General features: G+C 38.5%; 2 protein-coding genes across 2 annotated transcripts in view; both read left to right on the forward strand.

The window, feature by feature from the left end:
• The first annotated feature begins 47,819 nt into the window (after positions 1 to 47,819).
• ONECUT1 (one cut homeobox 1) lies at positions 47,820 to 105,636 on the forward strand. Its single transcript, XM_089488235.1, has 4 exons — positions 47,820 to 48,900; positions 65,998 to 66,102; positions 70,536 to 70,816; positions 105,343 to 105,636. The coding sequence occupies exons 1-4, from the start codon at positions 47,820 to 47,822 to the stop codon at positions 105,634 to 105,636; spliced, it is 1,761 nt and encodes a 586-aa protein (XP_089344361.1).
• A 34,072-nt stretch (positions 105,637 to 139,708) lies between these two features.
• The window catches only part of LOC149297799 (atos homolog protein A-like), a 17,894-nt gene continuing 13,423 nt past the window's right edge, over positions 139,709 to 144,179 (forward strand). The window contains exons 1-3 of the mRNA XM_089488236.1: positions 139,709 to 139,885; positions 141,701 to 141,903; positions 142,893 to 143,018. Coding sequence (XP_089344362.1) covers positions 141,764 to 141,903; positions 142,893 to 143,018 — 266 coding nt within the window. The 5' untranslated portion in view covers positions 139,709 to 139,885; positions 141,701 to 141,763. The remainder of the gene's footprint in view (positions 139,886 to 141,700; positions 141,904 to 142,892; positions 143,019 to 144,179) is intronic.

A 144,179-nucleotide genomic window follows, 5' to 3' on the forward strand; every position in this document is an offset into this window, starting at 1 on the left:
ATATACTGCAAATCAATCCTCAGTAAATCACCCTGAAAATCCCTGCTAACATAACAAAGACATCCAAATGCAGGCTCCTTCTGTAAAATCCCTTTTCATCTCCCCTGCATTCCAAGCACCCAACCTTTATTCTATCACATAATTGTTCGGCAAAACTGTTTATTCAACAAGCCAAGAAATAAAATCTTAATTTAATATCTTACTAAAAGAAGGGACAGAAGAGTGGAAAACCTAACTGGCAGCTGCTAATATCAAATGTCTTTAGAGGGTGATGAATAATTCATTTTAGATTTCATTTTATAAGACTTTATTCTTCAAGCATGTGGTTTGTTTGGTTCACATAAAAATAATAGATGACATCATATTTTTATTTTATGCATTTGTTTTAACCCATCCGAACCTTACAAGGGCGCTAATAGAAGTCAATGGTTTTACAGCATACAACATGTATTTTATAGGCGACAAGGCCTTTTCCAAAGTGGTCACTGGGCAGGACCCACCCGAAAGGGTCTCAACTATAGGATTACTTTTGAAAACAATTTGGACTAGACAGCAATAAGACTCTGGTGACTGGGTCTTTTTTTGCTGGAGTTTGTAGTACAGCATTCGCCTCTCATATGTCTGAAGCCTAGAGATGTTTATATATGTGAGAATTATGTGTCTTTTATTTACATGTACATTTAATGAGGAACTCCCACCATCCTTTTACATCCTTTTATTAGTGCCCTGTAGTTGTAAGGAAAATATATGTAATATTTTTCACACACTGTCGCGTAAAAAGTAGCTTTATAATTTATGTCACTCATTTGTGCGAGTACTTGTCTATCCATAGTCCTCTATTTAAGAAGTTTGTCCTTAAAGTCTTTTGGAGAATAGAACATGACACTTGGTTTTTGTTTTTCTGTACGGCTCCTGGGTCTACTTGGCCAGCCATGTTTCTCATATGTGGTTGGTACTCAAAGGGTTAAACTGTGCAGAAATATATGAGGTGTAATATCAGATGCTCAGCTCAGGGTACAGCATGTTTTACTTTCTGCTTCTTCTGTCATAGCTCCCTACTTAGTGTGTGTGTTAATCTGTGTCTGTGTGTTAGTGTGCGTTTTGGGATACATGTGTGTTACTGTATGTGTGTGTGTTAGCGTGAGCTTGAGATAGAGTGAATGTGTGTTTGTGTGTCACCCCTCTCTCCTTTCATCTTTTTCCTATTCTGACTTCTCTCATCCCGCTCTTCTCATTTTTCTTTTCTCTTTCCTTCTCTTCTATCCTATTCCTCATTTCTTTCTTGTCTCTGTTAAACAAAATTTAAGCTAAAATAAAAGTTCTCCACACATGTGCACTAACATGCCATAATAATAAATAACCTTAACCATTATTTCTGATCGTAATGTTTGGTTTAGGGCTTGCTCTGATGAACTCTCACAATTATGAAACCAGGATCATGGGGGTTAAAACACGAGAGTCTGGCACTTAGACCATGCACTGCTTACTATTTAAGTTCATTTCCTCTAAGAAGCATCTAATGACAGGTTCTCTTACATAACATTTTACTTATAGTAGATTTTCTTTAAACTTTGAGTTCATGCTCTGAAACATTCTTCTCACATATATTTCCTGTGATGATCAATAACTTAAAAAAGGCTCCATGTGGACATGCTGTATGAAAGAGGCGGTTTCTAAAAGGCACCACTTTACTCATAAGTGCAGCAAGAAATGTGATAGACTGAAAGCTTACTCCTGATGACTAACCCGCAGAACAAGTTTGCAGGGAGTACATTTACATTAGAGTTGTATGTGGCCATTTGGAGCCTTTCTGACTTTAAGAAAATAGCCAGGATTATTGATCTGGTGTGGATTTGTGCAAAGCTTTCTTTTCAGACTGATGACAATAAGCTATTCCTGACAATCACAGTTCTAAAGGGAAATGGGAATTGTGTCTTTGACTTGAAGGCATTGATGCCCTATAACTATTTTTGACACATTTGTATCAATAGGACATCCACAAAAGGGTCATGTTGGTTTTAAAATGTATTATATTTTCTGGCCTCCACAAATCTTAGAAATATGTGTTTTAAATGTTTCACACAGATTTAGAGGGCATGGAAACATACAATTTGTGTAAAATCAACCAGCCCATCTAGTGTCCTTATTTTTCTGGCTGTTGCAAAACATCAATCCATACCCAGTCCTTGGTCTAGTTTTATCTTCAGGATAGCTTTCCACCTATCCCATACATGCTGCCCTCATTGTATTGACCTGTGCTTCTTTAGTTTAAAGGTTTTTCACCTTGCTCTCATTGAAGAAATATTATCTAACAGCCCATCTAAACCTCTCATAGCCTGCCAGCAGCCACACACTGTAGGGCACCGGAACACCAGACATAAACGCAGTGTGCCAGTTAGCTATTCTGGGCCAAGGAGGTATACAGTTGTCTATAATCCAGTAAATTTGGGTATATGTTGTATATACAGTAGTTAATATTGAGAAAGACCCAAGGACAATATATATGTCAGTATGTTGTATGTACGCTTTTAAAAGTTGTCATCTATGAAGGTGCAAAGGACAATGCAATAAAAGAAAGAAAACAAACAACAACACATGGAATAACTTGATTATCACATTAAGCATCAACTTGGTTTGTAAACTCTGGGGTTATGTGTTAGTCTTATTAAGATTTTTGTGAGCAGACATTTGCTGAAAAATTGGAATGACATGATTCCAATTTAGATTACCCTCTATAAGTACTTGACTTTACTATGTGATGCCAATTACAATTGGTACATATATGTACTTTTATAGTATGCATTATTCTTTCTCACTGTTTTATTATTTTGATGGTACTAATGCTATACATCTGATGCCCCAGACCACTATATTATCAATGTCATTTCCTTTAAAAGGGCATTGGACAGCAGATGTCTATATAGGAGACAGTTTTGAAAGTCAGCACAAACAAATGGACATTGTAGAGACAGGAAACTGATAATACGTGGAAGTAAGATTTCAATTATTAGCCCAGACTAGACAAATTGTGTTTGTTTACATTAATGAAGAACACCCATGAGGGGATATAATTACCTTATTCAAATATATTCAAGGTCAGTGAGACATCTCATGAGAACTTTTCATCCCAGTTCCTTGACTGGCGGCATTGTCTAATCAATAATGCATGGTATTCTTTGGAATTATATGATCACAACATGTATTAACATTTTTAGAGAGTTTGGTGTTTGAATAGTCACACAACATATTTATTCATAAATGCAAAAAAAATATTACAGCTAAAAGCAAGACAACCTAAACTGACAATTAGTGCTGGCCCTACTGTACAAAGAAATTACGCAGCTGCTTAGGGAGCTGACCTGGTAAGGGAGGCTCCTTGCTCTGTTAGCAAGCAAGCGCATGTGGAAAGAGGGTGCCGGAAACAGGTCACATAGGAAGATAGAAACCCCTAGGGTCAGTCCTGCTGACATCTCTTGTAATTCACCATTTACTATCAAATTATTTTAAATTAATATGACCAGATTACTCGATTATATACAAGTAGATTATATTTCACTATCATCATCAAAAATCATATTTTCCATAATTAATTCTATGCTCCATCCAAATGTAGGATTTATAGTCCTGGTTCTCTGAAATATAGACATTTTGGTAAGAGCCATGTTTTAATATATTACTACTGCAGCCCAGTTTTTATTATTGAATATGTATTAAACTGTTGGTGTTAGATTCTGTCTATTTATCAAGAAACAGAGCTAATCCTTGGGCAACATAATAGGCTAATCCATTGTTAAATGTTTGGATTTGTATAGACCTGAAAACATTGATCATTGCTTTGTCCCTGTCACTTTTAGGTGGGACACCAACAGTGTTGTTTTACTGCTCTTATTATGAGAGACATTTTTACTATTAACCGTAATTTATGTGTTCACTGATTTGACGTGGGTCTCAGCAATTTTTGTACATCAGTACCTATATTCATTGCAATAGACAGTCACTAATAAAAATCACTACTTTCCAATTAAAACTACATTTTATGGTGCAGAACCCCAGTAATCCTATAGAACTTGGTCCTTGGAAGTTGACCTCTTTGCACTTGTCCTCCTTATAAAATTCTCATTTACTTTTAGTGGTATAGCTGGCAGAGGAGAATTTCAATTAGATATACTATTAGCCTGCACAATCTATCCCAAAACTGGAGTCCAAACTTTGAACGTTAGACAGAGTAGTGCATCCTACTTTGCCATTCAGATCAAAAGAAAATATTATGAAATATTTTTACAAAGAAAAATACAAGCATCATAGTGAGAATGCCACGAGTTGGTAAAAATAAAACAAATAATAAAACATAGTTACCATATGCAGCATATTTTTAAACTATACAGTGCTATTGTGTTATCTACGATCTTACAAATGGAATCCTGGAATAAATAATATTGTTGACATGCAGGTAATAGAGTCAACTTATATAACTTACATATTTTTATGTTAATTAAATAAAATGTATAAACTTTAACTAAAGACTCATACAATGCCCCAGTAAAGCCAGTTACCTGGAAGCACCTCTAACAACATCCTCAAAAACAAATGCCCCTCTTTGAATTGTTAGATGATCTAATGTAGGTACTAAAAGTGATTATTAGTATTATTATTTTTAATTGTATCACTGGTTAATTATTGGAATAGCATAAAAGTATGTAGCAATACTTACCTTTTCATGGGAGGGTTGCCATTGTTTTCCAAGATGGTATATCAGCCTAGGTGTTATACCACTACGTGAAAAAAAAGGACACTATAGAACTTTTAATGAAAGTTGGTCTTATGCTGGTGCTTAGTAAAAAGTCCCCTTGATGAAACACTGCAGTAAAAATGTCATATTCCACTCTATAATGAAATGTGTAGTAAAATAATCAAGTCTTTTGTCTGGCCTTGTATTTCATTGCTTCCTCACAATGCACCCGACCATGATCACTGCAAAGCACTGGAATATGACATCACCATGTTGGGGGTCTGCAAGAAGAAGGACTTCAGAAAGCAGAAAGGTACGTTATAGGGGGGACAGGATAGAATAGATAGAAAAAGGGTGACTGGGGCAAGTCCTTATGTGTGCAATCTGAGTTCTGCAGCAAGTCCTATTTGTGGAATCTGGGTGCTGGGGCTGGCCTGTGGGGTGTGGGATCTGTGATATATGCCTGTCGTTTAGGGTTTCCATGCATTATTTAATTGATCTCTAGCTTCAGTGCTGTGTTTGCTTGTGATTTTATGGTTGACCTATACCTGTAATGCTGTGTCTCCATGTGGTGTTTATTTGATCTGTACCTGAACTACAGGGGGGTAAGAGGTGTGGCACAGTGAAGGAAAGGATAAAGTGTGCCATCATGGTTAGGTGTGTCATGTGTATGATCTGCTCACATGATTCTGTCCCCAAGGTCAGGACACAAAGAGGGTGAGGCACAAGGGTTGGAGCCAATGGGACAGTACCAGCCCTGTCTGCCGCTCTACAGCTTGTTGAAGGACTTGTGACAAACAGTTCTTTTATTTATTGCAATAGGCAGACTTCAACTGCTTGTTCAGGGAAGGATGGCATACCTTCATACCTGATGGCTCTGTGCATTCTTTGTGTTTCCATCTTGAGTAAAAAGGCTTAATACATGTTTTCTGACTGCAGGGGACCCCTTGAGGCTTCAGAGTGTCGTGGGCAAAGGTGTTCCTCCTGGAAGTTAAACTCTGCCCTGTTACAGAGGGAGAAGATTGTGGATGACCTGCCAAATGGATTGTGTCAGTATGAAGTGTCATTTCTCCACCGTAGCTCAGCAGTAAAAGTTCACCAATTGTAAACTCCACTTTTTTTATCGACAAAAGAGGGAAACATTGCTGTGCGAGGAAGATAAGATTCAGAAAACTGTAGTTCATGCCATACTACCTGTTGGACCTCGGACCTCCAATAGTGCAAATGGAAGTGGGTGAGGAGCTGGAGACCAAACGGACATGGATACCAGGCCCAGTCGAGTTATACACAATGCTGTGGGACCTCATTGGTTAGACCTGCTCAAACTGTACAGGGTGGTGGTAATGGGGGCATGATGTCTCCCACACTGAGAGGAGGAATCAGCATGTCATTTGACTCAGAAAAAAACATTTAATACAAAAAATTGTGATCATGTTTGTATGTCTATGTTTGTTTGTTTTTTATTTCTAAATATGTTTTCAGTGTGACATATTTCCTGTCTTCTTTACATTCTACAAGAGTTTATGTGTAGAATTTAATGTGTGTCTACACAGCTGGAGGTTGAAAATGTTTTTTTAAGTATTTAGATATATATGTTCCAGAAAATATGACAACTCAGCAAATTATTTCTTTAGGGAACAAAAACACCAAAATGTTTGTATCATGGAGACAAAATGAGCCCCCACAAGCAGAGATTCCAGATCAATAAAACTATTAAAAGGAATACACTTGACATTTTGCTATAGCACTGGATGGTGTGACACTATTAAACATTTAAAGGTGCAGTACAAGACACCAGTATATATTTGCTTTATTCTTTTACCAGACCTATAACAGATTTATTTTAACTGTCCAAACTAGGAAGTTTTTAAAAAGTTGCTCTTGCAAATGCTTTCTAAAGAAATATCATGAAACATTGTGGGAAATAACTGGTTCGATGGTCTAGGCTAGCATGGCCATACACCTCATTACATGTTTCCCCACATAGCTATATGGCCGTTGTCCACAAGAAAGACTGAGCAGCCTAGACAGTTCCCCAAAAAAGTATGAAACAAGAAAGTAAATTGTCTCCAGCCTCTGAACCTGCACCAGACAATTATCCATGTTTTTTATCCTTTTATGAATTTGCAAAGACATAATAAGTGCTGCTGCCCCAACATGCTATGTTGAGGTCCTCTCTCGGTACGCACCTTTTTCAATGTAAATGGCTGTGCCTAACAAGAGATTTTACACAAAAAACAATGTAAAAAACGTGATGCTTGAAAATAAATGTACAACCATTCGACCCATCTAGTCTGCCCATTTTTTTTCTTTTGAAGGAGAGACTCAGACCTTCATCAGTCATTTGTCTCAGATTCAGAATAGCTGTATGCCTATCCCAACAGGTGGCCCAGTTTCTGTTCTCTTCTGTGGTAGACATTTTTCCAGTGCACATGTACATTTCACTTGTTGCTGACCAGTTTATGTGCTTCCTTTCGGTATGTGGAATGTCCGCACCAATTTACATGTAAAATGCATCTGAGACCAATTGATATTAAAAAATATAATTTGGGGAATTAGACTAATCTTTTTATACACACAAAAGTTTATTTTTATTTTTTATTTTTTTAAGTTTTAATCAGGTTGGTGGGTATACACTAAGTCCCTTTTTGTATTTTCAATAGTTATGGCAGATTCACTTGGTCTGGAAGTCCAGCCATTTTATGTTAGCAAAGTAGCCATTCCATTTCTCCCCTTCTGTGAGGTTGCCTTGACATGGCAGATAAGATTGTGTGCTTTGGCACACCACTATTCCATGGGCAGTTAGGAGATCAAAATCTTACCTTTGTAACTTACCCAGATACACTATGGAGGACTGTGTCTAGGCTGCGCAACCATCAAAGAGCAGTACATCCTTAAAATGCAGCACACATGCATAAGATGTCATATGCTGATGTCCAGCATTGACAATGTGGCGAGGGTATCACTCAGCTAAAATAAGCCACTGCTTGCAGGCACATTGTGGTTCTAATAAAATCCCCATGGGGAGTAACTGCCCATTCTTGTTCCTTCCTACCTGTGGATGCTGATAATGTCACGTTCCCCATGATTCTGATGTTGCATGTTTATACACAAAATTGTTAAATGTGGAGTAGTCGTCACAGAATCCAGCAAGATTTTACAACTTTGCACCAGAGTTGCTCTTAGGAATATGACCCAATGTAAAGCAGTAAAGTCACTATAATAGCTTACAGCTTTTGCATATAGAGGCTGTAGGCTAGGTTTTCACAACAGTTTTATTTACATGATTACAGAACAAATTTTAAGGCAAGACAGGAGGCTTCCTATTTTGCATTACTTCCTTTACTGTCACCAACAGCAGCAAAGAAAGAGTTAACAAACAAATACAAACAACCAATAGAAAACTGCGTAAGACAGGTCTATGAACTCTGTACGATCCCCCTTCTTCCTCTTTCTTTGCTGCTCACCACGGCTAGCAAGGTCAGTCCATTCAATATTGGGAGTTTTCCTTTTCCCTTCATTTTACCTTTGGTGTTTACCTGCTTTACACCTGTATTATTGATTATCTGCTGCTCTTACTATTATTATTGTATTTATTATCATTGCTGTCGATCCCCTTTGGTGTTGTATACTTTCCCTCACCTTTGTTGCCCTTTTTTTTTTCATGTATTCTTTTGGTTATTCCTATGGTTATGTTCCTTATTATCATAATTAGGCTATTCCGTATGTTTTTCCCCTCTTGCTTAGGGGACTAATCCTTACCCAGTTCTCGTCCTGTTCTGCTCTTCCTCCCCTTCGGGGGTTTTCTGGTGTCTCTGCTTCTCCCTAACGTTGCAACTTCGTTTCCTCCTTGCTGCCATCTTGTTTTTTTCTCCATTCATCGGCCATGTTTTTGGTTTCCCCTCCATTCTCTGTTCGGTTGGTGGCGGCCATCTTGGGTTTGGCGCTCGCATCTCGCGCTTTTCTTTGTTAAATGCGAGATCCAGACGCCATCTTGTTTCTACTGTGTCGGCTTAATTTTGTTCCGACTTTCTCTCGGCGTGCATTGCTCATATCATCTCGGTGTTTGCAGCCGTTTTCGGATTAACCTCTCCCTTTGTCCAGGTTTGTCCACCACCTACGTCGAGCCGGGGGCTCTCTGGTCCTAGTGACCCCCATTTGGCACTCTCAACCATGGTTCCCAGCCCTGCTGGAAATGTCGGCCCGCGACCCTCTGGCCCTCCCGTCTTTTCTGTCTCTCCTCGTGGGCCCGGAGGGTCAACCTCACCCCCTTGTTCTGGAGGGTCGTCTGCTACTCGTGGCTTGGACGATCTCGAGGAACCCTGCTCGGGCTCGGGCCTATTGGAGGCAGCTCAGTCCTTGCTCCGAGAATCTTGGGCTCCAGGTACCCAAAAGTCTTACGGGTCGGCTTGGCGAAGCTGGGCTTCTTGGTGCCTGGGACGGCGTGTGGATCCCCATTTGGCCCCTCTAGATTTCGTGCTTAACTTTTTGGCTGAATTATTCTCAACGGGTAAATCGTACCGGACAATCATTGTCTTTCGGTCAGCCATCTCGCTCGGTCACATTGGTTTCTCGGGTGAGCCGGTAGGTAGGGCTCCTCTGGTGTGCCGCCTTTTACGAGGTATTCATCTGTCCCGGCCTCCGGCCCCTTGTTACGATTCTTTATGGGATGTGGCGGTGGTTCTGGATTTCTTCCGGACCTGGTCGGATAATGATTCCCATTCTCTTCGGCAGTTGTCTACTCACCACCCTTTTGTGTCTCTTGTCTTTTTGCAGGGTGTCCGATGTTCGGGCGTTTGACGCCCATCTCGTCTCGTTCTCTCCCGAGGGTATCTTGTTTCAGGTCCATCGGAGGACTAAGTCGTTATCCTCCTCAGTTTCTTATCCTTACCTCTTGGAGGACCCTAAGCTTTGTGTGGCGAGGTGCGTCCGCACTTACCTCTCTCGCACTGCGTCAGTTCGCCCTCCTTCTGTCTCCCAGCTTCTTATTTCTTACGTGAAACCGTTTTGCGCGGTTTCCTCTCCCACGTTGGCCAGATGGGTTCGCTCGCTTCTTTCCTTAGCTGGGGTGGACCCCTCTTTTGGGGCCCATTCAGTTAGAGGGGCCGCGGCTTCCAGTGCTCTCCGGGCTGGGGGTGCTTTAGGGGACATTCTGCGTGCGGCAGATTGGTCTCGGGCTTCTACTTTCCGTGCCTTTTATTTTCGTCCCGTGTCTTCGGCTGCAGTCGCTCTGGTATCGGGCGTTAAAACTGCAAAATAGGAAGCCTCCTGTCTTGCCTTAAAATTGGAAATTATTCTAGTCTTGATGCCCGAATAATAATAATTTTAATAAAGACAGGAGGCGAGTATTTTCCCTCCTCTTTCCCGCCATTATGGCTCTGTCCTTGGGTGAGTCGAGTTTTTGGTTCAGTCCTATTTTTTGCAGTTTTTTTCCGGTTTCCCTCTGTGATATTGTGTTTATTTGGTATGGTTTTAATATATGGCTTGTTGCTCCTCTGGCTGCGATGTGGTTTGCTTTTATGTTTTTCTTCTTTTTTCAGCGTGAATCCTGCCTCGGGATGTCTCTGTTCTGCTGATCGGTTGAGGGCTTTGCCATCCGGTTTTGTGGATTCCTGGTTCCGGATTTCTATCACGGTTTAAGTTCCGGTTCGGTTCTGAGTTGATGTCTGGTTTTCGGCTGTTCTTGGTTCCTGGTTCGCAGCTGATGAAAGAGGAAGAAGGGGGATCGTACAGGGTTTATATACCTGTCTTACGCTGTTTTCTATTGGTTGTTTGTATTCGTTTGCTAACTCTTTCTTTGCTGCTGTTGGTGACAGTAAAGGAAGTAATGCAAAATACTTGCCTCCTGTCTTTATTAAAATTATAATTATTCGGGCATCAAGACTAGAATAATTTCCAATTAATGACTATATTTTGTAGTGTGCAAAAAAACAAAAGCCTTGGTATGCGCCATAGTTAAATGTACTGAATCTGTTTGTAGAGTGTGATTTGATACATGAATAACACTAATTTCTTAGATGATTTATTGAAAACAAATGACTTAAGATTGAATTATGGTGTAATTATGAACTGTTCTGAGTGTGCTCCAAGCCTGGGCAAGCTGCCACAAGGCGCATTTCACGTAACACATTGTAATTCGTGAACCCAGCTGAGGCCTTTGCCAAAATTATGTTAGTTTTACAATTGAAACAAAGTTTGCCTTATTAATTTCTCTGTCGTTAAATAAGAGATCTTTTCAGTGAATTAGTGGTATATCATAACTTATTTTAAACCTGTGATTAAAAAACATATTAAATGTCAGCTACATTCCAGCATTTATGAGGTTTTACAGTCATTTCACTGGTAGACAATAGCACATGGATTCACATGGGAAGACAAAGTCAACAGTGGACCAGGTTAATAGCAGATCTTTATCTGCATTAGAATGCAAGTTTTAACAATCAAATGTGCACCAATACAATAACAGAGAAAATTACATAAATGCACTGGAATGCTTGGCCTGAATTTCATTTAGCCAACAAAATGCATCATCTTGGGTAAACTTGATGGGTGTCCGCAGCAAACACAGGCCTCGTCTGCTGTTACAGATCTTATAGATAAATTGACCCTTATCACGTCCATACAATTCATTAGTTACAGATTGTCAGGTTTACCTTCATGTTTATGTCTTCATAAACACATTATAATGTTTTATTATATGATTATATTACATATAATACTTCTATATTAGGGTGACCACAACTACCATGTATTCTAGGAGACATATAGTATTCACATGTTACTGGCCAGTGCATGTGAAGTGCTTTCCCGTAAAATGTGGTATGTAAAAACTCACAAAACTACTAATTTATACATCACACACAGCAGGGGGAGAGCACTTTATCTGTTTGGTCAGCAATATGCAAAAAGTAATATGGGTCCTGGGTCACTCTACTCCATACCCTCCAACAGCCCTGGTTTTCCAGCATTGTCCAGCTGTCTACATTGTCCCTCTTTTCCAGGCAGCCCTCAGAAGAACACATATAATCAATGGAGGTTTGCACTGTAGCTATCACTTTGCCTGCTGGTGATCCTAGCTAGGTGATGTTTGATTAAGGCAGTTGGGTGGCCATGCTACCTGCCCCATCCACTTCTAGGATGGATCCTGTCCACTTCGGATGGCATCTCGTCCTCTCTCCTCCTCTTGCCTCAGTTCCAACACACGTGTCCAAATCGAATGCTTGTGTGTATGCTATGCTACAATCCTGCCAGGTGCTATAGGCAGGAAACTGACACGGGCAGTTTGTCACAAGCAAAAAGGTTTCAATACTGGACCTACTGGCCAAAGCTAGGTCTAGTAACATAATGGCATGTAGTGGGCTGATGTAAGTCTTCTCTTGTTGGGTGCATTAATGTGAAGAACCAGTAACTCAACAAGTGTGGCAGTGTACATATACATACACAGGGCATTAAAATGTTATGTGTAAACTAAGGTTTATTTAAATTCACAGAAAGGAATAATTTTCTCACTTACACATCCTACATACCACAGGGCAGCTTTTCATATAAACAGTACATCAGCAACATGTCAAATCATTAGTGTGAACATATGTACAGAAGAATACTGATCAGAAAATCTCATATATGTATATACAAAGATATTTATATATATATATATAGTTTTCTTTTATGTGGAATTTATGACTATAACTCTTTTTCACATAAAGCTTTCATCTCAAAATAGAATGGCGATCTTATAGTTACTTTATGTATATTGCATGTTTAGACATATGTAGTATAAAAATAGCACCCTTAACTAGATAAATACAATAGAATACAATACATTCCATATACATGTGTATTGCAAACTGACAATGTATGGATGTTTAGAATTCTGCAGATGCTTTACATATTATGCTTTGGTTTCTTCAGGATTCCATAATTTTGTTTTGTACTGAAAATAAATGGATCGATATGAGTGCTAATAAAAACACAGGCAAACCAGTTTATGTCTGTAGGTGAATTGCCGCAGTAAAGCTATTGCAGTTTGACTTTGTACAAAAAGGGTCATTGAACAGAAGGTCAAGCAGATGGTCATTTCCATTTCAAAGATGCTATCAAAAGCCAAGAGTCAGTTGATCCAGCAGCCCTTCAGCAAACACGATTTGCTGTCTGCTCATTTAAGATATATTCTATATGCTAAAATTGCTTTAACAGAGCTCATAGCCCATTACCTATCTTTACATAAGTAGTTTAAGTGGAATGGACTGATATTCTGCTTGAAAAGCCCGCAGATCTACTGGCAATGATCTGTTTGGGGTTGGGTCTGGCAGCTGCACTTTGACTAATGCTGGCAATGTAACAGTTAATACATATACGGTAATGCTTGTAACCTAAAGGTAAGTAAACAATGAATGACTGAGAGAAATTAAGAGATAATATTAACATTCTGTATAGAATGACTCAGGGGCATTTAACTTACTGACTTGTGTTAGCAATTAAAGATAAATCACCCCGAACAACGGGCAATAAGAAATTATTTAGACAGTGTTTCGCTTTAACACATGAAGTGCCAGAGGCTTCCACTGCATCTTCTGTCATTAAAACAGATCAAAGTTGTATATGGGAAAAGTGCAACTGATGGATGAGTACTGCAGAGTTGCATTAAAGGAATATTTTGTATATAACAGTAAGATTTAAAGCTGTGTTCCCCCTACATGCATCACCTTCAAGTCTGCAATCTGTAAGATTAAATATATCACAAGACAACACTTTATTAAGACCTATATATGTTGTGATACCAATAGCAAATATGGAAACGTATCACCTCAATTCCAGACACTTTGGGGTATATTCACTAAAGCAAGACTTGGTGGGCAGTGGCGACTCTAGAAACAATATATAGGGGGGGCACACAACATACCACAGTCAAACTGGGGGGGCATTAATAATTTCCACCATTAAATCTTACCACTGAAAAAACACACACATATACATATATATATATATATATATATATATATATATATTGCCAAAAGTAATGTGCTATGGAATTATACTTTTGTTATTGGCCAATACAATACTTGTACATTCAACATGGGAAGCCTGAAGCCACAATTTGGTAAGACTAATCCTTGAAATCCTTTAAACAACACAATACCTTAACTTTTGCACTAAATGATTTCAGGGCCTAATATTAGATCCTGCTGCTGATATATATAAATATTAGATCCTGCTGCTGATATATATATATATAGTAGCCCCTGCTCAGGGCCGGCCCGACAATGGAGCCAAGTGGGGCAACCGCTCCAGGCGGCACTTTTGAGACACACTTTGCCGCCCCAAGCCCTTTTTTTTTTTAAAAAAAGCGAAAGAGAGAAAGGGGCGCCGAGTGGTTTTCGCTTACCAAGCTGTCAGTACCCGCTCGGCGCCCCTCTCTCTCCTCTGCGGCGAGTCTCCCTGTTCGGTCTCGGTGCCGGCTTGTAATGCTGAGTGCCGGAAGATTTCCGGCGCTCAGCATTACAAGCCGGCACCGAGACCGAACAGGGAGACTCGCCGCAGGACTGCTGAAATGTAAGTACAAGGGGGGGGAGGGGGCAGCAGGGACGGAGGGAGAGGAAGGGTAGATAATGGGGGGGGCGGCAGGGACGGAGGGAGAGGAAGGGTAGATAAGGGGGGGGGCATTTTAAAATTCGCCCCAGGCGGCATTTTGCCTTGGGCCGGCCCTGCCCCTGCTGCCCATATATATTAATATTAGCCCAGTTGCCAATATATATATTAATATTAGTCCCTGCTGCCGATATATATATAAATATATATAAATATATATATATATATAAATATATATATAAATATTAGACCCTGCTGCCGATAGCAGGTATAGATCAACACATTAACACACAAACCCAGCTTTGCATGTATAGATCAATTGAAATTCACTTGTGATCTCAGCACTGAAGGTATATATCAAATAAACTGAATCAGACATACAAATCCTGTATTTGCAGGTATACAATAATAATATATGAAATGTAGCATTGCAGGTATAGATCAAATAAATACATGGAAACAGCATTGCAGGTATTAATCAACTGAACAAGACATACAAACCCTGTATTTGCAGGTATACATAAATAATGTATGGAAACATAGCATTGCAGATATGGATCTACAGAAGAACACACAAACCAAGCTTTGCAGGTACAGATCAATTGGAATTCACATAAAAACACGGCATTAAAGGTATATTTAAAACCCCTAAATTACAGGGATAGATCACAGGTTGCACACCCCAACCACGCTGCCCACATAGAACCTGGTCAGCACCCAGATAACACACATAAGATTTGCCATCTTTGTCCCATATACACCCTGCCTGTGCCATCTTGGTCCCCAAGGCTCAAACATCCTGCTAGTGCCATCTTTGCCCTTACACAATTATACATCTATGATACACACAAACATATTAACTCATGCTCTCCCTCATTCAGACAGTTCATCCACATATTAACTCATGCTCTCCCTCATTCAGACAATTCATCAACATATTAACTCATGTTCTCCCTCATTCAGGCAATTCATCCATTTTAAGAAACTACACCCCTTGGAGCTTCAAATGAGGGGCTACATGTATTTCTAGGACAAAAGTTGAGTGCACAAATAATGATGGAATATGTCGCTTTGGCTAGAAAATATGTTTTTTCTAACCATAGCGACATGTTCATTTGTGTCTTGCGCACTCCAGGATTGTACTAGAAACACATGCAGCCCCTCATTTGATGCGCCAAAGGATATCGTTTTTGCAAATGTGTACTTTTTGTGCCATAATTTAACTTCCTACGTGAGCAGTAATGCCACGTCAAGGCTTTAACCCTAATTACTGACCATTCACACGCCTTTCATATCTCCATTCACTCGCAGAAGCACACACCATTCTTTCCCGTTACAATCCCAAAGAAATGATGGTAAAGTGAGAAAAAAAAATCACTTTTACAGCAAAAATAAGTTTTGCAGTAAAAATGCAAGGCGCTCCAGGGATGAGATGGTTACTCACGTACCGCACGGGCTAAATGGCTGATTTTAATAATATTTGCAGTTCATCAGGATTTCAAAAATTGCCTCCCTCTACTGTTGGCTAAATTTAACCCCATGATCAAAGGCATAATAGCATTTAAAATTAGTATCGGCCATTTTAAAAAGGGAATGTGACTTTTTATAGCTATATGATCGCTGTGGTAACATTGGATACCACAGTGATCATTTTGCTAGAATACTTAAACTTTTTTTTTTTTTTTTTAAGTTAAACTACTTTATGTTTAAATAATTTAATTTGGGGGTCTCTAGGCAATTTTGATCTTTTTTTATCTGCCTTTAGAGACCCCCAAATCCATTTTTTTTACATTTTTATTTTTTGAACTTAATATTTGTTATTCTTTTTTTTACAAGGCGATTACCTTTCCAACGGTATATGTTGGGGGTATGTAGCTGCTTAGATGCCTGAGATACAGGCATCTAAGCAGCATGCCCCCATACCTCTTTAACTGACAATTGTCAGTTGTTAATAAAGTTGCGCGGTGACGTCATCGCGTCATTGCGCGAGACGGCACCGGGCGGATCGGGTGGCCCCGGTGATGCCCTTCAGTTTGATTATCATGTATGAACAGCCATCCCTGGCAAGTTTCTCAGAAGAACTGAGCTGGTCCTCCATAATGAATCCTTAATTCAGCGATAAAATTTGATTTTGGTAAGTCTGCCCATTTTTCCTGCTATGAAAGCCTCAAACAGTATTTGGTCTCTGGTCTTTTCGTATATTCAGGACAGCCTTATGCCTAACTAATGCAAGTTTAAATTACATCATTGTATAACCTCTACTATTTCTGCTGGAACACATAGTCCACTCCCCAGTCAAGCAAAACTTCTTAATATCATATCTAAGCCTCTGATCCTCTATTTTAGACTATCACCTTTTTCTGCTTTGAAATTACTCACTTCTTGCTGATTCTCTTTATGTATTTACATGTTTCTGTTGTGTTTCTGATTGTTTTTAAGATGAAAACCATTCACCATTTTAGAAGTTCATCTCTAAAAACTAACCAAAATGACCAATATCCTATATATAATATATATCTGGAGATAGGGGTCTCCAGATCTGTACACACTACTCTAGGTGGGATCTGACCAATGATGTGTGAAGTAGCATAACCACCTTCCTCTTTCTACTACTAGTGCCTCTAGCATTACAAGTTGTAACCAAACTTCCCCTGCAGACATTTTCTCTGAATAAATGAGGCTAGTATAGATGTAGGTTCTCTTTTTTATAGGGTCTCATGAATTTCTCACACACATCCCAATGATTTATGGAGAAAGCAACTTTATATACATACCATTTGTAACTGCTATTTCATTCTCATTTCTCAATGAGCTCTTGTATAAAAGGTTAAAAGGTTTTAGTTAAAAAAAATAAGTGGCAATAATCAAAAGAAGTAGAAGATCCGACTGCCAGAAAGGTATGTACATTAGAGAAAATGATGGTCTTATATCTCTACCCTCCCATCCAAATACACCCCTAACCCCCCTCTTCTTTCCTCTCATGACTGGCATCCCTCTTCTACCATCATTCCCTCTTTCCACTCCTGCATTCAGGATTTCACCCGTGCTGCACCCGTTCCTTTCCTCATTCTATCAGACTTTCTCCCTTATACGCAACTTTCAAAAGCTCCCTGAAAACCCACTTTTTTGAGAAGCATACAACCTTTCTTCCTAACGCTCTGAGTCAACATCCTAATCGAGCCATCTGAACAACCAACAACCACTCCAGACCAATCTGACTCAACCAACTCATCCTCATCTAAGTAGTCCTTTCCTACTGTGTCACCTCCCCTCAACCACCTACTATATTGTAAGCTCGCAAGATCTTCTCCTCTTCTAATATCTAATTACTATTGTGTAATTTATTTGTATCTACTCTGTTGTAACAGCACTATGGAATCTCCCAGCACTATAAAAATAAATGTAATGTAAGATAGAAATAAATAAAATGAGGATGTACCTGTAAGGGTACTTCTACAGTTGCTAAATCATCAAAAACACAAGTAAGTAATAAAAAGGTGAGAATTCACTAGTTCATAAGAATTAGTAGCGACTCTCGGAATAATTAAGATGTCACACACACTCATACAGCCTCGTTATGCTCAGGAAGCACCGGAAGAAAACTGAGCTCTGTCTGGTGCCCATTACTTAGGAGGCTGTTAAAAAAACAAAAAGTAACAAAGTCCTCTGCACACACATTTAGAGAAAAACAATTATTTATGAAAAAGGTGCTTGTCAGGGTGAATGCAAAAATCCAAACTAAAATAAATTTATGGTGTTTAGTAAATGTCTGTAACAAAGACAGATTGTCACTGTCCAGAACATATTTTTTCTCCTCTTTGGGATAAGAAGAAAATGTAGCCTTAGTCATAAAGAGAGAGATTTGTTTAATTGAAGGAGGGAGAGAGAGTAAAAAAGTTCTGAGGGTAAAAGAAAGAAGACGTGAAGTCAGGGTAAAGGGTAAGGTTATATAGAGCATAGTTCATCTGACAAATTAGCAAATGTGACATTTTCAAAAAATCATGGATTATATACTAGTCATCAATGAAGTTCCATAACACAGGGTCATTGGCATTTAAATTTCTACCCTTAAAGATATGAGTCATATTTCCTATAGTGATATAGAAGGTCATGGAGTAATATTTATGGTGGTGGTTTACATGTGTCAGTTTATTATGTAACTTTGGGGATGGTTGACACTATATCAACATGGCCTTAGCGTGTACACTTTGGCATACAGTGGCTGATTATGGTGAAATTCAAATGATATCTGCTGTACAGTTACGTTAAGCCATTTCACATAAGATATTGATTTTGTCACCTTGTAGCTCTTCTTCTCAATAGACAAATAAGTATTAAATAAGTATTTAGAGTTTCCGGACCTTAGCTATTGTTTAGTTTTTGGCAGGTGGGAATCACATGAGATGGATAATTGTTGTGCAATGATTACAATCATCCAAAGATACGGCCAACCATGCATACAATATTTCCCAGTTATAGTTCTCCAAGAGATCTTTGGGCAAACCTAATACATTCAGATTCTTTCCAAAATGACACATAAGCTAAAGTATTGACTTCTGTAAAAAATATTGTTAAATACCTTCTTGGGAACTTTCTACATCAATTAACCCTGTGAATTTTCAATAGTCAATCAATCTTAAATATGTAATAGTCCACCACAAAGGTTTTATTGTGGTGACTCTAATAAAAGTAGTAACCAAATAAGAACAACATTAATTTGCAGAATATAAAGATGGGGTTATTAGGGTTCATGAAATCGGTGTGTAATATATGAAGACGCACCTTCAGACTATGGGACCCTGAGAATCTGCCCACCCTGAGATTGGCATAAAAAGTCTAACTCTCAGGATCAAGTCTTTTGAGTTACCAGGGATGATTATTTTATTGATATGTTGTAATAATATCACACAGACTATTTTGCATTTTTATCGTTTGTTTTTTTTGTCTAAGTATACAATAGGTGTTATCCAAAAATGTACATCTGATGCAAAGTTTAAACGTAACTAATGAGATCTTCCTGCTGACATTCCACTGCTATGACTTATTTTCAAATTTTTATACAAAGAAACATTGTAAATTTAAGTTCCAAGTTAAATTTTCCATGCTTATCAAAAGTACATAAACATAAAAAGAAATCTTATGATATGATTTTCATTTTAAGCCTACCCATATACCAGACCAAGGGTGGACATCAGACATACCGGGCAAATGCCCGTTTGGCTGCTGTTCACCGTCTCTCATTACACACCTGATATGCCGTTCCACCAGTAGTATGCAGCCATATGTAACATATGGTCTAATAAGTAGTCCAGTACAGCCCCGGAGGGAAAGAATAGGACGGAAGGGCCCCATGAATGAAGTGCAGGACAAGGTACCCCCTAGAATGTTTGGAATAATGGGTTAAGGTATGACTAAGCAAAATTTAGGCAAGAGTTAATACCCCGATAGCACAAGCAAGGCTGGATATGGGAGGGGGTAATTTAGCCTCACTGAGGGGTATATAAAGGGGCATGTGGGGCAGGGGTAATTAATCTGTGAAAGAAAATGTTCCCGCACATCCGTTCCTTATGCTCTGCATCAGCCGGGTGCTCAGGTTTGAGGCTGGTACGTTGCAGGAGTTAACCATCTATAGGTATGGTTACTCGTGGTGCACAGAGGTGTAAGTGCAGAACACTCCGGGGGCATTCGCCCCTGTGAATCGTATGGTCGTGTGGCTGCGCTAGGCAGTGGCGTCGCTACAGGGGGGCAAAGGGGGGCAATTGCCCCCATAGGTTATTCCTTGCCCCCTGTTGCCCCCCGCCGAATTTGGAACCATCCAGCGGATTGCCTAGGACAGTCCCGCAATGGGACTTTAAGTTCTGGGTAGCCTGAAACGCTTTTTTTTTTGGACGCAGAGGAGAGAGGGGGCGCCTGGCAACCGCTCGGCCCCCCTCACTCTCCTCCACGAGGCCTCTACCTCCGCCGCAGTGCCGGCGTTTCATACTGAGCACCGGTATATGACATCATATCCGGCGCTCAGGAGTGAAGACAGAAGCCTCGTTCTCCCGCCGCAGGACTTTAAAGGTGAGTGAAATACAAAGGGGGTGAGTAGAGAAAGAGGAGGGATAGGGGTTAGAAAGTGATAAGGGAGGGAGAAGGGGTAGAATGTGATAAGGGAGGGAGAAGGGGTAGAAAGTGATAAGGGAGGGAGAAGGGGTAGAATGTGATAAGGGAGGGAGAAGGGGTAGAAAGTAATAAGGGAGGCAGAAGGGGTAGAAAGAGATAAGGGAAGCAGAAGGGGTAGAATGTGATAAGGGAGGCAGAAGGGGTAGAATGTGATAAGGGAGGCAGAAGGGGTAGAATGTGATAAGGGAGGCAGAAGGGGTAGAATGTGATAAGGGAGGCAGAAGGGGTAGAAAGTGATAAGGGAGGGAGAGGGGGTACATGTTAATGAGTGAGTATGAATTAATGTGTGGATGCATTGTGTGAATGCGTGAGAGTATGCATTAATGTGTGAATGAATTGTCTGAATTAGGGAGAGCATGAGTTAATATGTGAATGAATTGTCTGAATGAGGGAGAGCATACGTTAATATGTGGATGAATTGTCTGAATGAGGGAGAGCATGAGTTAATATGTGGATGAATAGTCTGAATAAGGGAGAGCATGAGTTAATGAGTATGTGTGTATCATAGATGTGTAATTGTGGAAGGGCAAAGATGGCACTCACCGGGGAATTCTCTCTGACAGCCAGGGAAGGTCTGCGCGATGGACGCAGACAACCCCCGCTGCTAGCCACGCCTCCTTCTGGCTGCAGCGGAAGTCTACACGCTGCCCGGACAACACACCGGAAGTCAGAAGCACCGGTAAGTTGTTTTTGGGGGGGGGGTTAAATGGGGGGCATAAGGCATTTCTGTAGGCAGAGTGCTCTATGAAATGCCTTTTAACCCCCTTAATGCCACTCTGCCTCCAGAAATGCCTTTTAACCCTCTATACGCCACTCTGCCTCCTGAAATGCCTAATACCTCCCTATATGCCACTCTGCCCCATAATATGCCTTTTAACCCCCTAAATGCCAGAGTGACATATAGGGGTATAAGGCATGTCTGGAGGCAGAGTGGCACATAGGGGGTCAAAAGGCATATAATGGGGCACAATGGCATATAGAGGGTTAAAAGGCATATCATGGGGCCCAGTGGCATTTAGAGGGTTAAAAGGCATATCATGGGGCCCAGTGGCATTTAGAGGGTTAAAAGGCATATCATGGGGCCCAGTGGCATATAGGGGTTTAAGGCATTTATGGGGCAGAGTGACACGCCTGGGGGCAGATGTGCATAACTGGGGGCAGGTTGGAAAATAAAAGGAATTAAAAACAAAATATTTTTCTCAATCATAGCTTTAATTAAAAAAATTGTTTACATGAATTTTTTTCCTATAGGGTCGTCTTATATTCAGGCTTTTTCTTTTTTTCCTAAATTAATATTCAGATTTTGGGGGGTCGTCTTATAATCAGGGTTGTCTTATAATCGAGCAAATACAGTAATACCTGCAATGCTGTTTCCATGTATTTATTTGATCTATACCTGCAATGCTATGTTTTTTATATTGTTATTGTATACCTGCAAATACAGGATTTGTATGTCTGATTCTGTTGATTTGATATATACCTTCAGTGCTGAGATCACAAGTGAATTTCAATTGATCTATGCATGCAAAGCTGGGTTTGTGTGTTAATGTGTTGATCTATACCTGCTATCGGCAGCAGGGTCTAATATATATATATATATATATATATATATATATATATATATATGTATATATTGTGAGACTGTGAACCCCAGGGAGATGATTAGCATGGCATCTGAGTACAGCTGCTATGCAGATTATACATATGGGTCCCTGGGGTGGAGCAATTGGAGAGCAGGGTGGCCCAGTGCTCTGTTTCCCCATTTTGTGGAAATTCCATGCCGGGTTTTCCAGGAGGCAAGAAGTCTGCAGGATCCGGTCCGGGATTCCTATGGGGCCGGCATCACGCACAGGTGCTGGGCATTAAAAACCCCTGGAGCCTGATACTCAGAGAGACTGTTGGGGGAAGAGGAAGTTTCCCTGAGCTCCCAGGGCAAGGAGAGGCCCTGAAGGAGACAATCCCTGAGCCAAGTGAGGCAATACCTGCCTGGACATTTTGTGTGCTGTCTGGGGGAGGTTTTCCAGAGCCTGGCGTAGCTGGGTCTGGCTGGGAGGTTGAGGTAGTGGGTGATTAGGCTGGTCAGTCTGGACCAACATAGTTTAGTTAGAGAGGGCTCCAATTGGGAGCTAGGTTTTCTTTTTATGATTTGGTTTTGGGGTTTGAGCGATTAAAAATAAAGCACTGTTTTGCTACAAACTGGTAGTCCTGACTCTGATTGCCCTAGAGGACTGTGCTTAAGACCCCTAACTGTGATGTTTATGGCCCTCGTGCTATAGGGTTTGTCACAATATATATAGGCAGCAGGGACTAATATTAATATATATCGGCAACTGGGGCTAATATTTATTTTTATATATATATATATATATATATATCAGCAGCAGGATCCAATATTTATATATCGGCAGCAGGAACTAATATTAACGAAACTGCCAGTTCAGCTGTAATTTTGAAATCATGTTTCAATCATAGTCTTCACTTCAAAGAGATAAGTACTCATTATGTAGATAAAAATGCATGTCTAATGCGTATATGTGATGGGCCATCACATAAATCAATAATAAAAGGAGGGGCTTGCTGGGGGCATTAATACAAATAGTGGTGGCTGGAGGCGATTATACAAGGGTGTGGGGGCACCACATTAACCTATACTAAAAAGGGTGCTGGCTGGGGCATCAATACACAAGGGTCAAAAACACTAAGGGGGTATAAACAACAATGCAGTGTGAAAAATCCATCCTGATGTAGATGTCAGTGACGTATATTGTGTCCTGCTGTTTGTGTGTTTTTGGTTATCAGTGTACCAGAGCCTGTCCTGGGGTGTGTGTGTGTATAGGTGTTGGTGCGGCACAGCCTGTCCTGGTGTGTGTGTTTGGGTGTCCGTATGGCATAGCCTGTCCTGTGTGTGTGTGTGTGTGTGTGTGTGTGTTTGGGTGTCGGTGTGGCAGAGCCTGTCCTGGTGTGTGTTTGGTTATCTGTTTCCTGGCAGTTGGAATTATTTAATTTATACTTATCCAGAGATAAAATGCCCTCCTGAAGTTGTAGTGACTTCAGGGGACAAAACATTCAAGGCCCTTAAATCATTTAGTGGAAAAGTTAAGGTATTGTGTTATTTATGCTATAATATTTATTTCAAGGATTAGTCGTACTAAATTGTGGCTTCAGGCTTCCCATGTTGAATGACCGAGTATTATGTTAGTCCAATAACAAAAGTATCATTCCATAGCACATTACTTTTGGCAATATATATATTTTCTCAGTGGTATGATTTAATGGTGGAAATTATGAATGCCCCCCCAGTTTGACTGTGGTATCTTGTGTGCCCCCCCTATATATTGTTTCTAGAGTCCCCACTGGCACTAGGGGACGCCGGCAGTTCCAGCAGGGATATAGGTGGATACGCCCATACCAGCCGGTAGCTTACTTGGCTATAATTATTATTGTTTTTGGTTTGACGGTAAAAAAAATGGTATTAAAGTGTTTATATGCTGTGTCAAAATGTGTTTGGCAAATAAATAGTTAAGGTAATTTATCTTAAACATTAATAACGTTTGTTGAGTGTTGCGGTGCTGTGGTAATATGTGGTCCGCACCGCGGACAAAAAATGTATCCATAGCTGAATTGAATTGGACGCTACTTCATTCATGCCCATGGAAGGACTAACAGTGGGTTGCAGGGTACATTTGCCAATGAGCTGCTCTTTAGAAAATGTTATACTGCTGCATAAAACTGTTGTTTGTTTTCCTTGCATATATGCATATAACACCTGAGATATCTAGTCTAAAATCAGCATGGGGTACAGTTATATGATGACTGGATCTTTTCGGTTCTCCTTTTATTGAGAGTCTTAGAGTGTTTTCTAACCCTGCAGGACATTTTAGAATATAGAACTGCATATCTCATTAACGTCTCCCATAATAGCGTGTAGGCAACATAATGCAGAAAAAACTATTTAAATCTTACTTAAACATACCAAACTCTGCAGTGTTGATATGTGTGATGTTATAAAGAAGTGTACTGGCTTCTTCAGGGTTAACATGGAGCATCTCATGGCAATAACCTAACCCTCCCCATATGGAAAAATTATATGAACAACCTATAGTACAGCATCACTTGGTTCTCATCATTAGAAAGAATAAAATCTTCTGGTTGGAGATGGCCATGACCAGGGAAAGGCATGGACATGGTTTAAAGTGGACATTTTTAAAGTTGATAATAGTAATGGATAGAATGTCAATACACACACATAAATGCCTGCCTATACACACACTTATAACCTCCTGCCCTTAAACACAAACAACCTAGTATACACATTCCCTTACACATGCTTTCTTGCCCTTACAAACCTATCCTAAAGACAACATATATTCTCTCTCTTCACTTCTCTCTTTTTTTCTCTCTCTTTTCTATTTCTCCCTATAGCTCCTCATTCTCCCTATATTTTCACATTTTCTCCCACTTTTCACTATATATATATATCTTCTCTTTCTGTTTTTCTCCCATTTCCTCCTATCTCTTCCCTTTCCTTATCTCTCTCTCATTTTTGTCCCTATCTCTTCTCCTCCTTGTTCTTCCTACCCTGGTGGTACTGTGGTGGGAGCGTACACACAAAAAATAGATTCTATGGCAGAATAGATCAAAGCATTCCATGTAATTAGTTTTGGTTTTATTATTTAAAAAACTTTGCTCTTAAATTAGTAAATAATTTTCGTAATACAGGTCGATTTATAATTTTATTGATTCCACCAACTTCAAGGTGAAGCCTTCTGGACTGTGAATAAAATACATTTCTTATTTAGTATCTTCAAACTCGCTAGTCATGCAGAATAATCTCAGGATAATTACTATGTTCCATGTACCATCATTCCAGAGAGACTGAGATCTTCTGGCAATGATTCAGCTAACAGTAGTGACTTTTGTGTTTAGCAGACCATGCCACTGAAACTGATCTATTTATATATATCTACTTCACTGTCATTACATACAAAATGTGTTTTCAGAATGAGCCTGCAATTGCCGCATCATATAGTCACTGAATTTGAAAAAAAGTACACACCAGTCGATTTTTATTGGTGGTTTTCACATCCTCTTCACCTGTTTGTCTTCTTTCTAGATGTATAACAAAGAGGTTTAGCTTAGTTTATGTTATAGACATATGCTATATGGACAAAAGTATTGAGACACCTGACCATTACACCAACAGGGGCTTTTTATGAAATTGCATTCTAAATACATAGACATTAATATGTAGTTGGTCCCCCCTTTGCAGCTATAACAGCTTCCACTCTTCTGGGAAGATTTTGGAGTGTTTCTGTGGGAATTTATGCACGATCATCCAGTAGATAATTTCTGTGGTCAGGGACTGTTGTTGGGCAAGAAGGCCTGGCTCACATTCTCCATTCCAGTTCATCCCAAAGGTGCTCGATTGGGTTAAGGTCAGGGATCTGTGCAGCCAGTTAAGTTCTTCCACCCCCTTTCTTTGTGTTATGCTGGAATAAGAAAAGGCCCTTCCCCAAAATGGTCCCACAAAGTTGGAAGCATAAAATTGTCCACAATGTCTTGGTATGCTGAAGGAGACATACCAAGACAGATAATCTTTTAAGTGTAAGTCCACAGTGGATACAACATTGTACTCCGTACCCCATAGAAGGAACAAAATAGTGGGTAGCAAAAAAACAAAGGCTTTACACATTTTGCACCTCGACCTGGCGCTTACTCATAAGCTCATGGAAGAGTGTCTGTCTTATTCTTGTTTTAAATTAGGACAGCGTCCAGCCAAGATATGATACTGCTTTTAACTTGAATAACTTGAACAATGGAAGCTCACAGTATGACACTGTGGAGCATACAAAAAAGCAGGCAAAAGGTTGATATCCGTATTAGTGTCTGCAAATTAAAACAGAAAAGTGTGTGTGAGATATAAATGTTTAATGATGAATCGTATATAACAAAACTGTCTTATGCCAATTAATTCCTCCATCTGAGACTTGAATTGCAAAGCCAAAAGCACACACAAGGATTATCACTCTTCCTCAAGGGCAAACAGCAACTTTCTCTGATTCTCTTAATCACTGTATATATTTGATACGTAGTGTAACAAGTGTTATTAGTGTAAATATTTATATGGTATTGTGCCAGAGCACAAGTGTGATCTATTATACATAGAAATGGGTATTAGGCATTTCAAAATAATCAACAGCTGGAAATTAATACGTTAGCAATATCAAACATTATCGTAAACTATTGAGCTGTTCTCAAATCTGTTGACAAAAAAAATTTGCAGAAACAGCTGACATAAATCAGAAAATAAAAAAGTACTCAAAAGAATCTTATTAAAAACACATTTTTTTCCCAAAAGGAATGACAGAGCTGAACCGGCTAAGCTTTCAATACAATTACCCATTTTAAACTGAACAATCCTGTGACAATAACGGTATTCCATCTTGTGAAGCAATATGTCCTATATGTCCACACCAGAGAACATTGCTTTAATTTTTTGTGGTCTTTTGGGGTTTTGCCTGGTTGTTTTCCATTGACCATAAGTCTTCCTTGCTAGTACACAGTCATTGTGAGATCTTATTGCCACAAATGTCTGCAGCATCCAACCATAACACAGAAAGAAACCAGTCATGGTGTAAGTTCTTCCAAGACCTAGGGGCTATGGCTCCACTGTCACCCTTGGCAAGATTACAGTGAGTGCCTAAAGTTTTGTATAAAAATCCACTAAAATCCAAAGGAGATACTGCTTTCTACTTATTGGGGTTCCTGTGACAAGAAACCCCAAAATACAACAGCACTAAACCTCATTTAACTCTTTAAACCACCACTTTTATAAATAAAAGGATGTATTAAATACCGTTTGAGTGGCTTTCCTCCTATGTCCAAAAAAAACCCCACCAATCTCTTTATCACAACTCATGTCAGTGATTGCACATCTTAGTTTTTCATTCCCGTATAGCTTTAACCAACAAAATGGTCTTCATAGATATATTGCTGCAGAATTTTTTATTCACAGTGAGTTATCGCATTTTAAACTCAATCTGAGTACGATAATAGCAGGACTGAAAGAAATTTTGAAGGGAAAGTTCAGGCTCTGCCATAAAGTCGAGGACAGTGTGCTTCCTCTTGTAAGCATAATACATAAACACAATAAATAAAACATAATATTTTTGCAGTATGGAAGCTACGAGCAGAACATTTTTTTCCGACTGGAGCCAGTGTGTAACCACAATTAGGATTCATTCTTTTCAGCTGAGTAGATTTGGTCACTGTAATTTTCTAGTAATGGGTATACTTAAGACATATATTTAATAGCACTGATTAGTTTATAAGGGTCTTGATTAGGTCAAATTTGGCTCAGTCAGTGACATTTAACAATTGGTTTTAATGACTGCTCATAGAACACTGTGCACTTTCTAACTTTTTAAGTGAGGTTGACATCACATTCCTTTCAGATACAATGTGCCATTTTTAATTCCTGTTTGGTAGACAATAATATTATAGCAAATACTAAAATACTCAATTTAAAAAAAACAAACATAATAGTAACTTGAAATTTAATTCAAGCCTGGCAGAAATATTGCGTATTTCTGTTTAAAAAAATATTTTAATGGGCAGGCTAGAGGGGCTGAATTGTTTTTACCTACCATCAAATTCTATGTTTCTAAATAGCTTTACAGATTAGCTTCTATATATACATCTTAGGTACAGCTAGACAAAATGACAACTGTTGTCATAAATATATGTGGTGATAACCTTAAGCCCCTCTGCTTTTTTGCTTTATTCTTCACATTTAATAGAAATCTTGATTTTTCATACATGTTCTAGCTGGCAGTAAGTTTCCTTTAAGAATTAGCAGCCATGAGCAGTATGGTATATAGCGTTCTTCTGAGCATAACATCCCACTGATATTTTGACACTGGCATTCACCTGACCTTCACAGTAAAGCTTTGCCTTGCTGGCCTTTGAGTATCTGTTTCCAAGTAACTAGTCGTATCGTGCTGTTACAGTGGAACTGCACTTCATTGATTATCTCAGTGATTAATGCTGAGCTGTAGTAACGCTTATCTTTTCTCAGGCAGAGAACCTACAAAGGAGAATAGGTCTAAATATGTAATTTGACTGTGAGCTACAGAGGGTATAGGTAAATGTCAAACTAAAGATCACAAGGTGAAATATGCATAAGTGTTACAAATGTCAACATGTACAAAAACCAAAGCATATATTCTCTACATAGAACTCAGTAGGTGTCTTTCAAATTCCTGGGCTGTCTACACACGTTTCAGTGATTTTGACCCATTGAAGTGAATATTGCTCTTTAGCGATTCATGATTAAACAACTGCCGTGATATAATTAAATACAATGTAGTGTGTTTTTTAATCTGTTTTACAACAAAGCCATGAAACTGTAAAGAGAAAAATATAGATTTGCAAAGTTCTGCATCAGAACAAGTGTACTGCTATCCAGGGGCATAACTGGAAACCACTGGGCTCTGGTGTGAAAATTCCCCCCGAGCCCCCCAACTTCAACAGCTAGTCTGTCCCATGATTCCCCCTTGCCCCCCCTTTCCAACACACGACATATGTAAACACACAAATTACACACACTCATACTCTTTAACACACACTCTATCTCACCCCACTTACACATCCATGCTCACACACAAAATTACACATCCATGCTCACACACACATGCAAGTATACATTCATGCTGACACACACATACACACAAGTACACATCCATGCTGACACACACATACACAAGTACACAAGTGCACATCCATGCTCAAACACACACACAATTAACCCCTTAAGGACAATGGGCGTTCCCTAATTCCATTGAAAACAATACATCTTGAGCCCGTACATGTACAGGCTTTGTCATTAAGGGGTTAAACATCCATGCTTACATACATATTTATACACACATACCTTTCACCACTCCTGCAGCTTCCATTGCAGCTCGGTTTCACAGTGGGGTCTCCGATACGCTCCTGTCTCCCCATGCCAGTTCAAAATAATTTAGAAAGGGCCCTTCCAGACTGGATCGGTGCAGTCCAGGCCCTTTCTAAACAATTTTCAACCGGTACAAGTAGACAGGAAGAAGGGGTTGCAGGGGCCACACCGGCTCCTGTAGTTATGCCAGTACTGCTATCATCTATGCAGATAAATCACATGGTTAGACAAGTCAAAGACAACCCATCAAAGCAGAAGGGTAAGAGGCCTTTACAACTTTGGCATATTCTGATTCAAGAATACATCTAAATACCGTATATTACGTTCCTTATTTTCATACATAATTAAATCTATTATAGTGATTGAGCATTAAAGCAAGTCTATTTTATACTTGTATAGATCTGTCTCCCTTTATCTTCAAATGGGGTATCGTTGATCAGAGGAGGCCCTAATTTGCTTATATGCTAGGACCAATATCTTCCCGTGCTGGGCTCCATCATTGTAATGAGTTAGCAGAGTTGGCGCTCATCCTAATGTTCATTTTAATGCCTGCTCAAATAGGCACCTTAAATGCTGTACATTATACACAGCACTTCCCATATATATATATAGATATAGATATAGAGATATATAGATTTATCTATATATCTATATATCTATATCTATATATATATATATAGATATATATATAGATATATATATATATATATAATATCTTACTGAACTTCATTAAACACATGGATAAATTACAGCATATGCAAATATGATTGAATACTAAAGGACATTTGCTGATGTTCAGTTCTTAACTTTACCTGAGTTTAAATTTAACACGTGGGCTAAAAACCCAGACCTGTTCTGTATATTTAAACTATAGTAAAATATGGTAAAATATTGTTTATACTATACTATTGTTTATTTGTGTGTGTGTGTGTGTGTGTGTGTTGCTTCAATTGTCTACTGGAATACAGGCAAACATGCATAACTCACATTTTAGCACAGTCTACAGTAAATAAATATTCATGTCCCTGCCAAGATATCACTTTTGATACCCAAGTCATGCAGAGATGAGATAAATTGCCCAAGATCACTCAAAGTTGACACTACTTCAAAATCACTGATGTTCCTACTACACAAAGAGGTGAAAGGGTCAAGAAAATCTGGATCTTTGTTTATATTTCTACAGTGGCATCACTTCAAGCAATCAAGATAATCAAGTTCTCAGCTACTCAGATGACTAGCTCAAACCTTGAACAATGCATTTTATCTTCAACTGTCACAAGCTCAGATGATCTGACATCCACTTGGAGCCAAAATTTAAGTCCTGGCACCAGTTACTATGCCTTGATTTATATACGGGGAATCATCTCTTCACATAATTCAATTGTGTTTTATTTATGCATGTTGGAGAATAAACTAACTGCAGCTTGAAAAGGAGCTATTGTATAACACATATATTACATGTATATTAAGTCTTGACGTTATATAACCAGTGATGGTTATTGGATCTAATACTTTACTATAACATGGCTTTTAATGAGCAAAATATCAAAGGAGACCTATCTGATAGGAAGAATTTTGGCCAAATCACCTTTTATACTTTTTAATTGCAGTTTCACAAATGGCCACTAGTCAGCAGATGTCTGAGCTACATACATACATTGTGATGCCATGACCCTGTGCATTCTCCTTGGCAACGTTGGAAGCATATAACTGTCGCAACTGTTTGCTGTAGCTTTACCATTATCGAAATAAGCGGCCTATCCCAACACCCAAACAGCAGCTCCGATATCTTATGACAATGACACAATGCAGAATGGCCCATTCTACTGCCAATGGTTGTCTATGGAGATGGCTGCTTATATGCTTGCTTTTATACACCTGTTAGCAATGGGTGTGGCTGAAATGAAAGAATTAGGAAAGTTGTCCACACACCGTCGGTCATATAGTGTATAAAACCCATGTATGTACCTTGTAAGCAGCCGTTATAGCTTATTTTCCCCTGGATCTACACGGGTATGTTTTTGTTCCCCTGTTGTTAACATCTTGATTGGTACCAACAGCCTATTTACAGGAAATTGACTGGAAATACTAGTAATGACACTGTATGGCACAGTTATGAGCAACCTGATATTTACTTTTGAATTAAATAACTCCATGATAATTAAGAAGCCAATAAAGCAAAGTAAGAAATTTACCTACCGAAAAAGGCTGTAAACAAGCTTAGACTTTAAGCAAACATTGGCATGTGTTACACTCTAGGTATTCCAAAAATAATCCTCCAAAACTAATGCCAAACATACTTTTAATCAATACCTTTAATCAATAAGTAAAAAAGAATCGAGCTACACATATGTGCATATTATTAGTAGTATTGCTTGATTTATATAGTGCCATCATATTCCGCAGAGCTGTACAATGGGCAAACTGGACAAAACAAGTATTGCATAACGAAACTGACATTCGGGATTGTGTGTGATTATTTAACCCTTTATGCTCCGCTAACAAGAAGCAAAGTATTGCTAAGCAGTGTACTTCAAGAGGTTACAGATAATCGCACCATATTCCACAGCTACTAAAGTCAGAGAATGAATGACTGAAAGCATATGCTGTGCCTTGCATATTTCTGCTTTAAAGCCTATGCGCAGTTCTTTCATGACTTGATATAACATCCCTTATTAAGTGAAATCCTACTGAGATTACTTATTTGGAGCCTGAAGAAGATGCTTTTCAAAAGAGCTGATATGGCAGAAGGCTATTAATGGGAAAAAGCATTTACTTTAGATTAAGAAGAGTGTAAAGGAGAAAGGGTCCTTTATAGATGGCTATTAGGGATGTTAGTTAAATATTTATAATGTCTAAATTAGCATAGTGAAAGCTCAATTCATCAATTTGTTCTGGTTTGTTTGCAAGACAAAATTGTCTTAGTATCCTCTGAATACAGCTTGGTGGTCAGCAGAAGAAGCATGTATCCAAACTGAGTTATAATCCTGCAGATGTATTTAGTTTGATCTGCTTAAAGAAACTTGTTACACCAATTTACCTTGCCACCAAGGTCAATAGCAATAAAGTATGTGCTGTTATGTAGACAGTATTTGCCAGGCTGCCTGTAGATAGATGATGATTATGATGGTGATATCAATAAGGCGATGACAGAAAGAATGTTTAAAATAAGAATGATTGAAGTACCGACATGCAATGGATGTAGAACACAGATTAAATTGGTTCAACCTGAGAGCTGTATTTATCCATTTAATACCAGCCTCTTGCAGCATTCCCTGTTGGACTACTAAACTGTAATTAACCCTTTCGGTGTTTTATAATCTGCTTTATATAATCAGAAGATACTAAATCTGTAAAACACGCGCACCCACATATAGTCCCCAGTTTGGGGTGGGGGATATTTTAGTGGCAAATTATATAGTATTATTTTACATTTTACAGCTGACAGATTTGTAAGGGAAAAAAAAGTGCTTCCAAGACAAAGGCAATCTCATCCAATCAGAATTAGATATATTTAGTTTCATTTTAAAAGGTCTTATTTCCTATATAACATATACAGTCTGCAGTCTGCAAAATGTTCTTTTCCATCTGTCGCTATAGGTTATTAAGAGCAGATCTCTCCTATTGCTGAAATGTGTCTAGCGCTGACACAATTAATTCCCATGTTACATCTACCTATTGTACAGCTCTTCATAAGATGTTGCCCCCCCCCCCCAAAAAAGAAAACCTGTAATAAGTCAATAGATGTGTTGGGAAGCAATCAGTGATTGCAGAGGAGACCTTGTATTAGCAGTAATTACAAATTTGTTTATTTGAAATATTTTTTCTTGACAATAGCTTGATTGTAAAACATTTTTTCCCAAAAATGTCCAAATTTTAAGGTGATAAGTTACCTGTTATGATCTGTTCATTCATTGTATGGTGCGTCGGAATATGGCACTGCATTTATCAATAAATAATAATAATCCAAGATAGAATAGTGACAATATAATTGGATGGATTAAGGGATGCTCCTATGTTACCACTGGTGTTGCTATCACTGATATCAATGTGTTCGTATTCATCCTCCCTATATTTATATGTTTACAAACCATTCCATTAAATCTCTATTTCTTGTTTGCCAAATTTCTGATTGTATCTGTTTGACCACTTGTCTTGTTTTCCATCCACTTATGTGGCTTTAATTTGTACTCCAAAAAAGCTTGTCAGGGCCTACTAAATGAGTACTCATGTTGGATTTAATTACCATTTCTCTCTTTAGAAAGCACACATGTAATGGCTGCTTCTGGGAGGAATTGTAAGTGCTAATGACTAATGCTGTCCCTCCTTCTGTTCAGCTCTGGTAAGAGCTGCTGATCTGCAAGCAAGCCCACTGCATGAGCCTGGTTCACAACACTGCCAAACATTTAACATTTGAACTTCTTCTCTCTTTGGAGGCAGCAGGACACTTTGTCCTAAGGTCACTGACCCTCTGCTCCCCTATCAGCTGCCTTGAAACCTTAATTGAATGACAGATGGTCAGCTTAGAGAGCCAGAAGCCATAAAGTGGCACTTGCCTGTAGCAAAGAAGAGCAAATCAGTATTTGTTTCTCCAAAGAGCCGGATCACAATGTACATTGAGGCTGATGGACAGTGACCTTTGTAAATTAGGTTTCCTTGAATTGACCTTGGGTCTAAACCATGAGGCCAGAGTGCACATCTACCCCTTTTGTTTCTATCCCCTTCAACATCGTGTTTGTTTAGCAATCAACTCTTACAGACATGTAATGACCCAATGGTTGGCTGAACAATGAATCTGCACAAACAATATTTTTATTATTAGCTCAATCCATTCTTATGTGATCATTAGTTGTCTGTCTGTGACGGTTCTTTTAATAATTCACATTTTTTACAGAATGTTAAATATAATTAATCTTGCTGATATAGTTCATGGCTGCCATAAATATACAAACGTCAGCACAGTTGCCCAACAACTCCTCTGTGACAGTCTCTGACTTGCTCCAGCTTTTTGTTTACTTAGTGGGTTTTTTATTTGACTTCCGGCCCCATGCCTTGTGAGAAATATTCCTTGATCACACAGAAGCATGAGCCCTGAATATCAGACACAAGACCGTCAAGATGTTACTTTTTCTTTCCAAGGAAGCCTATTTTTCAAATATTTTAATGTATTTTAAAACATGATTTAAAAAACAAACAAGCAATGGATTTATTGTTTAATCTTGTAGCAATACCAGGCTTAATGTTTATATTTTTCACACACATATGTGGGCTAAAACAAATAAAGGCAGCCTTAGCACACTTTGGATATGTTATTAAGCATTGACTGCTAAATTATAACTTTAATGACACCGTTAATAAGGTGAATAGCTACAAAATGGATAAAAGACTCTTTGCTGGTAAGCCAGGTTGTTGAGTCATGAAATATGTGTTTATTTTTTTCTTTGTATATATAGTCTATATAGTAGAGTGATCTTTACCAGCAGTAGGGTATTAGGTGCATGTTGCACCAGTTGGAGGTTTCACCTCTGATACAAGGCTGACATTTGACATTTAGCTAGATGTTTAGAGTTGTGTAAACCATTGCAAAATACATAACTGAGGGATCTGAGGGATGTGGATAAAGTGATAGGTATATTACAACTCATGTTCATGTTCTAGTAAGCAGGGTTCTGCACAACTCTTGTTGTTCTCTTTATGCATCGCAAATAGATGTACCCCTTGGATGTCCATCAGTGGTACAACAAGGATAGATGGAAGGGCCTTCACAGTCACACACTCATTCGCAGTATTCACCCCACATCCTACCTGGAGGAATACTGATATATTTTATATATATATATATATATATATATATATATATATATATATTATATATATATATGTATATGGGCTAAGGATTAACTGAGGGTGAAGGGTGGGATGCCATGAAAAGTGGGGTCATTACCCACCAATTTTACAATGCTGGGCAGTGTGTTGGTTCTATATAAATAAGATGCAGTTCTCCTGCAGTTCATCTTTTTATGTTACCTTTCTGAGTAGCTAGTAATACATCTGTCTGCTGTATGTCTATCAAATATATGTATTTTCAATCAAACCAACCAATTAGGTGCCAATGCCTATTTCCCCCCTCATTGTACCTATTTCCATCTGCCTGTATTTTTCAAGTATCATCTTTCTGCTGTATCTGTTTATCTTGTGATGGTTAATTTAATAATCTATTCCATACATATTGAATTATTCTGTTCTCCAATGACTTATCTTCTCTGTCTAAATGTTAATTGGTAATAATAATCCGCATTATTGTAAAATGAATTCTGAGTATTTGGCGGAATGCTTGCTAGCAAATGACTGAGTTAACGTTAAAACGATGAGGTACCAGTGACTTTCAGTTATGAGGACTTTAGGGATGTTTGTGCAGCATGGTGGGCATAATATTATTGTGTACTGTCTAAAAAAGTATAGAATTGGTTGTTATGGTCTTAATAAGAATGAACAATTTATTCATATGCAACACACACCTCTGGACACCAACTGCCATGCACAGAGGGCTCCTGAATTAGTTTAGGAAAGGTCCTTGGGGTCAGTGAAATGATAGTAGCAGAGGTGCAAAAGGTCACCACATTATCAATTTCAGTTTTGGTCCATTGTGTTGTTTTTAATGTGAAGAATGGCACTGCACATGAAGACAATAAACAGGTGATTTTGATTGATACCTCTGATTAAATGAGACATGTTTGCAACACACGAAATGAATCAGGTGACCCTTAGAGATGTATATTTAAATATGTGCTGCCCTTATCAAAGTTCATTGTGCTATAGTTTTGCATCCCTCTTCTTCAAGATTAAGTCATACAGTGGCTCATTCCTCCACTTCAGCCATGAAACATAAGGACAATTTATAACAACAATCAGCATCTTCAGTGAATACAGTTTTACATGATCTGAAAATTAATTAGATCACATTTAGCTAAATTGACTCAATTAACTATAATAATGCAAAAATGTATTTATTCATAATGGCATAAAATCCTGCTATATAAATCTATTTTTAAGTGCCTGCTGTATGTTCTTCTACTAGTTAATGGATTTATAGAAAGTTAAACGTATTGTGGGTTTTTCTGATATAATTCCTCTACCGTAGACACATGCATGGAAAAGGTTGCAACATTGTAACACATTGTTTAGCAGAATTCTATGTGCCTGGGTCACAGACTGTTACATTGTTAGCTTGTGAGTAAGGCTATCTTTACATATAACTATAATACTATTATTAGTATTACTAATAATAATAATAATGTATTGGTTTGTCTTAACCTGTCAAATCTAGTTCTGCAATACCCTTTGAGTGAACATACTGTTATGAAAGCTGAGTAAATTGTTGATAATAATAATAATAATAATAATAATAATAATAATAATAATAATAAACATAACAATAATAATGTTATTTATGATTTCAATGAAATACTTGAGTTATGGAAAGTGCCTGAAATAATGTCCCTGCTTATATTGCTATTAAACTGCCTGTATTCTGAGCTTTTTATTTCCACCTGTCTTTTTGCTCTTACACTGTGTGCCAGTAAGGAGTTCACATAGACATCATCTGTAAGGATTCCTCCTTAAGGGCTCTGAATAAATAAGCATTTCCTTATAATATAGAAATGTATGATGTCACAGCTTACATCCAGTAATCAAGATCCCTACATTATTTGCTGATTTATCATAAATACCTATGTGATGGGCTGGTTGACATCTTTTCTTTTTCCTTTTCTCGTGGACAAAGAAAGATTGGGCTTGGAATGAGCACATGAATGTGTCAATGTGTTTTTTTTATGTGCACATTGCCATGCTAAAGCTTCGTACGCCTTTAAGAGCTGTGATTCCAGCAATCAGTGGTGTTACAGTAAAAGCATATTGATCCGAAGCCCATATTGCACGAACAGGCAGGGCTCACCTAATCAACTTATTTCAGTGTAAGCATTTAACCATTTATAAATGTTTTATTTCAGAGGGGGGGCCGCCAACACCTGCTGCCTAATAAATACCATGTAATGTTATCCATCCACACCCAGACTAAATGATCAAGCAGCAGCCATTGCTTTCTTTAATTAGAGCCAGAGATCATGCACAAGCAAGAAGGCCCAGATGAAGGAGGTAAATTCAGCCCTTGTGCAGAGAGAGCTGACAACTTCCGTTCGGCTGCTATTGCAGATCGAATCTTTCGATTGTAACCGAAACAATTTGCATACTGATTCTCTTTCATTGCCTTCCAGATCTATAACAAGGCAGCCAGCTATTCAAATGCAAGAAGCATCCCTTAAATGCAAGGCAAGGCTCTCCAAAAAAAAAAGAAAAGAAAAGAGCAGAGGGTGAGAAAAAAAACTAGCCGAGTGCTTTATTCTTCTTATTATTTCAATACACATCTGTTTACTTCTCATTTGCACTGGATGCAGGATCCTTAAGACTTAAAGAAGGCAGGTAAAGAAAATGGATGTCTTTAGCTTTGGAAATAAGGATGGTGGATTTATAATGCAGAGATGATTGGAGAAGATGCTGCCTGGAAATGGATACTATCTCGATCTTGGAGGAGAGAGAACATCAGCCTCCAGATGGAAGGAGAATATGGCATTTTGGGCTGTGCCGCTGGTCTCAGGCTGCAATGAGGTATAACTCTTCCATATATATAATATATATATAATATATATATTTATATATTGTGTTTATTTCTACAGCCCCAATAAATATTATATGGAATTTGTTTGCGTGTTTTATTTATTTTTTTAATGAAATTCTTTTTCTCTTTTTTTCTTTTTTTTTTTTTTTTGTTACGTATCCTGATAGATTTCATACTTTGTTTCCTAAAGGGTCAAATTGTAGGAAGGGACCTTGCCTTGAGATGTCAAAGAGGCAACTTGCCATGAAATTTGCTAATGTGCTATGGATCGCTGGGGTGAGCTGCTGTAACGGGATCGAGGAAGCCAGGAGAGAGTGTGCACACCTTGAATGATCTGTCAGGGCAGCGGGGCGTGGGGGGGGTGGAGGGATGACATTTGGTACCCAGCTGAGATTAGTAGGCATGCAAAAAGATGCTTAGCGGGTGCAGAGGTCATCACAGCTTCTGTTCCAGGGCATCATAAGTGGGGTCATCCCTTGTACACCCTGCTTTTTTTATATATATATATATATATATATATATATATATATATATATATATGGAATAGGGGCACGTGTAATTGGGTTTTGGAGGGCCGTGCTACGTGTGTGACGCTTTGTGTTCTCGTACTTTGACACAGGTGCATTATTTGGGGACCTTGCTGCCCTGTTGCTGGGCGCAGGAGGGGATGGTTCGATCATTCAGCCATTGGGAGGGGAAGGGGGCGGAGCGCCGGGAGTTGGTCTCTGTCACTCATAGGTTTTAACTGTTTGTATATACCGTATATGATGTGGGTTGTTGTTTTTTTGTGCGACGAAAAGAAACAAAACGTGTGATTGTAAATGTATTTGTGTCGGTAGCAAATTTTAACACCAGTTTTATTTAACTTGGTAAACAACTATATAACATTATTGGTACAATAAGACATTTTCTTATAATTGTACAATGAATAAGATTTATATATATATATATATATATATATATATGGGGTTAACTAGCAAGCAGTGAAACATTTATCTGTAACTTAACTTCTGTATATACGTTGCTTTATATAAGTCTCTCCATGTTTGATTGTTAGTCTGTTACAAGTATTATGTTCTAGAGGAAAACCACAACTATAATTTGATACATAGATTGACTATTCTTTTTTTTATAGTTATTATTCGCAGTAAATGTGGCAGATGACGTATAGGTATTATTGGCATATGAGAAGGACATAATAATATAAAATCGTATTTGAATACATATTTATCATTTAGTAAACTGTAATTTAAATGTATATATGTTTTAAAAAAAAAAAAACTTGGATGCGAAAAATGAGTAGATAAATAGCTGGTCTGGCTTGAAATATTGCAGCCCTTTAGATCACTCTATCAGTTATAATGATAATATTTAAGTGATATAGTGGAAACGGAAATGACGCTTGGAGTACATATATGGTTCCCAAATATATGTGGCAATTGTTATAATTCCTTATAGACAAGGTATGTAGCAGATCATAAGAATATAATACTTATAACATATATACTGTCAAATCAAAATTATATATATATATATAGCCTTATATACATTGATATGGGGGTTCTATATAATATATATATATATGCCCTTTTATTATTTGTTTTTTTTTTTCTTATTTGTTTTGTTAAGGCACAGTGAAAATTTATGATGAGGTTTGACGTGCTAATCAATAGTTCAGCTCCACTGTTAGATGTGATGCTTTGCACAGCAGGCTGGAGGCGAGCTTCGCCCAGCCATTAAAATGTCTGTCAGATTACAATTTCCACTGGTATCAGTTTGTATTATAGTAAAAAAATAAATAATAAAAAAAAAAAAAATATATATATATATATATATATATATATATATATATATTTAGATGCACAAATATTGAAAAACTTGTTCCAGAGGCTGATACTCAAGAGAGCGCCCCAACTTGTTTTTTTTAATTATTTACTAATTAGGTGAGAGCACATGCACCTTGTGTACTTCGTATAATATTATTTTTTTAAAATCAGTTCATAATTCTAACTATAATAATCTAGGAGGAAGTATGTATTGACGATATTATAGTGTCAGAACGGGTTAATGGGATAAGTGATTGTGTAGAAATCTAAAAAAATAAAACGTCCCTGGAATATAGATTTTAGTTATTTATTTAACGTTATTCTGTTTGCTTATTTTAAAATAGATCTGTGGGTAGCCGAAAATAAGATAATTAGCCATGAGATTCTGTCTATCAACTAACAAATATGATAGATAGATATATTTGTTTTTCTCTCTGAAATTAAGTGTAATTTATGTATGTAATTGTTGGCAGCATCATAATTCTTTGACATTTGATTTTAAAATCTGTTGCAATTAATTGTGATGTGGTAAAATTGAACTTTTTAGATGACCGATTCAATAATATTAACATACGAATATCAATTTTTTTAAGTAAAAAGAAAACATGTGTAAACCATTACTTCTACATATAGTGCATTATTAGAAGTAAATATATTTTCTTCTGTGTTTGTATGAAAATGAAAGTAACTGATCTCAATTTACCCATATAAGAAGATGATAAATCTAATTTCCACATCGATTTTTGCTGAATGGAGTGATATCTGCAGTATCTAACTGGCCTCTGCTACTAGAAATTATTCCTCATATGTCCACTGTTGTTTGGTATAATTTAGGATATAATTTAACTCCTATGTACATGTTCAGAACATCTGAAATTTGTGGCAAGAAAAAAATAAATATTCAACGGATCCGTTGTATGTAGGGGAATTTTCCATCGATGTAGTTACCAGGAAATGTATACCAACCCGTGTGATTTCGTCCAGTAAATTTGGGGGATACAAAAATCACTTTCTCTTTCGAACAGAATTAAACATGGAACCCCAAAAATATTAACACAAAATCATGCACATATTCCAGTCCAGGTATATTATACCTCCGTATGTAATGTGTGCATAGTTCCTATTACAATGGCACGTATTCATTTTAAATCATTTTATTATTTTTCTGGAATCTTATTTTTTATTTTATTTTTGTTTTATTTTGTTTTTACAATAAGAAAATGTAGGACCGATTTTAATTGTACTTTGAATATATTCGCAGTTGGTATTTAATAGATTGTATATGTATGTGTATATATATATATATATATATATATATATATAATTTTGATCTAAAATGCAGACTGCATGAAAAGATACACGTGCTGTTGCAATAATTATTTTTATTGTTTCCCATTAATTAGTCTTTTCCCTATTCCATGACTACCAAAGAAGTATCCAGACTGTGGCTCGTGTCTTTCCTGAAGAGGACCCCATAATGTTTTAATCTATATTTAAACAATTGTATTTTGTGTGTGTGAATCCTAGAAGTGATTTATCTAACCATGTTGATAGGAGGCTGTTTAATCCCATCACATTGTTGCTAAAAATCTATCTATGCACTATTCACCTTCTATCAAAAAAATCCAATATCTCTCTTAGGTTAGTGTTGGTTGAGTGAGAATAATAAACCCCTTTGTTTTATTCCCCCTGATGTTAACCTTCTTTGTAAGTGGGCATTTCCAATGTAGATTCCTGGATCCTTAGTGTGTTTACTTTAGTAAATCACTTACTATAAATGACTTTAGGTTCAGCCAGTGTGTGGTTAAAATTACAATTAAATCAATGTACTCTTTTAGCTGGGACACTGCATTTGCTTTTTTTTTTTTAAAGTATACTTGGTTCCAATACTAACCATGTGCCTGGTATTAAATGTTTGCTATCCTTATCACTCTATTATAACAAAGATTACAAAATGTAGGAAGACAGAGACAGTAGATTAAGCTGACAATCATTCTGAGTGTCATTTGGAAATTTTTAACTTTTTTTGTGTAGAGTCTCAACCTTCTGATATTTAAACAATGATACTGCCACTTGTTTAACAAGAAAACTACACATTGTTTCCAGGCAACGCCATCATTTCCCTGTTGCATGTATTACATACATACAAGTCACCTTATATGAAATAAACCAATGCAATGAGTCTTACCTCAAAAGACTGACTTAAAAAAAAAAAGAAGATTTTATTAATTAAAATCTTCCAATGAATTTATTGCAAATATTGAAAATCGAACAAACTTATCCAGATGAATCAGGAACAGTAATGGATATAGATAGATAGATAGATAGATAGATAGATAGATAGATAGATAGATAGAAAATGGGTTTGTATATGTAAAAAAAATGCTAATGCCTGACAACCCTATTTATTTTACTATAAAAACAGAGTATTGAATATATTGATCTATTTGTAATCAAGGTACGCTACTATTATTAGTATAAATATGGAAATATAATATGAGTTCTAGGAGACAATAATTAGGAGACTTAAAGTTCCTCGGTCAGATCTTCGATAACATTAAAGAAAGGTCGATTCACGTTTCCAAACTCTCTATAAACTCGTATTTCGTTCGTAATTTTACGAAAGATTCTTATTTTGTAAATTGTAATTCTAAATGGCGTTAAAACTTACATATTGTACTAAAAAATTATATAGTTAGAAAGACATAAACGAGATTGTCTAAAGACGTTTCAATTTGTTTCAGGCAAAATTTCGAAAAAAAGCTCGAAATTCTATTACTTGTACATTGCAATGCTGTTGTGATGGGACATAATACCGATTCTGGATAATCTAGGTTTCAATGCAGTAACCTGTATTACGATTTATTTAATCATTTAATAGACAACAGGTTTGGGGAAAATTCACCTAAATATAAGCACATATTTCAACATTTTTTCCCTGAGATTAATTCATGTATTTTCCTATTTGTTTATTATTTGCATTTCTGGAAAATAAAAAGTTTATTCATTGATCTTGTTTTGTTTTGCTTTTTCCATTATTAACATCATTAATACAAGCTATCAATAACCCTGTCGTTTGCAGCATAGCTTCACAGTATTGATTCCAGCAGCTATTCATCTCTGCCATGCAAGGCATGGAATCATTTTCGCATTACAGTAGCCTGGATTTGCTTTTAATTCATATTTAAAGCTGCAACTAGTCCCGTGGAGCTCTCTGTGCAAAGACTAGAGGCGCCTAATTAATAATAACTCAGAAACTAAGGAAGGCATCAGTAGATAAATAATTAATACAGACATCTATGTCTCTTTCAGTATTACTACTTTAAAGTTTTGAAGTCAGTAGGGCCACATTGTGAGTCTGCAACTTGTACTTCAAGAAGTTCTCCTCCAAGCCCCCTATAGACAGACACAATTGCTGGATAGATGGGCAGACAGAGGGAAAGAGAAGGCATAATCAGTTGTGTACATTGGAAATATATATATATATATATATATTTCCATGTTTTAGGGGTGTATATAGGTAAAAGATAATTATGACAGAAATAGAAAAGGTATTGTGTGAGATGGCACAATAATGGAATAGTGAGTGTATGTTACACACGGTAACAAACAGTTTACATTGATTAACTAAAGATTACAGCCGATTCCTCCCATATTTAGTATAGTTTATCTTGAAATTGAGAAATTTTTAACTTTCAAAATATTTTATTGACCCAGACGCCCCATACAACACAACATCTACGATTTCCAAGACCGTGAATTTTAAAAACAATACAGATGTATAGGTGTGTAAGTTCATTGTGATCCATCCCTGTGTTAAGACAAAAACACAGTAACACAAAATATTAGTATGTTGCGGAACAGCAAAATATACCTCCGTATAAATATATATAAATATATAATCAAGTGGACTGAATAATAATAATTAATAATAATACCACTACTAATAAATAATAATAATAATTAATACAGTATTTTATATTGTATTTTAAACGCAATACATTACAAGGGTAACATGGAAAGGGAATGGAATATATGAATGGCTAGTCCAGCTGATCCAAAATATATATGTAAATATTTTAATATAACTGTATGTAAACCTATGTGCAGGTATACATAATATGTGTATATAGAGAGAAGACATATTTAATGTATATTATACACATAGAATACATTTTGAACCCCCTGCTAGTGGGCATAGGTGTTTTCATGGTAGGTATATAGGTGAGGGTAGTTACAGAACGATTGGTCAGATATAAGAGTCAAACACTCACATGAAGGCCGCTTGAATGAATCTTAACAAAAGTGTAATTTTCCCCTATTGGAAAGCAGAAAGACACTCGCGTGAATGAGAAATATCGACCGCTATGAGAATATGAGCAGATGTTCCTAATACCCTCTGAGTTCTGCATCTTACCCCAGACTGTCTCCATGAATTTGCCTTCACCTACACAATCCTTACCATCATGTATGGTGTGTCCATAATGAGCACTCAGACAATATATAATATGAGTGTACTATTAAACCACAAGCCTGTCTTTACCTGTACATTAATCATTGTGTGCATATACTTCTTGATAAATTATATAGCAATCCTTCCAAAATCTGATCAATTCTTTCAATCTATGTGTGTATCTGCTCTTTTGTGTTATTCTTGTTACAATTTCCAACGAAGGTGGAATATTGATGAAAAACTCTGTAGAAAAATAACAATAATATAATGATATATGATTATATGCCTATTTCTATAATATGCATACAGGTATGTTGTGTATATTGGAAATGAAGATTATTATTAATGTATTTATTAGTTGTACAAAAGCATACATATTACAGCATATTATTATAATCAATATACTTAATTCTTTGAAAAATTTTCCTTAAACTATTCTTAAGACTAAAGTTAAGAGTATTAAATATATGGTATATTGCAAAGAATTTATTGGGTATTATTATTATTAATATTATTATGTTTTCCTACTTTTGACGTACTTTTTCCTATTTCCCCCTTTACGGTGACAGATTTAGATATATTTGTGGATGGGCAAGTTTGCAAGAAACCTCGAGCTAAGGGAGGCAAAAATCCATGTGTCCAGCTGGCAGCTGTTGGCTTTTGGAGTCTTCACGCGTCACCTTTGACATGTTGCCTTTTGGGGGAGAGCAGAGACCTCCATCCACTGACCAGTGCAAGCTGTCACCTACAACACAAGGCAGCAAGAGAGGGGGATATGGGGGCGTCAGCAGCCCCTCACCGAAATCACCTCTAATCATACTTTGTGTTCAGATCTTGCTGCTTAGTCTTTTATAGGTAAAAAGGGGGGGGGTTTGTATGTATATAAATATTTATATATATATATATATATATATATATAAATACATGTGTGTAGATAGATAGATATATAGATAGATAGATTATATACAGTGTTTGAATAGGTTAATGAGCAAGGGATGTATATATATATATATATATATATATATATATATATATATATGTGTGTGTGTATATATAAAGATATATAGGTTATATACAGTGTTTGTATAGGTAAAGAAGCAGGGAATGGGTTGATTAATGTATGTATTTATGTATGTGTATATATATGTAAATATAAATATATATATTATATACTGTGTTCGTATAGTTAAAGGAGGAGGGGAATGGGTTGATTTTATATATTTTTATATATTTACTAATGTGATCTCACCCTTATATCGATCTATGGCAAATAAATATTCTCGAATCTCTGTGTTTTTGTAAGTGATCTTTAAATATAGCTTCTGGATAGATGAAGATTATTGTGTAGGTTAACAGTTGGCTGGCACGTTAACTGTGATTGATTTTCTCTGATTTGTTTAAATGTGTTTCGTTCAAGGTTAATTTTAGTATCGTTTTGTTGTTTTTGGAATATGCTTGGCTTTTATCCAAGGTCTTCACTAATGCACAGCAAAAGAGATAGGTCGCGCAAAACAACAAATAAATAATAATAAGTCGATACAATTCTTTCAATATTGGTATCAATGTACAAGACCGATGCTGTCTATCGAGAAGTAAAACACGAATTATCACATTATTATATTTTATTTATGTGATTTTTTTCTGAAACAAAAGAACCTTTTTTGTACACAAGCTTTAGTGAGTTAAATTATTCATTAAGAGAATAAACAAGTAACAAGCTTTATTTTTTTACATTTAATCTACAACTGTGATTATTGGAAACTCAGACAGCAAATGGTTAATCGGCTGACCCCGAATTGCATCCCTCTTGCATCTCTTTTGGGCTTGGACCAAATGAAAGGACATTTAGGGCGCTGCGATCTTCTGTCGCTTAGGGTCACACAATAGACACATCTGTCCTTGCTTTCAGAAAAATCCTATACTTCTCTGAACAGCTGCATGTGGCTTCTGTTTAGATATACAATCTCCTCTAATCCCACAGTGGCACGGGATTCACCAAAATGACACTTTTTGGAACAGAAAAAAGATTTTTGGCTCAAAAAAATAAATATATGATTCGGCTTTGTTTGGGGTCTAATAAGGCGCTTATGTGGTGGACTTCATATTTTATAATAATATATAAACAATTATATATATGGAACACACATACACACACATATATATATATATATATATATATATATATATATATATATATATGTTTCTACCGTCACACACATATGTGTACATATATATAAATTAAGTATGTGTGTGTGACGAAAACATTTTAGCATTTATAATTATTATTACATTAGGGGCATATAAGGGATCTTAAGTGAGCTAAAAAAAAAAAAAAGTAAAATCCCACTCACTGTGATTACTTGGGGATAGCAGAAGCACCTGCTCAGCTGATGAGTGGGCTGAATAAATGTGAGTCTGATTTGCGTGTTTGCTGTGTTTTTTTAAGCACCTGTGGTTGGGGAAACCCGGAAGTTCGTATTAGGATTCAATAAGAGAGGACACACGTACTTATAATGCAAAGTCACCAAATAGGAGGGGTGGAATTAGGCAACTAAGCTCGCCCATGTTTGAGGTGGGGAGTAGGTGTGATTGCTTTATGTATCCACCACCTGATTTCTAACTTCATTAGACATCTGTCTAATTGAAATCGCATTTGCATTAAATAGTAACAGTGATATTGATATAACAATAATAATTACACCAGTAACAACAATAATACAGTACAACTAATAATAATAATTGCATTTACATGTGCTCCACAAGTTAGCCCCAAGGTAGTTGTAACTTTTTTTTTATTAGGATACACATTAGTATCACTATTAAAATGCTGTCCAATAGGGATTCATGCTGGCATCTAAAAGGTTAACAGAAACACCTGGCACTCCTGCCTACTTTTAGTATAAAGGTGCCGGTGGGTAAAAGACACGAGCTGCCCGGGGCAGATGAGGTGTGCGAAGTTTGCATTTTAAGCGCTGTTTTCTATTCTAATACTACGCCTGACCGCCTCTAACTGCCCGTGCGAGAGGCTTTTCTCCGTTTGTTTGCTGCACCTCGCACTCGTTGGCTGGGGCGGACACGGTAAGCGGAGGGATAGTGATGTCACGACGAGCTGAGCGCTATCTGAGGGGAGCGATCTACAGTGCGCATGCGCAGTACGCCTTGGCTGCTCCAGGGGCAGCTGTGTGACCATACACAGTGGAGGCAGTGAGAGACATGGCAAGAGATGGCGAGGGGGATGAGCAGACTCCAATCACTGCTGCTCTCATGAAGGAGAGCGGGCCTTAAAGCTAAGGGAGATATTATATATATATAAAAAACATTAAAAATAGCTAAAGAGGACAGGCTCCCACTGTAAAGCATTCCAGGGACTTTATTATTTCTATAGCACGCCAGATAGATGTGTTGTTCACAAGCCTGCACGTATAATAATGAACGCTCAGCTGACCATGGACAATATTGGCGATCTGCACGGGGTGAGCCATGAGTCGGTATCAGCCGCCGCTGATCTGATGAACAGCAGCCCGCACCACCGGGGTTCGGTGAGCCATCGAAACAATCACCTGTCTGCACATCCGAGATCCATGGGCATGGCTTCGATACTGGACGGCGGCGATTACCACCACCACCACAGACCCCCCGACCATGCACTAACGGGGCCACTGCATCCTACCATGACCATGGCTTGCGAGACCCCTCCTGGGATGAGCATGAGCAGCACCTACACCACGCTGACACCCCTGCAGCCTTTACCACCCATATCCACCGTGTCGGACAAATTCCCACATCACCACCACCACCATCACCACCATCATCACCCTCACCAGCGGATACCGGGCAACGTAAGCGGCAGCTTCACGCTCATGAGGGATGACAGGGGTCTGGCATCTATGAACAATCTCTACACCCCTTACCACAAGGAGGTAACCGGTATGGGGCAAAGCTTATCACCTCTATCCGGATCTGGTCTTGGGAGCATCCACAATGCCCAGCAAGGTTTGCCCCATTACGCTCACCCCAGTGCCACCATGCCCACAGAGAAAATGCTCACCCCAAATGGGTTTGAAGCCCACCACCCTGCCATGCTGTCGAGGCATGGAGATCAACATCTTACCCCGCCATCTGCGGGCATGGTGCCTATCAACGGGATGCCGCATCACCCTCATGCCCATTTAAATGCCCAGAGTCACGGGCAGATTCTGGGATCCACCAGGGAGCAAAATTCTTCTATGACTGGATCACAAGTCAACAATGGAAGTAATTCAGGGCAAATGGAGGAAATCAATACCAAAGAAGTAGCTCAGAGAATCACCACTGAGCTGAAGCGGTATAGCATTCCACAGGCGATCTTTGCCCAAAGGGTGCTGTGCCGGTCCCAAGGCACCCTCTCAGACCTACTGAGGAACCCCAAACCTTGGAGCAAACTGAAATCCGGCCGGGAGACCTTTCGCAGAATGTGGAAATGGCTCCAGGAGCCTGAATTCCAGAGAATGTCAGCACTCAGGCTAGCAGGTAAGGATGATGCCCATCTAAACCCCACACTCTACCCCATAAGGACACCCTCTCTACTACACATTCATTGTTCTTCTGTACTCTTTAACCCGGTGGTGTGTGGGGGGCAATATTATTTAATGTATGCTCTAACGTCCATTGTAATAACAGAATACCCCCAGTCTAGAATACTTAGGTCCCACTACTGTACCTATACTGGACATTCTGTTTTATGGACATCATCTTCTAGTTTTTTATCTACAACCCCATTGAATGACCAGGCTTAATGCAGTGACCATGCGAGATGTCAATGAAGTACCTATATTTAGATGCCTGAAAAGGGACATCTGCGATTTCTGTCATCTTACAGAAAGGACCTGCTATATCCTTCTAGAACAGACAAGGTGCCATCTCCCCACCATCATTTAACCTTAGCTTCAGCTTGAAAAGATTTTCCTCTGTCCTATCATCATTGCTGCACAGACAACGGGTCTTCATATCTGATACAGAAGATCAAACCATCATTTCATAAAGTCCTCTTCCTGCTGTTACATTTAATATAATATGTTATTGCAAAATGAAAAGGTTACCTTTATACTTTAGGTTTTTTGGCATGCTATCGAGAAAATAGAGTAAATCATGGTTCCAACCCAATACTGAGCTTCCCTCTATCTCCTCTGTGGTCTTATCTACCACCCATTGTCTTTGTCAAACAATTAATATCGATTGATTGATACATATCTGTTCATCGATAAATCAATACTAGGAGAGACCTGTAGTTAGTGAGTCAGTGGAATACTGCAGCCTTTGAATAATAATGTCCCTATATTATTTGTGAAATCCCACCAACACGGTATTTTAATCCCCATGTGAACATTGCCAGTTTCTACACCAATAAAACATTTGTAGCCAGGAGTTTTTTTAAGGATATATTGATCAGTGGAATAGGTTCCCAGTGTTATATTCTGATCCCTTATGCAAATTTTGTTTATTGATTAAAGCATTGATGAGTGACAATGTGAGTGACTGAGCCCATATACATGGCACTAAATGACACTTTCCTGAAATGCAGCTCCAGAAAGGATTCCCTTTTTAATCCTTTGTGGATGACAGAGAATAGAGGCCATCCAGGGCTGATGTGTTGTTCCAAGGGATTGCTCCAGGGATGCTGATTTACTGTACTCATACCTGAGAGGATATGTATATATACACATTCTAATATCAAGGCTGCCTATAATCTAAAGCAAAGCGCAGTGTTTTGCTTGTGTCTAGAATATATTCACCACTGCACAGTTTTTGGTTACCTGTGAATCACAGTTCTGTTTTGTGTACTTGGTTTTTTTTAATAATCATTGAATTTAACATAAAGTGGTGCCTTATGTGAGGGTTTGTTAATTAACTCTTAGGTCTTTTAATATGTCCCCGGAGAATGCCACGCAGTTAATCTGAGGTGCTGTCAGTGGCAGTGATGGCTTTTACAGACAAAAAAAGGGAAGGGCCAGATCCATGCTCCAAGTGCCCTGTTACTGCTTGGGCTCTGACTGTGGATTTATTATAGTCCCTATGTGGCTCTAGAAAAGATCTAGCTCTGTGTAGGCCCACCTGAGTATGTATGTGGGAGGGGGAGCTTAATGTACAGGCTGCTGACATACAAACTATCTCTGTCAATCACTATAGAAAAAGCAAAATGTAATTTATTTTATTTTATTTCACACATTATTAAATTAATATTGTTCTAAGTTAAATATATGCAGTCACATTATTAGTATACTATATGTAAGGTTAGTTCGTAGTATTATTAATAGAATGGATTATACTAAATGGGGAAAAAATAATATTAAAAAACATAAGCTAAAAATGTCCCGAAAATGAGGATAGCTAGAGTTTTAAGAAAATAAAGTCAGCCCGGTTGCATTTAAAAAAGCTGTGTGCCTTCTCCAGATCCCCGTGCAGGGAACGATTGACAAGACGAATCTGTCTTCGATTCGGAGTGTATTTTTACTACAATTTGGCAGAGCTGAAATCTCCATTTATTTACATGAATCAATAGCGGAAACAACTGCTTGAATTAGAATGTAGGATCCCCTTCTTGGCGTTATTTAAAGTGTCTACTGGAGAGTGGGAACCGTGTGAATACAAATGAATTTAGTGTCCAAACACACAGACACACATACATACAATGCCACACACAAACACGATTAATCAGATAGTTCTAATTATTAAATAGAAATCCTCACCTAGATTATTTAATAAATCTTAGTGTATTTGTGTATTATATATTATTTTTATTATTACTTTTTTTACTGATCAATGTAATGTTAATGTAGCGATCGAATCCAACAAGGTGTACATAATACATGCACACATACGTCTGTGAAATATCTAGGGATGGTAACACCGATTTTATTTGTTTCATCACAATAGGCTGTTATATGTATTTTTAATAAACAATTATAATTAAATATTATACATGGGGATATTGTGATATTTTATTATAGAAAAACGAGTTATATCAAGCGATACACTTTTTGTATTTCCCAGAAAAACATTCACCCGTAAATTATTCATTACTGGTCTGCAATTAATTAACATTATTTGCTGAAAAGGATATGTTAACTTTTCTTTAAAAAATAATAAATAAATAAGGGTCATTTTTGTGAAACTATGGAGAAGCACCATCGACATTTAATACTTTTAATAATGACAATGATAATAATACTTAACATTATTATTATTATTATTATTATTATCATTATTATTATTTCTAAACCTCCGACTATCTTAAAGGGATAATATTGAAAATTCGTGTACTTGTTTTATTTTTAACACATATTTGACACATTTGTAAATCTGTTTCTTTTCTAATTTGTGACAACAGTGGTAGAAATATCAAGTAATACACTGCGGAAAGCGATTATTGAATACCAATTGTGTGTTCAAGCAACATTATTCCAATATTTAAAGCTATATGGATTTGTCTTCATTAAAATGCAAGGCACACACATGCTGCCACACACCTTCAATTATAAGTGTGTATGTACATATACATGGATATATATATATATAGTGAGCTGGGATATTTTTCGTATGCTTTATCTGTATATATTTTTTAATATAATCGAGTTATAGCTTTGTCTTGTAAGTATAAGTTCCCAGCTTTATGAAATCTTTGTTTTTATAAGAATATAATTGTATATGGGCTGCTTCAGTAATCTGGGTCGGTGTCCTGAGACCTGCTGGTCAGTTCACATTTGTCTGGACTACTGTTGGCATTACAATGATTTTCTGCCCTAAGTGTCCTCTATGGGTTTCCAAATGTTGCTTTTGTACTATTTTTTGGCTCAAAACATTACTTCTAAATACATTGGGGACATATTTCTTTTTTCCCATAATCTGTGAGACTTCCCGTTTAGATTTATATTCTTTATACAGTGAGATTTCCTTCTCACTTTCATTGGAGGCCCTTTTTTCCCCAGAATGAACACAATTATCTGACAATGCAAGTTCACCTTTCTCCAATGATCAGTAATTTAGTGATCTGAGTGTTATTGACAGAATAATGCAGAAACCATACAAGATGTGTTTAATTTCCCATATGAGTCTAAGCTTAACACTTTAATTCTAGTAAGAACTGGAGCACAGCATGGAAGTCACATCAGAGGTATTCATAGGAGTAAATAAAAATATGAATTGCTATAAAATTATATATTACCCAAAAATCTTTTTTTTTTAATATATATTCTTGTTTTACGCATGTGCTCCAAATGAACTAATGTGAAATTAATACTGTAGTAGAAAGTAGTGGTAGAAAGAAATAATCAGAAGAATGAGAAAGTGTTTTTTGGCTGTAAGCAAGGAAAGAAAAAATCAAATTAACTTTATTTTATAGATGGAATATACTCTTCATATTTTCAAAATATGATTATACTAATAAATCTAAATACAATCTAATAATAATAATAATATTTGAGAACATTCATTTGTTCTCTGCTTATTGCAAAGGAAAGTAAACACTATGTAGCCATTCATAATAGATGTGGCCTACAGGAAAATGTTAAGGTCTCTGATCACTTTATATCTTACAAATGTATACTGATACTATTATATATAATTTCAATTATCCATCCAAAAATTCAAACAGAAAATATTGATGCCTGCAATTGTATAGCAAGGGAAATATATGTATAATTAACATATGTGATCTAGTATACAACCTGTGCCTGTCATTAGTGCATAGGCTGATGATTTTGTGGGGCAACTTTATATTTGGCATGGAAAATAAGGTTATATATATATATATATATATATATATATATATATATATATATATATATTGCACATACATGTATACATGTACATGTATACCCACATATTAAAATATAGACAAACAGTAATCAACAACCAACTTATGATGGATATATCCTATGGGATAAGTTCTCTTTGCTATCTCTGGTATTTGCCACAGACAGCAGTTCTGATATACATTGGATTGTAGGTGTCCCTATCTTGGGGAAAACCAACATATTACAAATACATTGCCACAGAGAGCATAAACACAGACTAGAGTGATCCCCTAGGACAACATCACCCCCAAAACAATAATAAAAATGTCACTTTTGTCAAAGGATTACTTTTTTTTTTTTGTTCTTATAGCTTTAGAATAAGAAATCTCCCATCCATGTAGGCAGTCTCATTTTGTTATTGCACACATATACCTTTAGACAATATAGACATTTCACATTTATTAGTATATCAGTGCCTCTGTGGTGTGTGTTGCCAACCATTTCACCATACACATGAATGCAATTCATATAAGTGATGTCATAATATTCATGGTTCAGATGAGTTTACATTGAAATTTTTGACACACACACTCACACAACAGAGAAATGTAAACAGTACCAGTTATCTGGTATTTTGCAACACAGTAAAGAGGGCATGATAACAGAGCTAGGGTTGTGAAGAACTGTGTATAAAAGAATGCTAAACAGACATGTGGAAATGCTAAATAGAAAACACTGATCCAAAGCGCAATATTTTATGAAACATATTGATATAATAGATAATATTTATAAAGTAATTGGAGGTCTGTGCTAAAAAGTATAGGATATGTTTAGGCTTCATAGCTTTGAGAATAATTTACTCTTTTCTCTTTACAACTTAATTTGTTGAATCTGACAGCAGTCACCTTCTCAGGAGTGCAAACCAACTCATGAGAATAAAGTAAATGTAACATGTTTGCCCCAGCCTGGTGGAAAACAGCTGTGTACTTTCAAATACGCTACTTTTCATTGTTACATCACACATTTTTCTCTGCCAAATGCACTAAAAGGGTTAAGAACATTTTTGTCCTATAAAGTGCTGTTTAATGTATTGGTTCACCTATATGGAACTGTAATGTGTGGACCATTCTTCCTCTTATGTCTTACCCATACATAGAAATATATGGTGCAGTAAACTCTCACAGACTGATACCATACTAGCCTACACTACCCACTGGATGAACACCCTTTTTACTTCCTACACTCCTTTATCATTTTGTTTCTGATTATAAACAATATTTATTTGATGGTAGCTTGGACTGGAAAGTTGGCACTTGACAATAAAGTAACTCTCAGCATGTTTTTTTTTATTCCTTCTAATGATGGGATTCAATAATTACTAATAATTACTATGAATATAAAGGGCCCACCCCAGAGTAGGGTTGCCCTGCAAGAAGACCAGAGTTGAATAATGTATAGGCAATTCAGTAACATTTATTAAGTGATTTAATTATGCGTTATGAAGTACTTCTTGCAGGAGAAATTCTCATTGTTTGGCATTTTGTAATAAAATAAGATAAAGTATTTCAACTCAACTCACCTACTACTAATAGAATAGCGAATAAATATTATGTCGGGTTATTTGTAAATTTCTGAGGGTTGTACAGCCAAGTCTAGAGGCTAAAGGTTTAACACACTAATATAGCCCTGACTATACACACATTGGTAATCTGAGAGTTACTGTTACTCCTATAACATGTACTATGCCCTACTGACAAGCAAAACATTATTTTATGTGAAACCGAATCCTCACACCTTACTTTAGAATCTAACATTATTACTTATTTTATTTCATACTATGTGGTGGGGAGATCGACTCTTAATGTTTTACAATAAGTTGCTTATGTGTTTATAGTCCATGTTCTGCATTTATTCTGAATCTCCTGCCCTTCGCTGATATCAAAGGTTTGGTCTTCTGTCAAGTTTCAGTACGTTCAGAACTTATCACTCACAGGCAGTAATAAACTGTCTAGTAGTTACATTACCAGTCATACCACTGGATTAATCAAACAAAAACAGACAGTTTTGTTTCATATGTCTATAAAACTCTACTGGAGGATGTGTTGATTATCCTGGGAGGGATGCTAAGGGAGGAAGAGCATTGATTGCCCTCTGAGATGGCCACGTTTTACTGCAATACAAAAGTGCCGAGGTTAATCTTTTTTGCCTCCATTATGGGGCCCCTCTTCTATGCAGCCTCTTTTCATGGCTTTAATGTTGTAGCTCAAATATGTTCTGATTTCCTTTGTCAATAGGCGACTTGACTATGCCCCCCCCAGGCCAGATGATGTCTCCACTGTTGATGTTGTTTCAGTTTCGCTTTGCTGCAGACTGTCCGGATTATATAAACTATGATCGAGTAGGCTGCTAACCCAATGTGCTATTTATTCCAGGCCTTGATATTAAGGGTTTTTTATAGCTAGCAGTTCTGGTGCATAGTCCTAAAAATTGTACATCCAATATGTAACACTTTTCATGCAAAGTTTTTAGCCATGCATTTTCACTTCAACAAAAACCTTTCAATCACCACTTGGAAAGTGCTGCTAAATATTTTTACTTTATTATTAAAATATGAAGGTTATTTTAACTATATTTTAACTGTTGGTATGAAGTGTAGTATGGATGGGATCATATATATATATATATATATATATATATATATATATATATATATATATATATATATATATATATATATATATACCTGGCACACTATAGTTAGGAAAGCCTTAATCATTGCATTGAAGATGGTAGATAAGTGGGACAGCCTCCCAGCAGAAGTGGTAGAGGTTAATACAGTGAGGGAATTTAAAAATACATTGTAGAGTCATATGGCTACACTGAGTCGAAGATGAGACCAAGGACTGATTAAGATTTGAGTCAAATTCTATGTAACCTCCTCAACCCTCCCCCCCCCCGTTTTTTTTCAAAGACCATATTTTATGTGTAATTATGTGTCATTCCCAGACCAGAATTCACATTGGGATAAACCTTACTCTCTGATGAGTATATCTACTCCATGCTATTTTATTTGTCTATGAAGATTAAAAAAAAAATGAATAACCACTTTTTAAGTTTGTATATGTTGTAACCATTAACAACATTAATTCCCTTTTATTCATCATTACTATTAGTATGTGGGTATAAGGATTTTAATCTCACTATTGCCATGTTTGTTCATTAAATACTATAATAGCCGTGGACCATAGTTTCATATGTGTTCTCGTAGACACTAGAAGAAAAAAAATATATTTTCTAGGAAAACTAAGGGGCTTAAGAACTTGTAAAGCTAGGCTACTGTCTGAGGCTTATGGCAATATGGGGAGAAGTGTATAGGATCATACATAATGTATCCTTCCAAGTATGAAGAGATCAAGAAGCACTGATTAGATTCAATACACACAAGGTCATCATCCAATTCAATTTTGTAGTAAATATTATAATGGATGTTTGTGCACAAAAAATGTAAATTGTCTCTCACTTAGATACATAGATTTTGTAGAATAAGAAGTTTAGACATCCTTGCATGCTCATCCAGGTATTGTCCATGCCAGCTCACTTATCTTCCTGTCTAGGCATTGTGTGAGTCATAGTGTTAAGGAGCGGGAAACTATAATGCAATGCCGCGGGTCAACCAGTTCATACAGCCCCAGGATCCTGAAATCCCACTAAGTTACAAAACATAACATATCATTCTGGTATTTATGTAATGCATTTATTTGCAAATATTAATTTCATAGATATGTTCATATTTTAAAATAAAAACATTTTCTTGACTTGAGCTGGGGATAAGTTATTGACTATAATTTAGTTTAACCATATATCTGATATTTTTTTACCAGGAATTCTTTCCTACACAGAATACGTTTTTGTAAATCCCTACTATGGTTGTTTGACCTTAGATTAGAAGTAATGAACTCTGCACTTATGATTAATAAGTGAGAGGAGATATCGCAGTGAGTGACCCCTTAAAAGGTCACTGAACTATATCTGGTCATTAGCTCACTTTCAGTCCTATGACTACAACACATAATGTGGTATTAAGGTAACTTTGTTAATGAATAAACACCAGTGAATAGTAAGCCATTGTTTTTACCCCATGAGAACTTACTTAATCACACTGAAGTGAATTGGAACGGAATGATAAGAGGTAGCAGTGTTTTCCTTTTGTAAATAGTGACTAAAATATCAGTGATTAAAAACACATGATAGGTGTCTGTTTTAGTGTCATGTGGATGCCTCAGCATCAGACCATGACGCTAATGGCGCATCAGTGATTAAGTGAAAAGGTCTAGTGAAGGCCCAAAACTATGTAACCTAGTACATTTTATTACGCAACCCAAGATTCTGTCCCCAAATTCATTATATTCCCACATTTTTCATAAACCAACTCATGAAATCTCATTGTGTGTTTGTTCAGATATCAGCGCATGTCTTATTAAAAAAATAAAGAGTTTGTACATTGTCCTACTTGATTGTTAGCAGTGTTATTATAGTCTAGAAAAATTATATCCTTAACCCAACCTTTGCCCATTTCTCATCTAGATTAGATAATTGATGAGCAGGCATTGGGGCGACCATGTGATTTACCTGTGAGTTTTGAATTTATCTACCACTTGGTGCCAAATGTCTCCACAAGGGTTAAGTACTTCTTTACATATTTTTTCTGTCAGGCTCCATTCTGTACTTCTCCCAAAGAGTTTCTGCTCAGCTAATTTTAGTGATTTCTGTGACCACTGAAAATTAACGTAAATCAAATAAAATAAACACAGTTTTCTATGTATTCGTCATGGTCATCAGTACAGGTCAATGCAAGGCTACAGTTTTAAATGTTTCACAAAAGCCAGGACTCTCCTAAACTCCAATTTCTGCTTTAGTGAAGTTAAGCAGTATCCAGCTCATCTACTGAGAGCTCTCCCCATGCTCAGTCAGTCATTATAAAGGAATATGTGACGAGAGGATTTAGGTGTATTTAGATGGGGAAATAATTCATTTAACTTCCATGATGGAAGTTTTAAGGAGAAGGGGTCTGGGCTTCCTTATTTCTGTCTATTAGGACATGTGTTTATTTTCACTTTTGGATTCTCCTGAAAATCCCAACTTAAAATTTACAAACATCCATTAAACCTTTCAGGTGATATTGTAACGCAACTTGTGAAATTATAATATACACGTATATTAGTCCTGAGAGCCAGAAGACGGTTTCTATGGCAACCTGGCCTCCCTTTGTACTGCCAACACCATGCTCAGTGAGGACACGCCGCCTCAACTTAACACATTTACTGCTGGACACAACTGAACTATACTGCACAACCCAGGATTGGTGAAAATCTGGCAAAAAAATAAATGTCATTACAGTCACAATTAAAAGAGCACATGTGAATAGAGGGGGTGTGCATAGCACAATATCAGCACTCAATTTAGTGATTTCAAAATCAACAATTACATTGCGTTCAGGCAGTGAATGCAACCATACCCTATGCAATAAATCCTATACCACTTTAAAATGATCTACTGATACTAAAACAGTCCCTAACCATATGAACCTGAGTTGTTCTCTTTCTACAGGCAATGTCTCCTTAGAATACGAGGGCAGTTCTACCTTAATACTAATACTTGTTATCCAAAAAGATTTTGCTGTCATTCTCAGCAATATTGTTTTAATGTGATCTCTAATCTTTGGAAAAGTAGTAGTAGTTCAGTGGTGGTGAGCATTGATTTCACTATTGGCAATGGGTTAGCCTAAGGCAGGCCATGACCTTGACAGACAATCATGTTCCATTGTGGCTTTGCTCTGTTCATTTTCTAATCAGCTTCTGAGCATTGTGTCCTTTGTTATTTTTCATCCAGAAGGTAAATTGTTTGTGGCATTTTTTTTAACACATATGTAAAACTATGCAGGGCTTAAATATAGGCCTTTATTTGTGTTGGTGTTATAAGCAGTTGTTGGCTACTTTCAAATAATCAAACCCTTCCCATTCATCATGTGCATAAATAGAGGGTTCCGCACATTTTCATTCATCAGCACTAGGAAGTACAATTCACATAATTCATAGGCAGTCTTCCTAAACTAAATAACTTGCACGCTTGATTTAAGAAGAAAAACAATAAGTGTAAATCTAGCAAACATAATAACCTAGCTAAGTATGATGTGAATCATGTTAGTAGGTAAGGGTAAGTAAGCTGGGGCAGTAGAATATTGGTATTCCAAAATGACCTCTGTGGCTCCTGACAATTCAGTATGTGGGGGGTAACTTCCAGAATACCTGTTAAGAGCATGGAATGCCTCGTAGTTACTCCTTTGGTAGTAGACATAGTCCACAGCAGGTGAACTTTCACAAAGATTCCATGAAAAGGGTTTTCACATAAGCATGGATTTTAGTAATGCTAGTCATGCATCTACAGTTGATTACATGGATATATGGATGACATACCAATAATAAAATTCTTCTTCAATAATGCAAAAAAAAAATAAATATGTAGAATCCTATTTTTCCACACAATTGGTTTGTCACATAATTCATCCAAAACTAGGATTAATATATATGGTAGAAAGTAATACTTCACTGAGAAGGTAATGAATAAATAGCCTTTCAGCAGTGGTAGTGGGTGTATTGCATAAGGCCTAAGACTATTGAACATAAGAAATTACCAGGAAAAATGTGCAGACTACATGAGGCTAAAAGTTATTATCTTCCCATAAATTTATTTTATTTTATTTTTAGTTTAGCAAGTGCATGCTGATTATCAATATTATTGTTTGATTTCATAAGAAACTAAAATCTAATTTTTAATAGTGCACTTGTTCATTTAGTGGGTTTTTTAATATAACTACATAGACTGTTTGTTAATGAACACTGATTTGATTTGTAAAGACTAGAAAAAAGTAAAGAAGGTAGCGGTTAAAAATAAATTAGTTGATAAAATAACAGAACCAAGTCTAATTAAATAATATAAAATAATAATTTAAAATCATTAATAACTATGATAAATAATATATAACAAACTAAATCAAAACCTCCATAAATGGATATCACCAATAAAATAAACTCAAATATAATACTTATATCTTCAATCAATGCTGCCATTTCTCAAGAGAAAGAAATTAACAAAAAAAATCATATAATATAAATACACATATATTATTTAGTAAATAATTCATCAAATAAGAAAACAATAAAGTGCACTTGTCCAACTCGCAATAAATATACAATAAAAATAATAATAAATGGTGTAAAATAGTAAAAATTTGTAAAATACATAAACATTATTGCCTTTGATTCTGGCGCAACATCTGGATGTAGGCACCAAAATTATAATAAAAATTGTCAGAGAGCCCTGCATTTTAGAGAGCCCGGCTGTAGATACCTAAATTTACAGCACAAAGATGAAAAGCAAGACAAATGAATAGTCCAGTACACAAATCTGGATTAGCACAATAATAAGCATTAAAATAAAGTATGGAAAAAAAATTATTTAAAACAGCAAGACGGAAACAAGCATGATTGGTGCAAACACAATAAGCCAAACATGGCTTTGTAGCCTCATGCCTAGTTTATCCTGTGGACAGGGCTGGCCCCAGGGTTTCTTGTCCTTTATGTGAATTGGGTTTCCAGTACCCTTCTCTTGCCTGCATTTTGTTGCCAACAAAGGAACTTCATGGTGGGGCCTTATTCCAGCTCAATGACCCAAGTAACTGCCTAGTGTCCAATATGGTAGTCAGGGCTTGTCTATGGATAGCCTTGAAGAAAAGGCTTGGGACATAGAAGAAATTGTTTTCTTTGCTCTCTCAAACACAGCTGTGATAATCCCCAGTGCAAAGTGACCTGCACCACAGATCTAATAAATTACATTTAGATATTCAAATTCAGAGAACTGATTCATAACACAGTTTATGCTTCATATCATTCAATAAAACATTGAAATAATCATTTTGACAGTATGCCAGGTAACCTACTGCAAAAACCACATTTTAATGTTATCAGTACCATTAATTCCACCTTTATGTTCAGCACACATTCGCTTGTACACACTCAAATTATTAAAGTGTACTTAGTTGCGGTTTTCCATCCAAACATCTTTTCATCTGTTCTTTACAAAAGAAGTTTTAAGCATATTGCAGAAGAGTGTTTAGTTATTACATTACAAAAGACAAATCTGTTATGAACAAGTGAAGCTGTGTTATGCTACTGAATCAAAAAGCATGTGTAAAACATCTTTGCTACTAAAATATCTGATTACAATATGAGTTCTCCAGTGTCAAAATGCTATTCATGCTTAGTTTGCTTTATTTTTTTCAAGGTGAAGATTTCAATGGTAATGTATAAATAGTATTTCTGGTGCCAGAAGTTCCAGAAGTGGTGTTATTGCCATAGCAACCAATGCATTAGACCTTCTCATAAGACCAAACAGTACTCTAACCACTAAAATAGGCAATGGTATGTTTGAGTGGATTTCTGTTCGTTGCTTTATTAATAACAGCGTATTTAATTGTACCAAAAAAAAACTTGCAGTGTTCCACTGCACATTGTTGACTATTTAAGGTTCAAATGACAGATTTTGGATACTTAAGGGCAGTTAAGATTTTGAATTTATTTAATTTATAAGCTAAATATTTTATATGGTTTATATGTATTTTGTACCATTTGAGATGACATGATAGTGTGTATGTTTTATTTTTGTTCCCTTTGTATTTTTTGTAAACTTCAATTAAAAAACAGATATTGAATTTACTGCCCATAATTGTTCTTTATCAGTAAGTGTAACAGCCACCATCATAAGTAGTAGAACTACAAACATGAATGGGATAGGCATAAAGCTATCCCGAATCGAAAACAAGACCAAGGGCTGATTAAGGTTTTAGTCTCTACCTCAGGAAAAATGGGCAGACTAGATGGGCCGAATGGTTGTTGTCTGCCATCAAAGTCTATGTTTCTGTGCTTCTATGGTTACAAAATATATTTGTAAAATGTACACAGAAAAAAAGTGATGTATAATGTAAGTTTATACTCTTAATAACAAATATACTTGCATGCATTGGAAATATAATAAACAAATAAAGTTGGTCAGCAAATGGAACAGTAACACAGTGAGGTTGAAAATAGGTCCAGGTCCACTGCCAAAATATTCATTAGTTCATTGATTAAAAACAATATCTTAAGACCATGTCAGTTTTGAGCAGAAAAACCTCAAATACAATCACTATTTAAGGTTAAACCCATACCATGCATGTCCTTCTATTTTGTTTTTCATTTAATTTAGTTCCAATAATTACCTTAATTCTTCTTAATGAGATCAAATTCACAGAGGGCCTTATATAAATCCATTATTGTGCAAAGTCTTACCACAGTTACAACCAGCAAAGTGTTGTTGTTTGTTTCATCATCATATTCGTCACTGTTATGATACAACTACTTTTTTTGCACCAAGACTACCTTTTTGTAAATACCATTTAGTAAATTTATTAATGAATGCTTGTCAGTAATCAATAAAATGTTTCAGTAGTTCTATGCATGTGATACTGATACTTCTTCTTGTGCTACCTCTTATCACAATTATACTTTCCACAGTATTTCACTTATAATTGAATCTAAGTAATTTGATTAGTTATTTCAATCCAGTCCACTATGTCCTCAATAAATATAAATTCATAAAGTCATGCTCTCACCATTGTCTTTTAGAATTTATAATAACTATAAATAGTGATCTAGTAATAAATGACCCACTTGGCAACATCTGCTGATTAAACAGAGATGGCTATTAAATTAACAATAAATATGTATTATAACCACACATTTAACAACTAATATCAGAAGTAATTGTTGTTTCAGACATGTTAGAAAGTTTCTAATAGAAACCAAACCTTTATATGTGGGCAATGATTTGTTTGGCTGACACCATTAATAAGAATGGATGATGGTGAGGTGAGCCCAGAGATGTTAAACATAGCGTATTAACCCCTGGGGTTTCACACATTATTCATATGTAGGTTATATATAAAGGGACAATATTTTAATGTTCAGAATAACTGCCTTTTAATTGTTGTTACTCTAAAACAGTCAGCATCTAAATTAATTGAAGCTTTTGAGAAATAGCACAATGTATATATATATATATATATATATAATCATTATTATTATTTTCTGCTACTACTCTTAAGTGTCCAAATAGTGCAATGCAATGTTACCAGCACTGGCCATGAACACATGGTGAATATTCTCAGCCAAAGTGATGCCAGGTGAGTGAACAATGCAGTGGCACTGAAATGGTTACAACCAATGATACTGCCAAGTATCATAATATTTGGTGACTATGGAGTGGGTTGTGTGAGTGGCAGCTCGCAGCCTGCTTCAGCTCTTGCACCATGGGGTGGTATTAGTTAGCTGCCTATCTTGTTAGTCCACTCAGTTTAAAGTTTGAGGGGAGATAGAATCATCTTTTTTTTCCCCACTGAAGTGCCATCTCAGCAGTATTGTGATAAGGGAACAGATAGAAAAGCCAGTGCTGAGAAAGTCTTCCACCTGCAGAATGCCCTGTTGTCAGTGTCCTTGTAGACTGACTGATTTATAGCATTGCCACATTTGCTTTGGGTTAATGTTTATCTAAATGAGATATTGCAGTAGGAGATATTTTCAGGCAGAATCCCACACTAACTGGAGTTCCTTTACTAGCAGGCCAGCTGGACATTGCCAGAGGGGATGTTTTCATTCAATAAACATAAAGTGCCTTAGAGGTTTAACTCTTTGTGTGACAGAAAGGGAAGCAATGCTTAATTACTAAAATGCATTGAGTCTTCTGGACTAGCATCCAAATGATTAGTAATCCACGTGGATCAGTATTTCTTTGTTTGTTTTTGTATTATAGAATAATTGTGCTTTAATAAGGCTAGGTTTCCACTTGTTTTTTTTTTTTGCTAAAAACGCCCATAAAAATGCCAATTCAGCCACACGGCGTTTTTTAAGTGAAAAAACGCTGCGGCCAGATGTTAGCTGTTCTTCAATAGGAAATCGCACAATGCCATATCCACTTGGCGTTTTTCTGTCTGGCGTTTTTTCAGTCCTCTTTGGCGTTTTACTGCTTTTTTGGGCTCTGTGGCAGTTTTTCAAAATCGCAGCATGTTGACACTCTGGCGTTTTTTGCAAGGAAATCTTGGCGTTTTTCTCCAATAGAAGTCTATGGGAGAGAAAAAACGCCATGAAAAAGCCATGTGGGTTTTTTGCCTTGGTGTTTTTTATGGCGTTTTTTCCACAGTTACAATGCAGAGGATGGACCCAGTATCTGTGTGTCCTACGAGAAATAGGCTGGAAACAAACAGTTTCACACAAAACAAAGTTCATATTGAATTTTACACCATTTGGAACAAACATGCCATTACAAACAAACATACCCAACTGGATCCTGCGTGCCAAAAGCAGCAGCAAACAATTTGCACCATCATTTGGGGCAAATCTTCCTAGAGGAGCAGACATTCGGAATAAAGCATGCCTTACAAACCACAGAAAAGAGACAAAAGGGTCCGCCGGGGCGAGTTTAAGTAGAACTCTACCAAGTAAAGGACATCAGGAGGGGGCAGATACTTGCCATTTATCCTAATCCCTTTTAGCTGGGTGAAACTTCTAACTTGTAAAGGCTGGAAAAACTGCCTAAGGTCAAAAAAAGCAATTTCCACAGAAAGGCTAAAACGCCAGAAAAAAACTCCAGAAAAAACGCCAAAACGCAGGTAAATGCAGTGGCAGTTTTCTTGGCGTTTTTCCTGGCGTTTTTCATCAAGAAAATAACGCAGGACAAAAACCCAAGTGGAAACCTAGCCTAAACCTTGAATTCTGGGATTAACACCTATAATTCAACGATCCTTGTAACTATCCTTTAACCCTTCCACTGCTGTGTCCACTGCAAAGCCTCCATTTACTCTGAACCCACGGAGTGTCAAAGGAGGGTTATACAGGCGTTGTACAATATAACACCATCTGATCACAGGGTGAAACGAGAATTCACAATGGACAGTTCGGATATTTTTGTTTTTTCTCTTTTTCCTTATTATTTTACTCAGTTGCAAAATAAAGGCACCAATCTTAACTGATAATAACATAGCAACATGCATAATCCACATAGTGGCTGTTCTGTCCTAATGGAGGCTGGTTGCTTTTGACAAGTGGAGGCTGGAGGCTGGCTGCTTTTGACAAGTGGTTATGATCGTTTGGATTGAAATTTTACTTGTAGTGTACCCTTGCATTCTGAAGCTCACGCTTTAAATCATCCTGTAAATAAATTCCAATTACCATTCATGTACCTTGCTAAAAATTACTGCAAGGCCCAATATGTGAGCCTTCCATTGGCATGCAGTGTAACCGTGCTTTTATACCAAGCATAATGTTTGATCTACCTGTTGCATCTCCCAGTAACTTAGACATGACAAATCTATACATTTAATTCTCTCCATGACATTCTCTTTCTTGCCACCCCTTATCTCCCATGTCAGCACTTTCACTGCCTGAAATACATTGTCCACTTGCATACACATGTAGGTGTACATCTGATCACATGATAATTCCTTCCTGAACTAAACTGGATCTCACTGCTACTTATTTCCATTCTTTAATGTATGGATCATCATTTCTCTTGTCCAAGCACACTGATGCATGCATTTCTTTTCATTCTGTTTTTTTTTATTGACATCCTTAGAAATGTGAGTTAAATTGTGTAATGATAACTAACATATTTGCAATATACATTAACTGAATTGTGTTTACAAGGTGGAGATTATTATTTAAATTATTTAATGTCTTTGCTAAACTAGCTTTGGTACCCGCCGACCCGGTATTTCAGCACTCTGGACAGTTGCCTGCAGATTCCCTGGTTAAAATCGGCTATCCATCACAAAGCTCCCAGTCTAATCACATGTGTGAGTATATATACTGCATTTCTTGAGGCAATATTCCAGAGAAACTGTTTTAATCTTATAGCCCAAAAGTCTCCTAGTAATATTTTTTTTCTTTATGAGTGTAGCTAAAGAAGCAAGCCATGCATTAAAGGTGGGATATAGTGCAAATGTTTTAATCAATACTCCATGAGTATTACTCATCATGCCTTATACAATCAATTCAAACACAAGGTTTTGTGATAATTATTGTTTATACATATCATAATATATATATATATATATATATATGTAGTGTGTGAGTGTGCTTGTGCCTGTATACATTTCATTAGGCATTTAAAAAGAAATGTGTTTTTTTATACAGATATCTGCATTGCATAGAAATGGATATGCAGGGTTTACAACTGTTTAAATATGTAATAATTAACTGTTTTCTGAAGAAATGTGTGTCTAATGACATTTTATTGTGTTACAATTATTATTATTATTATTATCAGGGTAATAATCAATGGAGTTCAGACAGACAGTATTGACTCTTCACCATAATAGACAAAGCATAATCCTTGCCTTCCTTTGTCCTTATCTTATTGTTATTATTATGGCAGCATTCATTTAAATAACAGTGAAAATGATTACCGTATTGGCTCAATTATAGGCCGCACCAGATTATAGGCCGCACCCTTAAAGTTTGGTGCTATTTTAAAGAACAAAATATTTTTTAAGAAAAAATACACATTAGTGGAATGGTAAAACTGTATATTACTAAAAAACAGGAATACATGTATTGGTATCATGTGTTATATATATAAAAAGAAATTTGGAAAACCAATAGCCTTTTTAAGGTCCCCCCTTAATTCATAATGCGCCTTACTTATAGATATGCCTCCCTGATATGCCCCTTTGTCCCCCAGATATGCCACTCTGCTCCCCAGATATGCTTTATGCCCCCTAGATATGCCACTCTGACCCCCCCCCCGACTTACCAATGCATCCCCAGACAACCTTTGTCTCTGCTCGCCACTTCTACCGGTGCTTCAATGCAGGTGCTCCACCATGGAAGCCCCAGCTGCCAGAGAGGAGGATACAGGTCCCCTGCAGCGCTGCAGGGAATCTTCCTCGATGCACGCTGGCACTTCTGCTGGTGCGTCTATGGTGGAGCACCAAAAGGTCATCTAAGGCCGGTGCTCCTACATAGAAGCCCCGGTAGAAGTTGATATGTAAAGTATTTTAAAAAAAATCTTTATGTATGGATTTATTTAACAGCTCTATATTTAATATGTACAAGATCAGGTGATAGCACTTTTATTGTATATCTCCTTATAGTGTTCTCTAATGGGTATAGCACTGGAAAAATGCATACTGCAGAGCTGAATATAAAGTTCCAATCCACCCTGGAGAATGGATTCTTAGGCTTTGTTGAAAAGGCAAAATCACATTTGCATTCAGGTACACACACATTTCCATAGGAGTAAATCATTAACATTTGTATTATTATGTCATTATTTATATAATGTTCAGTAAGCACAAGTGCAGTTCTACAATTCATTAGAATGGGTTACAAAGTCTAAAGAGGGGACATAGAGGAAATCCAGCATTGAAAGAAATGTATCTGAAAATCTAGGTTTTGGCCCTATTGTAGGATTACACGTTACAATAAATTGGAACAGAAATCAGAGCAGTCTGGCTGTAATGTCCCTTTGTTCCACTTGCCAGTTTTCCTTTAAACCCAGTATAAATCCAATCTGTTGACTTTTCACCAAAGCAAAATAAAAAAAATATAGGAGGATGAAAAGAAACAGAGCAGAAAGCAAGCAGGTCAGAGCAAAATACAGAACAAAGAGTAGGGCCCAGAAAGGATCAAATAGCTTTTGGGAATTTTTTTAGCATCCAGGATGGTATCAGCAGGGAAAATCCCAGTGCCAAGGTGTTACTTCTCCAGGAAATAGGCAGGGGGGGGCTTGGCAAGGTGCGTTGTCTTTGTTTTGGGCCATTATTTAAAGGTCTTTTTTTAACAAAGATTTTGGACTGAATTTTCACCCTGACTGGATCCTTCTTTTTCCTTATGGGTTTTCTATGCTGTCTGGTGTGCTGAATGTGTCTTATGACTGACTATTAAGCACTGTGGGGTTCAAACACAGGTGTTTTGGGAATCTATATTTCCTGGCTTCTTGGGTCTACCCAAGACGAATACAGATCCACACTAAAGTTATATGTAAAATATTATTTATTGTCAGTGTATGAAAAATTGAAAACAATCACTGTATACACACACATATAATTACTAGTGTATATATACATTTACTTATACAAAATACTATACTGCAGGCAATACATAGGTAATTCTGTTTGCTTGTAACAAAGCTATGTGATGACAACAGAAATCTAAATGTACATACATGGATAGAGAGACAAACAGAGGCAGACAAACAGACATATATTGAATTCCTGGAAGGAATTGTAACAAATCGCATTTCAGTAACAGTGCAACAGCACAGCCTGTTGGTTCACTGGCCAAATACATTTGGAGGAAACCATAAGGCTGCTTAAAGTAATGAAAATATTGATGAAGTCACAAAATTGTTCATTTAGCTAATTTACTTGTTGCAATTAGAGGTCCCTTTAATTCATGTGCAGTAAATTAGGCTACAGTCACAGCAATTACATTCTAATTAGTTATGCTAGGCAACTCTTCACATGCTTAACTAAACTGAAACATCCAATTCCAGATTGCATAAATGTCCAATGTCGTTTTGTAGGGTTTGTAAAACACATTATATTAAATAACAACCAACACCAGCTTTCTGAGATAGCCAACATATGCAGAAGAGTGCAGCTACCGAAAACACTGCCAGAAAATGGACACATTGTATATATATGTGTGTGTATATATATATATATATATATATATATATCACTTTGTAAGCACAAATGCATGTTGACATTAATTGTACTAACTCCCATTATGGTTTTAGGTGAGCAGGTTGTTTTTAGAGTTCTGTAATGTGCAAGTTAAAAGTTGGAAGAAAAATCAATAAGAAAGTAAGCAGACGGCGCCATATATACATACCCAACTGCTGGCCAGGCAGGAAAGGAAGCAATCAGGAAATTTCAGGACTTGGCACATCAATGCATTTTCTCTATATCACAAGGGGGAGCTCAGTTAACAGCATGGCAATGTGCAGCTCCCACAACATAAATGCATAGCAATCAACAAAATGTTACTGATATCAGAATGGATTAGAAGCATAGCTGCATGTGAGTGTAGGGGAACCCATTACACTATATATATATATATATATATATATATATATATATATATATATATATATATATATATATATATATTACACATATCTAGACATATGTGCCGTGCATACCTAGAATCAGAGACAAATAATTCTAATTTGCATTAATCACATAGTTTGAATCCCTTTCCAGTGACACTTTTAGAAAACACTTACAAGCTACTGGACTTTGCGCTAAACCCTTCTTCAAACAGCTTTCATATCACAATCAGAGCACTGATAATCTCTGTACAGAAATGAGACTGAAATAAAAGAAATTGTGAGGCTACCATTATATTTGAATTATTGGTGTTGTATATTGATTGGTGTCATTGATTTTTCTTGAAGATAAGTCAGCAGACATACAGTCTTTTCTAAACATAACATATAGGGTGATATAATCATAGACTCTGATAGCAGATAGCTCTTATACTTGAGTGCTACCTAAAATACATTGTGGCGCCTCCTTATCACAGAAGAGATAATTCTCTATAGGTTTATTAGTTTACTAATGGGAACAAGGATCTTACATGAACAAAAGATAAAACGAAATGGGGCTCTGCAAAGTTCTGGTGTCCAATGGGTTAAAGCTATAAATGTTGACTTTGCTCCAATTTTCAACACACAAGCCATAAATATTTCTATATATAGACTACCTCAGGTGTGTTCTATGGAGCATGTGTGCCTTGCACTTTATCGGTCCCAGATAGGTCGGAGAAGGGAAACTGTGACCCTACAGCAGTTGTTGGACTACGATTGCCACCCTGCTTAGTTATCTGCTGGCTGTTGGGCTTTTTAGTTCAAAAGCAGATCGAGGTATCTAGTTGATAGACACGAATATGTACAAAATAAAATCAATTCTTAGCTCTTTTTAAATGTTTGTCTCTTTATTTGCTAATAATTATTATTATTCAGTGTTAATATATATTTTAAATTATTATTGTTAAAATTAATAAGTAAGGTGGGGCAGCCTGCCAAGCTATCTTTATCCAGTAGGCTGTGTATGGACATGTTCTCAGTTCCTACCATTAAATGCCGTTCCCACTGTCAGGCTAGATTATTTTTTATTCATAAATTACTTTGTGCCATAAACTATGTCATGCCGTGTATATGTCATATTTATCTTTTGGCTTCTACTTTTACTAAAATGCATTATCCCATTTTATTTTTTAGCATGTAAACGAAAAGAACAAGAGCATGGCAAGGACAGAGGGAATACACCTAAAAAGCCAAGGTTAGTCTTCACAGATGTCCAAAGGAGGACTCTCCATGCAATATTCAAAGAAAACAAGCGTCCATCCAAAGAATTACAAATAACCATTTCCCAGCAGCTAGGCCTGGAGCTCAGCACAGTCAGCAACTTCTTCATGAATGCGCGCAGGAGGAGTCTAGATAAATGGCAGGATGAGGGGAGCTCTGGCAGCACATCATCTTCAGCAAGCACTTGTACCAAAGTATGAAGGGAACACAAAACCCCACAGAAACTAAAACCTCGGTGGAAAAGCTTTAATAAAAAGACAAGGACCTCAAAATAGCAGGTTTATACTTTAGAACTGTTTGAAAACCAAAATTATTTATAAGTCCAAAGAAACCAAAGACTCATTTCTCCTGTATGTTGACTTTTCTTCTTAAGACATTTTTCAGGAGAACGATTTGCAAAAAAAAAAAATGGAGACGAATGAAATAAATTCCACTGGCCTTACACCTTCAGCCATCACCATCATAATTTTGCCATCTGCTGGTTTGGAGCATAGTGATCTCTTGTGGAATGAATATTTTCTGATATGGGTTTTCATTACTACCACACACTTAACAATGAAGGTGTAATGTGCATTAGTACAATATAAGCCAGTGGTAAGAGAACTTGGTCATAACTTGTCTGCAAGATGGAACGTGGTTTGACCAACAAGTCTAAGATGATTGGAACTGAGTGTATTTGAACTTGTGCTGCACGAACGTAGCAGTTCCAAGATTTGGCTGTAGACTTCAAACAGTTGGGTGTCACCTAGACCTGTGCATTCTCTTTGTTTGTTAAGGGTTGTTGATCACATACAAACACAACCTCTCCCACAAGTGAGACATACAGTACCAAAGAACATATTTAGGATAGTAATCCAGGTGTATTAGTGTTTTTAATATTTCACTGATATTTTTTACAAAACATTGTATTTAGGAGTGCAGGTATATATTCTCATTTCTTAACAAAAAAAACAAAACATGCATTGTAAGAGGACTGTTATTTGTAAGAATATTTATTAGTTGCAATTTCTGTAACACCAAAGATATTTGAAAGGGAAAAGGGAATGTTTGATCTGAGCACAAAATTCCTAATTCGTGTGATTATAACCTAAAAAGGACAGTAGTACAGTTCATTGAGTTTCCCAAATATAATTTCAAGTGTTTATTTCAAACACTTTGCTTGCATTATCAAATTAAAACAAGAAGTGTTTTTTTGCAAAAATAGTAGGTTAAAAGTTTTCAGAACTTTCTTCCTTTTTTTTGTTGTTGGACTGCACTCCCAGCATCCTTACGTAATCTTAGAATTAGGAGACAGTTGTCGTTTAAGAACATCTGAAGCGTCAGAACAATGTGGCCTAGTTGTATTTGGCATGTCTGGCCTTTGAAACATACCCCTTTCCACTTGGGGTCATAGGCAGCTTTCTAATTTGGTATAATGGAGGGGCCGGTCCCCATGTTATATATTTTTCATAAATGTGCTATTTAACATAACACACTAACTTCTTCTTAAACCCAGCCGTTTTTGTATTATTTCCTGCCTAGCTCCAAAGATTCTCAGCCCTTTGATACAACTTCTGCCCACCTCTGATTGCCACTATATATCGTCATTTTTGACCAATTACTAATTTTAGTAATTTGGTGTTTTAGAGAAATATTTGGGTTCCATTCCACTCTAGCATATGTTATCGCTTCAGTTCAAGAGTTTTTTACATGTATAGTCAGATCCAGTCAACATTAACTGAACATTTACAATTAAAGATACAAACATAATTCCAAAAAAAATCTGATGATGTATTATAGTTACCTGTAAATTGGTTTTACGTACATTTTTGTTTCTCAGATATACTCAGAGTTCCTTGATAAGTACATTAAAGCTTAATATTTTACAACAACTGGACATAGGTAGAATATCACATATAAGATGACACCCTATTTTTGTTTTTTTCCTTTTTATTTTTTAACAGCTATTATGCACCCATCCATTTATTTGCTAGAAACCAAAGAAACATTTTTTTAAAAGCAATGATATTGGTTGGGAATGCAGTTGCTGATGGTTTTCTATCCAGTCATTAGTAAACCAACGCACAACTGGACAGCATATTTTTTTTTCTGGCAAGCCTCATAAGTCACAATTAATGCACAAATTCTTCTGGAACGATTCTCCCACCAGAGGACAGTTTCAGTCACATTGCTACATACCACATAGATCTCAGGATAGCCTCTAGATTGTTGGAACTTGTATGTATGTTACAAATTTTATACACAAACCCTGCTGTCTTTTGCTTACACATTATGATTTTGAATGCCCTAAAAAGGCCAAAAAAGTCACTGGAAGTAATTGTTTGTGCATGGTAATGTACAAATATTAACCCTGGGACATTCTTTTTATGTCATTTGGAAAGGAAGGGGATATTTTTATTTATTCACAAATGGCGGCTCTGATTTTACTGCTTAAACTGCAAATATTGTTGTACCAAAGAGTCTTAGGACACGTAACCTCAGCAGAGCTTGAATGGCAAGTACGTAGAAGGAGTCCCTCTTTTCTAGACCAGAGTGGAAAAAAAACCAAAACAGAAATCTATGCATTTAGCAAACAAAGAGAAAGCACTTCAGCATTTCTGTCTGATTAGTGTTTATGGTGCGTTCAAATCCTATCACAGAGGTCAGGCTGATTTCTTTGTGCTGACCTTCTGGTTTATTGTGGTGTGGTTAGCTTTACAATACATTTGGTAGCTATTTCGTAATATGACAAAGAAGCAAAGTTGGGAAATGGCTGCTTCCACATGTAATAATAAAAAAAATGTGTAAAGATCTGCTATTTATAGTGTGAACCAAAGACGCTACCTCACTCGATTTCCATTTTGTGATGTTAATCACGTTGATGATACCAAAGAATACCAAAGATTTTTTTTTTATTTTTTTTGCACGGCCCTCGTCTGCTTAAGGCACTCAATGACCTTCCCCTGACTCCTGACTTATGACCCCTGACCTTTGTGAAATATAACCATTTTTTTTTAATAAATATTATAATTAACCCCATCAGGGTCAGAGGTGCTGTACACACCCCTGAGACTGTTTGGAGTCAATAGCAGAGAGAGACCAGATGGCTTCACATGTCCAAGGTCTGGCTCGTTAGTTGTCCTTGGTGATGTCATCCTAAATCTATTGTTTTTAGCAGAGCTGTACTGTCTTGTTAGAGATCTTGGATAACATTTACAGACTGCTTTATAAAATCATTTAACCGATTCTTACAGACAAGAATTTCCAATATCTGAACTTCACACAAATTACTGAATGATTATGAACCTTAAACCAGGTCATAATAAAATTTGCCTATCCATGGCCATCTGATACCTCTTGGCCTAAATTGAAGTAGTAATCACCAAATCATTTCCAATGTCATGATTAAACACAGCTTTAGGCAAATATGTTGAAAACCTTGTAAAAACTCATAGGACGAGTGCCTTGCTTGAACCAAAGTGTTAAACCACTGTTGACCTCTTCGATTTCACCTTATACTCTTTGAATACCTCAGCCTCATGAAAAGGCCATTAATTAAATAAAAATAATAATAAACAACATAAATAATTCTTCACCATGGTGCTTTTGCAGTGAGACCATGCAGCAAACCTTTCTTTGATACCAAAGGGATCTATTTTTTTCATACCTTTAGCTAATGAACCAAAGTTTAAGTCTCTCCCAGCTATTGTCCTCGCCTTTTCCTTTTTTTCTGAGTACCTATTGCCTGGATGCAGGCCGTGCATCTAACTTACCAATTCCTTCAAATACCTCATAGTATAAGAAATCTTTAGGGTTACGTTGTACAGAAAGTCTATGTGATAAGACAGAAATTACTAGTTTGAACTTCCATTCAAAAGCTTTAGGATTAATATTTATTTTTTAATTTCTTTTCTTTTTTTTTTTTTTAATATATATTATTTGATTTGCTTTATTGCTCCCCAAATTATTTTTCTCCCTAGATAAGGGGATTTGGGTCAGGACAGGTTGCAAAAATTAAATGCAATGAAGATGGGGTTTTTTTTCTTTTTTTCTTTAACAAAGACACTTTCTGTTGGATATTCTGTATTCTTTTCACAGGGTAAAGCAAAAACAAACTTTGTTTCATATTGAAGTGATGTATGTTCTTTCACTTTATGTTCTTTCCAATGTGTTGTGAAACTTTCTGTTTACTTTGTCTTAATTCTGTTTATTTAATTTTACTTAATTTATGACTGTGGTTAAAAAATAATACTTGTATATAGTAAAAATTCAAAGCAAACCAAAGCATCATTTTACAATCTTTAATTTAATCTGCTAAAATGTAATTAAGGAGAGAGGAGATTCTCTTGATTGTGCAGGGTGTATAATGAATTATCTTAGCAGACACTTTAATGTGTGTTCTAAACACTGCCAGATCTTCATGTCTTGTACTTACTTAACGTATGGTTCAAAGTATCGTTCTCAAACCAAAAAAAAAGTCATTTGTATTTATGTACATTTTTTGTTAATTTATTTCATAGGGGGATACTTTGCGGGTTTGACCCTCACATCCAAAGAATTTTTCAAACGTTGTTAAATGTTAATCAAGCACTGGCATTTGTGAGAGTCATTTGTTATGAATTAATTTATGTAAATATATATGTATAATTTGCCATAAGCACGGGTATTAGAAAGAAGAGGACGTTAAACTTTGATGACAAAGTAACACGTGTTTGAAATTCTCTCAACTTTATAAATAAATGGTCATTCTTCAGTGAATCCGTGGTTTACAGATGTGGTTGGACAGATGTATTTTGGAGACGATCACACACACTTGCTTCTTATATAATCTGTGTTGCCAAGGGTAGCTGGTCTGCCAACTACTGTATGTAATGTTTTGTATAGCGGTGACACGCAAAACAAATTTCAATCTTTCAGAAATCATTAGGTTATGTATTAATGGGTTGATATGTTTTTTTTTCTTTTGTTCATTTACTATTGGTCAATGGTTGTTGGACGGTTAGGATCAGAGTTATCGTATGTGACCCAAACTCTTGTTATATTGTACATTGATTTCATGTGTGGCTGTGCCGTACGCTTCTTAATTATGCCAGCAATTACAAGGCATATTATACATCATTCGACATGGCCATTAACTTTGATGTCAGGAAATTAATTACATGATGTTGATGTATCTTAGCCATTTACCAGTCCTTACTACTACTGCTACTACTACGACTACTACTAATATATTATTATAAAGGACAATACACGTTAGGGAAGAGTCCAAAACAATTAAAATACATTTTGCTTTAAATGAATACTAATGATTGGGAAGAATAGAATCATTCATATGAATTAAATGAAACAATATTTTGCAAGTTATTTTATAATAGGTTAATCAGCAAGATCACTGAAATAGACGGAAACTAGAAAATAAAGTGGTTCCTGTTTGGATTTCTCACATTATAAATTTAGATTGATGTTCCAATAGAAAGAATCATAACTTTCAATGATAGAATATTCAAATTCAATGAATATAACTGGCTGTTTAATCAGAATATTCTATAGTAAAATTGCAATATATGGTTTATTTGTACACAATTGATTTGTAAAGCAAACCAATCAAAGGCACCATATAATATGACGCACTCGGGTTTAAGATACTTGATTACCTGTATCAACCAGTAACCCAATCATTTTTACTGACTAGTCTGTTTTCAATAGTACGTCATCTAAATCTATAGTTGGAATAATACTTCTTTACCTCTTACTCCAGATTATTTTCCCAATTTGTATTCACTTTAAATAACTCACATATACTGCATTATCTATTTATTTCATAGAAAGACATATTAACCCATTATGTTTAAATAACATGTTAGAACACTAAATTACTGGAAAACTTTACCAAACAACCATTTTGTAATGATTAGCATATTATTTGGCCTACTTCATCAAATATAAATGGTTAAAAACTAAACAATTTCTATCTTGATTTTTTTTTCTTTTTTGCCCTTCCAAACCTTTATATTACTTCATACTTCATTTTATGTTAATACTGATTATTATGTATATGTTGGCTTTATAAAAAAAATATTTTATAATGGCAAGCCTACTATACCATTCTTACAATATTACTATGAATTCAATTTAGTTTTTTGATACAGTCCTCCAAACACACATGTTCATGGGATACATCAGAATTTCAGTCCAAAGTGCCACAAGGGATGAGTTAGCTACACTTATTATAAAGAGCTTTGTTAAAGAACATATTACTAGCACAAATCCACATGACAGATGAGGCGGTGTGATTTTGTCAAAATATAGTTCTAAAGCCTAACTTTTAATTGAATGTATATATTTGCAGGTTTGGATTGGAGTGCTGATAATCTGCTCTTTGTTTTGTTCATTAACTATGGTATACATTTCATGTCACTGCTGCCATTTTGTAATTTGGGATTGAGAGCAGGCATAATCTGACCCTAATATTTTTTTACCATGTAAATTTGGATAATAAATGTGCTGTTTTGTAATGCACATTTGGTGCAAAACACAACTAACCGTTTTTGACCTAAGATGTGAAAATGTTAACCATGTTGATACCAGAAATGTGGATACTCAAAGGGGAAAATAAAAGGAAGAAAACTATATTAAACTCCTGCCGAATCCAGTGTGTGCTAGTTATACAGTGAGCTAACCCTGAAAGAAGAACAGTAAAGATTGCATAAAGGTCAGGGCTGATAGTCTTTATAATTTATAACTATAAGCAAAAATCTAACTAAAGTATTGAAGAAGGTAATTGAAGAACTGGTAATTCCAAATTAATAATCATATGCACAGCTGGAGAAAGTGAGCTAAACACCAAGAAAAGATGTAAATCATATTTGATCCACACAAATATATTTACAAAATATAAAAATCTGTTCTAGGCAGTGCAGAGTTTTTATTATCAAGCATACAGTGTTGGCAATGATATCGCCTTTTCTAAAATCTCTTCCCAAGAACTAGCAATTTATTCCTGAGCATTGTGTTACGTATTTCGCACACTTGTTTTTATTTCAACTTGCTTATTTCAGTAAAGGGTCATATAAGACAATCACCCCCAAAGGATCCATGTAGTAACAGAAGGTCAGTTTTTGCAGTGGGGTTAACCCCAGGAGTACAAGATCAACTTGTATTGGTACTCAAAGGGTTATGGTATTTTAATTTTTTATAGTTAAAGTTTCATTCCTACTGTTTTTAAACTCTCAGTAAAACAGAGCGATAATAATACGTGGGACACTACTATAAATGGGTTCTCTAAATTACAGTTCTTGTCAATTTTATTCTGTCCTCTGCTTCTTATGTACTTTTTTCTGTAGATTCAAACATGATGCATTAGGCATTTTTTTTTACTTTTTTTCTCAGTACTTTCATTAAATCTTTTGTGTCCTTTTAATTTTCATGTAAGCTTCGCAAATACCCTCACTCTATGCCATGCAATATTGTCTGCTGTGTTTTCTAAGCAAAAAAAAAAGAGAAAAAGGAAAAAATAGAAGGGAAAAATAAAAAAGCAAGTGATGACATCATTATGCTTTTCAGTGTTACAATGTTTATGTAGTCGCGAAAATGTAGTAAATAAATTGTTGGATTTTCCAGCACTTAAATTTTCAGGCATTTCTTGTTTTTGTATCAAATGATGCATAATGTTTTCTTAAATGTATGGTTCTACTGTTTTGTTTTTGATTTTTTTTACAAATGGCGGTAAGATTTAATGGTTTTGATATGATGCAGCTATGGTGACAATGCATTTTGAAATAAAGTGTTGCTTGTTTCATGACAGCTTAACACTGTTTAATGTTATAGTTCTTCTTTTGGAATCAAGAACACAAATACACAAGACTTGAAAAGTTTTTTTAGCTTTACATTAACCCTTTAAGTAGATTTGTCACTTTTCCCAAACATTACATTTTGCAGTACTCTAAGCGAACATATATAATGGTGTTTACAGATTAACATAAACATTTTCTATGCAGTAGAAAATAATTTCATGTGCATTCCATGGGAGCAGCCATCCTACACTCCTGTTCTCAATACTCATGATTATCTCTCCCCATTAAGATGTTTCTTAGTTAAGTTATTGTTCCCCTTTTGGGAACATAGTACATTTGCCAACCTGAGCGCCTGATTTAAATAAGGTAACATCTAAAACACCATATTTCATTGAACATGACAGTGTTTTAAAATGCTAAATTGGCAGTAGTAAGGCTATCCAATTTAAAAAGACATGTCTATCCCGTGATGCACTTAGGGCACAGAGGATTTATAAACAATAGCTTTGCCAGTTACTAATTGTCTACTCACACGGTGTCCCATCTCAACCCCTTTTCCAAGATGCAGTCTGTCTGATTTGGGCACTATGCATGTTAAGCTACCAGCAGTGGAAGCAAATGGGGAGTATGTTTGGTGAGCCAAAGGCAGAAACATAAGCCCTGTTGCCCGGACTGCCATGTCAAACATAGAAAGCAAATGATTTTTATGATCTTCAATGAAAATATACCACACGCTTAGCCAACCTATTTGTCTACAGCCTAAATCATTATACATAACAGAGAAAACAATGCTATGTTCTTTAAAATGTGGTCTTAATAAACCCAACAGCATTTTTGGTGTCTAGTCAGTTTAAATTGCTTCATAACTTGTTTTTGTATTTTTAAGTGTTCTCTCTAAATAACACTTCTGAATGTATCTAATGCTTCAAGAGAACTGGAAACTATAGACCCATAAAACATATTTAGTGTTCTTACTGTAGTCTCTCATGATCAGCAGTAACCAATCACAACAAAGCACACAAAGAGCAATTGTAGTCAAGAGTGTTAAGTTTTCTTTTGAGGGAACTAGGGAATTGTGTTATTAAAATATCAATCAGATGGATTAATGCTTTATCTACAGCATACCATCTAAAAGACTTATGAATGTGTTATGTGCTTAAGATTACAACTGATCCAACAACAGATACATCCAAACACATATCAATGAAATCACAATATGTATTCGGATATATCTCCTGAAGGCTAATGTGTTTTCTAGCTACAATAACTACACTTATCCAGGTGAATGGGTATATGGATACACTTATGAAATATGCACCGATAAACCCACCCACTGGCTTATTAAGTTAAGCAATCCCTGTTCTATCGCTTCTAACTTTTAAGGTTTGAACTGAAAACTTTCGCTTCTTCCAGAATGCAACAGAATATTTTGGAAACAACAACAGGATATCAAAGAATCCACAATGCGGCTATGATATAACAATACAAATTTTTACTAGAACGTTCCAAATATAAAACAATACAAATAACAGTACAATAACAATAATTCCCACATTAATTGACACACTTACAACAAATACATATATATAAGTTCCTATTTACAATATCAATTTCAAACATGCATGTTCATAGTTACCTTCCCTGAGAGCTCCAGGTTAGTGATGTTCCTTTGTCTCTTTACTTTCTCTTTCTCTCCTCCTCTCCTCTCTCTTACTTTCACTACCTGTCCCTTGATATACTAGAGGGTCCCAATTAGGTCTACTGAGGAGATCCCTGATTGGACCCTGTGGTTGCCGTAGTTACCCTTTGAAGTGATTCCTTTTGGCCAACACCACACCCTGGGGTCTTTACAATCATGGGGCAGTAAAACCAAAAGATCTCCTGACCTGATTATTGACATGTCAGGTCAATTTCATGTGAAAACCTGTCTTTCTTCCATACACCCTTCATCACGCATATCAGTGTTATCTAAACTAAGACAAAAGGTTTCCCAAATATTTCTCATTCCCGGCCACCTCCCATGCATCTTGATTTAACTAGTATTAACAGAAACCATGATATATATATATATATATATATATATATATATATATATATATATACACACACATACATACATATGCATATTTACACACATGTACATCCATACACGTGTCCATATACATATATATCCACACACCTGCTTATAGTGTAACAAAGAGTATAACATGACAGAGAAGTTAGGAACAAGTCAGAACTGGGGCATTCGTGAAAGAATAAGGAATGGAAGATAGTTTAAGGAGTTGAGGTGATAAAACTGCTAAATTAATTTAAAATGAATAAAGCCCCAGGGTCAAGTATACTTTCCTGGGTACTTAGGGACTTTATCCAAGAAATAACCAGACCATTGCTTGTGAACTTCAAGGATTCTCTCCTGTCTGTTAAGGTGCCAGAAGCCTGACATAAAGTAGAAGTGGCACCAATATTTAAAAAAGGGTGCAAAAGCTCAGTCAGGTAACTTCAGATCTGTAAGCCAGACATCAATGGAGGGGAAATTATTTGAAAGCGTAATTCTGGAATACATTTTGTCCAATAACATCGTTAGTAAGAGTCAACACCGTTTTATGAAGGACAGATCATGTCAGACTAACTAAATTGGATTCTATGATGAGATGATCAATAATATAGACCAAGGTCATTGAGTAGATGTGATTTATTTGGATTTTGCTAAGGCATTTGATACAATTCCTCATAAAAAGGTTACTGTACAAATTGCAAGAGATCGGCTTCGGTGACATGTTTTTGCACCTGAGTTAAAAACTAGCTTAAAGATAGAGTTCAGAGAATTGTTAATAGAAAAAATCTCTCAATTGACAAAAGTGGTAAGTGGAGCTCCTGAGTGTTCTGTCCTAGGTCCAATGTTACTTAAAGTCTTTATTAACAATCTTGCAGTGGGTATTGAAAGCCACTGTTGGTTTTAGCAGAGGACATACAACTAGGTAAGGTTATACAGTATGAACAAGACCTCACTTCCATGCATGGAGATCTGGACAAATTGAAGCACTGGGTGAACCCTTTTTTAAGGGTTGTGCTAGTGAAATGAAAAGATGGAGCTTGAAAAAGTGCAGAGGCAAGCTACACCATTAATAGAAGGAATGTAACACCTAAGTTATGAAGAAAGAATAAAGAAGCTAAATTTGTTTACATTAGAAATAAGATCATTAATAGGACTGTGCAAAGAACAAAAAGTAATTCATTCATACTTGAAGAAAGAAATTTTCACTTAAATCAGCACAAGAGGTTCTTTACAGTAAGAACTATACATATGTGGAATTCACCATCCACAATTTTTGTGCTATCAAATTTGATAGGTGTCTTTCAATTTGGGCTTGATGGCTTTTCAGCAAAGAAGAAAATACATGGAAATAATTGATTATAAGGACAGGATTAGTTATAGCTTGGTGGTGCAGTGCGAAATCAGCAAGGTTGAACTTGATGGTCTTCTGTCTTTTTTCAGGCAAAGTTACTATTACTATTACTATTCTATGAGGTGGGTGAGAAAGCTTAGTGAGAATCTCACAAATGCTTCAGCAGTAGAAGGGACAAAAATAAAAACAATTTGTGAAATATATCATTTGATGCTTTTCTGGGTGGTTCCTTATTTTCAAATTCATCAAGAAAAGAGTGTTTGCTAAAGCAGCGGTGAAAGTACAACAAAGTAGTTTGAATTGAGAGGAAGCATTTCTGGAATTAATGTATTAATGAAAGTATGTTTTTACATTTTGTATAATGTTTGAATGCATATTTAAGCATTCCTAAATACATTATTTTATATAAGGCAACTCTACATGTAAAGATCACTCTTATCTAGGCAGGATTTATAAAGGTCCTTCGTTTAGGTACACATTTAGAGTACCTCTGGAATAGAGTACAATGTATGATCCTGAGGTATCATCCTGGGATTTGCTCTGGATTTATGTGTCCTTTGAAAGCTCCTTTGTAAACTAATCTTGGATTGCCATTTTACTGTCTTCATTCTCATGATGCCCAACAACTTTCTCTGCTGTCTGTCTATCATCTAAGAACAAGGTTTGGCCATTTGTGGCTCTAGGTCCCTGGTTATGCCCCTCATTTGTAAGAGTCAGATTAAATTAAGTAATATCACTAGAAATAATTTTTAATGAACACCAAGCTATTACAAAGTTTACCACCAATTTGAGATAATTGTCAACCTCCATAATTTAAAGAGCCTGTACATTGCCTAAAAGCAACACAAAATTAACATAAATGACAGGAGATGGTTTGTTCTTGTAACCCTATAGATTATTATTCCAGGTTATTGATATTAAGTATGGAAGGATTACAAATTAACATCTAATGTTGTATATTATTTTAAAAAGTTGCATTTCTTGGACGGGCATTTGTTACACCCCTAAAGCATTTGTGGTGCCACCACAGAATGTGCAGACTCTGGACAACCTCCAAAATGAATATTTTCCTTATATTACACATTTTATTTGATATTATCCAATTTTTTTTCTTTCATAATTAAAATTAAATCATTTTAGTAATAATAAAATTATTTAGCATAACGTGTCATAGTAGATGTCCAAAGTAATTTAATGATAATTTATAATCCAATTGACAAAGGATAAATATACCCATTTTCCATGTAAAGTTATTATAGTTAACGTAAAAGCAGATTTATTTTGCAAAACGTAGAAGATATAACCTTAGTTGTAATGAGCTCAAAGGATTGAGGTTACAGAAAGCCTTGGGACAAGTATAGATTGGGATTTTCCAATTATTTTAGAGACACAATTATCACATTTCCTACTGAACACATTAATCTTGTCTAAATATAGCTGTCTTTTCCATTTTGCTTTATACTGTTTGTGCAATGTCCACTTAAAAAAATTCAGTCACATGGACTAAGAAAAGCGTGTTTTAAATTAAATAATCATTTAACACTTTTTGTGACTGTATTTCCTCAATCAATAATTTATATCTGTGTTTTGTCATTATTTTGAAGATATTTTTAATCTCTTCCTTTGTGATTTTTTATTATAGTCACAAGAAACATCATTGAAATTCCAGGATATAACTTGATTATTTTAATATACTGCATATAATCTCTATAATCTATTGTAACAACCTATATATCACAGTGTTGGATAGATTTGCTAGGTACACAGACACATCATTTTATGATATTTATTATTTATTTATTTATATTTTTATATCTATATCTACAGTATCTCACAAAAGTGAGTACACCCATCACATTTTTGTAAATATTTTATTATATCTTTTATGTGACAACACTGAAGAAATGACACTCTGCTACAATGTAGTGAGTGTACAGCCTGTATAACAGTGTCAATTTGGTTTTCCAATTAAAATAACTCAACACACAGCCATTAATGTCTAAACCTTGGCAACAAAAGTGAGTACACCCCTAAGTGGAAATGTCCAAATTGGGCCAAAAGTGTCAATATTTTGTGTGGCCACCATTATTTTCCAGCACTGCCTTAACACTCTTGTGCATGGAGTTCACCAGAGCTTCACAGGTTGCCACTGGAGTCCTTTTCCACTCCTCCATGACAATATCACAGAGTTAGAGACCTTGTGCTCACCCCTCAGATGCTCAATAGGGTATAGGTCTGGAGACATGCTTGGCCAGTCCATCACCTTTACCCTCAGCTTCTTTAGCAAGGTAGTGGTCATCTTGGAGGTGTGTTTGGGGTCGTTATCATGTCAGAATACTGACCTGCAGCCCAGTATCCGAAGGGATGGGATCATGCTCTGCTTCAGTATGTCACAGTACATGTTGGCATTCATGGTTCCCTCAATGAACTGTAGCTCCCCAGTGCCGTCAGCACTCATGCAGGCCCAGACCATGACAGTCCCACCACCATTCTTGACTTTAGGCAAGACACAATTGTCTTTGTACTCCTCACCTGGTTGCCACCACACATGCTTGACACCATCTGAACCAAATAAGTTTATCTTGGTCTCACAGGACCACAGGACATGGTTCCAGTAATCCATGTCCTTAGGCTGCTTGTCTTCAGCAACCTGCTTGCGGGCTTTCTTGTGTATCATCTTTAGAAGAGGCTTCCTTCTGGAACAAAAGCCATGCAGACCAATTTGATGCAGTGTGCGGCGTATGGCCTGAGCACTGACAGGCTGACCCCCCCCTTTAACCTCTACAGCAATGCTGACAGCACTCATACGTCTGTTTCCCAAAGACAACCTCTGGATATGATGCTGAGCACGTGCACTCAACTTTTTTGGTCGACTATGGTGAGGCCTGTTCTGAGTGGAACCTGTCCTATGAAACCACTGTATTTTCAGGGTCTTGGCAATCTTTATAGCCTAGGTCATCTTTATGTAGGGCAACATTTCTTTTTTTTTTTAGATCCTCAGAGAGTTCTTTGCCATGAGGTGCCATGTTGAACTTCCAGTGACCAGTATTGTGGTGTTAAACCAAATAAAAAAATATAACAAAGGTTCGTCTACATTCAAAGGTATTTATTATAAGGTAAAAACACAGCATACACATTTATCTCATATACACACGCATAGCCAAACCCCACAGGACAACAACCCCCTTTTATCTCTCTCTCTATACATATAACAATTCCCTTCAACACAATTTGATCTCACCCAATGTTAAGCCTCCAGATCCGATAATAGCTCACTGCTGGGAGCTGACTCTCACCACATCCATCATGGAGGAAAAGGAAAAGAACTGAAGGAGTTCATGTGTGGCATTATATTATATACCCTTCTTTGAAATCACATCCTGTTTCATCACTTCCTTTAGTGAACTGTGGGAGGGAAGGATTCCAAGAACGCCCACCTTAACCTATTTCCTTTGTTTATGGGGACAAGACAAGTTATCACAAGTATGAGAGAGTGTGAGAGCGATAACACCAAATTTAACACACCTGCTCCCCATTCACACCTGAGACCTTGTAACACGAGTCACATGACACCGGGGAGGGAAATGGCTAATTGGGCCCATTTTAGACATTTCCACTTAGGGGTGTACTCACTTTTGCTGACAAGGTTTAGACATTAGCGGCTGTGTGTTGAATTATTGTTAAGGGAACAGCAAATGTACACTGTTATACAGGCTGTACACTCACTGCTTTACATTGTAGCAGAGTGTAATTTCTGCAGTGTTGTCACATGAAAATATCTAATAATATCAGAGTTCCCCGTGATCTCTGACAGCCGGGGAAGGTCTGCGCGATGGACGCAGACAACCCCCGCTGCTAACCGCCTCCCAGCTGCAGCGGAAGTTGTCTACGCGAATCGCGTAGAGCTCTACACGCTGCCCGGACTAAGCACCGGGGACTCAGAAGTACCGGTAAGTGTGTGTGTGTGGGGGGGAGAAGGAGGATCCAGGTCCCCTGCATCGCTGCGGGGGATGTGGATCTTAGTCTCATAGTCAGACCTAGTTGAGGTCTGATTATAAGACGACCCCGATTATAAGACGAAGGGTATTTTTCAGAGCATTTGCTCTGGAAAAAACCTTGTCTTATAATCGAGCAAATACGGTATATAGATATACAAAATATCTCACAAAAGTGAGTACTTTAAAATATTTTAAAGCTCCGGTAAGTTTGGAGGAGGGAGGGGGAGGGAGTGTTAAATGGGGGCCATAAGGCATTTCTGGAGGCAGAGTGCTCTGTGAAATGCCTTTTAACCCCCTTAATGCCACTCTGCCTCCAGAAATGCCTTTTAACCCTCTATATGCCACTCTGCCTCCTGAAATGCCTTATACCTCCCTATATGCCACTCTGCCCCATAATATGCCTTTTAACCCCCTAAATGCCAGAGTGCACGTATAAGGCAATTCTGGAGGCATAGTGGCACATAGGGGGTCAAAAGGCATATCATGGGACACAGTGGCATTTAGAGGGTTAAAAGGCATATCACGGGGCACAGTGGCATATAAGGGGTATAAGGCATTTCTGGGGCAGTGTAGCAAGCCAGGGGGCAGATGTGCATAACTGGGGGGGGCAGGTTGAAAAAAAAGGAAATAAAAACAAAATATTTTTCTCATTTTATTAAAAAAAAATTGTTCACATAGTTTACATGAATTAACATTTACTGGTAAAACTTTTTTCCTATAGGGTCATCTTATATTCAGGCTTTTTCTTTTTTCATAAATTAATATTCAGATTTTGGGGGGTTGTCTTATAATCAGGGTCGTCTTATAATCGAGCAAATACGGTAGTTATATTAGACGTGTGCACTTTTTTATTTTTTAAGGAAATCTGTCAATTTTGTGCTTTCATACGAATTTTGGATTACCAGGAAGGCACTGAAATAATCGCAAAACGAATGGCAAAATCTTGAAAATGTTGCTAAGATTTGTTCATTCACTTGCCACATTTTGGCAGCATTGCAACTTGTTTTGGCGCCATTACAACTCTTTGATAAGGTAAAGTGGGAAGGGTCTGTGTGCAGGACGGTACATAGAAATCACTGATAGGTAGAAGTTGCTCAAGAAATCTGAAGAATGGTCTCATTGATGGTCAGCTGTGGGTCCAACAACCTGTAGGGTGTTTTCCTTGCTTTTTACTCTGGCCAACCAGCATTTACAAGGAGAAGGGACAAGCTTAGACATATAAATGTGCTGATGCCATTTTAACTTAGCAGGCACAGACTGATGGGAGTTAGGATTGTGACACTGTCAGTGATAGTGTTACATTCAGGTGACATTAAAGTTCATCTATTTACCACACTGCAAATCTCAAGTAGTGTAGTGCAGAAGACTTTACTGGGGTGGGGTGAATTGAAGAAGCTGAACAACTATACCTCATTTTATTCATTTACTTGGACTGCAACAGAAGTTTTTTGTTACTTTTTTATGAATTATTTTATTTTTACTATTTCTCAGTGTAAAATTAATCTAGCCAAATCTTTTAACATTTTCCCATTAAGTTGTGCCTTAGTAATACACACTATCAGCAAATATTTTATTTTTGGACAACACAAAACAATACATCATTAGTGACAAAATAGGCAGTGAAATTCACTGTGCAATGCGTGCAGTCTGTCCTAGTTCCTGATTGGGTTTAAGTTGGACTTTTACACAACCAGCAAAACCTCTTAATAGTGGACAAAAGAAATGATTAATCAGAAATTATTGGTGCAAAATTAGGCAGGGTATGGGGCTGTACAATGTGCACAGCATGCTTTAGTTCTTGAAATACTGTTCCTGAGTAGGGTTTTGCTGCTAGTGTAAACGTGCAACTGTCTCAGGGCCGGCCCGACAATGGAGCCGAGTGGGGCAACTGCTCCAGGTGGCACTTTTGAAGGGGCGGCACTTTGCCGCCCCAAGCCCTTTTTTTTTTTTTTAAATGGCGAGTCTCCCTGTTCGGTCTCGGTGCCGGCTTGTAATGCTGAGTGCCGGAAGATTACCTCATTTCCGGCGCTCAGCATTACAAGCCGGCACCGAGACCGAACAGGGAGACTCGCCGCAGGACTGCTGAAAGGTAAGTACAAAGGGGGGGGTAAGGGTAGATAATAGGGAGGAAGGGAGAGGAAGGAGGGAGGGAGAGCATTTTAAAATTCGCCCCAGGCGGCATTTTGCCTTGGGCCGGCCCTGAACTGTCTTACAGTTTTGGACAACATAAATAACAATAAATCATTAATATTGGTGGCATGTTAGGCAGTGGGTTGTAGTTCCTGAAATACTGTTCCTGAATTTTGACCCATTCGTTTTCGGACAATGAATTCTGTTTCCTGAATGGAAGCTCTGCCATGTTGGTGGAAGTTCGCCGGGAGGTCATGTCTGCAAGCAAAGAGAGAAAAGAGAGATTAGAACAAGAAGATGCGAGACAAGGAAGCGGAGCTGTGAGACACAGAAGCAGAAGTAGTCAGCAGAGAAGGTAGGGAGACATTTAGTGTGAATGAGTGGGAGTGAAGGACCCTGCGAATTTCCAAAGAAGAAGCATTTGGTTGGGGTATATATTTTTATACATAATCAATACACAAATTTAAATTTACTTGATTTTGATTTTAGATGATTTTAGATAATTGTAGGGGTTAAAGCAGATCTGCCATCTAAAACAAACTTGACAGTGTAATCTAAGCATTACTGCCCCGTTAATTAATTTAATTTATTTGCTATTTAATTTTTTTACATTGGGGCAATGATCTTCACATAGCTAGTCTTTTACTCACCTTTGCCTGAAACTGGTTTTTTTCAAAGTCTTGTTCACATGACACTTTAATCTTTTAAATCCCTTAATTGTGTTTTTCTATACTTTTTTTGTCATTTTTTAACTAGCCTTAAGTTTATCTTCCATTTGAGATAACTAGCAATATTAAATTATTGTTGAACTCAACAAGGACTTGGAGACAGTGAGAAACCCAGGTATGGTCATAATACTTCATTATTATTATTGTTATTATTATTATTTCATATTTATTAAAGGGCAGCAGATTCTGTAGCACTATTACAATGCAGAATGCAAAATGAATAACATTTAAACAGACCATATACAAAATTGACAATGACATTTACACATTTCATTATATACTGATAAGATGATAAGATGTAGAAGAGGATCTTGCATTTGCAATCTTACAATCTATTAGGAGGTTGGGGTAGAATGAGACAGAAGACAAGGCTTGGGAGAGGATGGTTTGTTTGTTACAGATGTCACCTACAGAAGTAAGTGGCCTGAGGATCTGGAAGGTGGAGGAATCTTATGGTTTCCTTTCAAAAACAGGATGGCATCAGAAGCTTATTATTTCATCTAGACCCAACAAAAGACAACACACCATATCATTATGCAAGTAACTGTGTAAGTAATTCAGGCGACTTCTGTTAGGCAAGCATAAGGAGATACAGATTTCTGTGTTTGGTGCAAAACTTCAGTATAAAGCCCAGATTCACACCTTCACCTACACATAGTTGTTAGGCATTTTACTTGGCTTCTTGGGGTTTTACCTTGATCACACTCCGTCACTGGACTGATTTCCTAACTCCTCGTTATTTCACCTTAACTCATTGTAAATATGATGGTACTATATAAATCAATAAATAATACTTTTAGACTATATGAAAATTACAAACAAAGTGACAAATGGAAAATGATCATTAACACTTTAGGCAGCCATTATACAGTGTTAACTATTCAGCCCTACAGCAGTAAATATTATTGATTTACACCATAATAAAAATGGTTATGGCCATATTAGTTAACAAACATGTTGCCCATGTGAGACCCAAATTAGAAAGGACTCATACAGAATAATAAAATAATTCTAAATAGTACCTAGACGTATGCATCCAAATGCATAAGGGACACAGATATACATTTTATGTGGAGAACAAAAGAAAAAAAGGATTGTACGTTCGCTAGAGTAGAGCCAACTTCTCCTCTTGTACCTGTTTGTTATTTGATCCACTAAGCTTACAAGGTTTTTTTTTTGTAGTATGAGTTAATTTTGGAAGGATGTTTGTTGGTTTTTTTTTTGTTACACAGAACTCGGGATTTACCTACAAAATGAAGATAAAGACAGAGTGGGTCCATATATTATAATTGAATAACAAATTACCCTTTGCAAGGGATTATGCATCTCACATATTCCAAGGCAGCACTAAACATGTTCAGGTCAGGAACATGTAAAATGTATATGTGTCCTAAAAATGGATGATATGATACCGTTTGCTCCACAATAGCTTCCCCACTGGTCCAATGCAAATGACAAAGGTCAGAAATAAACAAAAATCCTTAAGTTAATTTATTTGTATTTTCCAGCTACATTGTACTGTATATACACAATATCCGGGTCTTCTATCATGGTGGACATCAATGCAGCCAGGTCTGGTATATGTGAAGACCTGCCTTCTTACTTTGCAATATATATGTTGATCTTATTGCAGCAGTGTCACTGGTGAGAGGGGCGAAGGCAGTGGAGTTTAGCTGCATCATATTTATTCGCTTTACATCATCATCAAAATTAGTATGGAAAATGATTTTGCTGAGAGCATCCCCTATACTAAACTGTAAAAGAGCGCAGATAAGTCATTGCTTATCTCATCCACGTAATTTACATTTTTGAGAAAAATAGAAGTGACACTTTACCAGTATAACATCTCCCTATAGTAAATATAAATTTAACATCAACAAAAATGGTTGTTTCTGGGTTTGTTACCTGTGATTGACTGTGTGTGTTCATTGTGTCCTTGAGAAACCATTGAACAATCAAAAAAAAAACAAATTAATAATAAAAGAAAAAACAATTCCGAAAACGGGAGAAAATCACCAGTAGAAGCCTTTCCGTAAAAATGCAAAAACTTTTAATTTAAGTTCTGAAACATAAATTCCCAGGAATTGGTGTGAACCTTACTCATGGGAGGTAAGCAAACATCTACCTACTACATCCACCTATCTTAGTGACGTCGAAATCATCATCTTCCAGATTGTCTAACTCTTAGAAACTGTACCATCTAATAATACATATTTTCCATTTTTTTCAGAACTTTGTATTTTCTTTTCTTCCATCATTAGTGTGGAACATTGCTTTAAAATTTCAGAATGAAAATGAAACTCTTAATCGCAGAAAAGTCCAATGTTTTGGCAGTGACTACGATTTGTGGGATTTCCTCCATTGAACTTGAGAAAAAGTGCAATTTATTATCAACAGAGATAATTCAATTTCTTCCCAACCTGTCCGCAACTCTTTATACGATGGTTAATGTTTTCCAACAGGATGGTTCTTAACCCAATGATGTATAGCGGGGAGCGAGACAACAACCTTGGCTCCTACTTGTTTCTAGGCCTAATGGCTCGGAACAAAATCCTTTTGTCACAATCATGGCCATGGGTGATTGGTAAGCTATTATAATTTATTTATGTGACTGTTTACTGGGACACCCTAGGTTTCCCGCATTGAGAGCTAAAGTTTTATTAAATAAAAAGTTATATTAAATATAGGTAATATGGGATTTCTAAAACAATAAATGATTGAGTTACAAACATTGAAAATATTCATTAAAAAGCATCAAATATATCAGGAAGGGAAAGAATACCTCAGATGCAGAATGGAAACAAGCCTTGGCTCTAGGTCATGACATGAATACAAAAGAGGCTCTGGCTTCAGATGAAATGTTGGTTATGACACGGAAAGAGCATCCAGGGAAGCATTTGTTAAAAGAAAAGACAACACCGTGATTGGGTTCAAGCAAATGTGAATGTGTAACCTCCTATAAGGTACAAAGAAAGGCTAGAACATCTAGCCAACAACACTAAAGTAATTACAGGACAATTGAATCTTGCTAGAGGTGTACACATTACAATTCAGAGGAACAAGGGGCCTTGTTTTCATTTAATAGTAAAAAAATATGGATTTTTTTAATATAATTTACCACAGAATTTTGAAACATTTACTACAAATGGACACGTTAAGCTACATTTCTCATGGGTTAGATCTAGCTGAGTGGCCTTCTATGTAACTATATAAAAATTCTGAGAGTGAACATATGCATATTATAAATGTACTGACCAGACCATAAAATGGTGACAGTGCTGCTTTAAGAGGAATAACCACTATGCCTATTGCTTATTCTTGTACACTGGAGAAAAGCTTATAAAGGCAATGATGGTGATAGAGTGCAGGCAGAATAGTGAACAATTTCTGGAAAGAGGTTCAGGTAATATTTATAACGGAGTTCAAAAATGTTTCTGAGAAGCATTGCATAGGTTTTAACTTGCTAAGCCTCGCCCCGTAGCTCTTTACATGCTTACAAAATGCTTTTCTTTAAAAACTGCTATAATGACAAACTGGAAGATATATACATTCCTCTCTCAGTTCGATTTCCCTATGAAGGGTTAATGGCTTTTATCCTGTTTATTATCATGAATATCCATTTGGTCTGGAAGCCCAGCCATTGTATATTAGCTTAGTAACATTTGTTCATCACTTCCCAAGGTCATACCTTGGAACTCCCTGGTCACTTTCCTCTTTCCCCTGGCAGGAGAGTGGTCTTTGGCCATGGCTACTTCCTGCCAACTACCCCTCCTACTCCCTACCCACTGAAGGCTATCTGGGGCTAGCCCCACCCCATACATGCCTACCCCAACCCCATGCATGGCTAACTCCAACCCCACAAATGCCTAGCCCCATCCACTTGCAAAGCCACTTCCCCTACATTACAAAGAGTTCCAGGCAGAGCTGTCACTACCTATGGACAAGGTATACACTGGCCTAGGGTGCAGATAGTTTGGGGGTGCTTCCTCTGCTGCAGGCTGGTCTGCCTGCTGTTTAAGGAACAGGGTCTGTTTGGGAGATTATTGATCTCCCTCTAACCAGTCGTGCGCCCGACCTCACTGCTGAGCGCTGGGATATGTCATACTTTAAATGGTATCTCCTTGGCTAAAAGGAGGATTTGGGAATGATTGTAGACAACAGACTTAGCAACAGTGTACAATGGCAGTCAGCAGCTGCAAATAAATTGGCATGTAAAAAAGATATTGATTCACAGGAAGAGGATATCATCTTGCCTCCTTAAAAGTCAATGGTAAGACCTCACCTTGAATATCCTGTGCAATACTGGACACTGCTCTGCAGTGAGTGTGGGCACACCATGGTGGAGGCTTGCAAGAAGAATGACCTCAGAAAGGAGAAAGGATGGGAAAAGAATAGATAGAAAAATGGAGCGATGATGATGAGGAGAGAAGATATAGAAAGAAGAGGAGAAAATGAGTGATAATGAGAGGGGGATGGGAAAAAGGGGGAACAATATTGAAAAATTGGATTAAAAACGATTAATGGGGGATAGGGAGAAAGGGGAGAGATATGGAGGAAAGGGAGAGATAAGAGAAAGAGAAAGATAATGAGAGATAGAAAGAAAGGAGAGATTGGGAGATAAGAGAGATGAAGAGAAAGAGAGATTAAATGAAACAGAAGGAGGGATGAGATATCGAAAAAGCGGAGAGATAATGAGAAAAGGGGATAAAAGTAAGGGGAGGAGTTATAAGAGAATTAGGAGAGGTGGGGCCGGCCCTACCATGGATCCCGATAGGAGAAAAAAGGCGAAGCATTTCTGCACCTTTCCTTCTCAACAAACCCTCTCATGCATTTCCACAAAAAAGAGCCACAGGATCGAGGGAGAGGGTGGCCCAGGAGCTCTACCCCTACGTGGCTGAATTGAGTTGCAGCTAAGGTGAGTAAGTCAGGGAAGGAGGGAGAGGGTAAGGGAGGGACTGTGGGAGGGTCTATGAATTGTGTCAGAGCTTGTATGTATAAATGTTGATGTGTGAGCATGGATGTGTCTGAATAAGTGTGTGTAAGCATGAATGTGTAAGTCTTTGTATGTGAGTATGGATGTGTGTTTGCGTGAGAGCATGGCTGTCTGTATGTGAACATGGATGTGTGTTTGAGAGCATGGCTGTGTGTTTGTATGTGAGCATGGATGTGTGTTTGTATGTGAGCATGGATGTGGGTGTGAGAGCATGGCTGTGTGTTTGTGTGAAAGTATGACTGTGTCTGTGTGTGAGAGAGAACATGGCTGTGTATGTTTGTGTGGACGAGCATGCATGTGTGTTTCTGTGTGAGCATGGATGTATAAGTGTTTGTGTGCGAGCATGGATAGTTAAGCGCCTGCGTGTGACCATGGATGTGTATGTATAAGTGTGTGTGAACATGAATGTGTTAACATGAATGTGTAGGGTATAAGTGTGTGAGTTAGTAGGTATATGTGTGTTGGTATGAGCGTGTAAGTCTGTCCAAATGTGAGAATGTGTGTAAAAATGTGTATGCCAGAGCTGCGGGAAAGGAAACAGGGACACAAAAGCAGTTGGTGTAAAAGGTAGGAAGACAGAGAGAGAGCACGAGTAAAAGCATGAGAGAGTGAATTTATTAATCAGGCAATATGGATGTGGTTTTCGTGGGCGTGGTTGGGGGGCAGCATTTCATTCTTGGACCCAGGAAATTTGCAGGGTTTGGACCTTTGCATTGCACAGTAAAGCCAGAAAGTTGCAATGTCCAACCATAAACTCATGCGTTAATGTAAAATTCACAATTGTTGAGAGTGCTATGCGCCCTCAGGTGGAAACTGGAGAGGAAAAACAGCACTTTTTAGTGCATGCAGTATTATGAAACTACATACATTTAACATTACTTAGTAGGCTACCATATAACTACAGCCCTTGAACTGCAGTATGCGAATGTCGGTTCCATGGTTTTCAATCCTTCTGGTAGGAATGTCATGTTTTTGCTTTTTCAGGTGTAATAGTAATATTAATAAATAAAACGTACAGAAGAAAGATTTGTTAAATTGTGACCATGGAAACATTTTTGCAAACACACAGGAACATGGCATTCAACACGTGCAAAAGGGGCAGCTGCCACCTTAGTGGCCCACTGAAGACTTCCTTTGGACCATCAACAGTCTAAACTTCACAGAGTTGGGTGTGTTAAGTGACATGAAGGTATGTTCTGGTGACTGAACAATCCTCTACAAGAACAGACCTCGATCACATTGCAATACCAGTGGATGTGACTGGGCTGGGGAGACCTATTACCCACTATAATTAAAGATGGCCTTGTACGGAGTTAAGAACACAAAGAATCACTAGTGGAGAGATCTGTCCCGTCAGCTGTACAGACCTCCATAGCACTGCATTATCAGGGGTAGGTATGACTGCATATTGGGGAAGTAGGTTTGGCTTGCCCAGGACCCCATTATTTTTAAAGGTTGCTCTGAACATGACTGTGTTGCCAAGCAATGCAGATACTTGTCCACTTGCTTCTCTCCATTAACATTCCAAGGAATTATCTCAATAAAGTACTAGTTATTTTACATAATGGTTTGAAAAAACTGTGAGGTTATACGAATACGTGCTGGCATGCACATTAGTGCAGATTTCAAACCAGACTACAATTCAAAACAGAAGCAGAAAGTGACTTGTGGTCTATGCAAGAATAGAAAGGCAGTTCTCTTATGTTACCATCAGCCTTATAGCAAAGTAATTACATTCCTGATCTTTAGGATTACAGTATCTGCCATTATAGGAGGGCATTTAGTGGAAGGACATAATACTAATAACGAACAATAATACCAGTATATGCTGCTCCATGTAATTTACACCTTTAATGTTTTAAACTAGAAATATGGTTTTCCAGTATTGCTTACAAAGTTATATTCTCTAGAGAGATTTTTTGTGTTAAGAGATTTAAAAAATTGATTCGCTCCAAAACTGTTCATAGAATGTTAGTGTTTAATCCTAACAGTGCAATATCTATTATGGCCACTGGAGGACACCCACCGATCATTTACAGGCAGAAATCATGAACTTACTTAAGTGCTAAGGTACAGAGTACAAAAAGGAAAAATTGAATAAAATATATAATTTGTGGAGCAATTTCTCTTTAAAAAAACACATTTTTTACATTATAATAAAATACAACAGCACGAGGCTTTGCAATAAAGTGTATTCCTATTGTTATAACGTTATAAAGCCCCCCGAATCCAACTCCTCCCCCTCATCCTGGAGGTCATGCTATTGTTCTGAAAGGGAATATTGCTTTCTTGCTGCTTCGATGAACAGGCCTTGCTTGAAAAGGGGCTAAGATCTCCAGTCTATGGTCATATAAGGGCTGGCTATTAGATTTGTGCATTCAAATTCGTAAGAATTGCAAATGTACATGAAAACGACTCCCCACGGACACAAGCAAAGCAAAAAGCTCTGAATTTTCATCCGAAATTTGTGCGCCCACATTCACTCACACTCTTTCACTGTCTCTCATTCCCATTGACTCTCTCTCTGACCTTCTCTGCCAACCACTTGCACTTCTGTCAACCACTTCCGCTCCCACATCTTCTTCTTCATCTTTTATCTTCTCCCTTCTCTTCTTTCTTCTATCTTCCATCTTCTATCTTTGGCCTCAATTCCCGGTGGGAACTTCTGCCAAAATGGTGGCACTTTTGGTGACGTCCTCTCCCCCGTCCTCAGATAGAAGAGAATGAAAGATAGAAGATGCAGAAGTGGTCGGCAGAAGCAGAAGTGGTCAGCAGAGAAGGTAGGGAAATATTTAGAAAGCATGAAAGAGAGAGTGAACGAGAATGAGAGTGTGAGTGACATTGAGTGTGTGTGTGTGTGAGCGTGAATGTCAGGGGTATCCACGGAGCTCATCCCCCAGGTACCCACTTACCCAGTCTGCAGTAGGCACCTCTGTGGTTCCCTGGAACATTACGGCGAAAATAAACAAACTGGGATTATCACCAGCACTGTGGCATGTGCATGTGCTTATTGCACCCTTTTATAGGGTTTGCAGCAGAGACATGGTAAGGCTCACGAAGATGACATCACACAAGGGGACGGATTAATAATCAAGCACTGTATAAAAGGGACAAACAGGACAGTTATTTTGTTGAAATTGCAGCAATCAGATGTTTCCGTGCTCCTGATCCTGTAAGGTCCTGGGTCCGTGGTCAGACAGCTACCATGACCCAGAGCTCCCAAAGATGGTGTTCAGGAGTTATCCCACAGAAGCGGAGTGGTCAGGGCCTGATGCAGCGGATGTTGTCCAGTTCAAAACAAAGTAATAACCTGCAGGCACCCTGGAGCAGGTATGAGACATAACAGAACATAGAAATGGGCAGGATGCTGCAGGCTGGGAGTAGTGAAGCTGAGCAGAGTACAGGAGAAACATAGCAAGTAAGGGGGATAGAGCAAGCAAGGGGGACAGAGCAAGGAGCAAGGGACAGGGAGACCAAGCAAGAAACATAACCAGACAAGACATACATGATACAGGATACAGGGCACAATACAGGACAGGGAACAAGGCAAGGACCACAGGGGATGGAGTGAGGAGCCAGAATCGTCGGACGATTCTCCTTTAAGCAAGGATAGGACAAATGAACTGGGACATGGGGAGAGGAGAGAGGAACCGAACTCCTCAGATGATTCAGCGAAAGGAGGGCAAGGTACATAAGAGACAGACAAACATGAATACAGGAACTAGCCTAGGACTATGTGATAACAATTGGAGATTCCATCACATATGCAGCTCCGCAACCCAGATGGGGCCTGACAGATCCTTACCTTCCTTATCAAGACTATTTCAGTGGCAAGTAATAGTGGTCTTTAGACTTGCTTTTTAGCCTCATCACTGCTGAAAGTATTTTTGGTCTTTGTGTCTCCTCATTAACCCCTGCATTGCTGACTACTTTCCTGAACTTTTGTCAATAAAGTAACTTATTCATATTGCCTGTGATTTCCTGCATCTCAATATCCTCATCGTTTATACTACCAGTGAATGAGAGTGAATGTGGGTACTGAGCAACAAATTTTGTTCTCGAATTGAAAAAGACCCTGATTTTCCAGCTGAACCGAATGGGCAGAAAACATAATTTGTTGCCCAAAAATGAATGGGCCAAAACCAAATAAAAAATTTGTCTAAAACGTTTTTTTACCTGTTTGCACATGTCTACAGGCTATTTCACCTCTCCTACTCTATGGGGAGCATATCATGTGAATGATGATAAATATACATCGAGATTACTCAGCCTCTAAACAAAATGTAACCAAATGGAAATAACATTCATTATCGTCTTCTTTCAGGTTTTATTTGTAGGTTGTGGGGCATTGGAGCTGGCATCTGGGCATCGGTCACACACCTGCAGAGAATGTAGCTCAACTGTGGATTGAAGAGGTGAAAGGTCTGTGGAGTAATTTATAACACTAAGCATTTTCACCTTAGCAGGAGCTTTGCTTCTTGACCTCTGGGGTATGTCAAAAAGTGCCTGGATGGCTTTTAAAAAGCCAGCATAAAAAAGTGATCATAAAGAAGTCTAGTTTCAGAACATTGTTCACAGAGGGGAGAGTGCCAGGATATGATGTCATATACTGGTGCTCAGCAGTAAGGATGATGGTTGCAGAGGGGAAAAACTAAAATTTTAAACTGCTTATTTAAAGTACTTATGATGTCAAATTATCTTTGTTTCTAGCGATGCTTAGCTGAACTAACATAACGTTGCTAATAGCCTATCCCTGCAAGATCCAAGCATATTGGCAGTTAACAATTTTAATTCCATATGAACAAACTTTGCTGTTAACAAGGTATCATGAAATTCAAAATCATAACATATAAAATAGCCTTGGAATGTTATCTGCTCGTAGTCAGCCCTTTAAATGAACTCGTGGACATGTGGAAAGTGACATAAATATAGATGTACAAAGAACATCCAGAAGAGTAAGAAATTTAGTGAAAGTTTTCCATGAAAACAGGCCACTGTTGTTCCTTGTTATCTTATCACAAAACCCAAAGTCTGTTGACATAAGTTGGCATATTTACTTAGACAAGGAACAAACATAACTTATGTCCAAAGCAGACCTCACCTCAATTGCATTAAGCCGTCATATGTTTTGCTCCAATTTCGTCTTGTACATCTTTATCCAGTAACACACTTTAATGTTGCCATGGTATTTCACCCTTAGTACATGTATCCAATTGATTGACAAAAGGTTGTATATGCACATGGATTGCACATACAGCCCATGTAGGTCACAGTACATGATATAGCTCAGGGTAGACACATCTAGGAACATAGACTATAGGTAAGACAGTGATAAGACTATCAATATAGTAGTCTCTTTTTAACAGTAACTTGTTTTCCTCTTTAATGGTGCTTGAGTACAGTATTTCTTCTGCACCCCCTCCCCCCCACGCACATACTAACATGCAAGCTTGGTCTAACACCATACATACTGTATACATACACACATTATCACTCTCCCTCCTTTGCTTCGCACCACTAAATCTGGACTCAGCTTTGATCGTCTAGCACCATATGCTGACACACACTGATGCTAAGACATATACTAACACTGGTAGTGTGTGTGTGAGAGTGAATGTCAGGAGTATTGGCGTGGACCAGCACCACAGATATGTCCCAGCATAAACGTTATTAAAACAAATAATAGTACTAGACACATGTACAGACTGACTAAAAAGTAAGAAGGTATGGTAGGAGAAACAGAGACCTATCCAGGCCAAGGCAGGTCTAGGGTGGCTGCAGTCCCCCTGCTACAAAACCATGTTTGTGTTACAAACAAACAGCAGCTTAATCTTATAACAATTATGCACTGATAACGAGATTAATTACATTTAATTGATGATCAAGCACTTAAAGAATCTGATTTCATTACTTGATACTATTAATCTAATTTTATGTTTACAGCTATCTACTTTCCCACACGTATGGTTTTTCTAGGATAGTTGATCTGAATAGTTTGCAAATTTAAAAAAAACTACATTATTATTTCTTCATTGAATACAAATACATTTTTCAGTAGATAATAAACAGAACAAACCCATAGCAATATTTACTAATTATTTTATGGACATCAGCCATAAATGTAATTTTTTTTTGTTTGCCTCTAATCTAGGATAATCAGAGTATTAGTCATACTATAGTTAAATGAACAAATCGCCTGCTGGTCTTTGGAATCTCAAAAAGTACTACCAAGCCACAGAGTGTACCATGTCCCTTTTTCAGAAGCCAGAGGTCATTAGTGCAGGCTTAAAATGGCATCTTATTGCCCAAAGTCTAAAAGCCATCTAAGATGGTGGGCTCCTCTAAGTGTTTGGGGCCCTCATACCACTCTAACCTACATTAAGCTGAGGCCACCAATTGGGTTTTTTTTGTGAGCTTTTGAAAAGCGTTCGCTATAAGACACAAAGGCAAATAATGCAGGGACCCTAACAGAATTCATCATTGAACATTGCATACAAGTGGATTAAAAGGACAGATGAACAAAAGTGTGAGAAAATGTGAATGAGAGTGAATGAGAGTGTGAGAGAGCATGAGGGAGTGTAAGAGAGCATGAGTTACGTGAGTGATAACAAATTTAGTTGGCGAATGGAAAAAGCCATCCGACTTTCGTCCGAACTGAAAGGGCAGGAAACAAGGTTTGTTGTTCCAAAATGGATGGACCAAAAACAAAACGAAAAATGTAAATTGTTTTTAAGTCTTCTGCTGTTAATATATTTGTGTTCTATTCAACATTTCATTGCTTCAATGTTTTAAAAAAACCCAAAAACAAATGTAACAGTATGGTTTGTAGTAATACACATTTCTTTCTGGCATTGACTATTGTCACGAATCTGGCTAGTCCGACCGACTACCTCCGCTTACTTGTAGTCCCTTGGGACAACACACTTTCCCTGGTTCCCCAGTCACTAGCCGAGACTCACTGTAGGGTAAAACCAAACGAAGACTGATTTATTTTAGACACACAGGGCTGGATATCCAGCAAAACACACATTTACATAAAACAAGATATTGGGGAGGGAGGTCAGGTTCCTCTGGTCCTGAAATTAGGTTCTACCGCTGGGGAGATGGACCAGCTGTTCCACCTCCCTGCTTCTGCTGGGGAGGCGGGTCGACTGCTGTATCTCCCTGAATTCCTGCAACTTTGGTAAGTGCTGGGCAGAGGCCAGCGATGCTCTGCCCTGTTGCCAGCGCTTCAGCTGGGGTTAGGGAATCTTCTGGGTCGCCCTGCCACTGGGGAGAGAGGACCGGTTCCTCTGCTCCCGGACTGGTGAGCTGCCGCTGGGGAGATGGGCCGGCTGTCACATCTCTAGGTTCCTCCCACTGCCGCTGGGGAGGAAAGACCAGTTCCTCCGCTCCCGGACATGTGAGCTGCCGCTAGGGAGATGGGCCGACTGCCGCATCTCCCTGGATCCCTGTAGCCATTGCAGGTGTGGGGCAGAAGCCAGCAGCGCTCTGCCCTGTTGCCAGCTCTTCAGCTGGGGCTAAGGGATCTGGGCAGACTGACCGCAGTGTTATCCACCCCTCTTGGGTTAACATCCTCAGACAAAAAATCTAATAAATCCCCAGTCTCTGGATCCGGTTGTGGAGCACAGTCGCACAGCTCAAGTATCGGATCTGGGCTCCCTACCCAGTATCCCTGTGCCTCAGAGGCGGAGACACCAGTCTCATTCACCCCTCCCGGGTCAACATCCTCAGATGAATAATCAATAAAATCTGTTGAACACGGTCGAACAGTTTTTTATATGCCTTCTCCAGTTCCCATTCCCGTGCAACTAAAAAGTCTAGATCACCTTTAAGTCCTAGTGTATCTGGGAGGTCAAACTCCCTGGAATCACGGATGTCCTCAATCCGCCACTCCGCTGTACTGCCGAAGTCCGGATCCTCCTGAAGAATATGCCATAATAATCCGGGGCCACCAAAGTCATAGCCCCCTGGAGAACATTCTTTCGCAGTTCCCCAATATGCTTGCTCTGCATGCCACTGCAGAGCTTGATACCCATTTTCCAGCTCCACCTCCTGTTGGACCAGCTCCTGGGGTTGCTGTCCCAGGAATGACATCCGTAGTTCCCGCTGGTCTCTAATCTTTTGTTCGGAGCTTGGACACTGACCCCGGCATATAACAGCCTCCTGGAGGGCCCTCTGCCATAGTGACCATCGAACAACTTGCCTCAGATTCTGGTATTGTTCTGTAGGCAGAGCAGTGGTGTAGCAGGAGAGGATGAACCGCAGTAGCCCCTAGAATTCTGATACCACATCCATGTCCTCGTCAAGGCGACCGAAGTCTGCCGTCCTGTCGCTCAATCGCGGTAGAAAGGAAGTGTCCCTCAGACTAAGAAGCAATCCCACCGCTGCCACCAATGTCACAGATCTGGCTAGTCCGACCGACTACCTCCACTTACTTGTATTCTCCAGTCATTAGCCGAGACTCAGTGTAGGGTAAAATCCAGTTATGCACATCTGCCCATGCCCTATATGCCACTCTTCCCCCCAGATATGTTTGTGTGGGTGTGCAACCTCAACTAATAGAAAAAAAAATACAATAAATCGATACCCCTCTCGAATTAATCATAATAATAATCCCAAAGGTGCTCTATTGGATTGAGATCTGATGACTGTGGAGGCCATTGGAGTACAGTGAACTCATTGTCATGTTCAAGAAACCAGTTTGAGATGATGTGAGCTTTGTGACATTGTGCATTATCCTGCTGGAAGTAGCCATCAGAAGATGGGTACACTGTGGTCATGAAGGGATGGACATGGTCAGCAATAAAACTCAGGTAGGCTGTCAGGTAAAATGTCCCCCACACCATTACACCACCAGCAGCCTGAACCATTGATACAAGGCAGGATGGATCCATGCTTTCATGTTGTTTACGCCAAAGCCTGACCCTGCCATCTGAATGATGCAGCTGGAATCCAGACTCATTAGACCAGGCAACGTACTTCCAGTCGTCATTGTCCAATGTTGGTGCTCCTGTGCGAATTGTGCTTCAAGGTTCGACAGTTCAGAGATGGTATTCTGCATACTTTGGTTTTAACGGGTGGTTATTAGAGTTACTTTTGCCTTTCTTTCATTTAAAAAACATTCTCCTCTAACCTCTGACATCAACAAGGCATTTTTGTCCACACAACTGCTGATCGCTTGATAGTTTCTCTTTTTCAGACCATTCTCTGTAAACTCTAGAGATGGTTGTGGTTTCAGTTTCTGAAATACTCGGTCCAGCCTGTCTGGCACCAACAATCATGCCATGCTCAAAGTCACTTAAATCCCTTTGCTTCCCCATTCTGATGCTCAGTTCGAACTTCAACAAGTTGTCTTGACCACATCTATATGCCTAAATACATTGAGTTGCTGCCATGTGATTGGCTGATTCGCTATTTGTGTTAACAAGCAATTGAACAGGTATACCTAATAAAGTGGCCAGTGAGTGTATATTTGACTAGTTGGTTCCTTCCATGAGTCTATACTGTACATCCCCCATACTGCAGGACAGCATTTTATCTGGCCAGCAATATGTAAAAGGTATATGTGTCCTGGAAAACATGGCCCATGTGGTCACCCTAATGCCCCCACACCCTTGAGTTTTGCCCCCAGCTAGCCCCACATTGTATATTTATACCAGTCCCCCGTTAGTATTGATTTATGTGATGCCCCAATCCAGCACCCCCTTGTGAAAAATGCACACCCCTTTAGTATCATGTCAGCCCTGAGACGCTGATTGCATCCACAGTATCTGCCCAGCACCCAGATTGGAAGCATAAGACTTTCCACCTTTGCCCCCAAACAGTCTGCCTGTGGCATCCCAGCTTTAAACAGCCTCCTTGTGCCATGCTTTCCCCCCACTTACACGTCCAGGCTATCACACACATTTATTCTTTTACTGATTCACAAACATTCATTCACTCATTCACTGATTTATTATTCATACATGTTCCTTTATTATGGATACATCTGATTTTTATTCCGCCTGATACTTTGTATTCTTCCTGCTGCTCTTGTTGGAATCAAATTGGAATAATTGAGAAAGTCCCAATGGTGAGCGTTCATACACGCTCCTCCACCCCCTTACCTGAACTGCACAGCTCTCAGTGCCGCTCGCAGACTTCCGCAAGGGCCGCTGCTTCCCTCTCCATTGCTCGCACCCTGTGCAAAAACTTCTCTTGTCCTGCCCTGGGGGAAGCAATAACAGAGCAGGGTCATGTGATGTGATGTAAATTCACGTGATTCTGCTGGGTTCCTGCTTCCCCTGGGCGGAACAAGGGGCATTGCTCACACAGTGTGTGCGAGCAACGCACAGATAAGCAGCAGGGCCCCTGCGGAACTTCTGCAGGGGTCGACCGGGCCCCCTAGAGTGGCAGGCCCGGTGTAGTTGCGACCCTTGTGATGGCTGTTGCTGCAAGCTTTTGCCCGCATTAAGGAGCGCATTGGCCACTTAAGTGCGCAGCCGCACGGCCGTTTCGTTTAGATTTTCGGGCAGCCTGAGGGGCAATTTCCCCCCTGTCCAGCCAGCCCCTGGTAACGCCACTGATTTGCATCAACAACCATTAAAAGGTGTGCCTAGTTTAAAGCCAAAATGGTATTGGCTATTGTATAGAAATAATTCAGAAATTGTTTTGGGTTGCTATGCTAAGTGAGGTTACTCTACACAGAAACATAATAGCACAACACTGCTTATTTTCCTTTGAGGAAGTTTTGAGTGTTAAATTAATTACAGGTTATTCAAGGATATAATATATCAACTCATTCTGTTTCTCTGCATCATACATCATTCCAGTCTAATTGCATTTGCAAAGGGCTTCACCCTTCCTGTGAACCAGTTCACAAAAATGATAATTACCTTAAGACATACCACAATATTTTGTTTATGGCAAAATATAAGCGGTTGACTAACTATCTTGCCACACACTTCCAGTATTTATCTCTAATAAGTCCAGTATTGTGAATCCTTTGTTGATTTAAATTAAAATAAAGTGTTCTGTACATATACAGTGCCCTCCACTAATATTGGCACCCTTGGTAAATATCAGCAAAGAAGGCTGGGAAAATTTGTCTTTCATTATTTTCTTCAAAAAATACACAAAAATATTCTGCTCTCATGAATATCAAACAATTGCAAACACAACATGGGTTTATCCAAAACAATGTAAAAAAATTGTTAAATATATGTGTGTCGAAATTTTGTGCTACCTCCCTTTTCCAAGTTTACAGCTCTGAGTATTCTCGTATAATGCCTGATAAGGTTCAAGAAGACATGACAATACATGATATGAGACCATTCCTCCATACAGAATCAAAATTTTGAGGTTGATGCTGGTGGACTCTCCTCTTCAGTTCACCCCAAAGGTTTTCAATGGGGTTCAAGTCAGGGGACTGGGACTGCCATAGTAGCACCTTGATTTTGTGGTCAGTAAACAATTTTTATTTTGATGTATGTTTAGGACTGTCACGGAAGCCTCCGTGCCATGGGCTCCTGGAGGGGACTAAGTGCCAGAGACTCTAAAGAATGTGGAGCAGAAACAGATTTGGGGTTCCTGCATTATGGGACTGTGACGGTACCTAGAGTCACCCTACCCCTCAGCTAATGTTATCCAGTGACATGAAGCCCTTTTATGTGTTAATAAAAATGTATATGTTTATTATTGCCTTGCACAGGGGCTGTTTGAGCTCGAAAAACAGCCTATTTCAGAGTATGTGGCAGTAAATGGGACTGCGGTATCCACTGGCACCAGCCCAGCAGAAGAGCTGGCATCCAAGCAGGAGCGCCAGGGAGGGGATGCAAGCGGCATCACTCCCCAGCGGATGAGTGAGTACCCAGGAGATGGCGCAGCTGGCCCATCTCCCCAGCGGCAGCTCACAGATCCGGGAGCGGAAGAATCTGTCCTCACTTCCCAGCGGCAGACCCAGTTGAGGGAGCTGAGAGTGTCGTCCCTCCTCCCCAGTGGCTGACCGATGACCTGGGAGACGGCGCACCCAGTCTATCTCCCTAGCTGCAGTAGGAGCACCACGGAGGGGATGCAGGCGACATCACTCCCCAGCGGGAGATGGTGCAGCCAGCCACTCTCCCCAGCACCAGTTCACAGATTCGGGAGAGGAGGAACCTGTCCTCCCTCCCCAGCAGCAGATCCCAATTCAGGGAGCTGAGGATATCCTGCTCCCTCCCCAGCGGCTGTCAGATGGCCTGGGAGACGGCGCAGCCGGCCCATCTCCCCAGTGGCAGCAAGAGCACCAGGGAGAGGGTGCAGGTGCCATCACTCCCCAGCAGCTGAGTGAGTGCACGGGAGATGGCGCAGCTGGCTGGTCTCCCCAGCGGCAGCTCACAAGTCCGGGAGCGGAGGAACCTGTCCTCCCTTCCCAGCGGCAACAGGAGCAGGCACCGTCACTCCTCAGCAGCTGAGCAAGTGCCTGAGAATATGTCCAACCAGGTCCATCCATCCAGCAGGATCACCAGGGAGGGGATGCAGGTGGCATCACTCCCCAGCGGCTGAGTACACTCGAGGGGGAAGGGGCAGTCGGCACTTCTCTCCAGCAGCTGGTATGTTCATCAGGAGAGGCACAGTTTGGCCGGGTGAGCACTGCACTTGTAGGGGCAATTGGGCTAGGGTACCAGTTGGGACAGGATGGACTAACTTCAGAGTCAACCCGTCTGGGGTTGTATCCCAGTTTCTTGTTTTATGTTATTGTGTGTTTTTCTGGATATATCCAGCCTTCTGTGTCTAAAATAAATCAGTTCTCCTCTTGTTGTACCTAAAGACTAGTCTTGCCTGGTTATTTTGGGTACTGGATAGCGATATCCCTTTACTTTGCTTGGGGATATTGCCTACGAATTGCGGGGAATTATTGTCCTGAAGGGAGAAGTCGCTTTTTGTGGAGAGGGACAACCTGAGGTCCCTGGTCGGTCCGTCACAAGGACCATTGTCCTGCTAGAACAGGGCTTGACAAAGTTGTTTTGAATCAAGAAGCCAGATAAAAAAGTTAGGAGCCAGGATTTTTTTTTTCCCTACACTCACACTTTGCCCCAGCACTTTGCCCTGCACTCACACTTTGCTCCAGCACTTTGCCCTACACTCACACTTTGCCCCAGCACTCAGTCTCACACTTTGCCCCAGCACTTTGCCCTGCACTCACACTTTGCCCAAGCGCCTTGACCCAGCAACGCACATTGCACTCGCACACCTCAGATATGCACTCGCTCCAAGTTATCGTTATCAATTATTATCGATTTTATCGATTCGTTGTTGCAGCCCTACTTCAGATGCAGCTAGGGATGCACCAAAATGAAAATTCAGGATTCACTTGGCTGAAACCGAAAAGCCCCCCCCCCTTAAAATTATTATTTTTTTAAATAACCACACTTTTACTTCCGGGAGGCGGGCCCTTGAGATGGCTGCTTTTTAATCGCGCTCCTCATCTTGCCTAAGAATCTATAACCATCTACCGTTCTACACCGTTTTTTCTGAACGCCACTTACATTCTTTTCATCATCTACCTACTGGGCACATGATTCAGACTTTATTTTGTTGTTTTTTTTTTACTTTTGGAGCCGCATCCACCACCCTACATGGTGTGGCCTGGAAGTCAAGGCCTCGATTGAAGCCGCGGGCCTGGAGTGGAGACTCTTCCGCTCTGCCGATTTATTTTATATCTGCAACAGTATTTTCTCAGCCAAGACCTATCCGTCATCTGCTCAGACCAGCTGTAATCCGCGAAAACTAAATACCTACCTCCTCCGTTCTGCCGTACTGCGGCGGGAGTCTTGTTGGGCCCTCGCGCAGTTGGTGGCATTGCTGTGGGAACGCGGAGCTGGAACAGCGGTCTTGGTTGGCGATCATCCTCCTTTGTTATTGATGCTGCAGACAACGCAACGGGCAGTGGCTGCTGGAGCCAAACTCGGCAAACGGATCGAACGCAGGTGCTACCCCTGACTGACCTACGTGGGACACCGAGTAGGTACTATCAACCTGCTTTGCCACAACCTTAGCGGCCTCTCTCGCCTCCCCCAGTGTGTCCCTCACTGCCCATGATCCATCGCTGACGCCAGCAGTTACCGGGATCCACCCTTGCATCCCTTTAGTGTCACTGGGAAAACGGTGAGGTGGGCCTAACCACGTGTCCGGCAAGTACTCTGCGTTTTTGTTTCGTCCGTCTGTCCCCTACTTTTTGTTTATATCGCAACCTGGTATTAGTTAGAAGAGGGTACGGGTGGGTCTTAGGTTGGGTGGAGGGGTTTTGGTTTTGGGCTCTGCCTCATATGGATTGCCTCAACTTACTGCGCCATTCAGTCGATCTGCACCTTCCACTACTTTTCTGGAAACGGGACTCCTACATTCAGCTTCAAGTGCACAGGGCCATAAATCAACGCGACTATGCCTGGCCCGCTTCTTTGACATTTCTGCCACTTAGTTAGTTCGTGGGTTAGGTTGGGCACTAGTTAGGTGGGGAGGCAGGGTACGGGCTTTTTTATTCACTTTTGGGGTTTAGGTTTGTTTCCTCTTTTTCTCCGCTGTTGTTGGGATATGCTCACTGTTTATGAGGTATTTCTGTACGTGTATATATGCTTGGGTGTCTGATCCTATTACAAGATCTGTGCACAGATTGTGGTTTTGTGTCTTGCCCCCTTGTGCTATCCTATTCTTTCCTACTCTTGGGGGTGAGTTCCTCATAGCCCCTTGTCTAGGCATGGAAAAATATATGGATCCACCATCTAAATCATCCACCAGACAAGGCAAGGCAAGAGACAGATCTACAGCGACCCTCAAACCGGTGCCACCTTCTGGGTCAGGTTCTACTGTAGCGGAGGGGCACTCCGTGTCCAACGCCTCCATAAAAGACCTGCTGACGGCTCAAGACCTTGTTGGTGTCATATCTCCACTCCTGGATGCAAAGCTTGAGAAACTGTCTGATTCCATCAATGCTGTACTTGCTGAGTTGGTCTCTCAGGGAAAGAGGATCACTTCTCTGGAATCCAGGGTCTCCGACATAGAGGATGGGAACGTCTCCATGTCAGCATCCCTCTGCTCACAGGATCATTTACTCACGGCTTTACAGGACCGTATTGATGACCTTGAAAACCGCAGTAGACGCAATAACTTGCGTCTGGTTGGCTTGCCTGAGGAGGTTAAGGGCACGGCGCTACATGACCTTGTGACGACTTGGCTTCCAAAGTCCTTGGGCCTGGTGCTTCCCCAGGGTGAATTGCTCATCGAGAGAGTGCATCGGATCGGTCAACTACCGGTTTCTGCTACGTCTTGTCCTAGGGCGGTGATTTTTCGGGTCCTCAACTACACTGACAAGGTCAAGCTCCTGGACGCGTATAGGAAGGTCACGGCTCTTTTTTATCACAAACACAAGCTGTTACTTTTCCAAGATTTTTCTGCAGCAGTTACGGTCAAACGACGCCAGTTCTCCGAAATCTGCACAGAACTTTAGAACAAATGAGTGAAATTCGCTCTTCTTTATCCGGCTAAGCTCAGGATTACCCATGACGGGCAGGCCTACTTTTTTGACACCCCTATGGCGGCCAAAGAATTTCTTCGTGCTGGATCCAGATCTTCTCCTTCTCTGGATGATAGTTCGCCGGTGCCTGGGGCCTCCCCCCCTTCTCCTTCTCGCTCTCGTCCTGCTTCTCTGCCTCGCTCCTCTCCGCCTATCTCCCCTAGGGCTCGAGATCTCTGAGACCCATTGGTATTTGGATATGTATCCTCTGTTTACCTTTATTGGTTATTGTACACTGTTTTGTTGATTCTCGATTATTCTTATTTTTTTTGGTTACTCTGTTGTGTTTCTAGGCACAAAATTATATGTGCCGAGTTTCGGTTTATAAAAAAAAATGAAAAAATGGGAGAAGCATAGCACTTTACAACTGGTGATGTACGGTTTTATTTTCTACTTCGTCCACTGGGCACTTGGGGGGGCTGGCTGGGACCTCCTGGGCCACCATTTCCAGGTTCATTTTCTGTTTTATCTTTTCCTCAGCAGGGCATCGGGTGACCTCCTGGCCTCGTTGTTATTGTGGTTATGGTGCAATCTGATAATAGCTGTGATGCGCCTTCTTCCTTACGGATTATATCATGGAATGTTGAAGGCTTAAATACACCTGTTAAGCGTAAAAAGGTACTTACCCATCTCAAACGAATGCATCCAGATGTTATTTACCTCCAAGAAACCCATTGGTGTGACCGTGTTAAAAATGAGCTGAAAGCTCCGTGGCTTCGAGCTTGTTACTCCGCTATGTACACTAAGAAATCTAGGGGTGCCACCATTCTCCTCTCTAAACGGTTGCCCTTTGTTATTGAGTCTGAGGTTGCTGACCCGGAGGGACGCTACATTATTCTTAAGGTTAAACTGTTTCACGAATCTTTTACTTTTGTCAATCTATACGCCCCTAATTCTGATCAGCCCGTTTCCCTAGATGTGTCTGGCCCTTCCTTTCGCCCTGTCGGGCTCTCCTCCCTGCCCGTGTTGGATCACCTTTGTTTGCGGGATGCCTGGAGATTTCTTAATCCGACAGATAAACAATACACGTTTTACTCCCACCTCCATAGCTCCTTCTCCAGGCTGGATTACCTGTTCTTACCGGTGACGTTTTTGCCCAGGTTGAAGGGTGCCCACATAGGCCAAATAGTGATCTCTGATCATGCCCCTATCTGGATGGATATCTGTCTAACTTCCCCGTATCAGGTGTCCCGTAATTGGAGGTTTCCTAATTATTTGTACACTTCTGAAGCGTTTAAACAATTCCTGATTGCGAAATGGAATTATTATGTCGATGATAACCATGAACATCTTGTTCATCTTGACCCTGATTTGTTTTGGGGGGCTTCTAAGCTGGTTCTGAGAGGGCATGTCATTGCCTATGTTGTGCGACGCAGGAGAGAGGCCGAAGCTAAACTCACTGACAATCTTTCCAGGGCGTATGTTGCCCATAAAACTCATCTCATAAAACTCAGATACCCTAAAAAAATATAACGAGATTAAATCCCTCTATGATGCCTGGGTTACTGAAAAGGCACAGCTTTCTCATAATTATACTCGTAATACTTTTTTCCGCTGGGGCAATAGGTCCGGCAAGCTTCTGGGCAATCTTATCCGTCACTCTAAATCTAAATATCATACTGTAACCCGGCTTCAGGATTCTTCTCAATCGGTCGAGACCGACCCTGTTAAAATCACTCAACTCTTTGCTAAATACTTTGAGGACTTTTATTCTTCAGAACCTAATGACCCTGATGAGGCGCCTCAAATGTTTCGGCGGGCTGATATTCCAAAACTGTCACCTGCAGACCGTGAGTGTTTAATTAAACTGTTCACCCCGTCTGAGATAGCCGCTGCTATCAAGTCCCTTCCTAATGGCAAATCCCCTGGCCCGGATGGATTGGGAGCTGAATATTATAAACTTCTCTCTACGTATCTACCGGCTCACCTTGCTGATGTTTATAATGGATTTCTGCAAGGGAAGGTCCCCCCGATGGATTTCCCAGCCTCCCGTATCATAGTCCTTCCCAAACCACACAGGGACCCTACCTTGCTCTCCTCCTATCACCCCATTTCCCTCTTGAACCAAGATCTAAAAATATACACCAAGATTATGGCCTCTAGACTGCAACCTATTCTAATGACACTCACCTCTCCTTCTCAGACTGGATTTGTTAAAGGGCGCCACTCTACTCAAAATATTAGGGGCCTTATCTCAGCTATTCTTACTGCCAAACTAACTAACAGCAAGGCCTCTATAGTAATTAGTTGTGATGCTGATAAGGCGTTCGATAGAATTTCCTGGCCATACCTTGTTAGTTTTTTCAAATACCATCATTTCGGGTTGCCTTTTGTACAAATGTTTCGAGTGTTGTATCATTCCCCGGTGGCTCAGGTTACGGTGAATAATATGAACTCCCGCTGGTTCTCCCTGGGTAGGGGTACTCGCCAAAGATGTCCCCTGTCTCCTCTTCTTTTTAATCTGGCGATTGAACCTCTGATTCATGCTATTGAGCGTTCCTCCGAGCTTGAGGGAATCAGGGTGGGTGATGTCGAACTGAAGGTTGCCGCCTTTGATGATGATCTTTTGTTATATCTCTCCAATCCCAAAGCGGCGATGCCTCATCTACTTAACCTATTTGACCAATTTCATAAGGCCTCGGGATTCTTAATCAATAAGCTTAAGACCGAAGCGCTCCCCATTTTCCCGCAGGCTAAATGTGGCTGGGGAGGGGCGTTCCCTTTCAATTGGACTCGACTTCCCTCCTTGAAGTATCTAGGCCTTACAATCCCCATAAATCTGGCACATCTTTACAAACTGAATTTTTCCCCGTTGTTGCGTCAAATGGAAGACTCTTTTAAAACTTGGTCCAAATTTAATCTCTCCTTTTTAGGTAGATGCCACTTATACAAAATGGCCTTTTTCCCCAAACTACTGTATCCGATTCACATGTTGCCCATTACCTTGAAGAGGAAGGATATCCAATACCATAATGCACTGCTGCGTAAGTTTCTGTGGTGCAACAAAAAAGCTAGAATTTCGTTGGTGAAGCTTCAACAGCCTGCTCATAACGGGGGGGGTGAATTTACCGAACCTATTAGACTATAATCTGGCCTCTAACTACCGCTTTGTGGCGGATTGGCTGCGTGGCAGGTCTAGGTTCACCAATGTGACCCTGGAACAGCAACTCTTTCCTACCATTTCTTTGGCCTCTCTCCTGCATCAGCCTAGAAATATTTTGCCTCCCGATGTGGTCGCCAATCCGTTGTTGTATCATACAATAAAGGTCTGGGAGCGTGTTAGACGTCGCCTGGGCTTGGAGGTCCATTATTCCCGGTTCTTGCCCCTGGTTTGCAACCCGCAGTTCCAACATGGGAGGGAGGATGTTGTCTTTAGAAGACTCGCCCGGGTGGGGGGTCACGCCGTTGGTGACTTCCTTGACCCGCGAGAGGTTAAACTGTTGTCATTCTCGCGGTTCCAAGCTAAATTCCCTACTGTTCAAATTCATCCTATTCACTACCTCCAGCTCCGTAACTATGTTAATACGCTACTTCCCCACCTCTCTGGGGCTAACTCCACCAACCCCTTAGACCAGATCACAATATTATCGTCTGCCCCAATGCTCACAATGTCTACAATATATAATCTGCTTCGACCATTTATCGATTGGGAGACCCATACGGCGGGTATTGCCTCCTGGAAAACTGATTTTCCAAACCTGTGTCCAAAACAAGTTCTCCAGGCATATTCCCGCAATTCTAAACTTTTGGTGTCTAGGGATTATGGTGAAATGTTCCTTAAAATCCTGCATAAAGCGTATGTCACCCCCAAACTCCGGTTCTTAATGGGTTTATCTGATCATTCCCGATGTCTGAAATGCCACTCACCTGAGGCAGATCTTCTTCACGGCTTGTGGTCCTGCAGTTCTATTGTCCCATTCTGGAATGCCCTACAGTTGTACATCACAGATACTCTGGGCATTCGTTTTGTAATTTCTGTTGAATGGGCAATTTTTGGTATATTCCCTGACCATGTTCCTCCCTCTGCAGCGAGAGCTAAATCTCTCTTGCTCACTATCTCGGCAGTGGCCAAACGGGCAATATTGTCCCAATGGATTGCTCCTCAGCCGCCTTTATTGCCTATGGTCCTGTCGCGATTACGCTTTTTGTTTCAGATGGATTGGCTTGAAGCCGTTCTCCATAAGGAAAACAAGGTTAAATTTCTGTTTAACCGTTGGTCCCCATTTATCGCGACGCTGGATAGTGATACCAGGTTGTCGTTATACCAAACGTTTAATACCACAGAATGGTACTGACTTCAGGTCCTGAGAGGTTCTCACCCTGTCCCGGGCTTTTGATCTTAATGATGGGCGGGATGGATGCATGTTGTGACCCGAGGTTTTGCGTCGGTGGGGGTAATGACATCTTTGTGAAGGGAAAATGTTGTACCTTATGTTTGCTTTCATGATTGTCCTCTACTTAACCTTACTTTTGGTCTCCTAGATCATTGTTTGTACTGTATGTTATACTGTAACTGTACATCACTTGTCTCTTTACATGTCAAGTTTTGTCAACATGTCAACATGTCTGGATGTAAACTTATTCTCATGTTTTATGCTTTGTCTTCTCCGTGGAATAAAGAAGTTTATAAAAAAAACAAAAAAAACCCCAAACTTTTAATAAAAGTAAGTAACACATCAAAACTGTACAAAGAAAATCAATAACAATATTAATATATTATATATATATAATTGTTAACAGCAATCACAGTCCTGCTCAGACATACTCAGGTTCCAGCATGTACTGGTTGCCTGGCCATGATAGGAGTGTGATTGCTGTTAATAGTGTATATATTAATATTGTTATTGAATTTTTTTGCCCAATTTTGGTGTGTTACTTACTTTTAATAAAGTAATGATGTGAATTGGTGCCTATAACTAACATGGACAATGTATGATTTCCCATTGCGTTTAATGTGGAGAGGCACCTCCGCCCTGGTGTAGTTGAGAAGGGAGGAGTTTAAAGACAGCTCTGTTCAATCTATCTATAGCTCATGGTAAAAAACATACACACAAACAATTAGAACAGCTAAATTGACATCACTAGCAGGAAGCATCCAACTGTGTAACGGTGAGGGCCACATACCACAAACTACAACTATTCAGTGAAATAATACATTAGAACTTCAGTTATGAATGCTTTATGAAGCTTGCAGGTTGCCATTTGACCAACACTAACAAAGAATATGTGTTGCAATACATTAAATATGCTGTACAAAGTATAATAGAGAAAAAACCTTGGAACAAAACAAGTCTCTAAAAACCATCTTGCATCAACATGTAACCAAGAAAATAGGTATGTGGGCTTTGTGGGCTAATTTTCTTATACATGTTGTAGCATCTAACAGACCTTTGGAACACTTTTAAGGTGCTGCTCCACCTACTCGTTTTTGTTCAACCATTACTAACTTAAGTGATTATGCATTCTAACTGAGTTTACATGAGTAAGACATGGCTTTTTTTCTTCCATTTGCTGTGCAAATAATTTTCTATGGGTACTCTTAAATCTGCAAGGAAACCAATCTCCACTGCTCTGCTTAGCCTGTCCATTGCTGACATCACAAAGGTGATGTGATTGATTTTAACAAATCTCCTTCAAACAATGTAACATACGGGACAGGACATGTTGCTAACCGATGCTGGTAAGTTATTTTTCCTTCTAATGCCTTTTCTGTGGGGTCATGGGGGAAAAAAATGAAATTACATTTCTGCTTCTTCTCTTCTATCAACATGACACAGCATATAAAATATAAAACACATCTTTACATTAAATGTAAGATTATATACCACAAAGATATTTGATTCCTGCTGCTGATTACCGTCAACCAGGCCTGGACTTGATATTTGGCACATGGGGAAATGCCCGGCGGGAAATAGGGTCTGGGTTTATTTATCAGTGATAATACCTTTTTTATTGGACTAACAGAATTTTGGAATGACAAGCTTTCGGGAGCTCTTCTCCCTTCTCCCAAAAGCTTGTCATTCCAAAATTCTGTTAGTCCAATAAAAAAGGTATTATCACAAGATACTTATTCCATCTGTTATTTGATATATATATATATATCCCCTTAGGGAAAGCCAGCTAGAAGATAAACAGATAGGGGATTTTAGTCTCCGAAACATACCATCAGTCAGGATTCAAGACTAGACATTATCGTGACTGGGCATGGTTTATATAGCCATTTTACCAGGGGAAGGGGAGTAGACATAGAACAGGAAACAGGTGAACATAATTAACACAAACTACAAGGGATTACGCAGACAACAGGCATCAGTCTAATCTCCTCACACAGACATCAACAACGAATACACAACAGAGGTGAAGGAAATAGAGAAGTAACACTTAAAAGTAGACTAGACAGTGAGTCATTCTTAATATACACAGACATGGAAAAAAGGGTGAAAAAATACAAATATTACAATTTAACCCCTGAAAGTCAATGTAGAACAACAGTCCCAATAATCTTCCTAAACTGGGGGTCCAGCATCCTTTACTATATTAATATATATATATATAGAAAGAGAGAGACAGTGTAACTGCCTTGCATCTGTCTCTACCTGGATGTCTGCACGTTCCTTAACCTCTCCAAAACTGAACTCCTCATCTTCCCTCCCTCCAATGCTAAGATTCCCCCATCAATTTCCCTCATTGTTAATGGTGCCATGCCATCATCTCCCCATCTACTCACCCATGTTGTCTTGGTGTCACCCTTGACTCTGACCTTTCGTTCACCCCCACATTCAGTCTGTCTATAAAAACTGTTGTTGTCTCCATCTTAAAAACATTGCCCACATCCATCCCTTCCTAACACAGCATGCCACTAAGGCTCTTGTCCATGCCCTTATCTCCCGTCTTGATTACTGTAACTCTGTCTTAGCCGGTCTCCCTCTTAACCGTCTCACCTCTCTAGAACCCACCATGAATGCTGCTGCCAGACTCATCTTGCTCTCCCATCGCTTTACTAACATCTCTCCCCTCTGTCAGTCTCTTCACTGGCTTCCTGTGCGCTTCAGGATTCATTTAAAAATCCTCACTCTTACTTTCAAAGCCCTTCACAGCAGTTCCCCTCCCTACATCTCCTCACTCATCTCTAAATACACTCCTAACGGTCTCTCCACTCATCCAATGATCTCCTTCTATCCTCTCCTCTAATTTCTAGCTCTCATGCACGCTTACAAGATTTCTCCAGGGCTGCCCCTATCCTCTGGATTGCCCTCCTCTGGCCTATCCGACTCTCCCCCTGCCTTCGGTCCTTCAAAAAATCCCTCAAGACCCACTTCCTTAAGGACGCTTATAATATCTCACTTTAACACGCCCCATATTCCCTTAGCTCACCTCTCCTAGTCCCTCCTAATACAATACTTACACTAGTGTTGCTGGTCCATCCCTTACAATGGCAATTTTACCTTTTACCTATTGTGTAACACACCCTAAATTTCTCTAGATTGTAAAATGGTTTGAGCAGGGACCTCCTCACCTGTTGTCTCTGTAAGTCAATTTGTTATGTTACATACTACTTGTTATGTCCTGTCTACCCATTGTAGAGCGCTATGGAATTTGATGGCGCTATATAAAACAATAAATAATAATGATTTGTGTTTCGTTCTTAAAACAAGCTCTAAGGCTTTATAACCGATTAGTATGACCATAAACACTGAAAAAGTCTAACTACTCGTCATGTGCACAGTGAGTGTCACCAGGGGAACCCTATCCCGACGACTGTATATGTCAGAGAGTGAGAGAAGCGCCCTATGCACTACAACAAATACAGGCCGCAACAACTCTTGAGTTCTCACGGTCTGGTTACCGGGGCAACAAGGATTTCAAGTGCCAGAGGAAGTGACGAATGAGATTGGCTGTTGTTGGGACACGTGACCAATCGGCCCGCCGCTCAGACAGTGTTTTGACAGTGGAGGGGCAGCGAGGAGGGCGTCGGGGTTATTAGGGTGAAGGGTTCCGTCCTCCGGGATGAGATGAGACCGTGAGGCAGCCGCGCAGCGCTCATTGTGTACTGGGGGAGGAAGGACGGGTGAATGTGTTTATTTCGCTGACACGTTAATGAGTGCAGCCTGCTCGGTGTAATACCTCCCGTGTCCTGGCAGGAGAGAGGGACTCTGGATGATTCGTGAGGCAGTGTTGGCGTGTGAAGCAGGGAGAGGAGGAGGGCAGGAGGGGGACATGGGAGCTCGATGACTCCACGTCTACGGGAGGGGAGATGGTCCTTGGGCTCAGCTGGAATTGGATCGAGTTGGGGGCGAGCGAATGGCAAAAGCTGGACTACTTCTAACAGCTGCTGGGGGTATGAGAAGCTGGGTGGCAGTTCTGTAAAATCTGGGCTAAGGGGATGGCGGTGGCTTTAGGGTCATACAGCCAGGGGTAGTGTGCGGGGACAAGATGGTCACTAGTTGTTTCAGCTGCTGTCAGAGAAGATCCTAGCTTGTTACCATGGAGGGCCAGTCAGGGCCCCAGTGACCCCTTTCTTATTGATCTTCACTAGTGCGACTACTGCCCATCGCTTATTGATTAACCGAGATGACAATGTGTCAGCTGTGACCGAGGAGGGGGAGGGCTGGGGAATCAGCTGTGTGCATGTCAGGATCCGCCTTGTAGGCACTGGCCAAACTTGGCTCCCTGGTGACCTTATTGGGGAGCAGTCTGTGTGGGTGGCTCACCCCCTGATCGTAGCCTCTGGGCTCCTCTTGTTCCTTGTGTGTTTGTGCCCGTGTGTGTGATTATGGTGAGAGTTGGGCTGCTTCTCTTCCCCTGCCAGTTTATAAATAGACTTTGTGTCAGGAGAGGACAGATTGGCAACTTGTGTAGGGATTGTTCATTTCTCAAAACAGCCAGGTGTCTGGACGTGCTGTAGACCGGCCTTTACCACCGATGTGCGAGGAGACCACTTGTTTTTTTCCCTTCCTCGCGAGGAGGGTTTACTAGCATAGTCATTTCACAAACACTGAGGAGAAGACATCCTGAGTGCACCAGATCTGCTCATGAGATCCTCCTGTGTACCAGACGGCAGGATGAAACCAGACAGAGGTAAACAACATCCTTGTTTCTACTGTTAACACATAATGTGCCAGTCCATACGGAATTTAACACTTCATGCCCATTTTCAGAGCCCAGGGTCTGCCCTCCAGGTCTTTTTTGTCCCCACGGGAGAGTTATTGCCCCCCCCCCCAATAATGTCTGGTTTGTAGTTGGTATTTAAACAGTTTATGTGGAGCAACCTCTGGGTTGTTACAACACATATTCAGTTAGACTAATCTTGTTGGCATCTATAGGAAGCTGTCAGCCCCACAGATAATAAATAACAGTAGAAGTGTTCAGAAGGCATCATCTGCTTATTTATTGCCTGGTTTATATGATATCCACCCTACCAACATCTTTCTGCTAAGGGATTTTTCCTTCCTAGCTGGGATTCAGAGCAGTAAGTGCCTGCTTTCATCCACATCATGACTTCTCCATTCTTCTTTGTTTGGACCGGTGTAAGTTAGCCTTTTAAATTACTGAGATAATATGTGAGCAAAGCTACAAAATGCACAGCCATCCATCCTCTTAACAGGAAGTCTAGCAATTTCTATATAATGTGTTTTTGTTTTAATGAGCAAAGGAAAAATGTAGGGCTGTTTAATGATGTAAAGAGATTAACGCAATTCACTTGAGCAGGCTTATAAAATCCTCTGGAGTGGGGGCAGATGGCCGTACATTATCATAAATAGGAAGCGGGTGCATTGCAATGTGAATTGCTTGCTTGTTCTATAGTAAAGTTGGATCATAACGACAAAACCTTATTCATATTATTATTATTTGTATTATTTCTTTTAACCTTCCCACTGAGCAAAGACTTTGTGAGATACATTGTATTATCTTCCGGTGAGAAGGCCTTTTTTGTTTAAGCTTTGCTTGTTACAGTCTCTTTGTAGTGTCCATTGTTTGCCTAGTAACCATAGCTTAAATAGTTAAACATATTATTTGCCCTTGGCGGACCCAAGCAGGCTAATAAAAGTATAATTCATTGTTTATTATGTGCTAAATAATTAAGATTTTGTCCAAGAACATAACGCCATCATACTTATTCATCTACATTAATGTGTCAAACTATTAGTAATGTGACATTCACTATGTGGCAATAAAGTCCTGAAGTCATTGTTACGCTGCTTTCTACCACAAAGGCCTTTTTAATGGTCAGCTACCCCAGTGGCAGCGAAATATTGTTTTGTTTTTTTTTCAGGTTGCATGAACCAAGAGATCAGTGAATTTATTTGTGGTCTCGGTTCACACACGGTTAAGCAGCTATGGTTAGCTGTGTGTACAGGGCAGTCCTGTTCCTGCTGTCTGACTGCGTTGCATCAGGTTGTGCGTAACACTTAAACACTCCTTCCTGTGGTTTAAGGTTACCTCCTGAAGCAGCTAAGAGTTAACGCATGTGAATAGCTGAGCTGGCAGGTTGTGTAGTGTTCTGAGGAGCAGCTGATCTACACAAAAGCAAGCTTGTCTTGAGTGGCAATGCAGAATCTAGATCACGTTACTGGACTTAAAAGCTGTGTATTAACAGACGGCTCATAATCCATACATAACCAAGTTGCTTGTATTTACACTGAAAAGGGTAAAGTGTCAATCGATTAATAATCTGGTTGTGCTTTGTCATAAAATTGACCACGATAAGGGCCTGGTTAACCCATTATATGTTAGCTGATTCTTCATGTGCTAATTTTGTCTAAATTAAAACATTTAAAAACAAACAATGAGAGGACTTTTTTCCCATATGGTTAACTCCCCATAGTCCAAGTTACAGGACGATTTATTTAGAACCAAACATATTACTTTTATTTTGAGACTCGGTTTAGTTTGTTTTTGAAAAGACTGACATTGTTATAGGTTCAGGGTGTGCAACCGAAAAAAAGCTTTCTACAAATAATTGGAATGCTTCTGATTTTTAAAATCATATCAAACATTGACACGCATAGACCGCTTATAAAACGTGCATCAGCAGTACTATTTTTGAGCTCCTGTGTATTTCCATAAAATGCTTATGATCAGTGCAATAAATACTTGTTAATATTAAATGGTGCACTGTGTCAGTCTTCTCTATCAAAGTGGCTACTATTTATCCAGTTGAAAGGTGTCCTGGAATTGATTGGTGTGTTTAAAACTAAAAAAAAAAACATACAGGTGACTGGAATAGTAGACCAACATCTCATTATCTGTGTTTCCTTGGCCGGCCACGTTGGTTACACTCTCCAAAATCCGGTTTTGGTTCTGGTTTAACAGTATATGGCTACACGATGTATACTTTGCTTTGGACGCCGCCTTTTTGCAGTAAGTCGATGGATCAGCTTAGTGTTTAGTCTGGACATTTTTAGAAAAGTTTTATAAATAGTGAGGCTATAAATAATCACTGTAATATGACCAGAACATGTTAACGTCTTGACCTAATAATTATGGTCTATTACAAGCACTGGTTGGAGATTATTTTGTTTTATTCCTGGGTCCTATAATTATAGATATTTAACTCTACAGTCAATGCCGAAAAATTGAAGTGTCACTTGTTTTCAGGCACTGTTCGTTTTGAGGTTTTTAGTTGCAGTTTTCATATGTCTTTTTTTTTTTTTTTTAAAGGGCAGCCATTTTGTATTTCTAGTGAAAATCCTATGTTGCAGCTTTTTAAGGTAACTTTGCTTTGAACTTTAGCAATCATTGAGATTGTATATCTGTCTGCTTGGATAACAAAGCAATGTAAAAATAAAGGGAACTGCTTTTTATAGCTAGTAATAATAATGTTGAATTTAATAATGAAATTAGGACCTACTAGGGTGCCTAAAACTGGAGGAGAGCTGGATGTAATGCAGGCCATTCTATAAGTTGGGGTTTCTTTTTTAATTCCCAATCTAAATTCAATTAAACTAAAATTGGATTTTAGTACCCTCATCTTTCCCATGCGTATACCATTGTATTACTTTTCTGAGCTCCTTCTTGCTGTACGCTGTTATGTCTTGTGTTATGTCCCTTGTTTTTGTAAATCCTGGAACTCGTGCATCTCAACTCACCTTAGTATTTACTGAATATACACCTATGAAAAACCCAAGAGTTGGCAATTTTTGTTCGTAGAAATTAGCAGCAGGGTTTGGCAACTTCAAAAATAACAAAAATACTGCAAATTTTGTAAAGAGAATTGTACCTCTGTATTTTACACAAATGGCTTTTTAATTAGGAGTATGTGTCCATCTTTCAATTCATTTAGTTTGTCCACAATGGCTGTAGGGTAAAATGACTCACAGACGCAAAGAGTGAGGAGGGCCCTGATCAAACAAGCTAACACTCTAGAATATAGTGAGCTAAAAATAATTTTAAAGAAGATTGCCTTATAGTGACACACCAAAATAATTTTATGGCCCACATTGTAACTCTTTCCCTATATTTTAGCCTAACCACATGTAACTCGGGTTCCTTTTTATTTTTTTTTTATTTTTTTCTGTCTAGACTGCAGCCTAGCGTTTTCTGTTTCTTTTTTGATCTCCACGCTAACTGCTCCTTATAGGCTGCTCTGTGTATACAAAGGCATATATCCTGAGCCAGCCCCCTTTCAGATTCCCAGCACACAGATCCTTTTTGTTGTTGTATGGTTTTCTGGAAAATGCTTCCCCTTTCACCCCTTATTGAGTGCTAGAAAACATTGCTCCTACAATTGAACTGCAGTTCCCCTATATGCTTTTGTTCCTGGTATCTATGTAATAGTCCTTTCTCAATCTCTTCATCACCCCCTTTTTTTTTTTTTAAATGTTACTACAGACTGTGCAGCCTGGCTGTTGCTGGACCACAGCTTCCATAATACTTGGCCGTCCTCAAGTATTTGTAGCGCTGCTGCTTACATAAAAGGAATAGAGCGTCATTAAAAGAGCAAGATTGAATAACATAACCAACAAGATATTAGGTACCTCTTCTTGAAATGTAACAGGGGCATTTGGCAGTGGAAGGCCAAAGGTGGATGGCTGTACTGTTAAATACAGTTGTGTGCCAAAAAAAAAACGTATACCCTCTTTGAATTCTATGGTTTTAGCTATTAAGACATAACAAAAATCATCTATTCCTTAGCAGGTCTAAACAGGTAAATACAAGTATCCTAATTCCTATGAAAGCAAGGATGTACTTAGTTTTATACATATGGTTTCTCCATTTTTGCTTTATTTTTGTTGCATAAATCGTGGTGTAATATGTCATGGGTTTTTCATCTCATTGTTTTTACTTAATTTAGGCCTGCTAAGGAACAGATATGTCCCGATATGTAAAACATATAATTTCAAAGAAAATTTACTTTTTTTTTTTCTTTTTCATGCCGAAGTCAAATTGCAGTATTCTAGATCTTTGTATTATAGTAGATACATTTCTGTTACTGTACAGATTACACTTCATCTTTTTATTGTATGCTAGAAAAGATTATATCCGCATCTACATAATACTTTACTTTATTTGTCAAGAATATATATTCTATTTATGATGCTCGCTGCATAAATGCTTTGTTATGCTATGTCTGCGGACCACGTAGTAGAGTGAGACTACTCCCATGTTTAGACAATTTTCATCTTTGTTTATTTGCATCACATTGAATTTTTAACATAGATCTGCTGAAAACAGCACAGTCCTTCTGTTTCAGTTGTGGAGGCTTTAAGTAGAAAGTGCGTATATAACTGTTGTAGCACTCAAAGGAGTACAAATCCAGAATTTACCTGCCCTCTGTTTACATTGAAATCTTTAGCTTTGGTTGCGTAACAGGTATAGGTAGGATTTTGTGCATGGATTTGCAGCACACTGCAGGAGGTCATCTGGTACTACATGACGTCATGACGTCAATGGCAGTGATGTACAGCAGCAGATAGGTCATAGGTATTGACTAATGTTACAATTCCGTTTTGAATTCTGTGGAAATCTGTGCCTGACCCTTTTTTTTTTTGCAGTGGTCTCCAAGACAGTAGCTTTGCCTAATTAGTAGTTCTTACGTTTATTTTTTACATTGTTCAGCCAAAAAACCCAAGCTCTTGGAACATGTGCATACAGGTTGGGGATCTACAACACCCACAAATGTCTGTCAGCCGTAAGAAGTTCACAGCAGCGTGTTTTGGCATTTTACAAATATTCTACGGCGTTCTGTTTGGAATTGTGTGTAAACAACTACAGCACTGCCTTAACCCCTTCGCGACCTTTGCCGGTTCAGGACCGTCACACAAAAACGGTCACTTAACGACCTTTGATGGTCCTGAATCGTCACTAAATTAAATAAGCTTAGAAAGTGATCAACGATCACTTTCTTTGCTTAAACGGCGTTGCTGTAATGCCTCGATGTCAAGGCATTCAGTACCGCCGAGTTTGGCATCGGGGGGCCAACATCTGCCCGTTTTAAAAGTGTTTAGGAGGCGATCAACGCTGGAATGCCCCGATCAGGAGGCATTCAGGGACACCAAACACTTACCTCAAGACGGGCTGTGACCGCTCCGGAGAGTGGTCGCAGCCGCCACTGCCGGTGATCTTCACCATCAGCAAGATGGTGGCCGCCCTGTAATAAAAACAATCAAGTTGAAAAAGTTCGCTAAATGGTCTCCAGACCCTCTAGAGAACTCTGGCTCCACTTGCAGGTTGAATACAGGTACTGCATTCAACCATGCAAGTCAATGGAGCCCAGCTTTCTAATCACAATGTGATTAGTAAAATATTCAAAAAAAAATTGAATTTTTTTTTTTTTTTTTTTTTTAAATGTGCTAACATTTAAAAATAATTATGCAGTGATGTCACCAGAGGAACCATCCAGTACCAGCAAAATGTGTAAAAAATAAATAAATAAATAAATAAAGTTTATTATTTTGAGCAAGTGCTAAAATTTCTCAAAAATCTCAACATAGAGTTAAAATAAAAGCACTTCAAATACCCAAGGGGTGTCTAATATAAAACAAAATGGCCTGATGGGGTAAATTGGAGTGGCCGACCTCAAAGATAGGGCATAGGTACAGACTTACCAAAATGGAGGAAAAAAAGCGCACTTCCCAAATGTGGCATTTTAAATCTCAAACACGACAAACCCATGCATGTGGGGTATCACTGCACTCAGGAGATGTTCCTGAACACACATTGGGGTGTTGTTTGACAGTGACATATACCAGAACCTGTTTATCTATAACTAAATTACAATTTGTGTGAAAAAAAAATAAATAAAAAGAATTACTATTACAAAGTTTGACAGTGTGGTTGTATAATTGGTGCATGGAAAGGGTTAAAATAACAGCACTTGAAATACCCTGGGGTGTCTAGTTTTAAAAAAATACATGGTTTGAATGGGTTAAATTGAGTTAACCGGCTTCAAAGATGTTCCAAAGAGGAGATAGAGGCAGACTGACCAGATTTGTTAAAAAAGGTTTGGAAATCATAAAGCGCTACTTGTATAACTTACAAAAAACAGCAAAAAACATAAAAACATTGGGTATTTCTAAACTCAGGACAAGTAGTAGAATCTATTTAGCTAGTTTTTTTACTTGCTTTTTTAGGTGAGTAAAAGAGTTTTCAAATAAGTCATAAAATGTTTTTTTTTTAAATGTCACCATGTTGTCCTGAAAAAAACAATATATAACTTATGTGGGTACACTAAATGGGTGAGGAGAAAATTACAGCTGAACACAAGCACCACAAAAGTGTTAAAACAGCCTCGGTCCCACAGGGTACAAAAAGAAAAAAGGAGCCCGGTCCTTAAGGGGTTAAAATAACTGCTAAAAATACATTATATGAATCCGAAGAGTGAAATTCTGGAGGCCCTTTTAGGATCCAACATATTTTGATTATCACAGAAGGGGTGCTTAATAGAAATCAAAAGATAAGGTGCCAGAAATAGCATCCTGGAAGGTTTTGCTGATTACGGTATTTACAATTTGCAGATATAATATGTCTTTTTAATAACTGTATTTGAATTTACCAACTGCGATCCTCTGAAAGGCTAATGGCATTGATATGTGTCTTCAATACGTCTTTGTAGGAGAAACCTACCAGTGTCGGCACTTTCGTATCACATCAAGTCTGTGATTTGAATCCGTAGCTTGAAACGCATCGGCCATCTCCTACTTAGTTAATAAAGCTTGTATAAGCTTGATTATATACTGCACTTTTCCCTGCTGAGTTGAATGGGTTCAGCTTTCAGCATACCAGAAACCATGTAAACAAGGTGGGAGGCTCTTCATCCAGGTAGATGTCACATTTCTATGCTGGATTGGAAGTTTCGTGACACCCTGTCTATCCAGGTCAGTATGTTGTGACATTGCATTGACAAAAGGATAAAACATAATCACATCATGTCTGTAATAAGTAGGTCCCCCAGATCTGGAAGCAGCCTTAGATGGCTCCTGCTCTTTAACCCCTTAATGACAATTGCCGGTCCTGGCACGGCACGGAAAAGCATGTGCTTTACGACAATTGACGTGCCAGGACCGGCACGTCTTTAAACGGGTGCAGAAAGCGATCTACTATCGCTTTCTGCACCCAAAAAGCGTTGCTGAATGCCCCGACCTCGAGGCATTCAGCAACGCCGCGATCGGCACGAAGGGGCCATCTCTGGCCCCTCCACGGGGCGTCAACATCCGCCATACTTTGTATGGCGGCGGACGCCCGTTTTAAAAGCGTTTAGGAGGCGATCGACGATCGCCTCCTAAACTTAAATGGTGTCGCTGGAATGCCTCGATCAGGAGGCATCCAGCGACACCAAACACTAACCTTTTGATGGGCTGTGACCGCTCCGGAGAGCGGTCACAGCCGCAGCTGCCGGCAATCTTCGCCATCAAGGAAGATGGCCGCCGTCCTGTAACAGGAACCACAAATTTTAAAAGTTCGCTAGATGGTCCAGACCATCTAGAGAACTTTGGCTCCACTTGCAGGTTGAATACAGGTACTGCATTCACCATGCAAGTCAATGGAGCCCAGCTTTCTAATCACAGTGTGATTAGTAAAAATAAATTAAAAAATAAAATAAAATTAATAATAATTAGAAAAAAATAGTAAAAAACAGTAAAATGTAAAAATCATTTCCCACTGATGTCACTATCAGGGGAACCTCCAAGTTGAAAAAAAATGTTAAATTTTTTTTAAAAAAAAATAATAAAAAAAATATATATATATATATATAAAAAATATATTTTTGTGAGCAAGTCCTAAAATTAGCATATTAGCTTAAAACAATTCTCGCATGGAAAGAGTTAAAATACTGGCATATTAAATGCCCGTGGGGTGTCTACTTTTAAAAAATGTATGATTTGATGGGGTAAATTGAATGGGCCAGGTTCAACAACGTCCCAATTAACACGGGGGGAAGGATGGCCACACATCTAATTTCCAATTAGAAAAATGCACACGTACCAAATGTGGCCTTTTAGTTCCCCCAAAAAATGACACACCCATGCATGTGGGGTATCACTGCACTCAGGAGATGTTGCTGAACACATTATGGGGTGTCGTGTGACAGCGGCATATACCAGGAGCTGTAAATTCATACATAAAGTAGGTGTGTGTGGGAAAAATACACACACAAAAATATTACTGCAAACTTTGAAAAAATGCTGGTGGTAAAATATGTGCATGCAAAGAGTTAAAATACCAGCATTTAAAATACCCTGTGGTGTCTAGTTTTGAAAAATATATGGTTTTGTTGGGCACACTGAAATGGCCTGGCTCAAAGATGTACCAAATAGGGCATGGGCAGTGGATCCCAAATGCCGAAGTTCAACATTGAAAAAAGCGCATGCCCCAAATGTGGCCCTTTTGCCCCAAAACAGCCAGGCAAAATCATTCATGTGAGGTATCGCTGTACTCAGGAGATGTTGCTGAACACATATTGGGGTGTTTTGTGATAGTGACATATACGAGAACATTTTAATTCATACCTGAATTAAAATGTGTGTGGAAAACCAAATGCAAAAAAATGACTACCACAAAGTTTGACAAAGACTGGTGGTAGATATGGTGCATGGAAAGAGTTAAAATACTAGCATTTGAAATACCCTGGGGTGTCTAGTTTTCAAAAATATATGGGTTTATTGGGCACACTGAAATGGCTCGGCTCAAAGATGTACCAAATAGGGCATGGGCAGTGGATCCCCAAATGCCAAAGTTCAACATTGAAAAATGCGCATGCCCCAAATGTGGCCCTTTTGCCCCCAAACAGCCAGGCAAAATCATTCATGTGGGGTATCGCTGCGCTCAGGAGATGTTGCTGAACACATATTGGGGTGTTTTGTGATAGTGACATAAACTAGAACATTTTAATTCATACCTGAAGTAAAATGTGTATGACAAAACAAATGCAAAAAAATGACTACCATAAAGTTTGACAAAGACTGGTGGTAGATATGGTGCATGGAAAGAGTTAAAATACTAGCATTTGGAATACCCTGGGCTGTCTAGTTTTCAAAAATATATGACTTGATGGGGTAAATTGCATTGGCCGGGTTCAAAGATACCCGAAATGGCACATGGGGGGAAGAATTACCAGATTTGGAAAAAATGGCTTTGAAATAGCAAAACGCTACCTGTACTTATTGCCCCATAATGGGTAGAAAAAAGCAAAAAAACATAAAAACATTGGGTATTTCTAAACTCAGGACAAATAGTAGAAACTATTTAGCAGGTTTTTTCATTACCTTTTATAGATGAGTAAAAGATTTTTCAACTAAAAGTTAGAAACAGTCATTTTTTTCTAAATTTTTCACCATATTTTATAATTTTTTTAATAGTAAATAATATGATACAATCAAAACAATGTCATCTAAAGAAAGCCCTTCTTGTCCTGAAAAAAACAATATCTAATGTGTGTGGGTTCAGTAAACGGGAAAGAAGAAAATTACAGCTAAACACAAGCAGCGCAGAAATGTTAAAAAGGCCATTGTCACAAAGGGTACAAAAAGTAAAATCAGCCTTTGTCTCGAAGGGGTTAAGCAATATTTCCAACGTGCATGGAGCAGATTCAAAATCATATCACACCATTAGAATTGCTAACAAATGTATTGATTGCTTATATTTGTTTTCTAAGCCCCCTTTGTGAGATCATCACCAGTGCTCTACATTCACACGATAATCACTGTAAGTGTGGCTCTTTAGGCAGGCTGTCCTACATTCACAGTGTATATTGATTATATGCCTTTTTTGTCTCCAAAATGTGTAATCTAATCTAAGTCTTGAAATAAATTGGGCATTGTGGATACTTTACCCTGACACACAAAATAAGGAGGAAATAAAATCCTATTGTAACTGTTACAAAGGTGAGCAAATAGAACAGGGAACTGGCTGGTCCCATACTAAGAACAGAATAGCCTTCGCTGTGCATGTATAGCTGGTAGTACGCAGAAACATGACGGTCTGGGGATATCGCAAAATGTAACAAATATTTGTTATTGCCTCAAATATTTACAGTACAACATTTCCTTTGGCAGAGTGTGGAATTGTGGAATTTTAAGTGAAAGGTGAGAAATAATAGTAGTAATAAATTTCACAAGAAATCTTTGATCCAGAGTCCAGAACATACAATCGTTTTCTTTTCAAAAAAATAGCGATTGTTGCAAATGTTTTCAAGACTTGTTCTTTAGTAAATGCCTTTAGAAAATGTGGAAAACCCTCAATGAACCACTGACCATCTGTGGCAGGCTATTTTAGTCCCGTATAGCAGGATAAAATTCTAATTTTACTCCACGTACCTTTTTAAGCACAGTGTAGCTGTTTGTCATAGCACTTATTGGCACTCAGACCTGACCAGTATAATTAACTTTCTTAGAATGGTGATGCCTGGAACATGTTGGAGCTGAATCCTTGTTGTTTTCAGTTCTTGGGGGTTCTAAGATTCAGTACTATATCTTTTTAAGAAATCAAATCTCTATATTTATATAATTTACTGTCTCTTTTAACATTTTAAATCATAATGAAAAGGATTAAGGATCCTAAGAAAAGTACAGCTGGATTGAACATTACATTTTAATTCTTTTTCTCAAAGAGCACTGATTAAGTAAACGTCTCTCTAGCCAGTTACCGCTTGTACAAACAAAGTTACATAGGATATTCTCTGCCTTGATATCCTGAAACGGACCAAAATACAGCTGAGCTCAGGGGGAGGAGAAATAAAAACAAGCTTGGCTGCCAAAGGAGCAGGAAACCGTACAAGACCCTTTTCTAGGTGGGGAGGGTTTAAGGACATGTCTCATCCAATCAGATCGCCAGTGCTGTTGCTATGTGCATTTTCACTCTGCCTCCTTTGTGAAATCTTAACGTTTTAGAGCAAGACTCGCTGAATAAGCTCTTCAGGCAGCATCTGGATCCTTCAGATAGTGTTTGCGTAGCCAATCATAACAGCAGGCTTGTTCTTCTGCACTAGTGTTTACTATGGAAACATGGGCCTGCGTAACAAAGGTGTGTTCTTCTAAAATTTCTGGGGTCTTCTGTGAAAGCTGATCTACTTCTTGTTAGATGAGTATGTTTGCACTCTTTTCACTGTAAGGGGCTTCATCAGTGTGTGTATTGAGAAACAGCCTTGATGTCCTTTGCATTATATAAACATCAGTTTGATTAATTGTAGTGTAACACATCTAAGAGACAGGTAATTGGTGCAGATTTACCTAAAACTTTTTAATTTTTTTTAATCTATATAGATGAATCTATTGCTGGCTCCAGTATTCATGCTGGATGGGAATTTAAAAACTTGCTTAACATAAAAGGTCATTAATGACGTGGTTTGGGGTTGAGTAGGAGAACATTGTCTAGTGGGCCTCTTTTTATGTACTGCCAAAATTCTACCTTTACAAGGTTCTATAAACTGTTTGTGGAAGCAAATTCATACATAAAACATTACGATGTGCACAAACTCAACTGAAATGAATACATAAAACATCTTCTTAATGTGTGTGTGTGCTCTAACTTATATATAAGCCACAATTAACAATTGGACTCCAAATGCCAAGTTTATTTTTGGACTTATATATATGTGTGTAGGTAGTTACACTAACATAATGTATTAAGATAATAATATTTATTTTGACTTATTGAATATAACATTGTAAGTTATTGTGCACGTGATGAACATTTCCTGATGTGACTCAATAACTCACACCGATGAATGCGTATGATGAGGCAGATATACCGTATTGGCTCGAATATAGGCCGCAGTTCCGGGCGCCGGGCAGGCAGCAGGGTTAGGATACAGATCCCCCGCAGCAGTGCAGGGGACCTGCATCCCACTCTCCGATACGCTCAGACAGTCTCCCCTGCCAGCACTTTCCATGGGGGGAGTGCCGGCACGGGAGATTGTCTAGGCGCTTCGTGCAGACGTTCACCGGCGATGCGCGTAAACAGCCTCCGCTGCCGGCACATCTGCACGATGTGCTTTAACAATCTCCCTTCCCAGGAATTCCCACAGGGGGAGTCCCGGCAAGGGAGATTGTTAAAGCACATCGTGCAGACGTGCCGGCAGCGGAGGCTGTTTACGCACATCGCTACTGCCGGTGAGCGTCTGCACGATGCGTTTTACCTCTGCCCCCAAGACTTACCAGAGCAGACTCCCGGGTGTCCTGCGGGGCCGGCGGGGGACATCTACGCAATACGCGTATACAACTTCCGGTGCCGGCACATCCGCTGAGTGCCGGCACCGGAAGTTGTATACGCGTATTGCGTAGATGTCCCCCGCCGGCCCCGCAGGACACCCGGGAGTCTGCTCTGGTAAGTCGGGGGGGGGGGGGTTGAGTGGCAGCATATCTCGGGGGGGAGAGGACAGTGGCAGCATATCTCGGGGGGGGCAGAGTGGCAGCATATCTCGGGGGGGGATGACAGAGTGGCAGCATGTCTATTAAAAAAAACTTTTTCTTTAAAAAAGCACCAAACTTTTAGGGTGCGGCCTATATCCCAGCCAATACGGTATATGGGGTTATGTCGGATTCACTTTATACAATGCTCCCTCATCCTCCTCCCAGCTTCTGACATACGTGACTTTACTATTTGTACATTCTAGAATCACCAGTTAGTTAACATGCCAGAATGTTTTATTTCCTGTGCCGGAGGAAAGAGGTCAGTTGTTTAATTACTATTATGAACAACTTTAGGGTGACGCGTAATTAATTAAACCATGTATCTTGCTACACATCTCATTGTCTCTTTAATAGACCCCTTTCATTACTTTGTTTAATATAAAATTTTATATTGGGAATCTCTTATTTAAATGCCTCTATATAGCAGTAGCCATATATACCGTATTGCTTGGAAAGCTGTCTTTTTTTTTTTTCTTTTTTTTTCAGGATTCTGCTGCAGTGATTGTTGCTTCTCAGGAGTCTGGGTACCATTTGTCCCAAAAGTTATTGCAGTCGCTTAATGAAATATTATTTTCTTAAGGCACAAATATATTAAGATGTTTTTTATATTCTACAACAATCCTTTTTTGGGGTCAGCACCTGTAAAAAGTAAATGATATTTCTAAATGTGTCCCTTTTCCTAAAGAACTTGTGATTCACTATAAGTAGCTGTCCATTTTTTTTTACGGTTTCCATTAATATGAATATGAAATGATACTTTATACTTTTTTTTTTTATTTCCTCTTGGCGTGTCGGATGATTATATATGACTTATGTATGTGCCTGTCATTAAAGTGACATGCAACCCCCCCCCCCATTGTCACCAGCTTCAGTCTCATTGGACCTTTGACTTATGTTCCACCCAATGTGACCGACAAATCCCATAGTGACAAGCCTTTAACAAGTATAGAGCTATGTTCCTAGCAGACAAGTGATATGGCTGTCCTTGTCTCCCGAGAGCTTTTCTTCTGCTGACAGTGGGTTTATCACAGCGCTAGATGTGAGGTACAAAGTTTTCCAGAGGCACTATCTAACACTGATGTGGAGCAGGCTCTGAGAATGATATGGTAAATGTAAAGCTGAATGCAAAGTGCAAGTATAAACAAGAGAAAATTGTAACATTTAATATGACTCAGCATCTGGCATTGGTATAGCATATAAGCCACGAGTGGGGAAGCTCCACAGTAACATTAATGCGAAGGGGAGCTCTGGTGATATGACAGCTATAAGATGGCCTGACAGCATCCAACACATATGTATAGAAGCAACTCAGACTTTTAGCTTTGGGAACTTACTAGAAAAGTCAGAGCAACTTGCTTTAGCTCCTAGATAACCAAGATGAAAGCCTGGTTTCTCCTGGGCTATATCGCCTGGGAACATTAAGAGGCGATGAAAAATAAAAATGTTTTTCTTCCCAATTAACCACAATTAGCACCACACACATTACCATATAACAAGGAGAGTCTGGGATCTCCAGTAGCAAGAGAGAGGTTGATGGGCCGAAGGTAAGATTGCAGTAACGTTTTTATTGCAATCCAGGTGATGGTCATGACTGCACCTTCTTTGTGTTAGATATATATTTATATATATATATATATATATCTATCTTCTCCCGGTGGCTAAAAAATTGAAGCAGCCATGATGTACATTTAACCTCTCAATACATAAGCGTTTTGTGGCCTGCCTCTTCCTAATTCTTCAAATTATCTGTATACATTTTTTCTACCCGGTTAGACTTGTTAGGTGAGATTCTGATAGATGTCTTCAGATATTCTAAAACAAAATTTACATTTGACTTCAATTTCAGTGATATTTATTTATTTTTTCTTTTTTTAACACTTGAATAGAATCTGTAGAAAGTGTTTATATAACATGTATGTCAGTAGAGCAGAAGAAAGCAGCTAAGGGAAGGTCAACATGATTCAGCAAACTAGTTACAACTGGAAAGTAAATACGCTTCTGTGCTTGGTACTTACCCGGATTAGAGATACCGTTGGTGAAATAAGATAAATAGTTTTAATGGATTCATTTTGGACACAGTTTGTCCCCTGTGCTCGGGTTTTTGAGCGCAGTTAATACTATTTTAATTAAAAATATAGTAAAACCTGATATTTTTTTTTCCCTTTAGATTATTTAAAAAAACACCCAAGCGACAAATCACCTGCTTAAATCTATCTTGTAATCATAATACCTAGGGTATGTATTTGTGTAATTCCTTAATACATTTGTATTATATAACACATGTAGCTTATAGAAGTTCTGATAAAATCCAAAGCTGATTGCTGGCTATTGGTGTTTTTCATCCAGTCCCTGGATTTCTTGAATTTCAGAACATGTGCAGATAAGGATATATCGATTGCAGACCTCAGCGTGCTATAAAATCAAGCGATAAAACTAAGGACACCGACTTCTTCTATATGCTTTTTAATTTCTCTATGCACGATCTATTCATAGGTGTTGGAGAAGAACAAGATTCATACATTTCATACTGTTGTAGTTGCTACTATCACTGAAGACCCTTATCCAATTATTTCTTATGTACGCACATGCAAGCCTTTTAATGTGGTACCCATCGCCAAAGATCAACGAATTTCACCCATACATTGCGCTAGCCTGTTCCCTAGCAGATATATGGGTGTTCACAGCATGAGAACTTGTATCTTTTTGGAATTATAACTAGCAGAAATGGGGATAGCACATTGTATGTAATGTGTGTATGTACACGTGCTCTATAAATAAAATGTAATACAATCTGGTAGTTGGAAAGTGAATTGTTGTGATAGTTATCCAATCCATAAGAGACAGAGCTTTAACCCATGTCATCTGTGCTTTACACACTAATTTAGTCTTCTTAAAACGATGTAAACTACCTCCTCCAAGTAACTTGATATTAAAGCTTGTCATTGACAAAAAAAACCCTTCCTTGCTAAATTTATGGACTGTTTAATTGCAGAATGTAATGATGTTTGGTAGTAAAGTACCCCTGTCTCTATCATAAATATGCTGTTCAAAACACGACCCTGCGCATCAGAGTAACAGAAAATCGTTAGCACATAAAGCGGAAGAAAATGCAGCCTGGGTACTTTGTCCATATTATGTGACCCAATGATTCCCTTTAATGTTTGATGGAGAGAAGCAGGGTCCTAATGTTGTGCAATCTTTGTGAATCTAAATACAAAAATGCCTGATCTGTTCCATTTTGTTTGTTTTTAATTATCTGATTCATTTGCTCTCTGGATATCCACACTTTGCTTGTGTAAGTGACCTTATTTTACTCATTTGATTTGGTCACTTCTTCACTTGGTCAAAGCGGTTTGGTTTTGGAAGCTTTAGGAGTTAAAACGAGAGGTTAGTTCAGGACAGGAAAGTATTTGGCAGATCGGTTTTGTTTTGTTGTTCCTCCACATGGCACTTATTGTAAGCCTGCTGAGCTAACGTAGGTCCTTAGTATTAAACCAGGTATTCCAAACAAAATACTATTATAAAATAGCTATATGTAGCATTAAATAAATGCATATAGGACTGAATTCATTAACAGTATAGCACAATCTCTAGTTATTAACTCTTAAAAGGAGAAGTTGCTCCGATCAGAAGCCAAAGGTTTCCATGGATCTGCAGTGAGACGTGGTGGGGACTGAGGTCCTTGACCTAGAAGGGTAAAATTGGCCCTAGATAATTTACCACAATGTTTTTTTTAAATGTGACATGAACCACAGTTTAGTAAACTGACCCATAAATGTTGAAGTTCTGTCTCTATTGTCTCTATTTCTAACTGTGTGCCAGGTGGTGTATAGTAGTAGTCATCCAGCATATATTTAAATTTTGGTGAAAGTATTTTAGCCTTATTTTCAGATGTGATTCGAGCCGGGCAATAGCTCTGAACTTTTATATTTATTGAGCCTTTTCAAGGGAGATGTTTAGAGCAGGCGTACTGAGTTTTTTTCTCTTTTATTTCCATAGTGTACCGTTTTCCCTTCAAGATTTTTTTTCTGCTAAGAGTGTTTCATTCTGTAAGTACCTTGGGGAATAAAATGATTGGATGAATGGATTAATTACTTCACTACCGATGCATCCCTAGTATCTACAATTATCGGACTTCAAGACCTTACTGCTGTCTAATCTTCACTGGAGAATTAGCGCAGCCTTTGAGGTTAATACCTCTTTGCCCTCTTTTTAACTAATTTCCGTTCCAAGTTGAACCAGTATCCGTGTCAGTCTCTTGTTTTTATTGACAGGGAAGAGCTGGCTTTTAAGTCGGTGCTACAGTCACCAGTTCTTTCATCCTCTTTATGGCGGATTGATTCAGCTGAGTGTTTCTTTAGGTCTCTGTATTATATACGCAGGCTTCGTTTGCCCGTTGCTCATCACATGTCGCTTGCTTTTCAAGTGCGCCAAGTAATTTAAAGTTGTGCATTTTTGGGGAGTTTTATACATTAAGGAAATCTCCTTCTGACAAAAACAATGGTACTATCCAGTCGAACTGTTATGGATTTTTTTAGCTTTTTCTCTGCACAACTTCATTTGGTTAGCCTGGCTAATTTGTGTTAAATTAACAATAGGTGTACAGCTTGTATAATTCTTGTAGCCATGACAAAGGTGTATACTGTCATAGCCAGGTATTTATAGAGATAATGGACTTTATTATACGTTTATTGTTGACAGGGTTAATTATTAGCTGAATAAAATTAAAATGCAAGCTTTCCAGGTAATTGGTTGTCTCCATTGAGGTGTGTTATAAACATTGTAGTCATAATTTGGCATTATATGGAAATGTATATTCCGTATTCATTAACAGTTTTATAAGGGTACTGTTACGCCATGAGAACAATATCACTGTGTTTGCTTCTTGCTGTTCTTTTCCCAGGGCCCCTGTCCAGGTTTGCCCACAAATTGTGCGCCATGATGTCACATAATTCACCATGACCTCTAGGTGTTTTGCCCATGGCGATGAGGACTTTTCTTCTTGTAGGATCATATCATGTGGCTCTCTAGGAAACCTTGGACGTTTTAATGTAATTACTTTTTCTATTGGAGGTATTTGCTCTGCAGTTCAGCTTCGGGGGAATGAAAAACTGTTCATAGAGAAATCCTGCATCTGTGTGTGAATAGTGTTGTGTGTGTGCCTGGAAGTGTTGTTACTTTGTACTTCTGTTATGATCTTCATTGTCATGTATGAGTCATAACACTTAGCTGCAGGACAGAGAGTCTTTATCACGTGCTAAGTCTGAACACTCATAAACCATTTTGTATAAAAAGAAGCTTGTGGTGCTTGTTACCGAAATCTAATTGAATATACAAATTCTGATTGTTACATATTTATTTCCAACTATAGGTGCAGAAACGTTTCTCCTTCTCAACTAATCCCATATGTATTCCTTTATGTTTTGTACTAGATATGTATTCATTACAACCGTAGGGAAATAATAAATGGATGTAAAAATATGGTGGTAGTTGCCCTTTAAGATCACCAGTCTCCTGCCTCTGTTGTTGACTGGCCATTCCCTGGGTTGTCTTTGTAACAGACTTACAGTAAACGTTTTTACTACTGCCTTAGGCTAGGTTTCCACTTGGGTTTTTGTTTTTTTGCAAAAACGCCAATTCAGCCACACGGCGTTTTTTTAGTGAAAAAACGCTGCGGCCAGATGTTAGCTGTTCTTCAATAAGAAATTGCAGAATGCCATATCCACTTGGCGTTTTTCTGTTCAGCGTTTTTTCCAGTCCTCTTTGGCGTTTTACTGCTTTTTTGGGCTCTGTGGCAGTTTTTCAAAATCGCAGCATGTTCGTTTTTTGCAAGGAAATCTTGGCGTTTTTCTCCAATAGAAGTCTATGGGAGAGAAGAAAAAGCCATGTGGGTTTTGCCTTGGTGTTTTTTATGGCGTTTTTTCCACAGTTACAATGCAGAGGATGGACCCAGTATCTGTGTGTCCTACGAGGAATAGGCTGGAAACAAACAGTTTCACACAAAACAAAGTTCATATTGAATTTTACACCATTTGGAACAAACATGCCATTACAAACAAACATACCCAACTGGATCCTGCCTGCCAAAAGCAACAGCAAACAATTTGCACCATCATTTGGGGCCAATCTTCCTAGAGGAGCAGACATTCGGAATAAAGCATTATTACAAACCACAGAAAAGAGACAAAAGGGTCCGCCGGGGCGAGTTTAAGTAGAACTCTACCAAGGAAATGACATCAGGATGGGGCAGATACTTGCCATTTATCCTAATCCCTTTTAGCTGGGTGACAATTCTAACGTGTAAAGGCTGGAAAGACTGCCTAAGGTCAAAAAAGCAATTTCCACAGAAAGGCCAAAACGCAGGTAAATGCAGTGGCAGTTTTCTTGGCGTTTTTCCTGGCGTTTTTCATCAAGAAAATAACGCAGGACAAAAACCCAAGTGGAAACCTAGCCTTAGGACAGGCTGCTTTTACCTGGAGATGCCACTTACAAGCAATGGCTTTTCCTCCACTCTGACCCCAATTTACATTCCTTCCAATACTGCTGGAAATCACCAGAAGCCCCTGTTTGCATGTTACTCTACCCCCCCATACTGATTTTCATTGTGTCCCTATGGAATGACTTGAGGGTTACAATTAAGAAGACAGGTCTCTAAGGGGTTGGCACACAGAAAAAAATGCAATGTACATCTACTAAAAATCTCCTGTTCGTTTACCATGTCGGTATGTGTTGATTCAATCCTCCCCTTGTGAATATATACAGAAGGCTTAAAGATCTAAATTTTCTGGCAGTATGAAGAAAGTGAGGTCTGTTTCCCTAATGAATACCAGAGTGTGTATCTTGACTCTTGACCTTGTCACTTAACATGTGAAAAGGTCACAAAACTCCTTAACATTTGTCAAGTGAGCCTAGAATACGACTTTATGCTATTAAAAAAGAAATATTTATCCAAATTGTAACCTATTATCTATTTGGGAAAATAACTATAAACATAAACTGTATATTTAATGTATGTATTTTGTGCATATGCTACACTGCTTAATACAAAAAGCAAAACATCTTTCCCGTGGGACATATGATTACGCACATATTTCTTTGGAGGGTCTGTTCTTCCTAAGAAGAGGAGCACTAAATTTAATGATGTAGTATATTTTTTATGGTCCCATTACCATAAGGGGAATACTTTCCCAGGAATGTTCATTGCTCAACGGTATACATTTTATAAATTTGCTAATGTATCGTGACGGCTCCCAATTAGCCTCTGAAGAAATAAACAAGGACCTGTAAAAATTCAAACATTTAATTTTTAAAACGGGAATATTGGGCAGACTAGGTGGACTGGATGGTTCCTCTATGCCATCAAAGTATTTCAAAATTAGAAACTTAATTTAATGGCTGCTGTATTGTCCCACCTAGTTCACCCATTGTTTTTGTCTACAGCAAGGCCTCATCCTTCAAACTGTATTGAATTCCATGGCCAAGGACAATGTCTATCCAAGGGCAAAAATGTATTTTTTATTTCTTCCATCAAATTCAGGGCTAATGTATAAAATGTGATTATGTTGTGGGCTTTGAAAAAGGGGTCTTATCTCCATAGTAACAAATGGAAATGTTCAATTAGCATGTGCATTCCACCAGTTGTTATGAGGATAAGACTACTTTGGATTAGAATACGTAACCCATTCGACTGTTTACCCAGTGCAAATTCTATGTGATTGTGTTCCCTTATCTTCTAATGAAATATCTTCACCATAATTCATTGAACATTTTGCTTTTGAGAATAGAATCTTCCACAGAAGTGCTGTCATCAAAGGCATGAAAGCATTGCACAGCTGCAGCAAAAGTACCTCTGTGTAATGTGCGAGGAGCCACGCCAGCTGCCGCTGCTTCTGCTGCTCACTGTCTATTGCATCTTTGTGCTGGTTCAGACCAGATCTCGTACTGTAACAAAGACCTCTCTGTTATGAATTCTTGCTGCATCAACACTGAGACCATTTTTCCTCACACACTTATGCTAACACAAAGGAAACATTTCTTTTGTTTCCAATAGCAAGACTGTCAAATGTATTTGTAACGGGGCTATATTTATAAATGACCATTTATTTCCCTCCCGTCCCATTTTCCTTTAGGGTTTCTGCATCCTGGTAAATATCTTATTCAAAGTAATGTGTGTTCCGATGGTTGATTTGTAATCTGTTTTTTCCCACTTCTTGAACAAAGCATTTCGTTAAGAGGACACTGTTAAAGGGTTTCATCGCCTGTGTATTTCCCGTAACAACATGAACTGGCAGAGTCTAAACAGCCTTTTACAAATGACCAGAAACAAAGGCAGATGTGTTATGATCCTCCTTATGGTGTCTAAAATCACACTCAAACTAGCAGCGTTCTTGTAGTTTTTATTTCACGGTGCTCATTTACTGTTTGTGTATGGTGATTGCATACCCAGAAGGGTGCAATACCATTTATTGTACAGTTGGTAGAGAAAATGAAACATACTCAACCTATTTTTCTGTCTGGAAAATTAAGATCAGTTCTGGTGTCAAGCTTAAAAAGTGGTGCAATAACCATAGTAGAGCGGAAGATGATGGCGCTGTATAAAATAATAATCTGTTTGATAACTGCATCACCCACCACCCCCTTATGTGTCTCATATTCATGTGTTTTTTGTAGATTCCATGGATGAGTTCTTTGAATATGAAGCAGAGGATTTTCTAGTGTATCTTGCTTTACTGATTACCGAAGGTCGGACGCCAGAACAATCTGTGAAAGGAAGAACAGAAGGCCTCCATTGTCCACCAGCACAGTCTAGTCATCCTGGGCCTAATAAGCATGAATGCAGTGATAAACTGGCACAGGTAAGTCTGTGTTGCCTTTTGATGTGCAATTTATTATCTTTAACCCTCTAACAGCCTAATAGTACCTTCTCGCTTGTCATTTTGCTACTTACCAGAGGTGTAGAGGCTTTCTAATGTCAACATAGTGTATCTCGCAGCAGTAGAAAACTTTACTGGCTCTGTGCTGATAGACTCAATGTAATATTGCGTGATGTAAGTGACTTTGAATGCCTGAACAGAAATTCCCTTCCTCCTGTGTCAAGGCTGACACGTGGAAATGTTATCAACTATCCCATAAAGCTAGGTCTGTCAAAAGCTGAAAAATAGCATTATAACCCTAACCAGTCAAAGGGTATGCATTACTTTGATCTTGGTAAGTTGCCGCCCAGTATTTGGATAAGAAAGCTTTTGTGTGTCTGGGGATTGTCCCACAGAAAGAAGTCTTGCAGATGGCTTTGATGACATACCATGTTAGCATTTGACAAGTCCACATACAGTTTTCTACCATAGAGCACAGTAATCTACCGTGGATATTCTGAGTTTATCCTTTGAGTAAGCTATGTATCATTGTGCAACGTCTACTTTCCCCTTGGACTTCAACCTGAACAGATGTACCAGATGGTTTGTCCAGATACGTGGAGTAGTAAAAAGACTTTATTCTCACTTCCTTACCATAATTTTGTAGATAAACCCATTTTGTTACTCATATTGTGTTATGTTCTTGACACTATATAGCCAAAGGGCACCTCTTGTTCAGTTGTAATCATCATATGCATGTCCTCCACCATATGACACCACACATGTATGCCGCTAGCACTGCCATGCTGTGCTTGGCACAATGGAACACACTTACAGCTCTGGACGCACGCACCTAAAGCTATTATTTTACCCTTATCTTTCAATCCATCAGGAGTACTGCTCCCTGGCTTATCTTTCTTATACATCACTCTACTAACACCTCTCCTCTCTACCAGTCTCTTTACAGGCACACTACAAGGCTCTTCATAGCAATTCCCCTATCTTCATCTCCTCTCTTCTTAAAATACACACCTACCCGGTACTTTTCTGATGATCTTCATCTGGCCTCTGTTCTTAACATCTACTTGTCATGCTCATATATAAGACTTCTCAGACTGTCCCCTTGTCTCCTTTCCTTCAAAATAATCTGATTTAAGACTCACTTCAGGCAGGACAGGTTAACTCCTCTTCTCCTACCTACCTCTACTTCACTTTTCTTAGCCATGCCGTCTGGTGTCTCCCACAATATCCTCTTACACCTCAGTCACACCGTGTCTAGTAATATTATTGTTTACACTGAGACACAGTTGTGCGGTGATCAACCTCAAGCATTTGCACTTTCACCTCATGTGCAATATACCGCCACCTCATTCCAGATTGTAAAATGTCCTTTATGTACAAATTATGTAATGTGCTGCTTGTTACATTCTGTTTACCTATTGTACAGTGCTGTGGAATATGATAGCGCTATATAAATCAATAATGACACGTTAGGCTCTTTTTTGTTTTGTTCTTCATTCCAAGGCACAAACTAGATAATTCATTCAGAGAGCAATGCATTCAGTTGAACAGTATACAAAGTACTTAAAAAGTTTAGAATAACTTTTGCAACTTGTCACTCATGGTCTTCTTTTTTTTTTTTTTTTTTTGTTTTTTAACTTGTTAACTTTAAACACAAAGTATGTTTTTTACTTTTTTGTGTTGAAATTCACTTCATGAACTGTCAATGCATATATAGGTGTTAACAATATTTCAGAAAACCATTGTTTGTGTTTCAAAATAATAATTCTGCATAATAGGATTTTTTTTTCCTTTCAGTGCCGCCAAGCTAGAAAAACTAGATCTGATGTCGCCCTTCTATGGAGAAATAATATTCCAATTATGATTGAGGTGATGCTGCTTCCAGACTGTTGCTATAGTGATGAAGGATCCAGCACGGAGGCAAGCGATTTAAACGATCCTGCAATGAAACAAGACGCCCTCTTGCTGGAAAGGTGGATTCTGGAGCCTGTTCCCAGACAGTAGGTTAAAGTCTCCTTAAGGGTTTACTTAGATAGCACACACATCACATTAGCATGTAGATTTAAACACTGGATCACATGCCTTTAATGTAACATGCTGCAGCCTCTTATTGGGTCCTTTGTTGATTCTATACAGACATGGAAGAAAATGTATGTATTACTTCATTCTGCACAGTACATTTTGATTACATTTAGCTGTTCTTATCATAGAGTTAATAGTTAACCTGGTAGTGTTTTCTTACTGAATGTGTTATGTTGCAGCAAGCAGTTTTTTAAATGAATTTGTTACTTTTCCCAAATCCTACGTTTTACCATTTCATGCATTGGATAAACCTGTCTATTGACGTTTACCATAAGCAAACGTATTAAAACCCATCGTCCCTATAAAGTTCCTAATTTGTTCAGGCAGCCATTGGAGATGCAAGTGAGAAAAAGGGAAAGCAATTCAGGTCAGGAATTTGTAATATATATTAGCTGTGCCTGTTTCTACCCCATATATCTACTTTCCAGAGGTAAACCGAATACTAAACTGTCCTAGTGATTACAACATAAAACATCCGGGGCAATGAAACTCAGTGAGTAGTGTAAGAACATGGTGGGCTTTACCGGGTGAATTACACCTAGTGGTATGGTTTGAGTGGTATGGTTTTGGTCAAGTCTCTAATTTAGGGTACTTGTGAAAAGACATGTACTCTTTTTTTCTTAAGTGATCTCAAAGACCAGTTTCAGCTGTTATGGACCCGGACAAGCCTGGGGATCACTTAGAAACATTAGACACTTTTGCTTCCCATTTTCTAGCAGCCGGCTTGAGCCTTTACTGTCCCCTGTAAAACAGAATGGGACAAGGTGGAAGTGTTAGAATGTCGTTGACTTGGGATGTATGTAAAAATAGATCTGCAATGACACAATGCATTTTGGTGGAACAGGAAAACTATATTCATGTTTTTTATTTTTTATTTCAACATTTAATTTTTTCCAATACGTTCTAGGACTGGAGATAGATTCATCGAGGAGAAGACCCTATTGCTGGCAATCCGTTCGTTTGTCTTCTTTTCTCAGTTAAGCGCTTGGTTGAGTGTGTCCCATGGGGCTGTCCCGCGCAACATCCTGTACAGGTAAGCATAAGGACACGGACTTTTTCATGTGGTTTTCGTTGTACAATTAAACCACTGCATGCAGCGGTACTGCTTCACCTCTATAGGCCTTTAGCTAAAAAATCATTTTGGTTATAGGGATTGTGAACAATCTGTAAATCTAGATCAGACTACCAGTTAGCCCTTTTTCATCTTGAATATGGCTTGGAATGCTATAGTGCATTTTGTTTTAATTGCAAAATTCACTGATTTTTCTTTTTGTTAATTTTAATGTTTTTAGTATACCATTTAACTATGTTGTAGTGAAATCCTTTGTAAACCTGTAGGGTAAGCAGAGTGCACAAATTTTCAAGGAAAAAATGCATTAAAAGCCATAAAATGAGGTCAAACTGTTTTACTATAGAAGAGGCAGATATAGTTGATATGGTTAGTTAACAGGTAACTAAAATGACATATACTGATTTTCTCGTTTGTCCCCATGACATTTAGTTAGCTCTGGTTTTAGTATCCTCACTGAGCATGTGTAGATCATTGTTAATAAAATGGTCTTCTTTAGATGTTAAGACCCAGACATTCTATTGGTGTGTGCAGTGCATCTGTATATTTTAGCCATTTTGCATGGTACATTATTGTAATATAAGAGTCAGTTGTCCTCTGTACTGAGATCCCTTCTTCGGATAAAGTTAAAATATTGTCTAACCTTTGTATCCAGAAATCTTATTTTAAATCTTCTCTATTATTAAAGGTATTGGCTTTACTTTTTGTGGTTTCTTGATTCATCCCTTCTCTCCTTTTATAAGATTATGTTAGCTGTGGAGTTGGACAGTTGGTTTGTAAACCAGCCTATGCTTTGCTGTGTGACATGACATATTTTTTTTCTCCTCTTTATTTTCTACCTTTCTTCGCAGCTTTCTTTTAAAAGGGCCAAGACACACAATCCTGTGTAGGATGCCACACTGCACAGGGCACATGCTTTACCAGCAGTTAAGCACAATTGTGCTGTTAAAATCCAGCCAAGTCTAGAACAGTTTTTCCTCAGCTTTTATCCTTTGGGGCTACTGACAGGTCAGATGTGTTAGGACTTCACAGCATAAGCTAACATGGTTCAGTTCCTGTTCTCAGGCCACAATTCTCAAATCTGGGCTGCTAGTGGTATTTGAGGACTAGATTTGAGAAACACTG

The sequence above is a fragment of the Sceloporus occidentalis genome, unplaced genomic scaffold (assembly GCF_023333645.1).
Source record: "Sceloporus occidentalis isolate IW3139 unplaced genomic scaffold, rSceOcc1.0.p SCAF_37, whole genome shotgun sequence".
In the NCBI taxonomy this organism is placed as follows: Eukaryota; Metazoa; Chordata; class Lepidosauria; order Squamata; family Phrynosomatidae; genus Sceloporus; species Sceloporus occidentalis.

Bases quoted from the DNA above. Each gene is read 5' to 3' on its own strand.
- ONECUT1 (XM_089488235.1), top strand. From the start codon at position 47,820: ATGAACGCTCAGCTGACCATGGACAATATTGGCGATCTGCACGGGGTG. The intron at 48,901-65,997 runs GTAAGGATGATG...TTGCTAAACTAG, and splicing joins GTCAGCACTCAGGCTAGCAG to CTTTGGTACCCGCCGACCCG. The intron at 70,817-105,342 runs GTATGAAGGGAA...TGCCTTGCACAG, and splicing joins CAGCAAGCACTTGTACCAAA to GGGCTGTTTGAGCTCGAAAA.